This window comes from Marmota flaviventris, chromosome 17 (genome assembly GCF_047511675.1).
Source record: "Marmota flaviventris isolate mMarFla1 chromosome 17, mMarFla1.hap1, whole genome shotgun sequence".
NCBI classification, from domain to species: domain Eukaryota; kingdom Metazoa; phylum Chordata; class Mammalia; order Rodentia; family Sciuridae; genus Marmota; species Marmota flaviventris.
In genome coordinates this window covers 5162934-5307112 of record NC_092514.1, presented here as the reverse complement: position 1 = coordinate 5307112, position 144179 = coordinate 5162934, and the positions used below count along the sequence as shown (strand labels likewise).

At 37.5% G+C, this 144179-nt stretch overlaps 1 protein-coding gene and 1 non-coding gene across 2 annotated transcripts; one reads left to right on the top strand and one right to left on the bottom strand.

Moving 5' to 3' along the window:
- The first annotated feature begins 26816 nt into the window (after nt 1-26816).
- LOC139702478 (transport and Golgi organization protein 1 homolog) lies at nt 26817-93658 on the top strand. The gene is made up of 21 exons (XM_071603805.1): nt 26817-26966; nt 41171-41304; nt 44200-44286; nt 46124-47072; nt 50549-50700; nt 67255-67386; nt 72392-72463; nt 72643-72747; nt 73391-73513; nt 73612-73720; nt 74746-74801; nt 74890-74977; nt 75149-75287; nt 87077-87137; nt 87253-87288; nt 87365-87432; nt 87547-87647; nt 87828-87965; nt 88945-89021; nt 90623-90785; nt 91800-93658. The coding sequence occupies exons 1-21, from the start codon at nt 26879-26881 to the stop codon at nt 92111-92113; spliced, it is 3192 nt and encodes a 1063-aa protein (XP_071459906.1). The 5' UTR covers nt 26817-26878; the 3' UTR covers nt 92114-93658.
- LOC139702564 (U6 spliceosomal RNA) lies at nt 53735-53842 on the bottom strand. The gene has a single exon (XR_011705181.1). It is a non-coding gene; the product is annotated as a U6 spliceosomal RNA (small nuclear RNA).
- Nucleotides 93659-144179: the final 50521 nt, after the last annotated feature.

Genomic DNA, 144179 nt, shown 5'->3' with positions numbered 1-144179 from the left:
GATCTTTCCCTATTTTGTGCCTCTCACAAATATTACAACATTCATTCATTCCTATTTGTGGTTGGCTGCTGCTCTTCATGGTCATGGGACATATATCCTCCTTGCTTATAAAACCTAAAGTATTTACTATCTGGCCCTTTATAGAAAGTATTTGCTAACCACTGGTGCAGAAAGTTTGGAAATAGGCTACATCTTTATACTAGTGCTGTGGGTTTGTTCTTACAGTGCACATTTTATCTGTGGGATCTTTATTTGCACTAATAACATATATTGTGTTAAATACACATGCATCATCTTTCTTTTAATAAGAAACAGATGACTACAGTGTGCACAATTAAATTATTATTTGTCCATTTAGAGTAAAATTTACATGAAAAGTGCATTCATTTTAAATTTATACATTTATGAACTCATTTTCTGAAAATTTAAAGATAAAAAAGAAAGTATAAAGAAGATGTGTATTCTGTTTTTTAAATATGTGAATCTGTAAGAAATGGGGACGTAAAAGTAAGGAATTTAACCTAGTGAAAACATTTTCCCATTTGTAAGGGTTATATTTCATTGCAATTTGTAACATTAAAGTATATACTACCTAAAGGAATCTATCCAAAGTGTGGACTTGATTATATAGTCTGTTTATGGAGGCAATAGGAGATAATTAGAAAAATTTTGGTATAATTACTTCTGTAGAGCTGAATAATGCAGTTTGTTATATTTGTTAGTTTCTAGTATTATAATTAGATCTTCCACAAATAACATCATTTTCAAACATTTTTAATGGTATATTTTTCTTTTGAAATTTTTTTTTTCAAAATAGTATTAATACACATGCCCTTAATACAATTCTGTTTGCATGTAGTGTTCATCCACTGGACTTAGAAAATAGTACATTTTGATTTAATCTGGGCTCCCTTCCAAATTTTAGTGTTAGGGACTAAAGCTAGAAAACAAACTTAAAAATATATGTTTATTTTAAAAGAAAAGAGCTTTATTATTTTGTTTTCTATTCATTATAACTAAATTTTACTTCAGAAATAAGTGAAAAAATTTTAATAGGTGCAAATGAATTTTCCTTTACCTTATTTAGGTAATTATTACTATTCATCTGTAGAAATTCTCACAATATAGATTACATATACCTTCTGTATTTTGGTTGCAATGACTTTCTACTTTAATTACAATAAGCAGATATAAAGTAGTTACTCCCATTGATACTGTTGTCATTGTCCTATGTATGCATTGCCATGATGAATCATTGCTAATTTCGCACACCCTATATTAAAGACTTCTATGCTTAACACTTTAAAAAATAAATTCTGATAGAAATTTATCTTCCTAAGCAAAACATACACTAAAGCAGTTTTTATTGTTTCCATGTGTGGAATACATGATAATGAATAATGGCTTAAAGCACAAGTTTTCTTTCTACATATCAACTGAAATGAAAACTATTAGGAATAAACATACATGCACATACACACCTAATATTAACCACACTTACTCCTTTTCTCCCCAGCATTAAAGAGAATTGTATATGTGGCCATGTTTTATAAACACTGGTTATTCCTATTTGCTTAAAAAATATGATCAGTGCTAAATAGTAATGCAGCTCTTACCCAATCAGCAATGTAAATCCTAAAATTAATGTCTATGAAGTATAACAGTAGTAAAGAAAGGGTGAAAATAATGAAAATTTACTCCTGACTGAATTTAAACACTGTTGTCCTTACAAGTGAAGCACTCAAGGTGGCAAAGTCTATTTTCAAAAGTTGGCATTTTCTCCGTGGATAGAAACGATCACATCTCTTGAGCTTAAAACTGTTAACTACAGAAAAGTGTGATTCAGCTGTATGACTCTATGAATTTACCCTTTTTAGATTCCATGTATAAATCACACCATTCAGTATTTGTATTTTTGTGTGCAATTTATTTCACTTAGTACAATGTCCCCCAGGTTTATCCAAGGATGAAGTTGGGTCAAAGGAGACCATATTTTAGCTAGACTGTATAAATAAAATCAAGACCCATCATATAGCATGGCGACTATAGTAAATAATATATTATATGCTTGAATTTTGTCCAGTAGATTTAAAAAATTATAAATATGTGAGATAATGTGTATGTTAATTAGCTTGATTCCAAAACATATAATATATTGAAGTACCATGTTGTACATTATAAGTATATAAAATTTTATTTGTCAATTAAAGTTTGACTCATAAATTCAAAATTGTATGTGTATATGTACTAGTAGCTAAAATGTTGTAGATTTTATAATTCATAACATCAACTGTTTTCTAATTGAATTTCATATACCCAAGGAGAGTTGGGAGAAAATAATATAGCATATACCATTGATAATATTATATTCTTTGAATTTCTATTATGTTTTGGTGCTAAAATGTAAGTTGTTACTCAATTCTTGTAAAATATACAAGTTTTCAATATCTAAGCCAAAAGGACAAGGTTTTGTTGTAAATTATTGTGCAGTTCTCAAGAAAGTTTGTGCTTGAATTAATAAGAATGTCATTTTAATAAAGCTATTTACAAGCAAGTAAAATGTAAATATTGTTTGAATGAATGTCTTATCTGCTAAAGCTTTAATGACACATGTCTCTAAATGTGTAGCAAAAAAAGCTGAAATAGTAATTAGCCATTAAACATGTTTGCAACAGAAAGTAAACAGAGAAGAAAGAAAACTCAGCAAAATAAAAATGCTTAAGTATGTGGAAAGCCAAAATAATAATGCTGTTTTCTGGATAGGACACTCTGTTATGGGAACTTGTAATTAGAAAGCAGATTTAAGTATATATTTTTAAGTATTTGTGAAGTGAAAAAGATGAGAGTACATATAATGGAGCAATTAGTTTTCAGCCTTCACAAGCTGTACCTTGGTCATTCTTCTGTTGAGCTACAGTGAGATTTTATAGAAGCTGTAACTTAATGCTCCAGTCTGGTCAGTCTATAGTTATACAAAACATTCTTGGAGGACAAAATATTTTGGTTCAACTATACAGGCAATGATCTGTATGTTTTGCAGATGTCTAAAACTCCACTTGAGATCAATTCAGAATATTAACAAAAAGTAATATTGAAAGTGTCCACAGGAGTATTATTTTGGAAAAGTGGTCAACTAAATAGATGGAAAGTAAAATGCTAAGCTTGTAATAAGTTATTGATCCAATTGCAAAAATTTATTAAGTGCTTGATGTTAGATTGTATCTTACATTTATTCTATGTAAACAGGATTAAATCATATTTTTGACTTTAAGTACTTAATGACAACACCATTTAGATGCCTTTTCTGCAAAAATAGCATAAGAGAAAAAAGATTGTCACTGACCATTGTGTCAACATACCGTATTAAACATACTACAGAGTTTAATCAACAAGTCATTTTACAGACAGTCTAATCTGGGTAACCTAATAGGAGCAATGATAGGATGATAGGTCTGGCAGCTGAAAAAAATGCCTATAGCCTACAATTTATACTAATCATTTTTGATTTGCATTATCAACAAGAAATAATATGTTCTTGACACTCTAACAATGAAGGAAAATTATAATTAAGTTGAAAATTACAGAGAAGGACTAGTCTGCAATGAATTCATAGTAATCTGAACAATTTTCAGAATTGGAAAGTGATGACACTGCTATTGTTTTCTAAATTCTTATCTTAATTTTCAGAATACTACTCACCTTTAAATTTTAGTATTATTCAGCAATTCCCTCCACATGTTTACCTTTTCACTATAAATGCTTTCCAGGTTGATCAAATATGTTCAAATGTGTCAACTACCTATTTTCCAGCAAGTAAAAAGCAGCTTTTCCTCTTCAAATTGAGCTAAGTGTATGTTGATGATTCGGAAACTCATGTCATGCATTTCTTAGGACTCTGAATGTTCCAAGAATAAATTCAAAACAAATAAATAAAGTGGAGAGCAGAGGCACTAAATAAAAAGAAATACAGAAAGAAAAAGCATAGAAATTGACAAAAGATATTAAGTGTAGCCAGATCTTTCCCTGTGTGAATGAGACTGATGTGCTTAGTCCTGATTCCAAACCAGGCATGCCAACTATGAAGACTATCATGCAAAGTGAAATAAGGCAGTCCCCAAAAACCAAAGGTCAAATGTTTTCTCTGATAGGTAGAAGCTAACCCATAATAAGGGGATGATGGGATGAGGGGAAGAATAGAAGTTCACAGGGTTAGAGAATAGGAATGGAAGGAAGGGAGGGGGGATAGGAAAAGGAAAGACAGTGGAATGAATCTGACATAATTTTCCCATGTGTGTATATGCAAACATCACAATGAATTGCATCATCATGTACATCCACAAGAATGGAAATAAGATATATTCCATGCTTGTACAATTATATCACAATGGATTCTGCTGTCATGTATAACTAAAAAGAATATATATATATATATATATATATATATATATATATATATATATATATGATAATAGGAAATCATTAATCTGGCAAAGCATAATCAAATGTATGAGAGATCACTCTATTTGAAGTGAAATCTACATTTTCTTTCTGATTTTTTTTTTCTTTTAGAGAAAACTGATAGTAACCAAGACTTGCAATAATCAAGCTATGGTCTAGAGTTAGAGGTATGTAAAAAGAAAAGAAGTAATTGGATGATTTCAAGAGGTATTTAGGTAATACACAAAATAGGCTAGGCTTTGTGATATTCAGATGTGTAAAGTAAGGAGAAAAAAAAATAATGTTCATATTCCTGGATGAGTAAGTGAATTATTGTTTCAGGGCCACATGGGCTAAAGAAACAATTTTAATGAAGAAGGAAAGCAACAGAACTTCAGGCATCCTGAGTTTATTAGATTATTGTAATTTGTTATAGTTGGTGCTTCCCTTCAGTATGCTAATGTGTATCTGAAATATAGGAGAGATTTCTGGAAGGATTATAATTGTATAAGGCGTCATTTAGGAACATATATATAGAGAGAATAACCAAGTTCTTTCCTTAGAATAGGCGCTGAGTAACACTAAAACATGTGGAATTGCTAGAGAAAGGAATATACAGTAAGAAGCACAAGGTAAGGACAAAAGAAGAGAGAGTTCCAATTAGTATGAAATGATAAGAAAATGTCAAATGGCTCTGGGAGTTGTTATGGTTTAGACATGAGTTGTCCCATTAAACTCATTTGAGAAAATGCAAAAATGTTCAGAGGTGAAATGATTAGATTATTAGAGCTTTAGCCTAATGGTTGGATTAATTGATTGACAGGAATAACTGAGTGGTAACTATAGGCAAGCAAGGTGGGGCTGGAGAAAGCAGGTCACTGGGGGTGTACCTTTGAGGTTTACATTTTGCTCCTGCTGAGTAGAGCTCCCTTTCTGCTTTCTGGTTGTCCTTTCCTAAGCTGCTTTCCTTGGCCATTATCTTTCATATGATTCACCCCCTAACCTTGGACCCAGAGCTATGAAATCAGCCAGCCATGGAATAAATTTCTGAAACCATGAGCCCAAATAAATTTTCCTTCTTAAGTATTTCTTGCCAGACTTTTGGTCACAGCAGTGCAACACTGCATATAACAGAAGAGTCCAGTGTGATTTGTTTTGAAAATATTCGAGAAAAATTATGAAAGAGGCCGTCCCAAGAAGAGTTTAGTAGAGTTTGCTTTTTGATGATGAAAGGGTATAACAGATGAAATAAGAAGGTAGCAATACCAAGACAAGATTACCTTCCTGAAAATATTTGACAAGGAAGGAGAAAGGAGATATTGGCCAAATGGGATGAATGTAAGACAAAATTTTTTTTTTTTCTCTGAAATGTTAATGGTTGGAAGGAAGAATAGCTAGCACGCATTTGCCCTTTCAAATCCATTCTATGTATGGGAAGCTAAATTACAAGACCTTCATTTCTCATACTTTATTTTGATTTTGGCAAATGAGAGTTGTGGTGTGAAGAAAAGAAAATTAAAATGACAGAAAAACAAGAATTACCTCACTTCTGCGTTTGGATTACCATGATTACCCCTACCATGATTGAGCCCCTCAGGTATCTGGGCGGATTGCACTTTCACCAACCCCATGATTTACTCCTTCAGCCAATATATTACTCACAGCACCAGCACTGATTCTTCTGGTTTTCTTTTATATTTCTCCAAAATAGTTTTTTTTTATTTTAAAAAATTAGGAAGTGTTGAATCTAGTTGAAAGTAGAAATCATAAATTCTTGACATTGATCTTCAAATTTGTAAGATTTTTTTCTCAGCCTTAGTATCCTAAGAGGAGACACACAGAAGAGGGTTGAAGCAGTTCAGATTTGAAAAAATAAAGATAAAATAATAGGATTTTTGTGTAATTCACTAATAAGGGGATTGCAGTCCCACACTTTAACCATGGAGTTCCAATTGTATAGAAAATATTGCCCTGGGCTGGGAATATAGCTCAGTTGGTAGAGTGCTTGTTAGCATGAACAAGGCTCTGACCCAATGTTACAAGGTTTTGCTAAATAAATAATATAGGAAAAGTTATTGTTAGCAAAAAGAGAAACACCTTTGTATGGTCTGCTATAACAACAACAACAAAAAATAAACTATGGGGGCTGGAAATTCTCAGATCAGAGTTCCATTAGATTTGACATCTGGCAATGCTGGCTTCCTCGGAGAAGTCTATGTACTCACTCTAACCTCACATAAGGGACAAGGAATATTACTGGAGACTATTTTGTATAGGGGTTAATTACATTAATGATATTCTCTTCTCCTGACTAAATCACAACCCAAAGACCCCACCTCCAACATTGAGGATTATCTTTCAACCTATGAATTGGGGCTGTGGGGCACACTTACTCATTGCAAAGTGCAATGGTAAGCTTTGGGGAGACAAGCCAATGGGAGGTTGGTTCAAGAGAATAAAGGAGATATTGCACAGTTATATTTTGGCAAAAATCAGAGTTTTCAGAGATCTGAGATATTGTGAACTTAGGAGAGCACACAATTTTAAAAAAGATAAAATTAAAATTATGGCGGCTATTAGTAATAGAGTAACATATTGACAAGTCATTTCTCATATGATGATTGTAAGCTCTCAACAAATTAAAAAAGCAACTTTATGAAGGTACCAAAGTGATCAGAAGCAGATTGGAATTGAAAAGGAGTTGATGTTTTAAAGATATAGTAGCTAGCACTGCTTGGGGAGTTAAAATAATAGAAGAAATCTGCAATCTTATGCATCAAGAGCCAGAGGAGAATTTGAGGCTTCTACAATAGCAGAAAAGTAAATTCCAATAGAAGTATTCATGGAAGGAGCAAGCCTCATATGGAAGGGCATGGACATATCATTCAAACTATGCAAAACTTTATTTAATGCCTAAAAAGCACACAATTGGGAATTCCTCAGTATTCAGTGAAAACAGCTACTGAAAGCACAATAAAACAGTTTGGTATTTGAGTTCAGCCATGTTAATGGCTTTCTGTAATAAATAATGATTATTTAGAAGAAAACTGAACGTAGAGATTATACAGCTTATCAGGTACAATGTCAAGAATGCAATTAATTATCATGACAGAGATTTTTTCCTTAGAATACTTTTGTTAACACTAATACTACTAGAAGAAAACACAGGGCAAATCTCTACAATATTGTTCACAGCAACAATGTTTTAGAAGTGATCCAAAAAGCATAGGCAAAGAAGGCACAATTAGATCAAAAGGATGGTAACAAACTAAAATGCTCTGCATAGCAAAGGAAACAATCAATTAATAGCTAAGAGGGAAGAGAGAATTCACAGAAGATTATAAAATATTACAAACTTGATAAGAGGTTAATATCTAAAATATTTATGGAACTCAACTCAGTTACAAGAAAATAAATAACAGAATTTTAAAAAATGATCATCAATCATAATCACAGTGGTGCACACCTGTAATACCAGTGACTAGAGAGACTGAGAGAATAGGATTGTAAATTCAGCAACTTGGCAAGATCCAGTCCCAAGTAAACATAAAAAGGGTTGGATTCAATCCCCAGCACCGAAAAGGAAAAAAAAAAAAAAAAAAACAACAATGGGACTAGTAGAGTGAGGATAGCGAGATCATAAAAGAAGTATCTGGGAGTAATTCATGATTTGTGCATGTATACCTATGCCCCAATTAAACCCACTAATTTATATAATTTAAATGAACCAGTGAAAATTTTAGAATGGGCAAAGGATTTGAACAATATTTCTTTTAAAATACTATACAATTGCTGAACAGGTACATGAAAAAAATGCTCAATATTACTAATTATCAGGGATATGCAAATCAAAACCAGTGAAATGTTGCCTCACTCCATTTAGAATAACTATTATCAAAAAGTTTAAATAGTTCTACTGCGGATCAGAGAAAAGAGAAAACTTGCATATTGTTTGTGGGAATGTAAATTAGTGTAGCCATTATGAAAAAGATTCTGATTCTTCCTTGACAAATTAAAAATAGAACTACCATATGATCCAGAAATCCCATGACCAGTTATTTATCCAAAGAAAATGAAATATATATGTCAAAGAGTTTTTTCATTCCTATGTCGTCGTCGTCTTCTCCTTCTTCTCCTCCTCCTCCTCCTCCTCCTCTTCCTCCTCCTCCTCCTCCTCCTTCTTCTTCTTCTAAATGCTTTTTAAATTTTTTCGGTTGTTCTAATTAGTTATACATGACAATAGAATGCACTTTGACACACCATATATAAATGAAGAAGAACTTCTCATTTTTCTGATTCTACATGATGTAGAATCACACCAGTAGTGTAGTCATATATGCACATAGGGCAATAATGTACAATTCATTCTAGTATTCTTTCTACCCACCATAGTCCCTCCCCTCCCTTCACTCCCTTCTGCCTAATAGCCAAGAAGTGTGTGAGGGGAGGACCTCATTGTCTTTTGAGTGATGAATGGTTAAAGAAATATGGTACATATATAGACCAAGATGGTCAAAACTGACCTTGTTACTATCTACTCTTAAGAATCAGCTGGGATTCCTCAGAGGAATCAGGAGACATGTAGGAAGCCTCTTAACTCCTTTAGCTCTCCTCTATTAGTGATGCCATCTGCCAGGATGGGTCAGAGTCTTGCTGATCATACATGGCTTCTCTTGGAAGCATAAGGAACATTTCCATGTCCAATGACTCTCCTCTTTTCAGAATGTACACTGTTTGTCTCCCTGTTCTCTAGAGTCCTATTTTCCTAATCAGCCAAAAATATGGAACATATACAGAATGAAATACTCTTTAGTCTAAATAAATAAATTCCTGCCATTTTTTACATCTTGGATGGAAGTGGAGATCATTATATTCAGTAAAATAAGCCAGGCACAGAAAGAGAAGTACTGTAAAATCTGGCCCATATGAGGAACCTAAATTAGTTGACTTTATAGACATTGAGAATAGAATGATCATTACTAGAGACTGATGAGAGTAGGTGGTTGAGAGTGAGTGATGGGGAATTGGTACAAAGTTGTAGCTAGATAGGAGACAGGAGTTCTGGTGTGCTGTACACAGTAGAGTAGTTATAGACAGCAATAATGCATTGTACATTTCAAAAAGCTATAAAGAAGGATTTCATAGGTTATTACCATAAAGAAATTATAAATGTTTGGGCTGGGGATGTGGCTCAAGTGGTAGCACGCTCGCCTGGCATGCATGTGGCCCAGGTTTGATCCTCAGCACCACATACAAACAAAGATGTTGTGTCTGCTGAAAACTAAAAAAACTAAATATTAAAAAATTCTCTCTCTCTCTCTCTTTAAAAAAAAGAAAAAGAAATTATAAATGTTTGCAGAGGCAGATATGTTTACCTTAATTTTAAGAATTAAACAATAACACACATGTGTCAAAACAGTGCATGGTATTTTTTTGTATTTATATACATTTTTTTGTATTTATATATCAATTTTAAAAATAAAATTTAAAAAAGAATATACTGTCATTTGTGACAGCCTTTATGAACCTTGCAACATTATATTAAGGGAATTAAGCTAGGTACAAAAAGACAAAGTCCTGCAAGATCTATGTGAAATAAGAAAAAAATGAAATTATAGGAATAGAATGACAGTTACCACAGATGGTGAGATGGGAGAAAAGGGGTGGAAAATTACCGATCAAGGGCTACAAGCTTTAGATAGATAGGAGCTTAAGTTTTGAAGTGCATTGCACATTTGGATAAAGTACTGTATGTTTCTAAATAACTGGGACAGTGAATTTCAAATGTCTCATTATAAAATGACATGATGGATATGCTACATAGATCAATTTGACCATTCCACTTTTAATTCATCTATCAAAACTGATATATATATATATATATATATATATATATATATATATATATATATATATCATTAGTGGGTATAATTATGATTTGTTGATTAAAATGACATTAAGTAAAATTGAATAAGAAAAGAAAATCAAATACTCAAGCCAACAAAATACTAATAGAATCAAAATCTGATGGTAAAATTTAATGCATATTAAAGTTCAAGATGTCAGTCAAGATTAGTGTTTCTCAGAAGAAAGGTAATGTGAACCAAACATGTAATTTTAAAGTTTTAAAAACATATATAAAAATGATTTTTATAAAGGCTGTACTTTATATCTATCTATCTATCTATCTATCTATATATATACATACACACACACATACACATATATATATGTATATATATACATATTAAAGGAAGTTCTTCAGCTTGAGGAAAAATAGTACTGAATAGAATTTTACATCTATAAGAATTCATAATAGGCTTGCAAGTGGAAAAAATATAGACAAATTTACTACAATATATAAAATTTCCTTTTCTTCATGTTCAAATGTTTAATACAAATTTTATAGCAGTAATTTGTGGGATGCAGAAATAACATAAGTAAACACAATGTATATGACAACCATAATACAATGGGAGCTCATAACCCACTTGAATCAAAGTGTGAAATATGATATATCAAGAACTATGTAATGTTTTGAACAGCCAACAATAAAAAATTTAAAAAAAAATGAATGATGTAAATGGAATTATTCTGGTATAATACTCTTATACCTTATGAAAAATAGCACAAATTTCCCCTAACTAGACTATGCAAATAAAAATCCCAAAAGCAATAAGTAAAAAACTAATGTGAAGAGATATGCCTATGGTAAAATCCAGTAGAATAATAAACATATTTAACTAAACATAAGAAAATTTAAACATAGGTACAATAAAATAAATAAGTGAAACAATAGGAAAAAATTGAAAAACAAATAATGGACATAAATCCAATTATATAAATGATTACATTTAATGTCATTGAGCTTTAAAAAATCCAACTGAGACAGATTGTTTATCTAGATAAAAAAGCAAGGTTTGGGGCTGGGGTTGTGGCTCAGTGGTAGAGTGCTCACCTAGCACATGCGAGGCCCTGGTTCAGTCCTCATCACCACATAAAAATAAATAAACAAAATAAAGCTATAGTGTCCAAATGTATCTACAACTAAAAAATAAATATAAACATAAATAAATAAAAAAGCAAGGCTCAACTTTATTCAGCCTATGAAAAATGCACATAAACAAAGGACACAGATAAATTGGAGGAAAAGATAAAGATACACTCTTCAAAAGAAAAGCAAAAGAATGTGGTCATCTTTGCTTATATCAGAGCATCCAGATCCCAGCCTGAAGTAAAATGTGATTATCATTATAATAAAATATGTAGTCGTACATTATTGATTACATACCACAAGATGTGGAACAGTGGAGCCATCGAGTCAACTCACAGGGAGGTATAGCAACAAGTTGGTGTGATATGTCCCTGTGTGAGATGGTCCTTTGTTAACACAGATAAAAATCTTTGAAACAGAAACTTGTGCCAAGAATTGATGCATCGTTATGATTAAACCTTGATACATTTGACATTGGAAGAAGGAGGCTTCAAATTTTGTTTGAAAATGTTACTGATTTCTTGAAAAACAGTGAGGACACTTTCATAGCAAGCTTAAAAATAGGAGATCAAGTTATGTTTCCACCAAATACTGGTAAAACAATCCCCTGCGTCCATGTAGAACATTGCAAATGTATGTGATAATTTGTTGACTGAGTTAAGATGATGTCAGAGAAAAATGTTAAAATTACAAAATAGATTGATTTACTGGTATTGAAATTACAAAATAGATTCATTTACTGGACTATGATAAAATAGGAAATAAAAGACATGAGCTTATGTGAAAGCGTTCAGCTAGAATTAAGGGGAAAAAATATTTTAACCCAGGATTATTCTGTTCAAAAATAAGTATAATTCTTAATTTTAGACTTCCAGCTGGTAAGAGATTTTCAAAACAGACTAGAGCAATGATCAGATCCATGATATTACCAGTAAAATGGGCTTCAGTGCAAGATAAAAATATATGTTTTTAAAATCCTTTGTTAAAACTATTGAATGATATAGAAGAGGTATGTAGATCTCCTTAGGTTGACAAAATAATGTTTCTATAGACCTTAAAGACATTTTCTAACTCTCATTCCGAAGTAAGTAGGGCATAATTCAAAGAGATTTGTAGGTCTGTTGGAAGAAGACTGAGAAAATTGCTTAACTGCCACATGAGACATTGCTTGCGCTTACAGAGTAGGGGTTACAGAAGTACCATGGGTCAGTCTCTGTTTGTACTTCCCTCCTCCACCCCTCCTTTTTGAATGTATGTTCATTGCAGTATTCCTTTCTCTGCCCAGCTTTGTGTGTTAAAAAGATCAATGAATAGATACTGATTTTTAAGTCTGTATATCTTTGAGTATAAATTTGTATCATCAAAAACTAAAACAGAGAAACTATAATTAAGTTATATATATATATATATATATATATATATATATATATATATATATATATACAGATAATACACAATATTATTCTTCCGTGGTCTTATAATCTTTAAGGTTATAGACACAGGGAATCAGGTATAAGGAAAAAAAAAAAATCATCTTCTCCTTCCCACACTTAAATAGGCACTTTAAATTACCAAACCATACTTCTATTTTATCAGTCATTTGGAGATATGATGGCAAGAATACTTTCCCCTGTCAAAGTTAAAATAAATGCACGGTTATCCCCTTAAAAACATAATTCTATTGTTTTAGTAATTTTCACAACTGTTGGTGGAAAAATCAATTTTGTCTATAATAATAATAGAAGCAAAGAATAAAATGAAGTTGACAGTGAAATTTTATATAGTTTTAAAACTATTATAATTTTTTTCTAAGTATAAATTGATATGCAATACAAAATACTAACAAATATTCTTGTTGCTATGTATATACATGCACAACCATACTGTACAAGTGCATAACCATACACATCTAAGTCTTGAAGATTAATCTCTTGTTATGAGCAATAATGTAAAATATGACCTTTAATGGGGTGTTGGAGAAGTAGTAAAACTCCTTAGAAATCTAATGAGTTAATACTTCTGCCATTTGTTTTAACTTAGATCTTTATAGCAGCTTAAAAATTTTAAAAATCAGAAAAATGAGGCAAAAGGAAACCAACTGCAGATAAGTAACATAGCATCAAGACTATTCTCACAATGATCATATTTGTGATGAGAACATTTAGAGACACATTATTACAAAGTTCAAGGTCTGTTGGGATTACTGGGTCACAGCAGCACAAATCACAATAGTCAAATTATGTGGCCAGTTCAGGTACCCATTAACATATGAATGAATGGAGAAAATATGGTATATGTACAAAATGGAGTTTTATTCAGACATAAAGAAGAATGAAATTATGGCATTTGCTGGCAAATGGATGGAACTGGAGAACATCATGCTAAGTGAAATAAGTCAGACTCAAAAAGTCAAGGCCTTATGTTTTATCTCATGTGGAAGCAAGAGATAACTAAGGAACTAAAAAAATAGAGAAAGGGGGTGGGCAATGTCCCAAGGGGTGGGTGGGCCTTGGCGTCGGAGTGGGGGTGGCAGCCAGGGTGGCGGCCTCCGCCTCATTCCCGGCCGCGGCCCCTTCGTTATTCCCCCGAGGTAAGGCAGCGGCGGGGGCGGTCGGCGTGGGGGGGGTTCGGGTTGGGGGGGTGGTGGTCGGTGTCGGTGTCGGCATCGGTGGGGGGGGTCGGCGGGGGCCGGGGTCAGCGGGGTGGGTGGGCGTCGGGGTCGGAGTGGGGGTGTCAGCCAGGGTGGCAGCCAGGGTGGCGGCCTCGGCCTCGTTCCCGGCCACGGCCGCTTCGTTTTTCCCCCGAGGTAAGGCAGCGGCGGGGGGGGGGGGGGGGGGGGGGGGGGGGGTTCGTGTTTGGGAGGTGGTGGTCGGTGTCGGTGTCCGCATCCGTGGGGGGGGGTCGGCGGGGTCGGCGGGGGTGGGGGCGTCGGCGTCGGCCTCGGAGTGGGGGTGGCAGCCAGGGTGGCGGCCTCGGCCTCGTTCCCAGCCACGGCCGCTTCGTTTTTCCCCCGAGGTAAGGCAGCGGCGGGAGGGGGGTTGGCGGGGGTGGGGTTCAGGTTGGGGGGCTGGTGGTCGGTGTCGGTGTCCGCATCCGTAGGGGGGGGTCGGCGGGGTGGGTGGGAGTCGGCGTCGGAGTGGGGGTGGCAGCCAGACTGGCGGCCTCGGCCTCGTTCCCGGCTGCGGCCGCTTGGTTATTCCCCCGAGGTAAGGCAGCGGCGGAGGGGTGGTTCGGATTGGGGGGTGGTGTTCGGTGTCGGTGTCGGCATCGGTGGGGGGGGTCGGCGGGGGGCGGGGTGGGTGGGCGTCGGCGTCGGTGTCGGAGTGGGGGTGGCAGCCATATTGGCAGCCAGGGTGGCGGCCTCGGCCTCGTTCCCGGCCGAGGCCGCTTCGTATTCCCCCGAGGTAAGGAAGCGGCGGGGGGGGGGGGGTCGGCGGGGGGGGGTTCGGGTTGGGATGGTGGTGGTCGGTGTCGGTGTCGGCATAGGTGGGGGGGGTCGGCGGGGGGCGGGGTCGGCGGGGTGGGTGGGCGTCGGCGTCGGTGTCGGAGTGGGGGTGGCAGCCATATTGGCAGCCAGGGTGGCGGCCTCGGCCTCGTTCCCGGCCGCGGTCGCTTCCTTATTCCCCCTTCTTTTCGTTAATTTTCTATATATATGTCCCCCGTGATGTAAAGATTGAGCAAGGAACCTTGGTGATGTGGGGAGCTTTGCCGAAAGTGCAGGTTGGATTCTGCTTTTCCTATGATGGCGGCTGTATGAATCTTCACTGCTAGCCGTGGAAAAGGCTAGAGCAGCTTGTTAGTTGAGTTTTAAATTTCCCAATGTTGTTTTTAAAGGTTTTACATGCATAGAAGAGGAATGTTCACCTTAAATAAGCATATGAGCGATTAACAGGGTATGTTTTCCTTTGGGAAAGGGAATTTGGTAGCTCTGACCCATGTCAGTCTGTGAATATTTAGATGTGTAGTGACTTTTTAACATTTTTTCATAAATGTTATTTATGAAACTGTTATTTACAGTTATGTTGTTAATACTCCTTGCCTTCAGTTCCCCGGCAAATCTTTTTCATGCCTTCTGAGAAAGTAGACAATTGATAGATTATCCAAGGAATGGAAAAAAATGTGAGTGGGTGATTTCGGACAATGCCTGAGAGCTGGCATTGTAAGATTCATCCTATCCCCAGTAATATATTCATACAATAAATGTTAACACTTTTGAAGACTTTTTATAGAGATACAATTTGGGAATGATATTAAGATAAGGAAAAGCTGTTGATTGATTTCTTAGATTAACATTTCTTCCCTCTTCTCTTTTCTCTTTAAAAAATTTTTCCAAGTGATAACTTCATCAAATGGCCAGTGGTAAGCAAATGTCCGATGATGACAGCCCCAGCACCAGCAGTGGCAGTTCAAATTCGGACCAGGAAGACCCTGCTGCTCCAGAGCCTGAAGATCATGAAGAAAGAACCTTCTGCCACCCAGCAGAAGAAGAGCACCAAACTCTCTAGCAGAACCACTGCTAAGTTATCCACTAGTGCTAAAAGGTAACATTGTCAGGTTGTCTTCCAAGCAATTGGATGCTTTTATTTTTACATCAAGAACAATACTCCAGAAATACTTCATGACCAATTTTATTTGTACTTGAATGAATTGTAATCCTTTAGGGGAACATGAAAACGTCCTCACTAAAATTATGCTTCTAAGCAAACCTATTCTGTACTTTGGTAATTTCAGGAAGAGTCCTAGAGACTGAATTCTCATCCTGACATTTAAAGGAGTTGGCCAGGAAAATTTGTGAAACTGAATTAGATGGTACATTGGGGATGTTTCCTTTTGTGAGTTATACTCTTGAGTGAAATTAGCACATGTCCACGTGGGTGTCAGTCCAGGCATCTGTGGTGGCAGCTTCATAAAAGGAAATGTGTCACTTTTCATGAAAGGAAATGATCAAAAAAGTTTATATTTGCTAAAAATGTTGAATGTCAGGCCTTGGCTTTTTTTGAAAGCAGATTTTAAATTTGCTTAGTTTTACAAACAAGTCTTTAAATCCTTCATAATAGGTATAATTTTTTTTTGTAGTTATAGTTATCCCTCCTTGTTCTTGTGAGAACAAATAAAACTGAAAAGTAGCCATTAACAATCTCAGGAGTCACTTTGCTGTTAAAACTTTGCACATCTTTAAAACTCGTGGATGTTCTTGACATAGTAGTGAAAAACAACAGCAGGAAAAAACACTTTGTTGGTTGTAAGTGAAAGATTATTTGTTTCCTGCTGACTTTTATTTTCTATGATGGCAAAAAAATCCATCAATGGGACTCCATTAGTGATAGTGGTTGTATTGAGTAGAACTCTTGTATCAAACATAAAATGTACCTATAGCATTACCTAATGTTGATGTTTTGTTGTTTTTCATTGATCACAACTAAAAGAAAAAGAAAATATAAAAACTGATCAATTATTGCATTTTATTCATGTTCTTATTTTTCTATACATTTTCACCGTCATTGCACCATTAATCAAACATTAATGAACTTGAGAATATTATATTGAATAGCAGCAGTCTTTGAAATACTTTAAAATTCTTCTCGGTGTGTTGTAATCTTGTGGAGAGAACAATAAACAACTTTTGAAAACATTTTAAGTTTCAAGAAAATCAGAGAAATGCTCTTTTTCCCCTTACCTCAAGGCCCTCTTTCCTCCAAGAGTATGAAATTTACATTTACGGGCCGTACCTAAGATCAGAGAAAAGAAATGGTTAAGTAAGATTGCTAAAATAGTCCTTGGAAGTTTTTCATTGGTAAAGGTATTTGTAAATTTTAAACTTTTTTTAAAACAGATAAAATATTGACAAAACTATTAATGTGCTCTTGCAATAGCTTTGTAATTTTTACCACACTAAAAGTGGATTGAAGTCATTGTCAAAAATATTCTAGTGCTTTTCCTCCTTCTGTTTTGTCTCGTTTGCATATAAGCTTGAAAAGAGAATTTCTTTGGTAAAAAGAGTTTTAAAATAGATTTTATATCCTTTTGTTGAGTAGTAGTGGAGGACTTTCTCAAATCAGGTGTAAATGACTTACCTATTTACAGTAGCAAGTGAGAAAAAAGCTGAAATTTTCTGTTAAGGAGTTTGGGTTATGCCTCTGAGAACAAAGAGGAAGCAGCCATGTTAGCATTACTGAAGGCAAAACCAGCCTTGCATTTACCTGCATGATGGTAGAGGGCATTCTGATTTTCTGGTTATTCTGTAGACTGTCTCAAATCCTTTTTGTCTGTTCCTATTTCACTAACAGAATTCAGAAGGAGCTAGCTGAAATAACCCTTAATCCTCTCCTAACTGCAGGTAAGAAACACATTTTGTTATTTTGATTTCTAAATTGTGGAACGATATCAGGAGGTTAATGTATTATCCTTGTATGTATGTGCAGCAGAAGAGGCTAGCTAGCTATGTTTGCTTCCTTAAAGCTTTGCAAGTGCTTTAAACAAAAATTGCCTAGGTGAATTAAATTAAATTAGGAGAAAAATACTCTTTAGCATGTATCATATATTCTGTACTTATGAATATACTGATCTTGTGCTTCTTGCTGAGATTTATTTGAGTGTTGTTGATTTTTCTGTTGTTTTTCTGTGGAATACATTTATTCACAAGTATTTTGTAGAAACCTGTACGGTTTTAAGTTTTTAAGTTAGTGCTTGTGTGCAATCTGAACTGATTTTCCAAATTTAGAAATTGTTGAATATGGTGTTACAAAATGTAAAAGCATTAAACAGGAGTATAGTTGTTTCTGTTTGATTTATTAAGTAACTTGCCTAAAGGACAAATTTTATGTGCTAAGCTATGGTTGTAGTTGTTATTTTCTAGAAAACACGTAGTTGGAATTATTTACATTTTAAGCAAATATCCTAATGACTTGGGAAAATTCTTAGCAGTAAATTAATTGGAATTGTGAGAGGAATCAAATTCAGTGGAACTCAGAATTTAAGATTGGTTGACAAATTGTATTAAAAGTAGCTGGTTGATTTTTTTCATTTGTGTCTTATATAGTGTTCTGTTTATTTTTGAATGGTGACTGTATGGTTGACAAAATTTATCAAATTTAGAGAGCAATATTATAAATAAATTGCATAGAAGTATGTGCTCAAGAATGAGAGGGGAAGGGATGCTAGAATTAAGGCAGTGCTATGATTTGATATAAAAATGTTTTGGTGTTTAACCTGTGTTTTTGGTACAAATTGTGTTTGCTCATGTTGATCAGCACCATCTCTGAAGTCTACTTGAGACATAATAAGGAATAATCCGTTTGCTACTTATTGTGTGTGTTAACCACATCCCCAGATAAGGGGGATCTGATCCTGATTTATCCAGTGAATTAACAGTTTTGCTTATATTTGTAGTCGCAGCCGTTTCAGTTTAAAAAGGAGACATGAATGTGAACTAATTATAAACAGAGTGGTATGTCAGATCTCAAAATATTACTTAAAAAGTATACTGCTCAATAGTGTAGCCACTAGCCACATTCTGACTATGGACCAGGTTGTTGTGGTTAGTTGAAAATATGATATGCTGAAAGTGTGAAATGCATACTGGATTTTGAAAACTTAGTACAATTTGTAAAAGAATAAATATTTTAATGATATTTATTACATCTTGAAATAATATTTGGCATGTTTAGTAAGTGTTTTAAAAATTGTATTTTTTATCATTTTAGCATAGATATTAGAAAATTCAAAATTACGTGTGTAACTTGCATTATAATTTCGTTGAACAGTATTGCTTTAGAGAAGAAGTAAATCAGTATTTCTTTTAGCCTTCTAAATGGTGTGTCAAATTTGTACCATTTAGGAGGTCAAGTTAAATTTGCTCTGTGGAAGAATCACTGAACTTTCAGAGTATATTCTGATAATTTCCATTACGAAAGATGTAAAGATCTGTCAATTTAAAACTCACATGTCTTAAAGTTGCATGTCAGGTCAAACGTTTTTAAGGGTTTCTGTTGATTTTCTGCAAATGGCTTAAACCAGTGTATGAATATACATCTAGAGAACATAGTAGACATATTGAATGCTTTCAGAGCAGTAATGTACTGGTACATTTGGTAAAGGAATGTACTTTAAGTGTTTAACCCAGGACTGTTTCCACAAGGTCACAGGATTATTTTAGATGGAGTAAAATAATCTAAAATAATAATAATATTTCTGTGAAATAGAAAGTAAGTTTCACTTATCGCGTATTTTTTCTCTTTATATACCAGGTTTCATTTAAGTTCATGAAATAATGCTTAACATTTAGTGATTTAACTAGTGAAGCAGTAAAACTTTGGGCTTGCTTGTGCATAGTAACATGGAATACTTATATCTTTTTTCTTTTGTCACAGTCTTTGGTGACTGTTGGCTATTGAAAAGGACATCTTTTAACTTCTCTAGTTCTTTAATATCTGAGTTTCTTTGTGGCTGCGTAAGTGATTCAGGAAAAAAACAAATGTAAAATACAAGTTTCTTAGGAAATCAGAAGTTGTTTCTTACTACTTTGGGGAGAAGACTTTTTTCCATATACCTCATATGTAAAATAATGCAGATGCTTTTGTGTGTCTTTGGATTCTTCTGGGTAGAAGGTTAGTTCTTGTAATTTTGATAGAAAAGCCTAAATTTGTATTGTGTTTTTGCTTTCATGCCAGAAAATGCAATAGATTGTGGTATTATATTTCATTTAACTCATAGCTGCATAAATGAGAATTTTAGCTTTATGGTAGTTGTATTATTTAGATTTGTTAATTTATGTTGTAATTAAAAATGGGATTCCACAATCATAAGTACATTTAGAATTTGTGGGTTAATATTGCATGAGACCTTTGAAACCTTATGCTTGCTACTTCCAGGTGCAATTATTTAATTATGGCTTTTGTGTGTGTGTGTGTGTGTGTGTGTGTGTATGTATAAACTTGTCAAAGTATGTGACAGTGTTAATTATCCCTCAGGGAAGAAATGTTAAGTGTATCTGGGTACATTCAGGAAAATGTTGAATGAGATATAGGAAAACCAGAATTACTTGTACTAGGGAGATTTGTCTTAAATCTCGTCTTTTGTTTTAATTAATTAATTTAATTTCTTCCCTTTTCATGAGGTATAAAAATATAACCAAAACCCATCAGGACACATTTTATATGGCTAAAAATTCATGCTCTCATGAAAATAGGGAAGAGTTTTTCTGATTTTTCTTGAAGTTCTCAAACACATCTAAATAGTAGATAGAAAAGACAGTGGAATGAGATTACCATCATTACCCTAAGTACACATATAAAGACACAACTAGGGGCTGGGGATGTGGCTCAAGCGGTAGCACACTCGCCTGGCATACCTGGGGCCCTAGTTTATATCCTCAGCACCACATACAAAAACAAAGATGTTGTGTCCGCGGAGAACTAAAAAATAAATATTAAAAAATTCTCTCTCTCTTAATAAAAAAAGGCACAACTGATGTGACTATACTTTGTGTACAACCAGAGATATGAAAAATTGTGTTCCATATGTGTAATATGAATTGTAATGCATTCTGCTGTCATATATAACAAATTAGAATTAAAAATAAATAAATTTTTTAAAAAATGGGAAAATTAGAAACTAATATCGTTCCATGCTGTACATATCACTTCCCTTTCTCAAGTACAATCTGGCACAAAATGTGTTGAGAAGAGATTCCCCTCCAAAGGAAAAAAAAATCCACTGGGGTTGGGGATATAGCTCAGTTGGAAGAGTACTTGCCTCCTACGCACAAGGCTCTGGGTTCAATCCCCAGCACCACCAAAAAAAAAAAAAAAAAAAAAAAATCTATGATATTACATCCAATTGCATGAAGAAGATTTAAAGAGCCACATAACCATAATGAGAGCACAAAGCACACAAAAGTCTTTCTAGATTCCAATCTAGAAAAAAAAAAAAACATATCCCAAGGGAGGAGAACAATGTTCTTGCAATTACTTTTCTCTAAGGAGTATCTTAGTATGGTGATGAATGACCTTCCCCCTCTCCCCCAGCACTGAGGATTGAACTGAGAAGTGCTCTACCACTGAGCTACATCTGCAGTTTCATTTAATGTTTGTTTTGTTTTTGTTTTTCTTGAGACAGAGTCTCACCAAGTTGCCCAGGCTCTCCTCAAACTTACCATTCTCCTACCTCAACCTGCTGAGTAGATAGGATTATAGGCATGCACTATTGTACTGGCTACAAATTATGTTTTTAAATCAGGAAATCATGGGTTATATTTTCCTACCTCTCTGCATGCCTCATACATTTTTATTGGATTCCAAATATTGTGAATTTACCTTGTTGAGTATTGGATATTTTGTATTCTTTTAAATATTCTTGAGCTGTGTACAGCTTTTTGCTGAACTATCTTGGAAACATATTTTGTATTCTTTTAAATATTCTTGAGCTGTGTACAGCTTTTTTCTGCACTATCTTGGAAACATTTTTGTCTTTTTAAGATTCTGCTAGACAGGAGTTACCTTCAATCTTGGGCTAATTTTTGCCTTTTACTGAATGTGTTACTTGATGCCCTTTTATTACAGATTTTCCATTCCAGCTGGTGATTACAAAAATTGATCTCCATGCCAACAATCACCACCACCTTCTATCCTGTTCCTTTCTGAAGGTTCTTTCTCTGGCCTTACATGTGCACCCATTGTTACTTAACCACAGACTTCAGGGGAACCCTCCATGGATGTCTAGAGAGCTAGTGCATGTACACACTCTCCCTCCCTCTGCAGTTCTCTACTTTCTCCTTTATTCTGCTCTGTGACTTCTAGCTGCATTGGTCTCTTCAGACTTTGAAATCCATCTCTTCAACTCAGGAGATTTTCTATTTGAATTTCCCTTCTCTGGATGTGACCTGAAAAATTCTTTCCAGGGAGTAAATTGGGATAATCCTAGCACTCATCTCTCATGCTTAACTTTATCTTAGAGGTCACGCTTATGCTGCTTATTATCTAATATCTGAGAACTGTTGTTGTTTGTATTTTGTCCACTTTTTTCCCAATGTTTCATATGCAAGGGTAAATATGTTGCCCCTCTCGGAGAGGTTTAGTCCTCCATAAATGTTTAACACTATTCTCTGGCACACCATTTACAATAGATGAGGTTCTTCCTGGTAACAGCAGCGTTAGGCCTTCTGAATGCTCCTAGGCAAGTGCCTTCACAAGTTTCCAATGGTGTATGTTATTATGCTGCCAATCATTTGTTTCAGATATGTTTTTTTTGTCTCATTTAGATTGTACTCTGACATTAGGAACCCTTCATATCTTAGAATTTTATGTCCCCTCCACCCAAACTGGATACATTTACCTTTAACAATTACTCAACTCTTACCCCATAAGAATTCCCTTTGAGGTATTAAAGAATAATGCACTTGAGATTATTTATCTCCATGCCAACAATCACCACCACATTCTATCCTGTTACTTTTCTGAAGGTTTTTAACATAACCTTATATTAAACATCAGTGCCACATATTTAAATGCTATAAGTAAAAGTGAATGCTGATTCATCCACTAATTGTATGTATCCTGGTAGAAAGAACTACCACTACCTTATTCTGGCCAGTTGAGAAATTTTCTTCTCATTATCCACCAGACTAGTTAATGTCTTTAAGGCAATAAGTTTAAAAAATAATGCTGATAAATCAAAATATTGAAAACTCTACAAACTAAGCAGCTAGTTCTTCAGTAACTGGAAGCACTGACTATGCATATAAAATTATATCTGATTATGAGTCAAAGTAAATATCAAGAAGATAATATGCAATTAGATCATTTTGCTATTCTGATTTTTCCACCAATGAATTGTCATTAATTTCTATTCTATAATAAAAAAAATTCTACAACATACCATATTCTATAATAAGAAAAATAAAAAAAAATTAAAACTAGTTTTTAAAGATCTGCTTAAATATTCCAGTATCATGTAACCAAACAACTACTCTCCACAACAACTATGTTTTTATTCAACAACAAACACATTCAGGGGTACATTCCTGGAGTTGAGGATGCATGCTGCTGAGAGGTGGACCTTAAATGCCTTGTTCTCATAGCTTATTTCCTCTCAGTACTATTTATATACGGGGGCTTAATAGTTAATATATGTGTTTAGGTTAATAGTGTAGTATATTTATAATATCATTGGAACCATGAGTTTATCCAACAAATCATTTGTTAACTCTCTCATACATTCTAGGCATTTCCCTAGTCACTGATGTAACAGTAGTGAACAAAACAACTAATTTCCTGCTCGTGTTGGAAATTGTGTTTGAGGTTGGGTTGGAGCAGTCGAGTAGATAAACAAATGTAAGGCAAGTAGTAAGAGAGTCTAAAGTGGTAAGGCAAGTCTGAAGAGAAAGAAAGGCAAGGTGATGGGCTTGATAGTCATGGCAAGAGGCTCTATTTTGTGTAGGGTGGCCAGGGAAGGCCTTTATCACATGAAATGCCACTGTTACAGAGACATGATAAAGTGAGGGGGTAGTTAGCTAGTCAGATGATTTGGGGAGTTAAGGTTGAGGCAAAGTTGCAAGTGTAAATGCTCTGAAGCGCAGGGGTGGGCTTGGTGTATTTAAATGGAACTAACAGCAATTGAAGAATGTTAGGAAATGGGGAGAAAAGGATGAGGGGAGTCACATTGAATAAGAGCAGTCCATAATAAGGCAGGGCAGTCCATAATAAAGTCATGGCTTTTTTTCCTTTTTTTTTTCCTGATACCAGAGATTGAACCCCCAGGGGCACTTAAACACTGAGCAACACCCACAGTCCTTTTTAAAATATTTTATTTAGAGATAGGGTCTCACTGAGTTGCTTAGGGACTCGCTACATTTCTGAGGCTGGCTTTGAACTCAGGATCCTCCTGAGAGCCTCCTGAGCTGCTGGGATTACAGATGAGTACGACCAGGCCTGGCTAAAGTCATTGCCTTTTATTTGGAAATGGGAAGCTATAGGAAGATTTTCAGCAGAGAGACACAATCAAATTTATATTTAAAAATATCACTCTAGTTGCCATCAGGACAATAGATACTGGGGAAAATGAGGGCAGAAGCAAGGACAGAAGAAGGCTATGGGAATCATTCAGGTGACTTATGATGTGGGTTTGGCCTGTATATTGGCTTAGCAGATGCAGAGGAGTGGTCAGATTCTGGGCATGTTTCAAATGCTTATTTGGAAAGAAGGAAGTCAGAAAAATAAATAAATAAAATGCTGTATAATTTATATCAAATTCTAGAAAATGCAAAACAATCTATAATGACAGGAGATGTTTGGAGACAGAAAAGGAGAGGGGGAGGGATTACAAAGAAGGATGAAAGACTCTTGATTTTGGTGATAGTCTCATGGGTATATTCATGTCAAAACTTATCAAATTGTACACCTTAAACATGTGCAATTTATTGTAGGTCAACTATATCTCAATAAAATTATAAAAATAAAGACATAATATTGTCGAATGGACTGGAGTTGGAATGTGAGAGAAAAGAGATCAAAGATGGTTTGTAAGTTTTGGGCTTTGAGCACCTGGGTAATGGGAATTAAATTGTCGTTCTTATTTCTGAGATAGGGAAGACTGAAAGGAGCAGATTTTGAGAGAAAAATGAATTCAGTTTTCAACATGTTATTAGAGATGCCTACTAGATACATTTTATAACATAATAAATACATGGTAGAAAAGAAATGAAGAATGACTCAGACAGTTTCTCTCTATGATCCACTGGTTCTCCAGAAAGCGCAGAAGTACACTGGACCAAAGGGGACCTCTCATGACGGGCCCGTTGACCTTCTCTCTGGTGGCATCTGCTGAGCCTGGTGTCCTGCTCACGCCCTCCTGGCATCTCTGGGTGATCAGAGGTCATGGCAGGTGCAGGTGAGCGTTGGCAGTTTCCCCTGGGGGACAGGAGCAAAGGTGGGTGAATAGGGGCCCTGGGGCCCTGGGGGAACCCAGAGCAGCAGGTGTGGAGTGGCAGCGGGATTGTGTAATGGGTGTCCTCTGATCGCCAGGTCACCTGCACTTAGTGAGGACATTAGGCTGTAAACCCTGCATCCTTCAGCCTGCCCCGGAGCCCTGGGGAACGGGCACTTCCCCGGCTCAGGCTCTGCCTCTGGCTGGGAGGACGCATCTTGCCAAGATAGTTCTGTCGCAAAAGCCATTGTGTGCGTGGACTTCGCTGTGGCCAGCGGTCAGGCTGCTCACCAGAGTGAGACCTCGGGCCGTCCCTTGTCTTCTCCACTAAGCGAATGCAGAAGGTGGCACTCCTACTGGAGCCACAGGCGTTCACTGAGCACTTACTATGTGCCGGGTTTGTTCAGTGGAAAGTGTCAGGTCCCCGTGCCCCTGTGGTGGAGGGTGGCGGGAGGTTTATGGCCACCAGGAAAGGATCCCTGGAGAAGGGGGTGGGAAGGATAGGCCTTGATGGGTGCAGAGGAGGGGAGGCCAGGCCTCAGAGGTTAAGGACCTCTGGGGGTTCAATCACTGGTACCAAAAAAAAAAAATCAAAAAAGAATAGAAGTTTATTTGGCTCATGGATTTGGAGGCTGGAGAGTCCTATGCATGGTGCCAGCATCAGGTGAGGGCCTTGGACCTGGTGGAGGACATTGTGTGGTGACACAGAGCAAGCAGGCTAGCTGGGGTCTCTTTACCTCTTCGTATAAAGCCACTAATGTCATCCTAGGGGACTCATCTGGTCCTAATGACCTCCTGAAGGCTGACCCCAGCCTCCATTGACACATGACTTCTGGGGTTAATATTCCAACTTGAGTGTCTGACATAGTCGGGGACATTCCCCAACCCTGGGGACTGTAACATACACAGGAGGGGAATCGTGACATCCAAACCTCAACTCCCACAGACTTGAACTTGACCTTAAGCCTAACTCAGGGAAAGATTGTTCAGCCGATGACCCCTGACCTTGGACAAAACACTGACGGCCCAGCGAGATCCCCGGGAACTGAGAAGGTGCCCCACCATAGGAAACTGTCCCTCAGGGGGCTGCGGAGGCATCCCTTGTGGACGGGGAGCTGGAGGGGTGGGGACTGGGCAGCCCTGCATGTGGCCCTGGGCATGGCTGTGGGGTGCCAGTGTCCCAGAGGACAGCCCCGGAGCCCTCCAGATCGGCTCGCTTATTGAATTAGCACTTGACACAGGACCGAGCAGGCGGCTCGTGGGATGAAGCCCCGGCTGTAAGTGATTCTGACACCCAGTCGGCCGGGAGAGAGCTCACGGACTGGAAATGATTAGAGATTAATATCTGGTCCAGCTCTTTGGAACTTGCGCGCGGGCGCATGCGCATTGTGCTCTCCAGCCTCCCTGAGGTACTGCTCTCCGGCTGCCATTTCTCAGGGACCTCTGAAGCCGGCTAATCCAGCCTAGGCCTCGTTCGCCCGGGGCGCGTTCGGCGGGGGGCGGGTCTGCGTCGGTGTCGGGGTCGACATGGGGGTGGCAGCCAGGGTGGCTGCGGCCGCCTCGGCCTCGTTCCCGGCCACCACAGCCTTGTTCGCCGCTTGGTTATTCCTGCGAGGTAAGGCAGCGGCGGGGGGTTGGGGGTCTGCGTGGGGGTGGCAGCCAGGGTGGCGGCCTCGGCCTCGTTCCTGGCCGCCAGGGCCTTGTTCGCTGCTTGGTTACTCCCATGAGGTAAGGCAGCGGCGGGGGGTCGGCGTGGGGGTGGCAGCCAGGGTGGCGGCCTCGGGCCGCCGCCGCTTCGTTATTCCCGCGAGGTAAGGGCGGGGGGTCGGCGGTTGGGGAGTCGGCTTGGGGTGGGGGGGTCGGCGTCGGCGGCGGGGGGGGGGGGTCGGCGGGGGGCGCGGTCCTCGGGGGGTGGGGTCGGCGTCGGAGTCGGCATGGGGGTGGCAGCCAGGGTGGCTGCGGCCGCCTCGGCCTCGTTCCTGGCCGCCAGGGCCTTGTTCGCCGCTTGGTTACTCCCATGAGGTAAGGCAGCGGCGGGGGGTCGGCGTGGGGGTGGCAGCCAGGGTGACGGCCTCGGGCTCCTTCCCGGCCGGGGCCGCTTCGTTATTACCGCAAGGTAAGGCAGCGGCGGGGGGGGGGGTCGGCGGTGGGGGAGTCGGCTTCGGGGGGGGTCGGCGGGAGGGGGGTCAGCGGTCGGCGTGGCGTGGGGCGCTGACGGCGGGGTCGGCGTCGGGGTCGGCATGGCGGTGGCAGCCAGGGTGGCTGCGGCTGCCTCGGCCTCGTTCCCGGCCACCAAGGCCTTGTTCGCAAGGTAAGGCAGCGGCGGGGGGGGGGGAATCGGCTTTGGGTTGTGGGGGTCGGCGGGGAGGGGTCCGGGTCGGGGGGGCGGGGTCGGCGTCGGAGTCGGCATGGGGGTGGCAGCCAGGGTGGCTGCGGCCGCCTGGGTCTCGTTCCTGGCCGCCAGGGCCTTGTTCGCGACTTGGTTACTCCCATGAGGTAAGGCAGCGGCGGGGGGGGGGTCGGCGTGGGGGTGGCAGCCAGGGTGGCGGCCTCGGGCTCCTTCCTGGCCGGGGCCGCTTCGTTATTACCACAAGGTAAGGCAGCGGCGGGGGTGGGGGTGGGGGAGTCGGCTTGGGGGGGGTCGGCTTCGGCGGGGGGGGTCGGCGGGAGGGGGGTCAGCGGTCGGCGTGGGGCGCTGACGGCGGGGTCGGCGTCGGGGTCGGCATGGGGGTGGCAGCCAGGGTGGCTGCGGCCGCCTCGGCCTCGTTCCTGGCCGCCAGGGCCTTGTTCGCCGCTTGGTTACTCCCATGAGGTAAGGCAGCGGCGTGGGGGTGGCAGCCAGGGTGGCGGCCTCGGCCTCGTTCCCGGCCGCCGCCGCTTCGTTATTCCCACGAGGTAAGGGGGGGGGGTCGGCGTTTGGGGAGTCGGCTTGGGGTGGGGGGGTCGGCGTCGGCGGCAGGGGGGTGTCGGCGGGGGGCGCGGTCCTCGGGGGGCGGGGTCGGCGTCGGAGTCGGCATGGGGGTGGCAGCCAGGGTGGCTGCGGCCGCCTCGGCCTCGTTCCCGGCCGCCAGGGCCTTGTTCGCCGCTTGGTTACTCCCATGAGGTAAGGCAGTGGCGGGGGGTCGGCGTGGGGGTGGCAGCCAGGGTGGCGGCCTCGGGCCCCTTCCCGGCCGCCAAGGCCTTGTTCGCAAGGTAAGGCAGCGGCGGGGGTGGGGGTGGGGGAGTCGGCTTGGGGGGGGTCGGCTTCGGCGGGGGGGGGTCGGCGGGAGGGGGGTCAGCGGTCGGCGTGGGGCGCTGACGGCGGGGTCGGCGTCGGGGTCGGCATGGGGGTGGCAGCCAGGGTGGCTGCGGCCGCCTCGGCCTCGTTCCTGGCCGCCAGGGCCTTGTTCGCCGCTTGGTTACTCCCATGAGGTAAGGCAGTGGCGGGGGGTCGGCGTGGGGGTGGCAGCCAGGGTGGCGGCCTCGGGCCCCTTCCCGGCCGCCAAGGCCTTGTTCGCAAGGTAAGGCAGCGGCGGGGGGGGGGGGGGGAGTCGGCTTTGGGTGGTGGGGGTCGGCGGCGGGGGGGTCGGCGGGGAGGGTTCCGGGTCGGCGGGGGGCGCGGTCGGCGGGGTCGGTGTCGTCCTCGGCGTCGGGGTCGGCATGGGGGTGGCAGCCAGGGTGACTGTGGCCGCCTCGGCCTCGTTCCCGGCCGCCACGGCCTTGTTCGCGGCTTGGTTATTCCCGCGAAGTAAGGCAGCGGCGGTGGGGGGGGTGGGTCGGCGGTGGGGGGGTGGGTCGGCGGTGGGGGGGTGGGGGTCAGCGTCGGCGCGGGGGGGGGGGGGTCGGCGGGGCGGTCCGGGTCGGCTGGGGGCGAGGTCGGCAGGGTCGGCGGGGGGTGGGTCGGCGTCGGCGTTGGTGTCGGGGTCCGCATGGGGGTGGCAGTCAGGGTGGCTGCGGCCGCCTCGGCCTCCTTCCCGGCCATTAGGGCCTTGTTGGCCGCTTGGTTATTCCCGTGAGGTAAGGCAGCGGCGGGGGGTTGGGGGTCTGCGTGGGGGTGGCAGCCAGGGTGGCGGCCTCGGCCGGGAACAGGCCGAGGCCGCTTCGTTGTTACCACAAGGTAAGGCGGGGGGGGGGGGGGGGGGGGGGGGGGGGGTCGGCGGGGGGTGGTGGCCTTGGGGGGGGGTCGGCGGGGGGGGGGGTGGCCTTGGGGTGGTGGAGGTCGGCCTTTTATTCTCTTTTTAGAATCTGAATCCTATGTACTTACCCAGGTCTAGCTCATCTCTTACAATTTGTACCAAAATACATTTTAGCATTTATTTTGCGGCAGGGTAGGGCCCTTGCCACCCTCCCATTACACTAACTCTTACCAAGGAGGAAAGTGGTGTTACCAAGAAAGACCTATTTATTTTTTTAGGAGTTCCCACTCTGGAGATTATAATGAGGAGCTAGAATCACCTCCACCCTTGGAGATAGATCCAAGATTGGGGTCCTTAGGCACAGGTGTAAAGGTTGATCCATTGCCTAAACCTCTTACACTGGCACAGAAGATGATGTACACACACACACACACACACACACCAAAACTCAGAGAGGAAGGGAGGGAGGGAGGGAGGGCAGGGAAAGAAGGAAGGAGACCCTTTGAAATCCATTGAGAAATGATACTGTTCTGGTCAACCTGACAGAAAATGGATATTTGTTGTCGTTTTCTGACTTACCATATTGTGACCAAGCATAGTGCTTTTATTTTTATTATTTTTTTATTAAGACCTTTACTAGGATTCACCTGGTTTATAACTTTCTACCTTTAAATATAACTGGATCTGCTGGGAGGTGGTGGCAGAGTCTGTAATCCCAGATATTCAGGAGGCTGAGGCTGGAGGATCGCAAGTTTGAGGTAAACTTGGGGAACTGAGCCAGACTCTGTTTCAAAATAAAAACTAATCTGGGCATGGTGGCACACACCTGTAATCCCAGCGGCTCAGAATGGTGAAACAGGAGAATTGGGAGTTCAAAGCCAACCTTAGTAATTTAACGAGGCCCTGAGTAACTCAGTGGGACCTATCTCTAAATAAAATACAAAAGAGGGCTGGGGCTGTGGCTCAGTGGTTGAGTTCCCAAGAGTTCCATCTCTGATAGCAAAAAAAAAATTAATAATAAATGAATAAATAAAATAAAAGGGCTGGGGATGTAGCTCAGCAGTAGAGCACCCCTGGATATTTGTACTAGGGAGTACAAAAAAAAAAAGAATTTTCAATGCATATTACTTTTTGTCTAGTTTATTTCATTCAGAATCTCCCTGTTTTTGCTATTATCAATAGTTCTTTATTCTTGCTAAGTATGTTTCCAAAATTTATTATCTATTTTCCTATTGATATACATTGGGGATTTTTTTTAAGTAAACCAGGTTATATTTATACAGTGGAAAATTATTAAGCAATGAAAATAAGAAGTACATTCACATTCAACAACTTCGATAAGTCTTATAAAAATACATATGGAGCTAAAAAAGCCACACACCGAAGAACACATGTGTATGATTGCACTGTATAAAGTAACAAAACAGGCAAAACTAATCCTTGTTATTAGAAGTTAAAATACTGCCTAACTCTGGGGGAGCGGAGGGAATAATTAGGGGAGCAATGAGAGAGGGCTCATGAAGGTGCATTTGATGTCCAATTTCTTGACCTGGGTTAGGGTTTAGTGGATATGTTTACTTTGTGATAATTCATTGTGCTATACGTGATTTTCTTTTGTCTGTTATATTTAATAAAAGAGAAGCTCTATTAACAGTAAAAAAAAATCAATCTCTACATTCATGGAATAGTTAGTAATCAAATGCCTACTATATGTTTAATATGAGTATAAGGGTTCTGAGGCATGTAAGACAGACATGTTCCCACAGTCCAACATTGGGGATTTTTTGACTATTACAAATAAAACCACCATGAATAGTTGTGCACAAGTCTCAGTGTGGATGTATGCTTTTATTTCTCTGGAGTAAATATCTCGACAGATGTGATTTAATTTTTAAAGCAACTGCCAAACAGTTTTCTAACAGTTTGTGCCATTGTTTGTACTACATGTTATACTCTGCAGTTCTAAGAGAGATACCATAGTCTTCATCTTTGTCAACATTTGTTATGATCAGTCTTAAATTTTGTCCATCTTACTGTATGTGTAATAACATTGCAGTTTTGATTTACATTTCAACTTATGTTGGATATCCTTTCATGTGCACATTCACCATATTTGTATCTACTTTGGTGAAGAAAAAAATCTTCTGCCCATCTTTTCAAATTGGGTCATTTTTCTTATTAATAAGATGCAAAAATCATTTGTATATCCTAGATATCATTCTCTTGAGAGAGATATGTTTTGCCAATACTTTGTCCTAGTCTGTCAGCTTATCTTTCCATTTCCATAACAATGAATATAGAATAGACAAAGTTTGTTGTTGTTGTTGTTTTTGGTACTGGGGATTGAATTCAGGGGCATACCACCACTGAGAGAGCTAGTTAGTTTTAAAAGTCTCTGCCAAACAGCTTTTTATATTTTCTTCCAGAAGTTGTATAGGTTTAGCTGCTACATTTAGGTCTGTAGTCTATTCCTACCAGTAGTGTGTGAGGGATCCCATTGAGTCACATCCTTGCCAACTTATTATTATCTTTTTTATTATAACCATCTTAATAGATGTGAAGTAGTATCTCACTGAGGTTGTACATTTCCCTAATGGTGCTGGGTATCCTTTCATTTGCTTATTGGCTTTTGCCTATTTTCTTTGGAGAAATGTCTATTCTAATTTCTTGCCATTTGTCTTTTCATATTGAACAATAAGAATTGCTTATATATTCTAGGTAGTTATATTCTAACTACATGAATTGTAAATATTTTCTTCTATGATTGTGTTTTCACTTTCTTCGATGGTAGCCTTTAAAAGTTTTAAATTTGATGAAGTTCATTACTTTATTATTTTTTATTTTGGTGCTTGGGCCTTTGGTGTCTTAACTACAAAGTCATTGTCTACTCCAAGATTTACCTATGCTTTCTTACATTTAGTTTTGGTTCTTACATATATATGTGTTGTCCATTTTGAGTTCTTACATTTATGTCTGTGGTCCATTTTGAGGTAATTTTTATGTGGGGTAGCGTTTAACTTAATTCTTTTGCATTAAAGACTACATCATTTTGAAATATATTTTCATTTGGAATGCAATTCTAGGATGTCAGTGTTTTTTTTCTTTCAGAACTTGAAAATGCTGATGTACTGTTTTCTGGTTTGCATGGTTCTTGAATGAATTTTGACATTTTACTTTCACTCCTTTGTACATAATGCTATCTGATTTCTGTAGATGCTTTTCAATTTTTTTCTTAGCACTGGTTTTAAGCATTTAGTGTATATTTGTGTTATCTTTATCATTTTTCTTATTTATTGAGCTTTTTGAATCTGAGTGTTCATCAGATATAGAACATTTTTATTTATTATTTCTTCAAATGTGTTTTTCTCACCTCTTTTTGGAACTAGCATAACACATATATTGGACTGGTTGAAGCTGTGCATACTGATGCTCTGTTCAGTTCAGTCTCTTTCTCCGTGTTTGATTTTGGAGAGTCTTTATCACTGCATATTCAGTTTGCCGATATTGACTTCTTCAATGTCGAATCTGCTGTTAATCTCATTCAGTGTAATTTTCACCTTAGCCATTGTTTTATCTGAGCTTGAATTAGACATTTTTATATCTTCTTTTTTCTCCTTTAAATGCTTATGCTTTTCCATAGCATCTTGAACATATGGTATACAACTGTATTAATGTCCTTGTATAATAACTCTATCACAGTGTAATTAATGATCATTTCTATTAATTTTCTTTTCCACATGGGTTATATTTTCCTACCTCTCTGCATGCCTCATACATTTTTATTGGATTCCAAATATTGTGAATTTACCTTGTTGAGTATTGGATATTTTGTATTCTTTTAAATATTCTTGAGCTGTGTACAGCTTTTTGCTGAACTATCTTGGAAACATATTTTGTATTCTTTTAAATATTCTTGAGCTGTGTACAGCTTTTTTCTGCACTATCTTGGAAACATTTTTGTCTTTTTAAGATTCTGCTAGACAGGAGTTACCTTCAATCTTGGGCTAATTTTTGCCTTTTACTGAATGTGTTACTTGATGCCCTTTTATTACAGATTTTCCATTCCAGCTGATGATTACAAAAATTGATCTCCATGCCAACAATCACCACCACCTTCTATCCTGTTCCTTTCTGAAGGTTCTTTCTCTGGCCTTACATGTGCACCCATTGTTACTTAACCACAGACTTCAGGGGAACCCTCCATGGATGTCTAGAGAGCTAGTGCATGTACACACTCTCCCTCCCTCTGCAGTTCTCTACTTTCTCCTTTATTCTGCTCTGTGACTTCTAGCTGCATTGGTCTCTTCAGACTTTGAAATCCATCTCTTCAACTCAGGAGATTTTCTATTTGAATTTCCCTTCTCTGGATGTGACCTGAAAAATTCTTTCCAGGGAGTAAATTGGGATAATCCTAGCACTCATCTCTCATGCTTAACTTTATCTTAGAGGTCACGCTTATGCTGCTTATTATCTAATATCTGAGAAATGTTGTTGTTTGTATTTTGTCCACTTTTTTTCCAATGTTTCATATGCAAGGGTAAATATGTTGCCCCTCTCGGAGAGGTTTAGTCCTCCATAAATGTTTAACACTATTCTCTGGCACATCATTTACAATAGATGAGGTTCTTCCTGGTAACAGCAGCGTTAGGCCTTCTGAATGCTCCTAGGCAAGTGCCTTCACAAGTTTCCAATGGTGTATGTTATTATGCTGCCAATTATTTGTTTCAGATATGTTTTTCTTGTCTCATTTAGATTGTACTCTGACATTAGGAACCCTTCATATCTTAGAATTTTATGTCCCCTCCACCCAAACTGGATACATTTACCTTTAACAATTACTCAACTCTTACCCCATAAGAATTCCCTTTGAGGTATTAAAGAATAATGCACTTGAGATTATTTATCTCCATGCCAACAATCACCACCACATTCTATCCTGTTACTTTTCTGAAGGTTTTTAACATAACCTTATATTAAACATCAGTGCCACATATTTAAATGCTATAAGTAAAAGTGAATGCTGATTCATCCACTAATTGTATGTATCCTGGTAGAAAGAACTACCACTACCTTATTCTGGCCAGTTGAGAAATTTTCTTCTCATTATCCACCAGACTAGTTAATATGTCTTTAAGGCAATAAGTTTAAAAAATAATGCTGATAAATCAAAATATTGAAAACTCTACAAACTAAGCAGCTAGTTCTTCAGTAACTGGAAGCACTGACTATGCATATAAAATTATATCTGATTATGAGTCAAAGTAAATATCAAGAAGATAATATACAATTAGATCATTTTGCTATTCTGATTTTTCCACCAATGAATTGTCATTAATTTCTATTCTATAATAAAAAAAATTCTACAACATACCATATTCTATAATAAGAAAAATAAGAAAAAAATTAAAACTAGTTTTTAAAGATCTGCTTAAATATTCCAGTATCATGTAACCAAACAACTACTCTCCACAACAACTATGTTTTTATTCAACAACAAACACATTCAGGGGTACATTCCTGGAGTTGAGGATGCATGCTGCTGAGAGGTGGACCTTAAATGCCTTGTTCTCATAGCTTATTTCCTCTCAGTACTATTTATATACGGGGGCTTAATAGTTAATATATGTGTTTAGGTTAATAGTGTAGTATATTTATAATATCATTGGAACCATGAGTTTATCCAACAAATCATTTGTTAACTCTCTCATACATTCTAGGCATTTCCCTAGTCACTGATGTAACAGTAGTGAACAAAACAACTAATTTCCTGCTCGTGTTGGAAATTGTGTTTGAGGTTGGGTTGGAGCAGTCGAGTAGATAAAAAATGTAAGGCAAGTAGTAAGAGAAGTCTAAAGTGGTAAGGCAAGTCTGAAGAGAAAGAAAGGCAAGGTGATGGGCTTGATAGTCATGGCAAGAGGCTCTATTTTGTGTAGGGTGGCCAGGGAAGGCCTTTATCACATGAAATGCCACTGTTACAGAGACATGATAAAGTGAGGGGGTAGTTAGCTAGTCAGATGATTTGGGGAGTTAAGGTTGAGGCAAAGTTGCAAGTGTAAATGCTCTGAAGCGCAGGGGTGGGCTTGGTGTATTTAAATGGAACTAACAGAGCAATTGAAGAATGTTAGGAAATGGGGAGAAAAGGATGAGGGGAGTCACATTGAATAAGAGCAGTCCATAATAAGGCAGGGCAGTCCATAATAAAGTCATGGCTTTTTTTCCTTTTTTTTTTTTTCCTGATACCAGAGATTGAACCCCCAGGGGCACTGTGTTTTTTTAAAATATTTTATTTAGAGATAGGGTCTCACTGAGTTGCTTAGGGACTCGCTACATTTCTGAGGCTGGCTTTGAACTCAGGATCCTCCTGAGAGCCTCCTGAGCTGCTGGGATTACAGATGAGTACGACCAGGCCTGGCTAAAGTCATTGCCTTTTATTTGGAAATGGGAAGCTATAGGAAGATTTTCAGCAGAGAGACACAATCAAATTTATATTTAAAAATATCACTCTAGTTGCCATCAGGACAATAGATATTGGGGAAAATGAGGGCAGAAGCAAGGACAGAAGAAGGCTATGGGAATCATTCAGGTGACTTATGATGTGGGTTTGGCCTGTATATTGGCTTAGCAGATGCAGAGGAGTGGTCAGATTCTGGGCATGTTTCAAATGCTTATTTGGAAAGAAGGAAGTCAGAAAAATAAATAAATAAAATGCTGTATAATTTATATCAAATTCTAGAAAATGCAAAACAATCTATAATGACAGGAGATGTTTGGAGACAGAAAAGGAGAGGGGAGGGATTACAAAGAAGATGAAAGACTCTTGATTTTGGTGATAGTCTCATGGGTATATTCATGTCAAAACTTATCAAATTGTACACCTTAAACATGTGCAATTTATTGTAGGTCAACTATATCTCAATAAAATTATAAAAATAAAGACATAATATTGTCGAATGGACTGGAGTTGGAATGTGAGAGAAAAGAGATCAAAGATGGTTTGTAAGTTTTGGGCTTTGAGCACCTGGGTAATGGGAATTAAATTGTCGTTCTTATTTCTGAGATAGGGAAGACTGAAAGGAGCAGATTTTGAGAGAAAAATGAATTCAGTTTTCAACATGTTATTAGAGATGCCTACTAGATACATTTTATAACATAATAAATACATGGTAGAAAAGAAATGAAGAATGACTCAGACAGTTTCTATGATCCACTGGTTCTCCAGAAAGCGCAGAAGTACACTGGACCAAAGGGGACCTCTCATGGCCCCTGTAGACAAATGTTTGTGCACACCTTTTTTCCAACGTTTTCTTTATTTAACATTATGAACATGGTGGACTACATTCTTTTCTCTGAGTTTTAAAGATTGAGTTAATTTGGGGAAACAACTGATGGGTTCATTGTTGGAGGTTGATGAATAACTTTAGCAGAGACTATAGTAACAAGCCCTTGGTCACAGACAAATGAGAATGGCTCCACCAAGGATGGGAGCATTGCAGACACTCTTTCTTGGGCTGGCTAGCTTGTGCCTTCCCCCCCCTTAACTGTACATATCAGTAATTCAGCTATATTATGATTTAAATCAGATTTTGCTCCTCTTGTCAGAAAGTACAACATTTGCTTGTTAGTTGATAGGTTGTGATGAAAAGGAGTCTACTCCTTGGGTTTGAAACTTAGCTCCGTTACTCACTGGATGTGTGACTGCCTCAATTTACTCTAAAATAAGGATTGGAATAGGACCTACTACTACTGTAAGGTACTATTGTTATGAAGATCAAATGAATTGATATGTATAAAACCTTCAGAATAACAACTGGACATAAAGCGTTCAAGAAATGTTAGCTACTAGCTTTCTTCTCTGACAATCGGTTTTGTCAGTTGGTTCCCACTAAGTTGTGGACTTTTTCGGACCAGGACCAGATATCTTGTCTTTTGATTTTCATCCACTCCCACACCATGCTAGGGCTTTGTCCAGCGTCTGGCATGAATGGTAGCACAAAATGAAAGTTAAAAATATGCTGTTGAATTAAATGATTTCTTCCCTTCTGGATAAAGATAAGAATCTCAAGATCTTAGCCCCAAGACTACTGTCCATCTCTCTGCCCTCACCTGTCCCCGCCTTAAAAAAAAGCAGGCCATTCATTGTCTCCAGTTTACACCCTCACTCACAGTTCCATTCACCTTCCCCTTTCCTAATCAGAGGGATCTTGGGGTGGGGCTTCAAGGAACCTCTAGGAGTTTGAAGGGGAGGGAGCCTGGAACCATAGACTAGCTGTGACAAGTCATGAGTGGGATTTGGTAGTTCAGAAAAGGAGGTACCCAACCAGGAATGGGGGATGGGAGTGATGGTGAAGTGGAGTAGGCTAGTTCAGGATGGACCAGAAATGAGACGTTGAGGAAAGCCAGAAAGGACTGGTTGGCGGAGTGGGGGGGGATGGGTGGGTGATGACTGGAATCATGCAGAGGGTCGCTTGTGAGGTCACAGAAGCAAAGGCAGGTGATTGGAGGAGAAAGAGAGTCCTAGTTGCCCCGGCAACGACTGGAGGAGAAGGTCTTCAGTTGAGGAGAAGGTCTCCACTAGAGAAGGACGGAGCTCTGGCTCCCTGCGTTCTCCAGTAGAGTCTGTGCATCGACCCCCAGATATCCCTGCTGACGAGTCACCTGGGAAAGGCTTAAGCCTTCCCAGGCGCCACCCCTCCGCGCCTCGCTACCCACCCGCCCCCTGAGGCCCACCCTCACCTCGGGGAGCGTCACCAGCTCCCCGAGGTGACCACAACATGGCTGAGGCGCCGGGGCTGCTCTTCTGGCTGTTCGTGCTCTGTCCGACCTGGCGAGTGCCGGGCCAACCGGACCCGAGCACCGGCCGGCGCTTCTCGAAGCACAAACTCTGTGCAGACGACCAATGCAGCAGTGAGTGCACAGGCGGGCGGGCAGCCCGGGGTCTCCGCGGTGGCTCTTCGGGGCTGCATGGGGCTCCAATCCTGTGGTCCCCAGCCCCGCGGGCTGGGCTAGGGGGTCGCTGGAAGACGGGTGGGGCGCAGGAGTGACAGAGCCTCGGGACCCTGCGTGTGTCCCCTCCGGCTCTGCCGGCGCCCCGGCCACTCGACTCCCACTTGTTGCCAGCGTTTTATTTTTCTCTACTGAGTGAGGTGGGGGTTGGGAAACACGATTCCCCAGGGACAGCTCTCAGTTTATTCCCTTCCAGGATTCGCCTAGGATCTCAGTGGGTGATGGGGTTGCGTGCCGCGTGCCCGGGGGCTCCCCACGCTGTATCAGAGCGCTTTTCTGCCCCCGCCACAGGGACCTGGGCCAGTGAGGTATCAGGGCAGATGCTCTCCAGGGCTCGGTGGCCCTAATCCCAGCGGCAGGTTGATGGTGGGGCTCCTTGGGAAAGGCTCACTGGCCCCTTCGTCCTTTTGCTGCACTGGGGATTGGGCTGGTTTTGCCTTTTAACAGGGACTAGAGTTTAGGCTTGGGAAGAGCACCGAGTCCAGGCACGCAATGTGTTCCGAGGTCTCGGCCCTGACTCTGCTTCAGTCCTGTCATTTCTGTGCATAGAAACCTCCCTTCATATTTGAGGTAGGGTAGCAGGTGGGCCAATAATCTTTTGCTTTTGAAAGAGGCCAAGGATCTGCACCAGCCACCTGGGAACTGCAGCCTCTTCTGTGCACAGGAAGCGGACAGAATTGCTTCCCAGTCCTGGATTGGAGGTGGGCGGTGGGGAGGATGTAGCCATTCAGATTCAGATGAAGAGGTTTGTTGCAATAACAATAATAAATACTCCAAGATTTTTATAAGCCAATTCAGTTTTAGACTCAGTCGCTAGTGTTGTTGGAACCTCTTTCCTCTGTATATTTACTGGCCCAGAATACTTCTTATGGCCTCCCGCTTGGTTTCTAGTAACCTTGTAACTTGATGACCCTGTTGTCCATAAATTGTAAGCAGTACATATTTTAAAATATTCATGCTAAAAAGGCCAAGAAGTTTACCATTGAGCTCTTTATGCCTAAATTGGTGTTACCAAAAACAAATTTTATAATTTGAATTGTTTGTTCCACTCCAATAAAGAAATAAGATGTCTCCAATATATGTTAAGCAGTTCCTAGAGGTAACCCTAAGGCTGGAGTAAATAAACACTCAGAAAAGCAAAGCAGCTGCCATGATATTTCCTTTCAGTTTTGGGTGAACAAAATCAGGCTTCCAGCATGGTAAAATGTTTGCTATTCTTTGCTATCGAGCGCTATCCTACATGGGCTACCTGGACAATATCATCACTGATGCTTCCTCAGTACTAAGACATGGTGTTGGTAAGGTTCAGTGGGGTAACATAACTTGAGAAATGGCCTATGTCCAAACAGATGTGACCAAACACAACAGGTGGGTCTGTGTTGTGTTGTAGGAAGTAGTGAGGTGTGGATGTCAGGTGTCCTTTTGTGTGCCTTCCAAATAAGTGCTCCAAAAAAAAAAAAAAAAAAAAAAAGAACTAAATAGGTGCTCCATAGTATGCATTATGTTGTCACCTAATATATTACTGATTTGTAAATCCTCTATGACCTAAGGGGGAACAAGAGAAACATTGCCATTTCCACTTGTGATGAGAATTCCCCACCTTAAAGTGTCTCTCACCTTCAACTTGGCCTCTTAATTATATATGAATTAGGATGCTGACAGTTCTGAAAATAGTCCTATTTTAGCTTCAAAAAAAAAAAACAAGTTACCCTCTCCAAATCTGTGTTTGTTCCTCAGACATATATTTTTATAAAACACACATTCTTGTGTATTTTACTGCTAATTGGCTTTTAGAAAAAGTGTTATTTCCATTTATTCTTTGTGATTTTTACATACATCTATTGTCCATTTCATCTTAAATCAGAAACTGTGTATTTGGTCAACCAAAAGAAAAATGTTGCTTCTACCAGTTTCTAGATCAATTGTGATTCTAGTCCTGCATTTTAAGCATGAAGGTATTGCCTGACCTTTTCTCATGGTTAAACTTGTTCCTTGTCAGATAGGATACCCACTTTTGATTTTGTTTATTAAAAAAAATACGAATGAGAATGTTTTGAAACAATGTTGAATATAGTCAACAATATTTGCTCAGAGAAAATACATTTCCTGGTAATTTACCCAGATCCTGAACACAGAGACAGCAACTCTGCTGCAAATGAAATTTACAGTGTTTACGGCTGCATGGTAGCACTTGCAGCCACTTAAAGGTAATGTCTTTTAGTGGTTAGTTCAAGTTAATTAACCCCTTGGGGGTTCCTGGATATTCTTCCCTCTTCCCTATTACCTCTGCATGAAGCCATACTTAAGCCTGTCCGTGTCTACACTTGGATTTACATATTTGCAAAATGAAGCTTTTTATGATTATGAAACAGAAAAAAATTGAGGCCTGCAAGAACCAAGAGTTTCACTGAAACCAGCCATGGTTGGTGGTAGCCACTTTGGTTTTTATTTCTCAGCACAGAGAAAAATAGAGAAGCTTCCTTTTCCCTTGTCTAATTGCAGGGAATATTGTATTTTATAGCAATAAAATCTCTAAGGATTTTAGATACTTTGAGCAGGTGAATTAAAAGTGATTCCAGAGAGTACTGGAAAAACTTGATTTTTGTTCATAGTGGGATTCATATTTCCTGATGAGTCAGTATGGACTGTGAAAAATCAAATCCTAATGTTTGTTTTTCTTTTTTTAAATGTTCATATACAGTGTTAATGTATCGAGGTGAAGCTCTTGAAGATTTCAGAGGCCCAGATTGTCTTTTTGTGAATTTTAAAAAAGGTGACCCTGTATATGTCTACTATAAACTTGCAGAGGTATCACCAGAATGTTGGGCCAGAAGCGTAAGTAAAAGTTTGACAGGTGTTATATTCTTACTTTTGATGGGTTTTTCAGCAGTGTAGATTTAAATGACTGATTTCTTGGGGTCTTTGTAGAGTTAACCTGACCTCTCTGCCAGGCCCTGTGCTCCTAACACGCCTTGGACCTGGCACAGCATAGAAAGTCAGGAGACTTTCTGAAACAGAACTGAACTGGTTGTGGTTGCTATCCCTCACATCAAGTTCCAGAAGGCTCTACACATCATAAAGGTTGTCATGGTGAAAACCTGACAATTTTTAGTTTTACTGCTTCAAAAGGGAAGGATTCATGGACATTAGAGTTAATCCTGTAAATTAAGTCTGAGATAGTAACTCAGGCATGCATATTTAAAGTTGATTTTTTGTGTATTTTACCTAATCATTTGTGCTGTTTTTACTCTAAAAAAGCAGAGTATTATGTTCATTATGTGCTTTTTTTTTCTCCCCTTTTTTTTCTTTTTTGCAACTTCTGGGCCATCCATTTCCTGCTTTTCCTATATTCTATGCCTGAAGGTTCCCCCAGGGGTTCTACTTCCAGCCAGTTGTATGGATCTTCTGATGAAAGACATGACATTGTTTATATCATTCTTTGATATTTTAAATGGGGAGATTCACTAGGAGTGACCTCATTGAGAGACTTATGAGTATTGTCCTTTTCATTTAAAAAAATGTGATATGTGGATTGTTTACTTAAAATAGTAGCAAGGGTCTTTGATGACTGTAGGAATGTTCCAGTTTAGAGACATTCCGGGTTGCATCCCTGAAAGTTCTCACCCTAAATAAAACACCACACAGCAGAAAATAAGAGTAATCCCTATGGGAAAACTAGTTTCATTTTGTTGCCATTTCTGATTCTTAGGGAATGATCTTGAAACATGGTGGCTCTAGGTACAAACTTTATATTTAGACAGAGTCCCAGTTGCAGTACTCCATATAAAGAACCATCTATTGTTTCTTTCAAGTATACCAAATAGGATTGGTAATCTTTAAACTTGGAACTGTTTTTCCATGTACCTAAGTGGCATTTTTCATATAGTAGTCATCTTTCTCCCCTTCTTTGAGCTTTTGGATAAATGGCTTGATTTACATTTTCTTCTGTCACATTGTAGCCTGTTAACTATGTTCATCCCTAGGACTCTTGCCATTCTGGGTGGCAGCACTCATCTTGTCTTCCTGAGGAGCCCTGCTTTCAGCACCTGACCAGAAAGGATCTTTGCCGACTGATGAGTATTTGGGTGGCACTTTGTTTGCATTGCTCCTGTGGCATTCATTTGTCTTCTTTGCCTTCAGTCAGGTTGTGTTTTATGTTAGCTCCCTATAAAGTAAAAAACTCAGTTAGAAAAGGACTCCTGTCTAATCCATCTTCCTTTTGAATATTTCCTTTCAGGGCAGTGGCACTTAAGTACATTTGTTCTGATAGTAGCTTATGCAGAATTTGTTCTCTTGTGGCAGTTCTTTGCTCCCCACCCACAAATCAAATCAACAGCACCTTGGCAGGGATGATGTATGGAAGCAAAATTAGATATAAAAATTATTTCCAGTCATGAGCTTCCATGATTCTGCATCATTTCTTTTTCATATCACAAGAAATGGGATACCACCCAGTGTGTAATTATGGAGCTTTATATAATCTATGGTCTCAATTGACACAGATTAAGAAGAGATAAATGTGTTTCCTTTCTCCATACATCTCTGGTTTCTTTCCCTTTTCCAAATTTAACCTTAATAGAATTTTCAACAGAAGGGAAAATTGTATTTCCCCTCAGACTCGCCTCTCATGTCATGAGTGTTATACTTAGGAAATTAAAAACTCTTTATTTAGTTTTCAAAATGATTTCTCCTTTCGAGTTTTTAGTTTTCATTCTGCAATGTTGTTGGTTTTCTAGAGTCTCAGACTTTATCTGCAGTGATGAAGCTTTTAATTGCTCTGTCTTATCTAATCTTCATGGCAGTATTCTACCACTAATACTGGCTCTCAGATGGTTTCTAGATATAACAAGAACATTCATGAATGGGGATATTTTAGAGGTAGTGATAAGATGCCTTTTTTAATTTTCTTTTTTGGGCATTTGATTTGCCTATCAGTTTCCTTTAATTATTGGCAAGAATCTTCTGTTCCTTTTAGTCAGTAGTTAGTAATAAGAGTGTCTTTCTCAAGGGGAACTTTATATACCTTTTGTACACTTTATGTAACTTCATATAATTTAGCTGTTGGTGCTGAAAATAAATGGCGTTCTTTTCTGCAGAGGATTTATTTTCGGTGAAACTGAAGCTTGATATGTGGTTTCGTATGCATTATATTGTAATTTTATTTTCTCCCCAAGTACTTGTAAAAGTAGATTTGGAAAAAGCTAGGAAAGCATATACTATCAATACATTTGCTATAGTGGTAATACATTTTAGAGATTTTGTATTGTTTTTACTTATTAATTTTCATGACTGCTGTGTATTGGTTAAGAAAGACATAAATATTGGTTTATGAGCAATGCTACAAAATGTACAGGTAAATTCTTGCTAGAGGTTATTTGGAATTGCATTTATAACCAGCTTTGATTTACATAGTTTTAACCATATAATATACAGTAATCTCCTATGCAGATCTTTTATTTACTTCAGAAGTCTTAACTTTATGTGCTCTGTGTTGAGAATTAAGCTAAATGTAAAAAAGAAAACTTCAGTGGTTGGAAATGTTGTTTTAACAGTTCTGTACTTAATTTTTATTTGGAATAATAATCTCAGTGTAATTGTTATAGCAACTTTCTTTCTTGGTTATACCATATACCTATCTATTATGTGTATATTTCCTGCCACTTCTGAGAAATCTCTTATTTATATTCCTTGTACAGAATTTATTTGATATTTGTCTCTTTTGCACTATAGGTTGGCCATATTTTTGGATACTTTCCAAAAGATTTCATCAAGGTAGTTCGTGAATATACTGAAGAAGAGCTACAAATTCCAACAGATGTAAGTTATGGATTTCTTTTTTGTTCTCAATTGTAAACTGGCTTATAAATCCACCAGCTATATTCAGTTAACTGCTTCTGAAAGTTTTATAATGTGTTTGGGGGGCAATCTAACATTTGTGTATCAGATTTTCATTTGAAATCAGACTACCTGTAAAAAAAAAAGTTTGAAAGGCATTCAAGGGTGATTATATTATAATCTGAAAGTTGTCTAATATGTTGAAACAGATATTCTTGTAGAAGGCTGTTTACTCAACTATGGGGCTTTTCTCTTCTGTTTTATATGTGAAAAATAATTTAATATATTTGTACTTGGCTATTAAATTTAAGAGGTAAATAATTTCATTTTACAGGCAAAACTCATTGGATAGTTATTAGACATTTTAAGTATATTTAGGTTAAATTAATAAACTCTAACTTTTATACTAGGCTAGAACTATGTACTTACAAAGGTTTTCTTATTCTTAGTCATATATGGGATCATAGTCATGTTATAGATTTGGAAAAGGGGACCTGAGCGTTTCAGGTGATGTTCAGTCTCAGATCTTTTAAGGCCCCAACTGCTTCCTTTATACAGCATTCCTGTATGGTGCTCTGACTTAAATTGATTTTGTGACTGAAAGGATTTCGTGTTCTAGAATTCTCACTTCAGCTGATTATATTCTAAAGTTTTAAATTGTATAGTAATTGATGCCCACCAACATTGAAACATCTTTGGGCAGCTCTTTGTCGTGGCTGTAGAATATGCAAGCTGCTAGGCTAGGACAGTTCTTAGATTAGATGGGCTGAATGGATAAAGTCATCCTGTTTGTTGCTGTTGTTCCTAAAATTTCTTCATAATCTCGGGCCATAAAATCACTTCTGTTGCTTGTTGGACTTCATTGTTGGTAAAGAGAGTTCTTGGGATTTAAGCTGTGACAGCAGTTCACTGATTACAGAGAACTCATTTGTTTTGAACTCTGCCTTCTCATTATATTTCCCATTACATGCATCCCTCATGGCTTAGAAATGCATGTGATGGGGAGAGGAAATCACTCATCCCTCCTACATTGAACTGCCTCCCCCACCCCCGGAACCCCCGCAGAATATTATGAAGATTTAATTAGGAGATGGAATTTTTTTTTAATTTCCATTCATACTATGGCTCCTTTTATATCAATTTGCTTACTAGTGGCAAGAAGGAAGACTAGATAAATATATAGATAGTCCTGAGAGAGATCTTAGTGACTGTGAAACCCTGATGAAGAGGAAGGTGTATACCTTGTTGAATCTTGTTTTCAGTTTGTTCTTGTGGTAATAATATCCTTAATATCATTCTTTATTCCACCAAATGTACTTGTATCTCAGTAAGATACTTTAAAACTGATTCATCTTTCTCAGTGCTGCAGGATCTTCCAGCTTTTCCTGAGCAAATGATTAAGAGTTAAATTTCTGAAACATAGGTGTAGATATTAAGAGCTGGAGGATCCTATAAGTGATACCTTGCCTTTCCCTACTTATGCTCAGAGCAAATTGAGAGAGACCCAAGAGTCAGGCAGTTGGAGACCAAATTGTCACCATTTTTACTCATTATGCTTTTTAAAGAATATGACCCATGTGAAAGAAAGAAAGAGAGAGAGAGAGAAAGAAAGAAAGAAATAATAGACTTTCTAACACTGTAGTCTAGAAAAAGACAGATTTACTCAGCCATAGATGGAGTGAGCCAATGGGGGTTGGAGGAGGGTAATCTGGTTGACCCCAAAGATTCTTTAGAACCAATCCTGTATTTGGGAGCGTGGATGAGTTTGCTTTTGTGACTCTTTGTTATTGACACACTAATGTTTTTCTTTTCCTTACAGGAGACAGATTTTGTCCGTTTTGATGGTGGAAGAGATGATTTTGATAATTATAATGTAGAAGAACTTCTAGGATTTTTGAAATTGTATGATTCTGCAAATGAAGATTCTGAGAAAGCTATAGAAAAAGTGGAACAATTTCCTGAAGTCTCCCAGGACGTTGAACCTGAACCTAAACCAGTAGTAGCAAACTCAGAGCAAATTGAAAGTGCATTCTCAGAAAACACTATGGATCTTGAGGAACAATTTTTGGCTCAGAAGAACCATCCTCATTCGTATAGTCAAACAGATAATGCTCAGGGTGAACAAACTTCATTTGAACCTTTTGAAGAAATACTACCAGATAACTTGAAAGTGCCAGAAAGTGAAAACAACAAAACCAGCAACAGTTCTCAGGTCTCAAACGAACAGGAGAAGACTGATGCTTATAAACTTTTGAAAAAAGAAATGACATTAGACTTGAAAACCAAATTTGGCTCTACTGCTGATACACTTGTGTCTGATGATGAGACGTCCAGAATGGTGACTTCATTAGAAGATGATTTTGATGATGAGGAATTGGATGCTGATTGTTATGCATTTGATAAGGAAGAAGAGGAGAATGAGGAAAGCTTTGGGGAGCTCCTGTTACCAACCTTTATAAATGAAGAAGACATGAAATTCCCAGTGGAGTTTGGAGTGGAGAAATATTTAATAGGTGAAGAGCAGAATTCAAATGAAGAAGATAAGGTTGAGTCACACATTTTGAGCGTAGCAGAGCAAATGCTTGATAATCGTGTGAATGATAATAGAGACATAGGAATAAAGGAAAGTAACATATTTGAAGAGGCTGCAGTGCTTGATGATATCCAAGACTTGATCTATTTTGTGAGGTACAAGCACTCCACAGTGGAGGAGACTGCTCCATTGATAACAGCGAATCCTCTAGAGGAAATCTGGGCTAAAGCTAAAGGTAAATACCTGCCTTCGGCTTGAGCTGGAGAAAAGGAGTTGTTCCATCCAGGTGTTTTCGTGTATTATTGTAAAGTTCTGTTCAGTTTCCATGTGCCTAAAGAAGAAAGGAGGCTGACTCAGGGGCCCCATATGTTCCTTTATTCATTCTTTTGGGCTAGAGCATGAAAGGACATTGCTTATTCTTTTTTTCCTTTAGGACAGTTGGGATTGGTTAGCATGTTCAAAAAGAAATTTTATAAAAAGCTAAAGAGAAAGATATAAATGAGAAACTAATGCACAAAAGTAGACCTGTTAACAGTACAGATTTTATGTTAAAATTATAAAAGGGCTTTATTAAACATAATTTCTTAATCATAAAATACCTGTACTAGATCATGTGGGTGTGGAGTGACTAGCATAACTTTTTTTTTTTTTTATTTTTTTAGAATTTAATCTCTTTTTATGTGGTGCTGAGGATCGAACCCAGTGCCTCACCTGCACTAGGCAAGTGCTCTATCACTCAACCCTAGCCCTAGAATAACTTTTAATGGATAGCTTGCCTGAATTCCCCTCCCCAGCATTCATCTTTTGTGGATACCATGCTATTTCCAGTCTCTTGGGGTTCTAAGGTCCTTGCATTCATATTAATCAAGGATGGAACCAGGATGACAAGCCTTGTAATGTAGTGCTTGACACATAGAACTGTCTTTCAATTAAATATTTGTCAAACTGACAATGAGCCAATATCCTGATAAAAGCTTTCTCTTTCCTGGTTTCATATTTGATCATCTCTATCCATTGTTTTTCAAAATGAAATATTTCAACTGAGAGTATATGATAAGAATTCCAGAAGGACATAAAGCCATTGGAAAATTTACTTCCCAAGAGTGCTAATTTTACCTGATAATTGGGGGAAGAAAACAGTTGTACATTTAATCAAAGCAGATATATATTGGATAAGAATGCAAAGTACAAGTGAATGTTCAGGGTAGAGTATGAAGCTGTAAAGAGATAATCTTTGCTCTGGATCCTATTGGTCTATGTCCTGAGCTCAGGAAGGAGACAGGTTCACCATTTGGCTCCTAGGTTACTTTGAATATATTTGAAAGGCACATTAGCAAGCTAGACTTACGGAATTCCCTTGTCTATACTGGCTCAGTGAGACCAGCACACTTGTAGATGAAAGAGTTCCTGTTATTTCTGAGCAGAATAGACATTTCACATTTTTGATCTGGACCAGAATTCTCTTCTGCACATTTATTCATGTGGGTGTATGTTGGTTTGCCAAGGGAAGGTAAGTTATTGAAGCCTCTATCATAATAGGACACCCATAGCACAAAAGTTAATAACTAGAATCAACAAATGGGACTTACTCAAACTAAAAAGTTTTTTCTCAGCAAAAGAAACAATAAGAGAGGTAATAGGGAGCCTACATCCTGGGAACAAATCTTTACTCCTCACACTTCAGATAGAGCCCTAATATCCAGAGTATACAAAGAACTCAAAAAATTGGACAATAAGATAACAAATAACCCAATCAACAAATGGGCCAAGGACCTGAACAGACACTTCTCAGAGGAGGACATACAATCAATCAACAAGTACATGAAAAATTGCTCACCATCTCTAGCAGTCAGAGAAATGCAAATCAAAACCACCCTAAGATACCATCTCACTCCAGTAAGATTGGCAGCCAGTGGGAGATGAGAAACAATTTTTCAAAAAAATCCCCAATAATGGCATCAACAGCATTCTACTTTTGTGTTGCTCACTCTCATTTTATCAGTAAATTAGATGATGATTAAATGTTTCATTTTATCCATCCAGTATGGTGCTATGAAGCCATAATTACTGTATTTTGTGTTTTTAAAGGTTCTGGTCTGTAAGCATAGCTATAGCATTATCCTGCACCAGTGCAGGGCTTGGCAGCACTGATCTGACCCCCACCCCCCCGCCCCATCTGCACAAACAGAGTGTAGGAGAACTCATAGCAGGGGGGATTCAGTTAATTTGAGAAGGAATAACATATCAGTTCTCCCATTTTCCAGAAGACATTGCATCCATATATGAACACTACTGACTTCTGAACTGTCTTTAACTCCATAAGGTTCTGAAAATGAATCATGCACCATTAAGATTTGTTATTTTCATGCTCCAAAACTTTCAAGATTAGGGAAAACTTGGCTTACAAAATTAAGAATGAATTATTTCCCTGGCCTTTTAGGTTCCACCACAAAATGATGTCAATGACCTTTATGGGTAAAATCTTCCCAAATGTCATTTAATGTGTCTCAGGTGCTGAGATGCTGAGCCAATGGGGCAGACTTCACCAGCAGTCAAATTCATAGACCAATAGTGAATGGAGGGCCTGGGGTTGTAGCTCAGTGGTAGAGCGCTTGTCTAACATGTGAGGCACTGGGTTTGATTCTCAGCACTGCATACAAATAAATAAAATAAAGGTCCAACAAATAAATAAAACAAAGGTCCATCAAAAACTAAAAAGAAATTTTAAAAAATTAGGCAAAAGCTTAAAAAAATAGTAGTGAATGGAATCTCAGGGTTGAGAAAGACCTTAGAGGCAACTACTGGTCCAACATCTTTTTTTAGAGGGAGGGAGGGAGGGAGGGGGGAGAGAGAGAGAGAGAGAGAGAGAGAGAGAGAGAGAGAGAGAGAGAATTTTAATATTTATTTTTTAGTTATCGGCGGACACAACATCTTTTTTTTTTTTTTGTATGTGGTGCTGAGGATTGAACCCTGGCCACACGCACGCCAGACGAGCGCCCTACCGCTTGAGCCACATCCCCAGCCCAACTGGTCCAACTTCTTAATAACTGCATGTTGGACTCCTAGCTGTTTAATCAAACGTACCCCAGGCTCATGTAACTCATACTGAAATTCCACCCCTACAAGCTCTCAGGTCTGACTGGAATTCTACTTCATTCACAGAGCCTCAATGCAGGTCTGTACCCAATTCCCTTTAGTCTCTCTTGGTATTACTGTGTTCTTTTTAAATAGCTGTCATCTGTCCGTTCAATAAATAGTTGTTGAGTATCTCTGCCAGGTGCCAGATGCTGTGTTAAGCCTTGGCTCATTCCACCTGCAAATCTGCAAACCAAGACTCCCTCTCTTTCAGCTTTCCTAAAATTTTTAACACAAAGTTTCACCAGCACTAAATCCATGTTTGTTGAATGTGACCCTGTCTATATATCTCTGGTTTTAAAAATTTTCCTTGAGTAAATATTGTTCTGATAGCAGTTGTATGGTCATGGAAGTATTGGAGAATAGACTGGAGATTGTTCATTTTATAATTGAAGGGTCTGACAGCTCTAATTAGGATTTTGAAGTTTTCTTCTCTGTGTTAATTGTCTTTAGGAGAGCCACATATTCCAGGCACTGTGACTCATATATTTAGTGAAACACTCGGTGAATATTGAAACTGAAGAGAGACAATTCTTATTCTATAGCATAAAATAAAACAGCCATTCCCCCTTTCAGTTTTAGAGCTACTTATAACAGAAGATACTTCTGTTGATGCTGCTGATACAGAAGACCATCTAGAGATAAAGGTGGAAGAGCCAGCAGATGCCACCCTTTTGGACAACATACTTTTCTTGTTATATTCATTCTTGCCTTATTTCTCTAAGACGGTAAGTTTGATATAGTTTCTTCAATTAGAATGTTGATTATTTATTAGTTTTTAAGTGGCTTCTGGTCATGAAGTGAAGAACTTAAAATGTCTTTATGAAAATGACTCCTGACCCTTTGAGTAGATAGCTCCTGAAACAAAAGCCATAGGGGTGTGGCTTAATGGCTACTTAGTTTAGCATATGAGGAAGATTTGCTGTCTACCAAGGCTGGACATTTGTACACCTGTAAAAACTTGGTTCTTCCCCTCAGAACCTTTCATTCTGGCAGGGAGATAACAGCATTCACTTGAAACACAGTAAGATAATGGCAGAAAGAGAGGTATTTATTTGATGGTAGAACATTATTGTCCATAAATGCATTTATTCTGGTTGGAAGGGTGATCAATAAGGTCAGAAAGTAGTTGAGATGTGTTTGAAGCACAGGCAAAGGGCAAACAGGAGTCTGACATGTGGTTTGTTGTTGATTAGACAGGCTGGGGTGGAGGACGGTGGGGGAAGCTGGCAGTCAGAAGAAATGTGTTCAGAGAAATGGAAACATGAAGAAAAGGGTATTTGGGGAGGCCAGGAGAATGTGAATAGTTGGTATTGTAAAGTGTAAAGTTGGAGGGGGATGGTCTGTTGGAGAGGCCAGCAAATCTTAAAGGAAGTCATGAGCCAAAGTAGCATTAGACCATTAATAGTGGGGATCCTTAGAAAGTTTTAAGAATGAAAGGAATTAGGTTATATCTGTTTCTTAGAAAGAGTCACTTAAGGCTGATCTTTCTAAAGAAAATCATGATCCAAACAAGACATTTAATATGTCTAGAAGCTTATCTAAGCATTTTAGGACTTACCTCCCCCTCATGGTATTTGTTGATATTGGACTTTTAGAGTTTAATTATAGGAATGAGAAAGCTTTTAGAGATTGGAGGATAAGATGGTCCTAGGGCCATTGTGACAGTAATCCTTCTCAACTGAAGTTGTTTCCTATAGGTTGTGTTATTTCAAGGCTTGTGTAAGAAAGATGATGTTGTTGTTTTCCTTGTAAAATGTATAGATTTTGAAGCCAGGTAGATCTGGTTTCAAATCCCAAGGTTATCATTTAGAAGTTTGGGCAAATAACTAAACTTTTGAATATCAGATTCCCCATCTGAAAAATGTAGATAATGCTTACTCCAATCATAAGAATTAAATGATTTGACAAGGTAAAGTGTCTGGTGAGGTGTCTGGCATTTTGTAGCGTTTTACCCCCACGCACCCCCTAATTCTCATGTAGGCAGTCAGAGGTGGTATAAAGACAATGAATACCTGGGGAGGAAAGACCACCAGGGTGGAAAAGATGTGGTGGGGAGAAACAAATCATTTTTCAGTTGGCTCCATGTTTGTTCATGGTGGTGGCAGCCACCTGGGTAAGGGGTATGTACAAACCAGGCAGTTAGAATAATGATATTTCCAGTGATTAAAGCAGTCTTCCACAGTCATAATTTGATTATCAGAATGAATCAACATCACTTGGAAAGTTTACAGCCTCACGATATGGGAAGGATTTCTTTATTCATATTTTTAGGTATGCACAGAGCCCTCCTCTAGGTCTAGGTCGGGGGACACGAATGTGGTGCAGGTATGGTCAGTGATTGTACGGTGATAGGTAAGACATAGACGTGAGTGGCAAAGAAGAGGCACAATGTTACGAGACTGATTTGAAAGGAGCCTTCAAAAAGGCATTTTGATGGCCCAGTATGTATAGGACATTGTGCGAGGACTAAAAGAGTCTAACAGGTGTAAGGCATGATTGTGATTTTTGAAAGCCTTAAGAAAAAGGACTTAACAAATATATGCAAAAATTATGAACAAGTCAATGTAAAATCTTAAACAAGTAGTATGATATCTGATAGGACTGGAGAGTAATAGGTTCTGATGTGTTTGGGATATGTGCACCAATCAGATTCATTGATCAATGGAATCTTAGTAGAATCTTAGTGTTAGAAGAAACCTTGGAAGGCTGTTAGTCTAGTTTCTCACTCATTGCTGTCGTTTTCTTTACTGTGGCCCTGATGAGTAGTTATGAGGCCTGTACACCAGTATTTCCTAGCATGAGTCACTCTCTTACAAGGCTATATGTTCTTCTGTTGTCTAGTTCATCCTTGTATTGACTCCAAATTTTCCTCCACATGATTTCCTCTATAAAATTGAATTCTTTTCTACATAGAAATCCTTTAAATATTTGAAGTTATATCTTAATTTAAAAATTATTTTTAGTATTTTTATCACGGAAACTTTCAAATAAGAGCAGAGAGAATAGTAGGGGACTATAGGTAACCATAACATACTGTACATTTCAGAATACTAGAAGAAAAGATTGTGAAAGTTTTACCATAGAGAAATGATGTTTGAGGAGGTAGATATGTTTAACCTGATTTAAACATTACATAGTGTATACATGCATCAAAATGTCATGTTACCTACTTCAATAATTATAATGTTTATTTCTATGTACTAATTAAAAAAATAAATTTAATTAGAAAAGCTTTAAAGAAAAGCATAAAGAATAGTATAATGAACCCACGGGCCATCACCCAACTTAACAGTAATTCCTTGATAGCCAATATCAGTGAGTTTTTTTTTTAAATTTGTTCTAATTGGTTATACATGATAGCAGAATGCATTTCGATTCATTGTACATAAATGGAACAAAACTTTTCCTAGTTGTACACAACACATGTGTAGTCCTACATGTACCTCGGGTAATGAGGTTCATCTCATTCCACCATCTTTCCTATCCCTATGCCCCCTCGCCTGTCCTACCTCCCCTTTGCCCAATCAAAGTACCTCCATTCTTTGCCACACACCTCACCCCCTTTATGGGTCAGCATCCACTTTCAGAGAGAACATACAGCTTTTGGTTTTTGGGATTGGCTTACTTCCCTTAGCCTGATATTCCCATTCACCCGCAGATGCCATAATTTTTTTCTCTTTTAATGCTATAAGCAATATTCCATTTTGTATATGTACCACAGTTTCTTTATCCATTCATCTGTTGAAGAGTTGGTTCCACAAAACTATGGAATGATTCACAAATGTGGGTGTCATCCTTGCTCAGGGACCATGCTAATTTTTTTCTGTATTGTCCCAATTTTAGTATATGTGCTGCCAAAGCAAGCACACTCTGAGTTTTAACATATGTAGATACCCATGTAAAAACTACCATAATCAAGATATAGAGCCGTTTTTTCACTAGAAAAGGGGTTTCCTTGGGATCCTTCCCAGTGAGTTCCTTCACCACCTGTTCCAGGCAACCACTGATAACTTTTTTTTTTAAAACTATAGATTCATTTTTCCTACAGTACTATTTCATATATATGCCACTATAAGTGGACTCATATCTAGAAGTGCAATTGCCTCCTACGTTTAATGTATGTTTTTATCTTATGTGATACTGTCAAGCCATGCTAAAAAATGACCACAATCATTTTATACTTCCACCAGCAATTTAGGAGACTTCCACTTGACTTCATCTTCACTAGCACTTGGGCCATTCTAGTGGGTATGTCTTTGTGAGTTTATTTCCTGACAATTAATGATATTGAGTGAACTTTTTTTTTCTTTTGAGATAGGGTCTCACTAACTTGCTTAGGCCCTTGATAAGTTGCCAGCCTCAAACTTGGGATCCTCCTGCCTCAGCCTTCTGAGTTGCTGGGATTACAGACATGTGCCATCATGCCTGGATCAAATAGTTCTTCATGAGCTTGTTGACCATACTGTTTTTGTATGTCAGCTCTCTCTGGCTAGCTGGAATCCAGACTTCTCCCAGCTCAGTGCCAACTGTGGGATTGGTTAGCTTATAGTTGTTCTTGGCCCTCGCAGGTACTGCTTAGAATGTAGCCCCAAACTGAAGACCACCTCCATGCAGATTTCTGGAACTCTTTTTCTTGTGTCTCCCATCTTTCTGGTAGTTTTCTCTACATATTTTTGGCTGCTTAATCTCCTGGAACTCTGGTCTCTCCTCAGTGAGACTGTTATGCCCCATTTGGGTTCCCCTTCCCAAACTGAGGTCTAGAGGGTGCCTCCAGGTAGAATGCTCACCTATTTGTTCTCCTGCTCTTAGGGGTGACAGTTGCATATCCCTTGTGGCTTTCTATCTGAAAAATAGCTCTTTAAAAATATATTTTGACTGGGCATGGTGGCACATGCCTTAATCCTAGTGGCTCGGGAGGCTGAGACAGGAGGATCACGAGTTCAAAGCCAGCCTTAGCAAAAGTGAGGTGCTAAGTAACTCAGTGAGACCCTGTCTCTAAATAAAATACAAAATGGGGCTGAGACTGGGGATGTAGCTCAGTGATCAAGTGCTCCATATATATATATATATATATATATTCCAACTTTCTGGTTGCTTTCAGTGGGAGAACAAGTCTCATATAAGTTACTATCTATTGATTTCTCCTTTTGTTGTAACTTTTTGCAATAATTGAAAAAAAATATGTTTGTGGGACTTCTAGGATATATTGTAGTTTTGGTGAATAAATGACATCCCCCTGGTACAACAATTTAACCTGTTTTCTCTATTGCTTTTTTTTTTTTTTTTTTTGGTGGTGGTGGTGGGGATTGAACCTCAGGCTCCATGCATTCTAGGCAAGTGCTGAGCTGACAACCTCAGCCTCTCTCTGTTGCTTTATATTTCTTGGAAATTGGTAGTCAGGTTTAGGTTCAATTCTGTTTCTTATGAAAACTTAATAGGAAATATTGCATTGACATCTGCATGTCCTCTCCTTTGATGTTGACTACTAGTCAACAGTGACGTTGGTGAGATTTGCTAATATATTACAGGTTGCAAAATAGCAGTGGTCTGAGTTGCTGGGATTTTTCTTTCTTCATTTAAAGGTTGGGATGCCTACACAAATAAAAATTTATGATTGATTATTCTTTCTTTTTTTTTTTTTTTGGTACTGGGGATTAAACTCAGGAGCACTTGGCTAGTGAGCCATATCCCCAGCCCTATTTTGTATTTTATTTATATACAGGGTCTCACTGAGTTGCTTAGCAATTCGCTTTTGCTGAGGCTGACTTTGAACTTGCTATCCTCCCTCCTCAGCCTCCCGAGCTACTGGGCTTACAAGTGTGTGCCACGGCGCCTGGCTATGATTGATTATTCTTTACACAGATATTTGGTTTGTATAGTTAAGGCAGGAGATAAACATTTGATTCCTTTTCTTCATTTAAACACTTTTCAGAATAGTAAGATATTCTTCTAGCATTATCAAATGATACCCAAAGGGGCTTGAAATCTTTTTAACTTTTATTTAAGAGTCAATATGATGTCATGCATTTAAAAATATTTGGTGTGTTTAATTCAATTAGGAATAGTAATTGTTCTTACCTGATGCTCCATTTCTCCCCCTTTTGCCTTGTAGAAGCCTCTTTATCTTGGCTCCTGGGACCCTTTGCCACCATCTAGTGGTCATTGTTGCCTATTTCCCTTGCTTTTGAAGTATGAGATGTTCCAAGTTCATCTTAAACATTTCCTGTCCAGACCTTGAAGGAATTATTTCTCTAAAAGAACTTTGGTTCCTTTCAATAGGAAATGATATTTAGAGGCTACATTCCAAGTACTAGGATTGCTTATTGCTCAAATTGACTGTCATTTGTAGGCCTTTTTAGTGAACAAAGCTCAGAAATATGTGGGGATTTTTCATCATGTCATTTAGATAATTCCCATGAAAATTCAGGATGCTAGAGAGATTTTACTTCACTTCATCTATCTTAGATTTGTGTTTTCTTTCTCTGATGTTGGAATTCCAGTTTTAAATGACATCAATATAATTGTTTACAGTCTTGTGCCACTTAATGACATTTTGGTCATTAGTGCATAATAATGGAGCTAAAAAACTCTTGTCACCTAGTATTTTTAGTATCTTTTCTGTGTTTTGATATGTTTAGATATATAAACATTTACAATGTTACAATTGTCTACAGTATTCAGTATAATAATGTCTTATAGGTCTTTATCCCCAAAGCAATGATATACCACCATATATGAATACCTACATGTGGAAATGGCTATATTTTCTAGGTTTGTATAAGTATACTCAATGATGTTTGCACACTGAAATTGCCTAAGATGTGTTTCTCAGAATTTATTCCCATCATTAAGCAACACACGACTATATTTATGTTATTTAAAATACTTTCAGGAATGTATTCCTGAAATGAAATGAAATTCTCTTGTCTTTAAGCTATATCCCACTAAGACGTGTTTGAAATAATTCATTTCTGTGGTTTGTCACCAACTTGATATAACAGGTTGTTTCATTTTTGCTTTCAATATTTAGGTGTTACTTTTTAAGATTTTTTTGTTTATTTTACAATTATTTAAATATTTAGAAGAGCCAAAGTTAATTTGTAAAAATAAGTTGTTTCTGTTTTTTGGTACTGGTGATTGAACCCAGGGCTCCTATCCACTGAGCAACATACCTAGCCTCTTTATTTTTTATTTAGAGATAGTTCTCACTGAGTTGCGTAGGGACTTGCCAAGTTGCTGAGGCTAGCTTTGAACTTGTGATTCTCCTGCCTGATTTTGAAAGAACTCTAGCTGTTGTCCCAGTTCTGTCTATCCTGATGTTGTTACTCTCTTTTATAGTTAACTTTTAAAATTTATTTCATTATGTATTCTGCTATTAAAAAATAAGCAAATGAGAAAAGGGATATGTAGCTCAGTGGTAGAGCACTTGCCTACCATACATGAGGCCATGTGTTCAATCCCCAGCACCATAAAAAGAAAAAGGAAAGCAAATGATTTTTACATCTAGCTATGATAGCTTTATATAGGTACTGGCTTCACCTTCCCAACTGAAACAACTAAAATAAATATGAAAAAAAAAAACCCACAAACAGATAAAATTTGAAGATCAAGCAACATTGAAGATCAAGCAACAAAGAATAATTCTGGAAACATAAGGAACAAATGCTATGATCTCTTTAGTTGTCCCAGCTTTTACTATGTTAAGAGATTCCCAAGCCATGACAAAGAAGGGGAAGTCAGGCAGAACCAGAGGATACCATGAATTGAGAGATGGTGCTGAAATTCCAGGAAAACCAAAGTGACTAGAATTCACAGGGTGGAGTACCAAAAGAAGGTTGCTACATTGAGAGACAATTCTGGAAATCTGTGAAAGGCTCTCTGAGTGTTCAGCAGGGTACTGATCAGCACATAAGTGTGATGAAACTGCTTAGCAAGTCAGAGAAACAATCTTAAGTGATTAGAAGGAACAGGTCCTAACACAGGGACCAGAAAAGCACCTGGAAGAAACTATCTAAGGAAGTTGGGTAGAATAATCAGAAGGGTGTTACCTCAGACTGACTATTACAATTTATATCATACCTAACAAATATTCAGACCCAAGAGAATCAAATTGTTACCAGTAACTTAACTGTATACAAAATATTAAGAATAGTAATTCGTAATGTATGGCATCCAGTCAAAGCTTACCAGGCATGAAAAGAAACAAGAAAAATACAATCCACAATGATGAGGAGAAGAATCATCCAATCAAAGCCAACTGAGAACTGGCAGAGATGTTAGAATGAGGTAATGGCATTAAAAGTTATTACTACGATATTTCGTGTGTTAAAAGGTAAATAGAGATAAAGAAGATATATTTTTAAGAATCAGACTTCTAGAGTTGAAAATATATGATAAATACAGTGGATGGGATTAATGCCAGAATAAGCATTGTGATGAAATTGTTAGTGAACTTGAAGACATAGCAGGAGAAATACCCCAAATGAAACACAGGGAAAATTTCTTCTGTTAAAGAAAAGTGTCCAGAGCATCAGTGAGCTGTGGGACCGTTTCAAGTTGAGCGATAAGAGGTATTCAGAAAAATATTTTAAGAAATGATGGCCAAAAATTTTCAAAAATTTGTGAAAACTGTACATCTGCAGATCCAAGATATTAAATGGAACTAGAGTACAAAAAGCATGAATAAAGCTATATCAAGGTATATTATACCATAAATAAATTGCTCAAAACCAGTGATAAAGGGCAATCTTAGCAGTTAGAGAAGACATTTATGTAGAGAAGAACTAAGGATGACATCAGATTTCTTGTCAGAAATTAGGCATAAGAGAATATAGTGGAGTGATACCTTTAATATATTTGAAGAGCGATAATGTTGGCTGATAATATCATGCCCAGTGAAATATCTTTCTATAAAATGAAGACTTGTACTGACATACAAGCTGAAAGAATTCACCCTACACTTGCACCAAGACAGCAGATGGAAATAATGGAATAAAGGAGTAAAGAACACTGAAAATGGTGACTCTGTGCATAAATATTTAAAATAATTTTTCTTATTTGAATATTTTAAAAAGTCATTGACTGTTTATTTTTTTATTTTTTATTGGTTGTTCAAAACATTACAAAGCTCTTGACATATCATATTTCATACATTTGATTCAGGTGGGTTTTGAACTCCCAATTTTACCCCAAATACAGATTGCAGAATCACGTCGGTTACACATCTACATTTTTACATAATGCCCTATTAGTAACTGTTGTATTCTGCTACCTTTCCTATCCTCTACTATCTCCCCTCCCCTCCCCTCCCATCTTCTCTCTCTACCCCATCTACTGTAATTCATTTCTCTCCTTGTTTATTTTCCCATTCCCCTCACAACCTCTTATATGTAATTCTGTATAACAATGAGGATCTCCCTCCATTACCATGCAATTTCCCTTTTCTCTCCCTTTCCCTCCCACCTCATGTATCTGTTTAATGTTAATCTTTTCTTCCTGCTGTCATTGACTGTTTAAAGACAAATATCAGTGTAGTATGGGACTTAGAAAACATGTAAAGTAAAATACATGACAACAGTATAAATCTCAGAAGGGTAGTAACTATTGTAACGTTCTTATTGAATATGTGAAGTACTATAGTATCATCTGAAGGTAGATTGTGACAAATTAAAGATGTATATTCTAAACCCTGAAACACTAAGATTAGAAAACAGAGTTATAGCTTAATAAGCCAATAGAGGAATCACTAAAAATACCGATAGTGGTATTTCTGCAAAAGAAGACAGAAAGAAAAGAAAAAGAACAAAGAACAGAAGGAACAAATAGAAGATTATATTAAGCTTACACCTATGCACAGCAGTAATCCTATTAAGTGGAAAGTATCTAAATACATCAGTTAAAAACAGAGTTTGTCATATTGCCTAAAGAAGCAAGACCCAAATAGATGTATATGGGAATAACACTGTAAATAGAAAGACACAAAGAAGTCAAAATTAAAATGATTGAAAAAGGTATCTCATGTTAAACACTAGTCAAAGGAAATCTGGAGTAGCTACATTAAACCAAAAGAGGTTGTGGGGCAAAATATATCATCAGGACTAAAGAAAGTCATTTCCTAATGATAAAGGAGTCAGTTAGTCAAGATTATATAATAAATCTAAATGCTTATACTTTTAATATTAGACCTTCAAAATACATGAAGTATAAAAATTGATAGAATTATGAGGAAAATGATGAATATAGGATTACATTTGGAGATTTCAATATCCTCTCCTCAGCAATTGGCAGAAAACAAAAAATAAAAGTAAGGTTGTAGAAAGTATGAATGACATAATCAATCCATCCATTTGAAATTAGTTGACATTTATAGAAAACCCCCAAAGAGCTGAATACCTATTCTTCTTAGTGCACGTGGAACATTTACCAAGATAAACCATATTCTGGATCTTAAATTATCAGTAAATATAAAAGTATTCAAAGACAGGCAAAGCTTATTCTCTGAACACAATAAAATGAGAAATCAATAATGGAAAAATCTGGAAAATTCCCAAATATTTGGAAACGTAAGTGCCAGGCTGCTATATATATATGTTTTTTTTCTTTTTTTCATTTTTGGTACATGAACACACAGTACATTTATTTTTATGTGGTGCTGGGGATCGAACCCAGTGCCTCACACATGTGAGGCAAGCACTTTACCACTGAGCTACAACCTTAGCCCCCACTGCTAAATAATTTTTGAGTCAAATAAATCAGAGAAGAAATTCATATTTTGAGTTGAATAAAACTGAAAACAACATATCCATTTGTGCAATGTCACTAAAGCGTTACTGGAAAATTTATAGCACTACCAGGCCCAGATAGCTTTATTATAAAAGAAGTCTCCAGTCATTGACTTTAGTTCCTACTATGAGAAACTAGAAAAGGAAAAATAAGTTAATCTCCAAGTAAGCAAGAAAAAAAGATATAATAAAGACCATAAGTCAGTGAAATTTTAAAAAAGGAAAATAAGAGAAAATCAATGAAACCCAAAGCTAGTTCTTTAAGATGAATAAAATTGATCAACATCTAGCGAGGGAAATAAAGAGGAGACACAGATTATCAATATCCTGCAATTAGAGAAGGGATATAACTACAGATTCCACAGATACTAGACTGATAATGGGGATATTATGAACAGTTTATGTTAATTAACTTGACAATTTAGTTGAAATGAAGAAATTCCATTTAAGCCACAAATTGCAAAAGTTCACTCAAGAAAAACAGACATCTTCATAAACCTTGTTGACTATTAAAGAAATTGAAGGTATAGATAAAAACCTTTCTACAAAGAAAAAAATATAAGACCCAGATAGCTTTATTGGTGATCCAATTAAACCTATAAGGAAGAAATGATACTAATTCCTAATAGTAATACTAAACCCTTGTAGAATATTAAAGCAAGGAAATATTTCTCCTATGAAGCCAATGTTATCACTACACTAAACCAAGACAAAGATATAACAAGAAAACCACAGACCTCTCATGGGATCTCCAATGAACCTGTAAAGAAATTCTAAACAAAAATTTAAGTCAAATACAATAATATGTAAAAGCTCAAGAGATACAAAACAAGCATTTAAAAAATATAGCAGAGGTGGGAAATATTGGGGAAATTATATTGTTATTTTGTGTGCATGTACAAGTAGGTGACAATAAATCCCATCGACATGTAAAAAAAATCAGCCCTGATTATTATTTAAAAAAATTTTTTTTAGATGTTGATTGACTTTTATTTTATTCACTTATTTATATGCAGTGCTGAGAATCGAACCCATTGCCTCACACATGCTAGGCAAATGCTCTACCACTGAGTATCAACCCCAGCCCCTCAGCATTGATTATTGATGTAGAAAAACAAACAACAAACTAGGAATAGAAAAAGGGAGCTTAAAACATCCTCTGAAAAAATGCAGCTAACCTCATACTTAATGGTTGATAATTGAATACTTTTCCCCAAGATCAGAAACCAAACAGAGATGTCCACTCTCATTACATCTATTCAGCATTGTCCTGGGGTACAGTAAGGAAATAGCTAGTATACTAAGGCAAGAAAAAGAAATAAAATGCACTCAGATTGGAAAGGAAGAACTAAAATTCTCTTTATTTTCAGATAACATGAACATATATAGATAAAATCTGGTATGATCTAGAAAAAAGCTATTGTAAGGTTGACGGATAAAATTTATATCTAAAAGCAATTATATTTTCTATATATTAACAATGAATAATTAGAAATTGAAATTTTAAAGATTTCCATGTACAATAGAATAAAAATATGATGTATTTAAACAAACGTGGCAAAAACTAAAATGTATATATTAAAAACTATAAAATATTGCTGATGGAAATTAAAGAGAACCTAAATGGAGAGATATACCTAATTTATGAGTCAGAAGACTAAGGTGTCCATTCATCCCAGTTTAATCACCAGAGTCAACATTATTCCAATCAAAATCCCTGCAGAGTTTTGTAGAAAATGACAAGCTGATTGCAACAGACCTAGAATACGTGGCTTCAAGACTTAAGCTAGGGCTGGGGATGTAGCTCAGTGGTAGAGCACTTGCCTAGCATATGCAAGGTCCTGTGTTCAATCCCTAGTACCATACGAAGAGGAAAAAAAAAGAAAAAAAAAATATTCTAAAGCTACAGTAATTAGGATCGAAGACAAAACATTGGAACAGAGCCAAAAATTCAGAGATAGATACACATATATATGGCAACAGTCATTGACAAAGATGGAAAGACACGTAGAGAATGGAAAGTTTTTCAGCAAATGGTACTGAAATTACTGCATATTTATATGCCAAATATTGATCCATGCCTTGCATAGACACCTGAGTTAACTCACAGACTTAAATATTAAACTCAAAACTACAAAACCTCTAGGAAAAAAATAAGAGAAAAATTTTTGTTGAACTTAGGTTTGGCAAAGATTTCTTAAATTTGACAACAAAAGCATTAAAAAGGATTTGACAATGTGGGATTCATCAAACTAAAACCTCTGTAATTCAAAATACACTTCGAAGTGAATGAAATAGACAAAACACAAGCTGGGAGGAAATTACTGTAAAACATTTTTCTGATAAAAGACTTGCATCAAGAATATATGAAGAACTCTTAGAACTCATTAGAAGGAAAAAAATATAGTCCTGTAAAATAACACTTCATCAAAGAAGATAAACAGATAGTAAATAAAGACATTAAAAATGTTTGACATAATTATCAGGGAAATGCAATTTTAAAGCATAAGAGTTACCACTACACACTTATTAAATAGCTAATATTAAAGACAATTGTGCTGAGTGGTTGGAGAAGAGATGGAGGAACTGGATGGGTACATAGCTGGTGGGGATATAAAGTGGTAGAATCACCTTCTTAAAAAGGTAAGCATACACCAGTCATATCCAACCATTCTTTTCCAAGAAAAGATAAGTTAGATAGCAATAGAAGGAATTTTATATCAGTGTTCTTGGCTATTTTATTTGTAAAAGCCCCAAACTGGAAAAAAATCCAAATGTCTATCAATAGATGATAGACAAATTGTGGTACGTACATATAATGAAATGCTACTCAGCAATAAAAATAGATGATAGATAAAACTGATGTAGATGAATCTCAAATTATGCTGAATGAGAAAAGCCGTAGAAATACAATATATTATCCCATACACATAAAACTTGAGGAATACAAAGCAATCTATTAAGATAGACATTTTGCTGGAGGAGTGGGAAAGTGGGGGGCAAGAAGGAAGGGTGACAAAGGGCAGAATTACCTAGAGAATGAGAATATTTTTGGAAGTAAAGGATGTGTATATTATCTTGATTATAATGGTGATTTCATAATTTCATGTTAAAATTTATCAAATTGCACACTTTAAATACATGTAATTTATTGCATGCCAATTTTACCTCAAAGCTATAAGAAATATATTCATCTTTTTTCACTTTCTAAGATACAAATAGTATTCTATAAATACTTTTCTCTACTTCATTTTTTAAAAATGTATTCTGGAAATCAGCTCTTAGCAGTATTTAAAATTATTTTCTTTCTTCTTTGGTTTATTCAACAACTTTTATTGATGACAGTTGTTTCAGCCTTTTGTGATCATCTTGTGTTATTATAATTAATGCTTGAATAACATAGTTTTGTAAATACAAGTTTTAAACATTTGTTGTTGTATTCCCAGTATATTTAGAAGTTAGGGCTGGGGGACTATAGCTCAGCAGTAGAGCACTTGCCCTAGGTACCCTTCCCCAGCACTGAAAAAGTTAAAAAAAAAAAAAAAGTGGGATTGTGGAGTTAATAGGTAAATATATAAGCAGTTTTGGGAGATGTTGCCAAATCTCATTCATAAGGGTTGTATCATTTTGTATACTTATCAGCAGTGTCTGAGAATTTGTATTCCCCCACATTCTCTCACCTACTGAGTATGTTGTCAAACGTTTGGATCTTGCCAATGCAAGTGAGAAATGGTATCTTGGTGTGGTTTAATTTGTATTTTGTTCATTATGAGCTAAGCAGAGCATGTTTCCATATTTTATAGCTATTTGCATTTCTTTTCCTGAGATCTGTTTATTTCTTCAGCCCATTTTTGTATAGGTTTCCTGGCCATTTCATTTATAATATTCTTTATATTTCAGGAACATGATTCTTTGGACAATAATATGTTGCAAATATTTTTTCTCAGGTTGTCATTGTTAAACTGCATGTGTGTGTGTGTGTGTGTGTGTGTGTGTGTGTACCAGGTTTAGATACAGCCAGGAAAGATTTTTTCATTGAGGCAGGTTTTGCCCACTCATAATACATAGAAAATTTCACCCAATATTTTCTAGTACTTGTTTATTTTCTATTTTTACATTCATGTTTCTTATCCATTTGTAGTTTATCTTTTGAATAAGTAGAGAAAAATCCAATTTTATAATTTTCCATGTGGTATTTGCAAACGCTACTTATTAGAAAGTCTATTTTCCCCAAACTCACTTTTATTGTACCCCAAATGTCCAGTGCAGTCGGTTCTGTTTCTGGATTCTCTATTCTGTCCCACAAACTCTATGTATTCTTGGGCTTGGACGAGGGTACATGATTTGATTATATAGTCTGCCCTCCCTGTACCCTTCATTGCTCTTCTTTTTCAGTGCTTTCCTGCTTATTCTTGTTCTTTTGAATTGATTATATTCAACTTGACGACAGATTTTTAAAGATCCACATATGTTCATTCCCTCCCCAAGTTAAACGTCCCCAGTTTCTTCAATTTTTAGCACATACTTTTCGGGCTATTCATGATTCTGTTCTTTTCCACAAGTCATGCAACCTTAAAATGTGGCATCCAGAAATGAAGCCACCGGCGTGGGGTGATAATGACATGATTCCTTAGGGTAAGGCTTTTTAAAAAGAGTATCATCCACAAGTGGAGAAAGTAACATAGGACTGGAGTGAGCAGGGAAGGAAAGCCCAGTCCGAGCAGTAGTCCTTTAGAAGGGAGCAGGAGAAGCATCTCCTCTTGTGTCTGCACTTTTGGGGCAGGTACCTGGTGTCTCAACACATTGACAAAAGGGTTTTGCTCTGGGAGGGGCTGGGAGGCCTGACTTTCTCCTTTTTCCTAGTCTCTGCCTATAATCCCCTTCTGCTAGTTCCCTGGCTTCCTCCAGGGCCTTCTAAATCGCAGGTCCTCTCCCAGTTCCAGGGTCAGGTGAGCCTCTTTCCTCCTGGAGTCCTTTCATTTGGACTCTTCCGCTGCGCTCTCCTCGCGCTGTCCCCTCCGTGCTCCGCAGTTGGTTCTTCCCGCTCCCGGCCCCGCCCCTCGGCATCCTCCATCTGCTCACTGCAGTCCGCCCAGTGGCTTCGTCTGATGACACGTTTTACATGCGTTGGGCGGAAAGCGCCTGCGTGGAGGTAGGCAAAGTTCACTCCCAGTACCCGCCCCCTGCGCTGGGTCCTCCCGAAGTAGGAAACGGTGAAAGAGAGGGTCCTGTGCTGTTCTGCAGGGAAGCGTCGCTTCCGCTCAGCTGTCCCTACACCATGGACTCAGTACCTGCCACTGTGCCTTCTGTCACTGCTTCCCCGGGGAACCCGGAGCTCCTGGGACTCCTGTAGGTGCTCTACGCAGCCCTCATAGCCAAGCTACTGGAGGTGACGGTCCCATTCCCAGCGAGGGACCCCAGCTCTGGCAGGCGGGTGGCTGAGTTCTGGCGGAGTGGGTGCACTGACTGTCGCGGCGACGGAGAAATGGAGTGTGTCAGGCCCAAGGCAGGCAGGACGTGACTGTATTGTTAAGCGAGGCCGGTGAGGGTGTACTTGAGCTTTCCCCACTTGCACTTTTTTTTTTTGACGGAATAGAGGTGACAACCTCATGTTATGTTCCGAAATGCAGCCAGCAATCGAAACAGCTAACATTACTACAGGTCTTTTCCCTACGGAGAGTGCTGGGGAATTGGGCCCAAATGACAGTTATCTCTCATTACGTGTAGAGGGCGGTGAAAATAGGGAAGAGTAGGCAGGTGTTTAATGCACTGCCTTTGAGCAACCATTTAAAATTAGGCTTTGAATTTTATAGAAGGATGTTAAATTCAGAGAAGTTTATCTAAGCCAGTTTTCAAGAGTTGTCTGAAATTACATGTCACTTATCTGTTTATATAAGAGTGGAATGGAAGTAAGATTTAAAATCTTATACGTATATCATCATTGTTTTTATTTGTTGCCATAAAATTAATTAGTTCTTTCATATATTTAAGTTTTTGTCTTAAATGAATTTTTAAATTATAAAAACCAGGTTATCTAAGAGAAAAGAATGATCCAGAGGGATTCTAGCCAGGTGTTAGACAATGTGATGATATAGGGCCTGTTACAAACTGGAAATGTATGCTCAATTTAAAGTATTTAGATTCGGGCTGGGGTTGTGGTTCAGTGGTAGAGCGCTTGCCTAGCATGCATGAGGCACAGGGTTAGGGTTAGGGGTTCAATCCTCAGCACCATATAAAAACAAAATAATGTGTCCACCTAAAACTAAAGATACATAAATAAATATTTTTTAAAAAGTATTTAGATTCATTATACTTGAAAACACTGCAAGTGAACAAAAAATATGAGACTGCCAGTATCCTCTCTCTTGAAGAAGCTATTGGAAAATATTGAGGAGGTGGATTTCTGATGAGGAGGTTGGTTTAGAATTGCCATGATTCTTTGTGACTGTTTTGTTATAAATTTAAGGTTTCCCATTTCTTCTAATTTGTCTGTTTCAGCTGTTTACTACATTGCCTGATGATACTCAACCTGGGCCTGATTTTTATGGACTACCATGGAAGCCTGTAGTTTTCACTGTTTTGTTTGGATTTGTATCCTTTGTCGTTTTCTTTTGGAAAACTATTCTTGTTGTGAGTAAATTAACTTACTTATACCTTAGCACATAAGCACAAGGATTATTTTATATAGTCACTGGCCCCCACCTTTTTTTTTCTTTTTCAGTTGCTAAAACACAAATTAGTGGTTTAAGTCAAACTAACCTTATAAAATAATTTAGTGTGGGTGCAGTTGGTAGAACTGGTAATTCTTATAGCCATCCTGACCAGTAGTTTCATATGTATCAGAAGTTTTAAAAGTGGGATAAAAGATGGAATAGGTTAGATAAATATCCTTTTATGTAGCATATATGTCTAGTAATCTATATTAAAGAAATAACCATACTTTGAAGATTTTGGTAATGTTTTTCAGTGGAACAGTGTATTAGATTGAAGACTTAGCACAACATAATTCATTTAAGGGTTATTGTATGTTCGCTTAATGTAATAGTAGGCAGATTTATCTATTTCAAAGCTTTGAGGTACAGAAAATGCTCACAATTAAATGTGAAGTGGAAAAAAAAGCAGAAACTAAGATTTAAATGTTGATGAACTGTATGTTAATATAAACACATATAAACAGGGGGAAATGCTGCAAAGAAATACAGTAAAATGAGAAAAAGGAGATGAGATAATTTTTCCAGTCTTTTATATATATTTTTCCCAGATTTTATGATTTGATCATATGTTCAGAAAATACCTTTTTATTTGGAAGTATAGATTATGTGTTGTCCAAAAATCCATTAAATGTTTTGTTCATTAAGTCTTTTTTTTGTTCTGAGCAGAATTAGTCCATCTCTGTGTATGTGTGTACATATATGTATAAGTGTGTGTGTGTGTGTGTGTGTATATGTATATATATATGCTTATACATACTTATGTTTGTACTGTAGGTCATTCTGTTTCATAGTTATTTAACATAATTGGAAGAAAATTATTTTAGGTAAATGGGCTTTGCATATGAAAAGCCTCACAGTTAAAGAGGCCAAAAGCATTGGATACAAATATTTTCAAATCTGAGTGTTCTTTTTCTGATTTCTTAATTATATCAGATATATCAGTGTTAAGATAAGTTTCCTCTCCTTGTACAATTGAGTGTAAAATCTCTTAAAAAGTATTCCCTTCTTAAATAGAAGAATCGTTTGCCTGGATTCCTGTGAGGAATTTTCTAATCTCATTGAACTTTTTCTCAGCTAAAAGAAAAAAGGAAATAGAAGGATAAAGAGAGGGGAAAAACATTAAAACATTTTATATTTCTCTCTCTTGTTTCTTTCATTTCAAGAACCCCGGTACCTGTTTCTCTTTTTACTAGGTTATGTGGGATCTGGTTCCTAGCTGTTGCTCCTCAGTTTCAGCATTTGACTTTGGAGCTTTAGTCCCTTCCTTAGATGACTGCTTTTATGCTACTTCCCATTTTCCTCTGTTGTCATTTTGAGTAAAAGGTTAGCAAGGCTATGACATTAAACAAATGTTCATTTCTTTCTGTGTTGGGGTTTTCTGAATGCAATTTCCTATTACGAAGATCCCATGGATGATCCTTGGACACATCTGAGTATCCCATCACCATTTATAACATTTGAAAGGACAAGTATATGCTAAGTTACAAAGAAATTTAGTGATGTTTTTAAAAAAATTCTGCTTAGGTTTTATTATCAGGCAGTTTATTGCTGTCTTTAGGAAATGATTGTTTTTGTCCTTTCCAGAATATGTTAATTGTCATTTCTCTTGTTGCTTGTGCATTTTCTTCTAGCAGTCTTACCTTTCAGATTTCTTGCTATATGTTTAGTGGTTTGCAGAAATAAGATGATGTAGCCTCTTAGTTTCTAAATTCAGCCAATAGCCAAATTTAAATTGGAGTTCTAAGATGTTTTCTGGTGAGTGAAAGTGGCATATCTTAGTACAAAGATATGCCTTTAATATTGTTTCCTCATATTCCTTTTGAATAGTCATTGTTTCTAGACTTTATCCTGGTTATTTAGAATTGTCAAGTAAATGATTTTGGTTACACACACACACACACACACACACACACATACACACACACATCTTTACTGTGAAATAAGGTACATATCTTAGTGTTTTTATGTCAGAGGCTATTTATGAAATATCACTACCAATTAGATTTAAAAGGCTTGTTAACCTTTACTTATTTTTAATCCTATAAATTATTATCCTGAACCAGAATGTTATTAAATTCTCACTTGGTTATGATTCTGACTGTTGTTTTAGGAATGCTGTTTCTATTGAGCAGATGTTTGACATCAAATTTAATCTTTTTTCTCTCTTCTAGGTAAAAGATAGAGTATATCAAGGTAAATTTTTAGGTTTCTTAAACTTGTAATAACCCTTTGTATTGGTGTTTGATGTGTGTTTTATGTATGTTAGAAGTAGATAGAGTGACTTTTAATGTTTATTATCTTTTTTACCTCCTGAAAATTTTACTATTCCTGGGTTGCTAGCATGGATAATAGAGTAGATGATGATGGTTCCAACTCTGAGATAGGAGATAAAGAGGAGGAACAAATTGTGGATAGGGAGATGATGATAAGTTTTAATTTGGGGCAGATTAACTTTGAATATTGATGTAATGCAGATGTATTACATTTGAAGAGTATTTCTATGCTAATGATTTAATCATGCATTAAGTAATTGAGTAGATAATTTAAAGAATGGTAATGTGCATCAGTATGCTTTCATTTCTGTTTTTCTTTGCAAAGAATTAAATGATTCCATTTTCTGAAAAGAAAGTGTTTTGAGAAGGGAGGAATATCAAGCTACAACACTTTACTGTATTTCCCATCTGTGAAATAATCTTAAATTGAAATATCATTTTGGATGGGAGGGGTACCTGGGATTGAACTCTGGGGCACTCTACTGAGCCACATCCCCAACCCCCTATATTTAGAGACCAAGTCTCACTTAGTTGCTTAGTGTCTCGCTCTTGCTGAGGCTGGCTTTGAACTTGGGATCCTTCTAGCTTAGCCCCCTGAGCCACTGGGATTACAGGTGTGCACCACTGCGCCCAGCAAAATATCATTGTTCTTATATTTTTCTTAAATTTTAATAATTTTTATACTCTTATTGCTAATAAGCATAGATTGCTTTTTAAAAGCATAATAGTTATGCTAAGAAGTATTTCCTCATAGTACCATATAACATGTCTTTGCTTTTAGTAGATTGAATAGTTGAATTTCATTTAGTGATTGTAATAATCTTGTGTATTTCCCCCTTTTAGTCAATGAACAGCAAATTTCCCAAAAGGTGAACAATTTCACAAAAGAAAATGAACTGAAGCAGAAATTGTCAAATTATGAACAGAAGGTATAATTATTATTTTTTTTGTTTCTTTCTCCCTTGGTTCTAGCTTAAATCATTTCTACCTGTTTTAATTTAAAAATCGTATTTTAAAATTTTTGTTTCATTATTTCCTACAAATCATCCAAATTCTAAGCAGTCATATGTATTAAGTACTGCTTTCTTCTGGAAAAGGGTCACTTGTCTGGAACTTGTATAGTAGCACTATAATTTGTTTGTCTTAATTCTGAATGCTTTATTTACATAGATGAAGGAAGAGGTCAAAGAAATCATGAAGCAAAATATGATTCTTTCTGATGAAGCAACTAAATATAAGGTAAAAATCCCTTCTTTGGGGGGAATTACATTCTAAACTCAAAAGTAAATGTAATGAGTGAGTAATCTTGACACCTTTTTTTCCCAGGATAAAATGAAGCTTCTTGAAAAAGATAAAGAACTTCTGGATGAGAGAGCTAAAAGTCTTCATGTTATGTTAGAATCTGAGAGAGAACAGAAAGCTAAGAATCAGGACTTGGTAAGAGTTTTGCTGCTAAGTGTTACTGTAATTTGGCTTTTGAAATATTTTGTAAAATTGGTTAAGTTGAACTTAGTCCAGCTGTTAACTAAAGTAAGATTAGGAGTCAAGGAAGTTGAACCCACTTCTGCCCATTTTGTGGAACTTTTAAGTACTGATACAACAAATTATTTTTATGGGCCTAGGAAATATTTTTATTCTCAACCTTGGATAATTTTCATATTGCTTTGATCTGCCCTTGGAAACATGCAGAACAACTAAAAAACTATTGTCCAGTTGAACAGTATTTGTTTACTTTTTACTTGAAAGAGTAATGAATTAATCAATTTTCTCTACTTAAAAAAATTTTACTTACATATTTCATTTTCAATTTCTATAAGTTTCTGTAATTACATAAAAGTTGAAAAAGATAGTAGAGAGTGTGTTCTGAAATATCCTACCCCCAAGTAAGCTTGATCACCTAGCTGAGGTAGTATTTATCAGATTTCTCCACTGTAAAAATTCTTTCCAATCCTTTTCATATTGTATTCTTTGGAAGTTACCATGCACAGCCCACAGTTAAAGTATGAAGAGTTACAAGCTCAGGATGCAGCTCATGGTAGAGCACTTGCCTAGCATGCATGAGGCCCAGGATTCAGTCCCAGGCATTGCAAACAAAGATTGCAGAGTTATGTCCACTTCCTTAAGGAGCGAGTATCTTTATAAATTTTTTGGAATTCTTCTGTATGTGAGATTAGTCTATTCTCCCTTAAATTTTATCATTTTTTACTTCAGATAAGAAAATTTTAAAAATGATCTTGGGAAATTTTTTTCTCTATCACTAGAAAAAAAATTTACTAATTTGAACTGGTTTACTTGAAACAGTAATTAATTAGTTAATTTTCTATGCTTTAAAACATTTTATTTACTTATTGCATTATGTTTTTCTATACTTTGACCTTTTTTTCTGGTTATCTCATAAACCGTAAGGTTGTGGATGCCATGAAATATTTATGACTTCATTTTCCCTCATCTCTTTCAGTTCTTGATTTTTTGCTTAGTCCAAAGCTGGATCCCCTGCATTTACCTGAAATGTAATGGGATGGCTTGACAAATATTTTGTTGTGTTTATCTTTTTTAGAATATATATATATATATATATATATATATATATATATCAGTATTTCTACTGAAATCCTAATGCATATTTTGTGTTCTGTTTTCACCTGGCAGATAATGGAAAATAAGAAATTGATAGAGAAGCTTAAAGAGGTCATTTCAGTGAATACTTCTGAACTTTCAGAGGTAAAGCTGCCAACTCTTGCTAACGGATATTAATACTACATCTTAGTTTTTTTGCGGACCAAAAATTTGAGGTGTGCTAAAATGTGCAAAAAATGAGAACTATATGATGTCTGGTTTGGGAAAGTATAACTTTGTTTTTTCTTTGGAATTAATTCACTAACTGTAGTGTTTTGCATTAGCTTCAAATTATCCTTAATGAAACTAAGCTTCGTGAAGAGAAGGTGAAGTTGGAATGCTGTCGGCTTCAGAAAGAAAATACCATGCTTAAGAAGAAGAAAGAGCAGGTAAAGAAAATTTGATGTCATACATAATGTAAACTAGAGAAGTGAATATCATTATCTTGTATCTTTCTTGGATCTGTTTCTGAGGTAAGGAATATTCATGTAGGACCTTTACTAGATATGCAAAGTTTAAACAGTGCTCCCCAAATTGAGTGCATATATTTGTTCTCCATCTGTTTTGGATTTTTGGATTATTGCTTTTCTTATCAAATATCAATCAGTTATTAACTTGCATAGCCTCAAAGAAACTTTTTAAACCAGAAAATAAAGTATTTTATGATCCTCTTTTGAGTAGTTACTGATTCACCGGCCAAGAGAAGATTACATGATAAGGAGTCTAAATTTAGGAGACAGTCATATGTGCCCAGCCATTCCTGCTGGAGGTAAATTATTTGAATTGGCAGAAATTTTCTGGGGAATGCAATAAACAGGGTCAACTTCCTGATAGCTCTGATGTTCTTACTGCAGCTATGAGAGTTGGGGCCACTCTGCCCTCTTCCTTAACCAAGGTCTCAACCCCCTCGATTGAGGCAGGCCACCGAGGAGTATGGCTCTCTATTTCTTTGTCTAAGTCTTGTAGTCCTGATGTATCCAGTGCAGAAACCTCTCCCTAACCCATAGGAATTCATATGTTTTGACTTTTCAGTTGCAGCAGGAAGTCAAAGACTGGAGTACATCACATGCTGAGCTCAGTGAACAAATCAAATCATTTGAGAAGTCCCAGAAAGATTTACAAGTAGCTCTTAGTCACAAAGAAGATACTATTAATGTAAGTTTATACTCCAAATACATGTTTCATCTCATGAATTCTCCTGAAATCTTCTGAATTAAAATCGAGAGTCTTCCAACCTTTTGCTTCTTTTCTAGGCTTTGACTAATTGTATCACACAGTTGAATTGGTTACAATGTGAATCTGAATCTGAGGATCAAAATAGAGAAGAGGAGTCAGATGAATTAACCAATGGAGAGGTAGCAGGTAAGATCAGTCTCAGGGAGGTTGAATCCTTTTTTGCTTTCCTGTCTTTAATTAAGTATACAGATGCCACTTTTCAGCTGGCTGAATTTCTTCTTAAGCTTCAGGGTTGTAGACACATATCATTGGATCTATAGATATGTCTGTTGCATTGGCAGAGGTGGGTTGCTGGGGTATAATGTAGCAATAGGCATGTGAAGAACACTGACTTTTTCTATCCCATTGAAAACTAGTAAGTACACTGCAGCTACAATAGTCACATCCTATACCTCTAAGTATTGAACATTGTACAGTAAGAGAAATTTATTTCTTTATTCAGATGATACTTGATTTTGATACTCATCATCTCTATGGCTCTGTGGTTTTAAGGTCCACAGTCAGTCTTAAGAGTCCGGAGGTAGTTGGAACCATAAACTAAGGCTGTGAGAACAGAGGCTAGAGACTATCAGAAAGCTAGAGAGGGAGTGTAACAGTGTTTACTGATGAGGAAAATATTTCCAGATGTTTTCTCCCAAGTTGGATATTGCTTACATAGCAAGTATTTCAAACCACACCTGGTAGTAGATTCAGGGAGAAAATAGAGGATTGAATCTTTCTAAATAAGACACTTACTTGCCCAGGTGAAGATAGATCTGAGAGAGAAGAAAAGCTTTTATCTTACAAGAATAACATAGATGACATTTCAGTTGTGCAAACTAGAAATTCACCTTTTTTTTTGTTTGTTTTTAAGACAGACACAGTACTTTTATTTATTTTTATGCTGAGGATCAAACTCAGTGCCTCACACATGCTAGGTGAGCACTCTACCACTGAGCCACAACCCCAGCCTGAAATTCACCTCTCTCTCTCTCTCTTTTTTTTTTAAATCTAAGCTTGCAATTCTCTTAAAAGTCATTAGTCTAATCAGTTTAGTTATTTAATTGATTTTTTTGTTTTGTTTGAACACAATCATTATTTAGTTTGGGGAAGTGAGGAGAATATAGAGTTAAAAGTAAGGAAAGAAAAAGCTAAATTCTTTTGTTTTTTAGGTGATCCGAATAAGAAGATCAAAGATCAAATTAAGCAGATGATGGATGTCTCTCGGGTATAGTTCTTTGTAAGAGTCCCATAGTGCCTGTGAATTCTTCCTGTGCCTCACTTTTAAGAATACCTCTCTTTTCTGCAATTTTTAGACACAAACTACATCAGTAGTTGAAGAGGATCTAAAACTTTTAAAACTTAAGCTAAGAGCCTCGATGTCCACAAACTGTAATCTAGAAGGTGGGTTCTTCTTGAGAAGAAATTGCCATGTTGGAAAGACTTAAAATTTTATTGGAAAGATAAAGAATGGCTTCTTGCTTTCATGCTTCTTACTTTTCTTGGCACTACTCCCTCAAACAAGTTCTTAAGTCCTTGTACACATATAGAGATAAGCTTTTTTATCCTTTACAGACCAAATAAAGAAATTAGAAAGTAACTGCAGTTCACTACAGTCTTCTAAAGTTGTACTGGAAGAGGAATGTAAAACTCTAAGGCAGAAAGTGGAGATTTTAAATGAACTCCACCAGCAAAATGAGATGGCACTACAAAAGTAAGATTTTCATTGTTTGTTATTGTTATCACTGTGTGAACTAATAGATAATTTTATCTTTTCTTAAGATTATTTACAATTTCTTCTAGTTTGTAATAAGTAGAGATTTGTCTTTTTTCCTTTGTGTTTTGTTTCCTATAAGTTGCATTTTTCTTTCCATCATCAGTCTTAAGAGTCCTGAGGTAGTTGGAACCATAAACTAAGGCTGTGAGGACATCGTAATCAATTGTCAAATTCATATGAAGGCAGGAAGTGGTAAACTGGTATTAACAGTCACTGATGTGGAAACACCTCTCAAAGATCTAGACCCTTTCTATGATCCCACTATTTATTTTAATTACCTTTCATTGTGATCAGTTATGTAATTCTAATGTTTTGAACTTGTATCTCTAACTCTGGACCTTTAAAAATACTGAGTGATTTGGAATGACATGTTTTAGTAGAATAAAAACTTCAAAAAGGAATAATATTTACTTATTGATGGTACAAGTTTTGGACTTGAATATCTCAGATGTTCACACTAAAAATTGAACTCTGGCAAGGACCTTAGGAGTTATGATTACAGAAGTACTTGTTTGTAGTATATATTTATATATTAATCTTCTCAGTGTGGGGCTAGTTATTTTTTGAAAGTTCATTTGAAGTTTTTAATCCACAAAAATACTTGAATTCTCTAAAAATAGTTTTTTTGTGTCAGATTTTATTTGCACCTGATTTTACTCTTCGGCATATATATATATATATATATATATATATATATATATATATATATATATATATATATATTTTCTTGTAAAGCAAAGACAGACCTTCTTACAGACCTAACTATTTTTAGGTATTTTGACTTCTGTTGCCTAATTAATGCATTAAATATTGAAACCTTTCCATTAACTTTTCTAAAATTCTGTGATCTCCAAGCGACATTTTTAGAATCTCAAATATTTGTTCAGGCCAGTTCTAAATGCCTGGCCTGTTTCAAAGAAACATTTCTCATTTTATCACTTTTTTTTTAAAGAACACTTGTTTTCTGTGTCCCTACTAGTAATATGAATGACCTAAATGGCAATTAATTTTCTTTGTAATGCAATTAAATTGTAGCACTATTTTCCTCAACTCCTCCGAAATTCATTGTCATCATCTGTGGTTTGTACTCTTTTTAAAAACTCATCCCCGGGTACTATGTTAGTTCATGCCTGTGTCATCTTTTCTGTTCCTAACCTAGATCATCTGTCTTCATTCTCCATTTTTTATATTTTTTATATAACTTATTTCAAATTCTTAGTAGTTTTCTCTATAGCCGCTTGAGTGGACTTTCTAAAATGTAAGTCTGTCCATGTCAATATGTGCCTGTGGTTTATGAAGAATTTGCTTTCTATTTGATGACCTGTTCTTTTTTTCTTCCTTGTATCTTTTTAATAGTTTAAATATTTTTAATTATTTTCCTCATCCCCTCTGTATAAGCTTGATGTAATCATAAATTATAATGGAATTATAATTATATAATTATAATTTTATTCATCTTCTCATAATTTAAAGGCCATGGTATATATTCTGGATTTTTTTTTTTAATTTTTTATTGTTGGCTGTTCAAAACATTACATAGTTCTTGATATATCATATTTCACAATTTGATTCAAGTGGGTTATGAGCTCCCATTTTTACCCCATATACAGATTGCAGAATCACATCAGTTACACATCCATTGATTTACATATTGCCATACTAGTGTCTGTTGTATTCTGCTGCCTTTCCTATCCTCTACTATCACCCCTCCCCTCCCCTCCCCTCCCCTCTTCTCTCTCTGCCCCCTCTACTGACATTCGTTTGTCCCCCTTGTATTATTATTCCCCTTCCCCTCACTTCCTCTTGTATGTACTTTTGTATAACTCTGAGGGTCTCCTTCCGTTTCCATGCTTTTTCCCTTCTCTCTCCCTTTCCCTCCCACCTCTCATCCCTGTTTAATGTTAATCTTCTTCTCATGCTCTTCGACCCTACTCTGTTCTTAGTTACTCTCCTTATATCAAAGAAGACATTTGGCATTTGTTTTTTAGGGATTGGCTAGCTTCACTTAGCATAATCTGCTCTAATGCCATCCATTTCCCTGTAAATTCTATGATTTTGTCATTTTTTAATGCAGAGTAATACTCCATTGTGTATAAATGCCACATTTTTTTTTATCCATTCATCCATTGAAGGGCATCTAGGTTGGTTCCACAGTCTAGCTATTGTGAATTGTGCTGCTATGAACATCGATGTAGCAGTGTCCCTGTAGCATGCTCTTTTTAGGTCTTTAGGGAATAGACCGAGAAGGGGAATAGCTGGGTCAAATGGTGGCTCCATTCCCAGCTTTCCAAGAAATCTCCATACTGCTTTCCAAATTGGCTGCACCAATTTGCAGTCCCACCAGCAATGTACAAGTGTACCCTTTTCCCCACATCCTCGCCAGCACTTGTTGTTGTTTGACTTCATAATGGCTGCCAATCTAACTGGAGTGAGATGGTATCTTAGGGTGGTTTTGATTTGCATTTCTCTGACTGCTAGAGATGGTGAGCATTTTTTCATGTACTTGTTGATTGATTGTATGTCCTCCTCTGAGAAGTGTCTGTTCAGGTCCTTGGCCCATTTGTTGATTGGGTTGTTTGTTCTCTTATTGTCTAATTTTTTGAGTTCTTTGTATACTCTGGATATTAGGGCTCTATCTGAAGTGTGAGGAGTAAAGATTTGTTCCCAGGATGTAGGCTCTCTATTTACCTCTCTTATTGTATCTTTTGCTGAGAAAAAACTTTTTAGTTTGAGTAAGTCCCATTTGTTGATTCTAGTTATTAACTTTTGTGCTATGGGTGTCCTATTGAGGAATTTGGAGCCCGACCCCACCGTATGTAGTTCGTAGCCAACTTTTTCTTCTATCAGACGGCGTGTCTCTGATTTGATATCAAGCTCCTTGATCCATTTTGAATTAACTTTTGTGCATGGCGAGAGAAAGGGATTCAGTTTCATTTTGTTGCATATGGATTTCCAGTTTTCCCAGCACCATTTGTTGAAGATGCTATCCTTCCTCCATTGCATGCTTTTAGACCCTTTATCAAATATAAGATAGTTGTAGTTTTGTGGATTGGTTTCTGTGTCCTCTATTCTGTACCATTGGTCCACCCGCCTGTTTTGGTACCAGTACCATGCTGTTTTTGTTACTATTGCTCTGTAATATAGTTTGAAGTCTGGTATCGCTATACCGCCTGATTCACATTTCCTGCTTAGCATTGTTTTTGCTATTCTGGGTCTTTTATTTTTCCATATGAATTTCATGATTGCTTTCTCTATTTCTACAAGAAATGCCGTTGGGATTTTGATTGGCATTGCATTAAACCTATAGAGAACTTTTGGTAATATCGCCATTTTGATGATGTTAGTTCTGCCTATCCATGAACAGGGTATATTTTTCCATCTTCTAAGATCTTCTTCTATTTCTCTCTTTAGGGTTCTGTAGTTTTCATTGTTTTAGTCTTTCACCTCTTTTGTTAGGTTGATTCCCAAGTATTTTATTTTTTTTTTTGAGGATATTGTGAATGGAGTGGTTGTCCTCATTTCCATTTCAGAGGATTTGTCGCTGATATACAGGAATGCCTTTGATTTATGCGTGTTGATTTTATATCCTGCCACTTTGCTGAATTCATTTATTAGCTCTAATAGTTTCTTTGTAGAGCCTTTTGGGTCTGCTAGGTATAGAATCATATCATCTGCAAATAGTGATAATTTAAGTTCTTCTTTTCCTATTTTGATGCCTTTAATTTCTTTCGTCTGTCTAATTGCTCTGGCCAGTGTTTCGAGAACTATGTTGAACAGAAGTGGTGAGAGAGGGCACCCCTGTCTTGTTCCAGATTTTAGAGGGAATGCCTTCGATTTTTCTCCATTCAGAATGATGCTAGCCTGAGGCTTAGCATAGATTGCTTTTACAATATTGAGGTATGTTCCTGTTATCCCTAGTTTTTCTAGAGTTTTGAACATAAAGGGATGCTGTACTTTGTCGAATGCTTTTTCCGCATCTATCGAGATGATCATATGGTTCTTATTTTTAAGTCTATTGATGTGGTGAATAACATTTATTGATTTCCGTATATTGAACCAGCCTTGCATCCCAGGGATGAATCCTACTTGATCATGGTGCACAATTTTTTTGATATGTTTTTGTATCCGATTCGCCAGAATTTTATTGAGGATTTTTGCATCTAGGTTCATTAGAGATATTGGTCTGTAGTTTTCTTTCTTTGAAGTGTCTTTGTCTGGTTTAGGTATCAGGGTGATGTTGGCCTCGTAGAATGAATTTGGAAGTTCTCCCTCTTTTTCTATTTCCCGAAGTAGCTTGAAAAGTATTGGTATTAGTTCCTCTTTAAAGGTTTTGTAAAACTCTGCTGTATACCCATCCGGTCCTGGGCTTTTCTTAGTTGGTAGTCTTTTGATGGTTTCTTCTATTTCCTCAATTGATATTGGTCTGTTTAGGTGGTCTATATCCTCCTGACTCAATCTGGGCAGATCATATGACTTAAGAAATTTATCTATGCCTTCACTATCTTCTAATTTATTGGAGTATAAGGATTCAAAATAATTTTTGATTATCTTCTGTATTTCTGAAGTGTCTGTTGTGATATTGCCTCTTTCATCCCGTATGTTAGTGATTTGAGTTCTCTCTCTTCTTCTCTTCGCTAGCATGGCTAAGGGTCTGTCGATTTTGTTTATTTTTTCAAAGAACCAACTTTTAGTTTTGTCAATTTTTTCAATTGTTTCTTTTGTTTCGATTTCATTAATTTCAGCTCTGATTTTAATTATTTCTTGCCTTCTACTTCTTTTGCTGTTGTTTTGCTCTTCTTTTTCTAGGATTTTGAGATGAAGTATGAGATCATTTATTTGTTGGTTTTTTCTTTTTTTAAGGAATGAACTCCAAGCAATGAATTTTCCTCTTAGAACTGCTTTCAATGTGTCCCATAGATTCCGATATGTTGTGTCTGTGTTTTCATTAATCTCTAAGAATTTTTTAATTTCCTCCTTGATGTCTTCTATAACCCATTGATCATTCAGTAACCTATTGTTCATTCTCCAAGTGATGTATTCTTTTTCCTTCCTTCTTTTATCGTTGATTTTCAGTTCCATTCCATTATGATCAGATAGGATGCATGGTATTATCTCTACTCCTTTGTATTGTCTAAGAGTTTCCCTGTGACATAATATATGATCTATTTTTGAGAAGGATCCATGTGCTGCTGAGAAAAAAGTGTAACTGCTTGATGTTGGGTGGTATATTCTCTATATGTCAGTTAAGTCTAGGTTATTAATTGTGTTATTGAGTTCTATAGTTTCCTTATTCAACTTTTGTTTGGAAGATCTGTCCAGTGGTGATAGAGGTGTGTTGAAGTCTCCCATGATTATTGTATGGTGGTCTATTAGACTCTTGAACTTGAGAAGAGTTTGTTTGATGAACATAGCTGCACCATTGTTTGGGGCATATATATTTATGATTGTTATGTCTTGTTGGTGTATGGTTCCCTTGAGCAGTATGTAGTGTCCCTCTTTATCCCTTTTGATTAACTTTGGCTTAAAATCTATTTTATTTGATATGAGTATGGATACTCCTGCTTGTTTCCGAAGTCCATATGAGTGATATGATTTTTCCCAACCTTTCACCTTCAGCCTATGTATGTCTTTTCCTATCAAATGCGTCTCCTGTAGGCAGCATATTGTTGGGTCTTGTTTTGTGATCCATTCTACTAGCCTGTGTCTCTTGATTGGTGAGTTTAAGCCATTAACATTTAGGGTTATTATTGAGATATGGGTTGTTCTTCCAGCCATATATGTTTATTTATGTTACTAAACATGGTTTGTTTTCCACTTTGATTATTTTCCCCCCTTTAGTGTCCTACCTCCCACTGTTGGTTTTCATTGTTATTTTCCATTTCCTCTTCCTGTAATGTTTTGCCAAGGATGTTTTGAAGAGATGGTTTTCTAGCTGCAAATTCTTTTAACTTTTGTTTATCGTGGAAGGTTTTAATTTCATCTTCCATCCTGAAGCTTAATTTCGCTGGAAACACAATTCTTGGTTGGAACCCATTTTCTTTCAGTGTTTGAAATATGTTATTCCAGGATCTTCTAGCTTTCAGAGTCTGTGTTGAAAGATCAGCTGTTATCCTGATTGGCTTACCCCTAAATGTGATCTGCTTCCTTTCTCTTGTAGCTTTTAAAATTCTCTCCTTATTCTGTATGTTGGGCATCTTCATTATAATGTGTCTAGGTGTGGGTCTCTTATGATTTTGCACATTCGGCGTCCTGTAGGCTTCTAGGATTTGGGGTTCTGTCTCATTCTTCAAGTCTGGGAAGTTTTCTCGAATTATTTCATTGAATAGATTGCTCATTCCTTTGGTTTGAAACTCTGTTCCTTCCTGTATCCCAATGACTCTTAAATTTGGTCTCTTGATGTTATCCCATATTTCTTGGATGTTCTGCTCATGGTTTCTTAACAGTCTTGCTGAGGTGTCTATGTTCTTTTCAAGTTGAAATACTTTATCTTCATTGTCTGATGTTCTGTCTTCTAAGTGTTCTACTCTGCTGGTAGTATTCTCAATTGAGTTTTTAAGTTGGCTTATTGCTTCCTGCATTTCTAGGATTTCTGTTTGTTTGTTTTTTATAACCTCTATTTCCCTGTATAGTTGATCTTTTGCTTCTTGGATTTGTTTATGTAATTCATTGTTGAAGTGATCTTTCATTGTCTGATTTTGCTGTCTGATGTCTTCCTTGAGACTCCAGATCATCTGAAGCATGTATATCCTGAATTCTTTATCTGACATTCCATCAGCTGCAGCTATTACCTCTTCTAACGTTGAGTTGACCTGCAATGCTTGTGGTCCTTTCTTTCCTTGTCTCTTCATACTGTTCGCGTTCCTTTCTTCTTGGTGAAACTGTTGTGCTATTGAATTTTCCCCCTATATATTTATATTGGCCTTGTATAGTTGCAAAGTCTCCCTCGCAGGCGCGGGCGGCGGCTCTGCCCCTCCTCCAATTGGGGCAATGTGCCTACCACGCCGGCAGGCCGCTGGTCCTGCTCTGCCAGTCGGTAGCAGGTCCACCGACCTTGCAGGCGCGGGCGGCGGCTCTGTCCCTCTGTGGGCCGCTAGGCTTGTTCTGTCGGTGGTCGCAGTTCTGCCTACTTTGCAGGCGCAGGCAGCGGCACTGCCCCTCTGCAGGCCTCTGGGGCTGTAGTGCCAGTGGGTCGCAGGTCCGCCTACTTTGCAGGCGTGGGGGGGGGGCGGCTCTACCCTTCCTCAGGCCACTGGGCCTGTTCTGTCTCTCGGTTGCAGGTCTGACCTGTTCTGATGGTGGTCTCAGTTCCGACTACCTTGCAGGCGCGGGGGGGAGTGGGCGGCTCTGCCTCTCAGCAGGCCGCTGCTCCTCTTCTGCCGGTGGGTCGCAGGCCCGCCTACCTTGCAGGAGTGATTGGAAGCTCTGTCCCGCCGCGGGCCACTGGGCCTTTTCTGTCGGTGGTCACCCTTCCCCTACCTGGCAGGCGAGGGGGGTGGGGGGCGGCTCTGCCCCTCAGCAGGCCGCTGGGCCTGCTCTGTGTTTGGTCCCAGTTCCCTCTCTATATTCTGGATTTAATAAAAACCTGACATAGATTAATAGGTTTGTTATTTTTTTTTTTTATGGGCTTTAAGTAGCTCCTGAATCAGATAACTGTTGTGGCATTGTATGTTAGTACTTCATACACTGTGAACTCCACAAGACATTCATTCAATTTATACACATATTTAAAGTTTCTGTAGTTCTGCATTCTACACTGTTTGTTTCTTATTTGAAATTATTTTCATTCTATTTGAACATTGTCCTTTAATGATAGATTTGATTAGTGTATCAAAGTAGTACAAGGATAAACAGAGAATAGTATTTTATCCACTAAATATTGCTACCTTTATAATCTGTATTAGGTTGACATGAACTTCATGATTAGAGTTAAAACCAGTTTCCATTTTTAAAGGATCTTTCTTTTGGCTACTGAATTTTGACTGTTACTTAGTTTTAGCAATTTAAAAATATCCAATTAATTACCATCTGTTTTAAATTTTTTCTTTAAGGAGTCCATTATCATTGTTGTTTGGTCTTATCCCTCCCCTAGTTCCTGTAGTCATTTCTCTGTTTTTTTAACTGTTGTATTGGGAAGTGCCTAGGTGTAGTTTTCCCCACCCCACCCACTTTTTCCTCTTGCAGTTATGTTGCTTGGGACCATTAAACATTTCTTGAATTTTCAAGTCTTTTTCTAAATGTTGATTTTACCTCATTCTCTCTTCTGATTATAATAATGCATATTAGAATTTGATTTCCCCTGCCTCCTACATTCTGGATTTACTTCTTCTGGATATTTTCTTCTGACCTGTCTTAAAAGCGCTAGGATTTATTTTACTTCCCAAATCTGCTGCTAAAATCATTCATTGAGTTTAGGATTTTAAAAAATTCAGGGTTTAAAATATTATTTTAGTTGTAGATGGACACAGTATTTTATTTTAATAGGATTTTTTTTTAAGAGAGAGAGAATTTTAATATTTATTTTTTAGTTTTTGGCGGACACAACATCTTTGTATGTGGTGCCGAGGATTGAACCTGGGCCGCATGCATGCCAGGCGAGCGCGCTACCGCTTGAGCCACATCCCCAGCCCGACACAATATTTTATTTATTTTATGTGGTGTTGAGGACTGATCCCAGTGCCCCACACATGTGGGGCACGTGCTTCACCCCTGAGCCACAACCCCAGTCCTATTTCAGTACTACAGCTCAAACCCAGGACCTTGAGCCATGTGCTCTACTATTGAGCTACCTCCCCAGACTCCTTGCTCTTTCGCATAAGGGACTAGGGTCTTACTGCTTTCCAAGCTATCTTTAATCTCATCATTCTGCCTCTGCCTCCTGAGTATCTTCCACTGTAGGTAGGTCACCACATCCAACTATTTCTTGGTTTTATAGTTTCTAATCCTTTGACAAAATTCATAATCTTTTTTTTCCTCTTTTGTGGTGCTGGGGTTTGAACCCAGAGCCTTGTGCATGCGAGGCAGCACTGTACCAACTAAACTATATTCCCAGACTGAAATTCATAATCTTGACTTTACTTTTTTGACTATATAAAAAGCACAGTGATTTTAAAACATGTGCGGATAACCCCATTAGGTGGTTTCCTTTTCTGTGGGATTTTTTCTCACAGAATTTTGTCTTATGGAGTGCCTGGTCAGTTTTGATTGGCCAACATTGTTGTGATAATTATAGATGAAATTTGAGGACTAAGATGAAGTTATCTTCTTATAGAAAAGTGTTGAGGTTACTTGAGTAAGATTGTTACTTTAAACTTAGTCAGCAATTAAGATAATTCAAAAATGACTTGTCTTTTCAATGTTTCATTATTGTTCCTTTTGGATTTTTTGCCTGTTCATCACTTAAGTGTGCAGTACTTTCTAATCTAAACTCAAAGGCTAGGGCTTTTATTAAGGGTCCCTTTATTTGTAGCCCCAAACACTTTTTTTTTCCTCTAAGCCCAGGAATTTGATGAAGGCTTAGTTTAGACTCATTATATCTTTGTGTTATCTTCAATATGTGGGTGAACCTAGGAGAAAAGTACCTTAAAGTGCCAGCCTTACTTGTAATTCTGAGATTCCTTTTTCTAATGGATCTTGGCCACATACATATATCTTCACTGCCTTTTTAGCTTGGATCCCTTCAAACACAATTTTATATTCTTATAAAGATGTTTTGATTGTTCTTAGTGCTCTCAGACTAACTCTTTGATAATTGGAAACAAAATTCTCTCTGTCCTTCAAGATTCAGTTTTCTCCATATTCCTTCTTAAGCCAGTGGGGAAAATTATTATATTCCTTTAGGCATCATTTATACCTGAAACAGTGAGCTCTTTTATTCTTTAGCATCTTACAAGGTAACTAGTATATTATAGCCACTCATAAAATACTTGCTGAAGAATTAAATGAGAAGCTATATAAGAATATATAATCCCCTTTTTCTATTTGGTATCAATAATCCTTTTTTACTATAGTTCTTCTGATTTATGGAAAATTAAGTTTCAAGTTAATTATCTTTTGAATTGGAACTATGGCTAAAGTAGTACAAGGATAGCAGAAAATAGTATTTTTTAAATCATTAAATGTGGCTACCTTTGTCTCAGTAGATGAACATCTTGAGTTTCATGATCAGAGTTAAAACTTGTCAGTAGATAATACTCTGATCGTGGGTCAGTTTGGCTTCTTTTTCTGGTTGACAGACATTATCAAAACTCAGATTTGTCTTTTTGCTTAATTACAATTCTTTTGAAATAGATATCTACAGTGTGAAAAATGTTCTGTGGTTAATTGCATAGCTAAAAGACATATTCTAGAAGATTTTTTCTTTGACTGACTATATCTTTATTCTGGTGCCAGTCTTGGATTGAGAAAAGAGTTCCTCCATGACAAAGATATACTTAGTGTCCTACCCATGGCAGAAACGAGAAAAGAATTATCCCCTGCTTTATCCTAATATGTTTAATTATGTTAGGTTGATCAGTCCTGATCTTCCACATTGAAGTAAAGTGAGTTTTTGTTATCTTACACACAGGAGACTTGCCCTTGGGGCACATGTTGTTTTCACATTTATTTTATTTACTGGTAAGTAGAGAATTAAGAGGAGAAGTTAGAAAATGTAAGTGATTTACCAGAGTTTGATTTATGAAATTGCAGGTTTGAATTCCTATTTTATGTGCCTAAGCATTTTATAGAATTGTGGGAAGTGATATTCACAAAGAGAAACTTTTGATTTGATAACTGGCTTTATTTTAGGAAACTGAGTCAAGAAGAATATGAGAGACTAGAAAAAGAGCAGCGGCTGTCAGCTGCAGATGAAAAGGTGGTTTCCCCTGTAGAGGAAGTTAAAAATTACAAATGAGTTCAGTTTCTAAAGGAGGGTGTCAATGTCTAATGAACTAGTGTTAGCTTTCTTTTTAATCTTTTTTTACATTATGTAGATAGAAGAAAATAGCATGGAAGTATAAATAACGAGAGAATATGAATACATTCAATTCACACAGGAGAAAAAATAAATTCCAACTTAACGAATGAAAAATGTTAACAAAAATTTACTTATACCCAATGGGCAAGACCATAGGGAACTTGGTCAATGCAAACAGTTCTGGGGGTTTTGTATGTTGTAGTAATTCTTTAAGAAATCAGTTTGCTGTGTGATGTATCAAGACCCACAAAAGTGTGGCATTTGATAGACCTTGGAAATCTTCTATGGATATAATTTGAAAAAAAGTTTTAAGGAGGAAGATATTTCTAGCTGAATTACTTGAGAACACACTGATGAACAGTTAAGGAAATTATAATTTATCAATTCAGAATCTCTAGCAATTAAATGATAAAGAAGTTATTAGTATTAGGTTTTTATTTCATTCATTTATTTATTTTTGGTGCTTTACTACTAAGCTACATCCTTAGACCTTTTTTTCACTTTGAGAAAGGGTCTCAGTTGCATAGGTTCCCACTTAATTGCTGAGACTGACCTCGAACTTGTGATCCTCCTGCCTCAGCTTCCCAATCATTGGGATTACTGGCATGTGGCATTGCACCTGGCCTGTAGTATTAGTTTTGATCACACTGGATTCATATAACTATAGAAATGTTTTTCTTATGTATGATAAAGTCTTTAAAAGTATAGCTGATGGAATAAAGGGAAAATGGTCAGAATGTTTCAAATTTTATTCAATTGTTGTAATTCTTAGGCGGAGAATTGAAGAGATGGAAGAAAAATTACAGAAAACTGAGCGCTCATTTAAAAACCAGGTAGTAATTAATACTGTCCTGTAGTTGCAGAATTCTTTGATATCTAATACAGACAATTATAGGCTATTATAATGAGTCCCTAAAAACATTTTTTTTAATGTGTTGTCTTTTTCAGATTGCTATGCAAGAGAAGAAAGTTCATGATAATTGGGTAAGATTTTTTCCCCCTTTTCTTTATTTTGTGCATAGCCTACCACAACTGAATTTGAATATTTTCTCTTTGATAGCTCAAAGCTCATTCTGCAGAAAGAGCTGTAGCTGAAGAGAAAAGGGAAGTTGCTAATTTGAGACAGAAGTATGTGATTTTGGTACCTTACTATATGTTTTATAGTGTTTTAAGATTATGCTAGATATTATCTATGATAGATTGCTGTTTCATAATTTAGCCCATTCTTTCTCAATATTCAAGACTATTGGAAATGGCCCAAAAGATGGCAATGCGGCAAGAAGAACCTGTGATTGTAAAACCAATGCCTGGAAGACCAAATTTACAAAATCCTCCTCGGAGAGGTAGGGGGCACTTTGTAAAAGGAGCTATTTTATTTCTTGGTGCAGAATTATGTAAATTACTTTTTATTTCTGTGTGTAATGGTTATGAAATAATCTGAATGATTTGCTAAAGCGGGAGGTGGGGGTTGGTGTCAGGGAGAAGGCTGCCTTAAAGTAGTAACACGGCATTGTTGTCTTTAGGTCCCCTGAGCCAGAATGGCTCTTTTGGTCCATCCCCCGTGAGTGGTGGAGAATGTTCCCCTCCACTGACAGCAGAGCCAGCTGGGAGACCTCCTTCTGCTATCCTTAATCGAAGAGATATGCCTATAAATGGATTTGGTGAGCATTCACATGTTGCTGTATAGTAAACTGCTTCAAGGTTTTGGTTTTTTTTCCCTTTTGAATATTCTAATGAAAACATAGAATTTGGGCCTGTACAATATATAGAAGATAATTTCTTACTTTATCTTAGTGAATGTTTTCTGTAAAATCTGTTCTAGAATAGAAAACATTTTTTTTTTTCCTGGAGGTCCCTGTATTGTTTTTTTTTTTTTTTTTTTTCTTTTAAATTTTACACTGTGAAGTGTAAACCTTTGTCTTTAAATTAAATCTCTATGATGTTCCTTTCCCAAATATTATAAAAGTAGCCTTAAACTTTATGTATCATACATATTTCCAATATGAAATACTGAGTCTTATTTCCAATTCTAAATAGGACTGTAGTCTTGGTAAGATTGGAATTCAGGTTATACAGATTAAAGAAAAGCCAGCCTACACATACTTCAAGTCTATAGCTTAAAGTTTAGGACTAGTACTTATTAATCTGCTGTTCTATCAACCCAAGGCAGTTCTTTATTTTATTTAAGTCTCTTCATAAATTGTGATTTACTATTGGGCAACCCATTTTTAAAAATATTTTTAATTGTAGATGGACTTGATATCTTTATTTTTTAAATGTGGTGCTGAGAATCAAACCCAGTGCCTCACACATGCTAGGCAAACACTCTACAACTGAGCTACGACCCCAACCCCTGGGCAACCCATTTTTAATGTTGCTTTCTAGTTATTGTTGAACCCTGACCTGTCCACCAGTGGTTGATTTCTTCTGAAAAATACATACAAGGGCTCTGATCTTTCTTTCCCAAGGGTCAATGGATGGACCTTTACCTCATACTCAATGGTCTTCTGAGGCATCTGGGAAACCCGTTGCCTCTGGTAAAGGGACCAAGTAATTTCAAAGAATCTGTAATTGTGGATGCAGGATTTTTATTCTTTTCATGTTAGAATAAGTCTGAATCCATTCTTTGATCTCTAACAGACCCAGGATGTGGTCCAGCTCACATGAACAGCAGCTCCAGAAGTTCTTCTCCAGCTAAGGTGACAGATGAGGGCAAGGTAAGTTCTGTAGTTACTGTGAATCATGTGGTCGTGCAGGAACATGTAGCTTTCCTACAGTACTTGCTCTTTGCTTTATCCTTCTTTGTGTTCTATTTGTACTATCCCATTTGTTTTTTAAAAAGCAAACTGTTCCCCAAGAACCTGAGACCCCCTCAGTTTCCACCAGTACTTCTTTGACTGAGCATCCAGTTGGAGTAAGTACTTAGAGGTTGAGAACTGAATTGGGTTTTATTCTGTGCATTTCTGGGAAGGATATTCAGAGCATGACACTGATCTTGTTTGCTTTAAAACTGCATGCAATATTGAGCTTACTTTTCTCCTTAACTTGGGAATGTTGCTTAAGTGTGTACAACTATAATGAACTACAGAATGTGAAAAGTTATCACTCTATATGGTGTTTTGTGTTGAATGTTCTAAGGCAAAGTAAATTCATTATAAAAATTATATAATTCATCATTTTTATTTTTGTTTGGAAGAATGCTATTTAAGAATTCCTCCATTGTGCAAACCCTATTTTGAGTGATTTGAATTAGATTGGTATCAGATTTTCTGAAAGTGACATACTGTTTCAGTGAAACAATGATAATCTGAAATGACCTCTTGAGCCAGTCCCAAGCAATGGTCTCATTTGTTCACATAAGTACATTCTCTTGTAACTGTGTTGCTATTATATCTGGTAGGTCTTCTGCAGCTCTATAATAAAATAAATTTTTAATTGTTCAGTTTCAAACCCACTACTCATAGGACATGATAAATCAATATCTCAAATGGTGTACAGTAAATGAAAGTAAATATTAAAGCCTTGTCTTCCTTGGAAATTTGTGTATATAGCACTGTGTTGGAAAATACTTCTCAAGTGCCAGTGTATATATATTCCAGGAATATACATCTCTGGAGAAATCTAAGGGCAGCTTAGATAAGATCCCAAACCCCTTTGTAGTAGAAGATTTAAAAGAGAGCAAAGACCCGTTGTTAGGAGTAGAGGTGGGAAAAGCATGGCTTGGAGGCAAACCTTGGGATTGAGTTCCTTTAATATGCAGTGTGGCCTTCAACAAATTACGATATTCCATTTGCTTTTGTTCCCTCTTACTTAAAACAAGACAGTCTACTTAAAGATCTCAGAGGTTGAATAATATATGAAAGACTTACTGACGATACTCTGAATAGTAGCTATTATTAGATGGGTAGAGAATGCATGTTTCATTTTATTCTGTTCATTCTTAATATGGAAGTAATGAGCTATTGTGATGAAAGGGAAGTGATGGGGAGGGGGGACTCCCTTTGATATAGATTGTAGTGAATACAGCATGACATACTGGTCAGAAATCACCTCTGTTAATAACCTCTGCCAGTCCTCTTGCCTTTCCATTTCCTGTGCAGATATAATCAGTAACAAACTGCTCCCTCTTGTGGCATCCTTCTAACTTCTGTAAGCTGTCAGTGGGAATACACAGGAGGGGTGGGGAGAGTTTTGTTGCACTGATGGTGTTCTCTGGACAGATGCTTGTTTTGGGTTTTAGCTTTTATCGGTGTTGGTACTTTGTCTTAATACATAGGAATTTTAAAACTTTTAACTGCTTTCAAATCTTAAATTGCAGGTTAATATGGCTATGAAAGGGCCCCCTCCTTTCTCAGGGGTACCCTTCATGGGCCCCCCGATGGGACCCCCTATGGGACGGCCTCCACCACCTCCCATTTGGTATGGACCGCCACTTCAGTTCCATGGGCCTTTTGGGCCTCGGCCAATTCCTCCACCATTTGGTATGATGATCTGAACAGTAGTGATTGACTTATAAATCACATTCATCTTTCATTTCTATTGCTTGCTAAAACAGTTGGTTGCTATCTCAGGTCTTAACAATGAAAGGATGAAGCTGAGTACATTTTAACTTTTCCTCCAGTTTTCTGGAACATATGGGACACTACATAATCTTATACTGAGATAGGCAATAGCTATCTCTCATAGATAAGGATAAGGGGCTATATACAGAAAAGCAAGAAATATTACTTCTGCAGATGTTTGTTGAAAATCTGTTGCTATGCACTGCAATGGATGGAAAGGTGGATGAGACACATGCCATAACTTAAAATTTTGTCACAGATATGAAAATCCTATAACATAAAGTTTGTAATCACCCATAATGGAAGCATAAGCAGTAGGTTATAGAATATAGAAAAGGAAAAGTCAAACCCTCCTTACCTTGAGAAAAGTCAGAGGGAAGTGTTAAAGAGGAGGATTTAACAGTGACCTAATAAATGTTGCTGATTTAATTAGGTGGCTGTGGAAGGCCTTTTCCAGGAGGGCATGCACCTTGATTCTGATGGCATGTGTAAAGTCCATGCTGAAATACTTCATGAATTTTTAATGGATACAGTAATAAATAGTGGGATTTCCTTTTATCAAAATTTCTTTGATGTAGTAAAGTTCTTATTTCATAATCTATCATCTTGTCATGGTAAATTAGTACTTCCAAATATAAATGGAGCTCTTGTGAGATAGAAATAATTCTGCAATTATATAGTAGGGAAAGAAAAAAGACAAGCCTGGAGCTAGGTAGAGCCATGTTTAAATCCTTAATATGTTGCTTCATGGCTGGTTGGCCAAAGGCTATAACCTAAACTTGTTCCATCTCAGTTTGCCTCATCTGGCAAGTCAGGATGTTCACCAGTTGATGTTCTAGGCTTGGGAGAAATTAAAGACTATATTAACATACTTGAAATCACCCTAGTTCAGAAATTTCTGGGTATTTACATAACTTCCTTTTTATTTTCCAGGTCCTGGTATGCGTCCACCAATAGGCTTCAGCGAATATGCACCAGGTGTTCCACCTGGAAAACGGGATTTGCCTTTTGACCCTCGTGGTTTTTTTCCAGGACCCGCACCATTTAGACCTTTAGGCTCATTTGGCCCAAGAGAGTACTTCATTCCTGGTGCCCCATTACCACCTCCAACTCATGGTCCCCAAGACTATGGGCCACCACCTGTTGCAAAAGACTTAATGCCTTCAGGCTTTAAAGATGAACCTCCACCTACACCTGATTCTCAGAGTAGTGAGGGCTGTTCACAGGCCTTAAAACTGGGCCCATAAAATTAACCTCTGACACTTAGTCAGAAAGTGGATTATGAACTATTCATTGTGTTAAAGGATTATTGGCTTCAAAATATAAAAGTTTATTTTAAATGGTTTGTGTTTTTAGAATGAAGCTGCCTTGGTGCAGTACACATTTTGAGCCAAAATATTTTCCCCCTAAATATCCCCCACTTAAGCTAGAGTATCCTTCCAACTTTAAAACGTGCAATAAGGAATACCTTTGTTTTAGTTAATATAGCATATACAATTGCTAAATGATTTAGAATGTCATAATTATGGACATTTCCTGTGGAAATGCTTTAAGAACATGTATTTCCATTATCCTATTTTTAGTGTATTCCAGTTGATAGAGAAATGGTGTTTTATAAGCTTGATTTTTCTCTTCCAATATCTGGTCACAGAGACTGTTATGCTAAAAATGTTTACTCAAAGATCATAAACTTCATTTTCCTTCTTGCTGAAGTTCTTTGTTGTAATAGTTCATGAAAAATTGTTTATTAATATTTCCCAAGTGTCTTTTGATTCATTGGATCGTCATGAGACTTTGTGCCATTGGGGAAGCATGTAAACTCACTCTCAGAACTGAAGATGGTGACTTGGCAGCATATTCCCTGTTGCTCACTGTTAAGGAGGCTGGACCTTGGTCAACTGTGAACTTCTACAGAGGATTTCTTTTACTTGTGAGAAGTCTTGTGGCTCTATTTTTGTAGCACATTCATGTACTTTTTTCTAACCATTGTCCATGTGAGAATGTTTTTCTGAGAATGAGTTTACATTAGTAGCAAGAGTTGTTTGACCTGAAGTTCTACTGCTTTTGCCATTATTGCATTATAACAGTAAAATATAAGGTGGTATGTTGTGTCTATAAAAAATAAGGAAATTTCTTTTTAAAAATGTACACACACACTCTTCTCTTTCCCATACCTTGCCACTGATTTTCAAGGAATATGATAAAAAAAAAATTAGAAAAGTATAATCCTCTGAGAAAGAATGAATGAAACTCTTAAGGCTTATAATGTCTTTAATTAGCAAATATGGGCTGAATTAAATTCTTTTTTTTGATAGATACTCAAATATATTTTATTTAAAAATCAATTAAAGCAAGTCCTGAATCTGTAACTACTGTCTTTAAAACAATGTTTCTAAGAACTAGCTCTCCAGAGCTGTAATTTTAATTACGGCAATTTTAACAGTACATTTTAAGAGGTTTAAGATTTAAATAAAATTATAAAAGCCTGGTACTTTTGTTTACTGCTAGACCATATTCTTCCATTCTTTTAAGTTCTAGGAAGTAATAGGATTGTTGAAACCTACAACATAACATATCATTGTTCTTTTTATGTCCCCTAAGTATTCTGAAAATAGGGGCAAAAGCTTCAGTTTGAAACAAAATCTCTGTGAAACAAAATCTCTAAACTACTGAAGAATTCAATCTACATAACCTCCATTTAATATCAGAAGCAGCAGCTGTGTGTAAGAGGAAAACCATATAATAGCTTATGCCATTTTTAACCATGTAAAATAAAATTTAAGTCACAAATACCAATTTTGAACGTATCTTTCAACCTCTACAGGACACAAGGCAATGCTGAAGTTACTATAACTTCTAATTTTAAAATAGCATTTAAATAAAGGTGATGTCAGTTAGGAAGATAGATTTTCAAGGAAAGGCAGATTTATTTTTTTATTCAAAGCAACAGTAGTTTTCCCTCTAAAGCCTTTTTTGTATTTATTCTATTAGTAAGCTATAATGTGTTCTACGTAGTTTATCTGAGCAGTTCTGAACCCACCCATAGTTGCCTCTCCTTACATCCATCTGATTGTACCACTTCTGTAGCAAAGCCCAAGGTAGCTGCCCATATACAGGTTGTGTAGAGAATACTGTCCCTTGATTCAATTATACTTTTGTATCTCAAAAGTTTTAGAAGTCCTCTCCAGAAAATTGTGTTTGAGTTTAGTTACTAAAATCATTTCATTTGTGAAGCAGTAGTGTTTCAACCTGAAAAGTATTACTGCTATAGTTGTAACTATTGTCCAGTGACTCATCCCCTACCACACTAGAAAGTAAATTTAAACAACTAATTTGTGAGATACAGATTGTTTTGTGTTAATTGCTTCAAGATAAAATCACCTTTTTTTTTGGGGGGGGGGAGGTTTGGTCATTCAGGTCTGAATTAAAGCTAAGCTGATGACAATGTTCAATTTAAGTTCATTTAATGCTGATGAAAGACATTCATACAAAGCATCCTTTTTTTTCATATAATCCCATTCTTTGGTGGCAGCTGGGGTTGTGGCTCAGTGGTAGAGTACTTGCCTAGCACAGGCAAGGCCCTGGGTTTAATCCTCAGCACCACATAAATAAATAGAGGTTAAAAAAAATAAAGCATTCTTATGTGAAGGATGCTAAATGTTTCTTCATATAAATTTTCACTTTGAGGGGCTGGGGTTGTGTGTGAGGCACTGGGTTTGATCCTCAGCACCACATATAAATATGAAGGTACTGTGTCCATCTACAACCAAAAAAAAAAAAGGTTCTTTTTTTTTATTATCACTTTGATATACATGTTTTATAGTCTATGAGAAAACAAAGAACAATGTATCAGTTTTGCTACATTTTAATAGTAGATTTTAAGGGAGCAACATCAAACATCAGTAACATCAAACAAAAAGGTACTGAGTACTCCACAGGGTACAGAGTGCTGCCCAAGCACCTTGGAAAGTTTACATGACATGGAGAAGATGAGGCCCTTCTCTTGAGAAGTTTACAGTCTGGAAATTTTGACTACTCAGAGTTTCAGTTGAGTGAACATTTTATTAAGGCAAATTCTTCATTTCCTAGAACTACTGTAGACTGAACTATTTTTGCATTTGTGAAATTAACCCAATCCAGATGAAAGACTAATTTTGGCCGAGAATTCTTTCAGGCTCATATTTATTAATATTCATCTAGTAAACAAAATTGACCTAACAGACAACTGAAAAATTAAAGACTAGATCTCTTGAAGTGCAAGGGCTAAAACAACTGTTATTCATTTTAAAAAGCAAACGGATGGTATCATTAGGGTTTACACTAGTTTAAAAATAGGCCAAGTATTGCATTCCCTTCATGCATTGTTCATTTAAAACAGTGAATATTAAAATACATGGGTTCTACATGTAACCCACAAAAAAGCTCCTCACAAATCTTTATGTTCTGTGTATCAAATATCCACCTCATGTACTATGAAAGTTTTATTTATGTCTCATCATTAAGTTAAAAGTAATGTAAATAGTGAAATTATAATAGGCTAATGACCTGCATATTTTCATATGAATATCAATATATCTAAATAGAAAATAAATGTTAGTTGTATCTACCTATATTATAAAAAATAGAATATCTTTCCAGATTTTGCATACTCATCACTTTATAAAGACAAGGTATGCAGGTTTTAAGGTTTCACAATCAGTTGTCAGAAAAACAGCAGTTGTTCCTGCAGTATCTCATTAGCATCTGACTCAATTATTTTTAGATGACATGATTTAGAAGACGTAAACCCACCCCAAAATTTGTAATTATTCTGAGAGAGATGGTTTTACTGTTAACCCTAGAAACAATAGCAATGTGATGTAGAACAACTAATCAACATGACTAAAAATATGCTCACTTTCAGAAAAACAATCTGGTCATCTGAAAAAAAGTCACAGCTACAACCTAGAGAACACTCCCATATAAGATATTGATCTGGTCAAGGCACACTATTTCTAAGTAGAACTATCAGATGAGGGTGAATTTAGGCCAGCTCTAAGGAACAGCCTATAAGACAGACCATAACTGATCCAATTTCCTTTCAAAGCAATCTGGTACTATCCTACCCACTTCAATTCAAAAGTTTGAAGTTAATTCAAATCAAAAGACCATATTGGAGCAAAAGTGAGCAAATGTGTAAACTCTAGCACATTCTTATTGCTCTATTAAGTTTGAAGATGAGCATACCTACCACAGCAGTATTGTTCCAGGAAGCAGGGTAGGAACAGTGGTAAATTAGGAAACAGACTATTAATTGCACAATTAATTGAAAATAAAAACATGTTTCAAAGTCTACAATAAACCTGTATCCAAAGGAGTCATAACAATGAGGTGCTGGACTTTAGTTCTGTGGTACAGCTTTGCAATGGACTCACTGGCCTATAGGTACGGCTTACTTCCTGCCTCCTGAAGGATGAATATGCTATACAGAGCTATGATGATTTCTACTGAGTGGTAAAATTCACAGAAATTCCACATTACTCATGTCAGAATCATTCCTTGTGCAAAGTTTGATGTAGATGAAGATAAAGTGGTTTCTTGGTCAATAACTGCAATTTCTTTTAAAGTCAGTGGGTTTCTTGTATCTGTAACCACAATAGAAAGATCATTGTTTAAAATACTTTGATGATTGATCTACTCCAATGTTACATTCTAGATAAGAGGGACTAAGAAGAAACATGAATTAGTAACCATTAAAACAGTAAGAATCCTATATGTATATCACTTACAGTTCTATTACAATTGGCCCAGGTTTAATCTCATCCATCTCCATGAAAGCAAAACACTTGGTGCTGATAAAACTTTTTTTAGGCTTGTAGTGTTTGAATTCAAAGAAGATAGCTGCACCTAAGGAATTAAAACAAACCACATAAGCCAGAGACCACACATTTCTTACGTGTCACCAGAAGCCTATGATTTTACAAATTAACGTGTCAAACAGTCTGATGACACAACTGTTGATAACTCACTGTGGCTGTCACTCCAAGCTCTTCTACCATGTCTGAGTGGCATTTCTCCATATCATTTAATTCTACAAAGTACAACAAAATTGTATAGCAAGAATGTAAGTTATGTACACAGGTAGAATCATAAACTACCAAAGAATATAAAATATTAAATACCACAAGAAAAACAGAAGTTACTTAAGTATCAGCAGTACCTATAGAAATGGTTTCAATAAGCACCTATATTAGATAGAATAGAAATTTAAAAGAGTTCCTTTAAAAAAAAATTCTAGCTTACATCATTTCTCTCCCTCCTGAAACCACCAAGCCCAGATTGTCCTTTCCATATTCTTACAAACTAACTGCCAGTTATAGTATCTTTTTACCCAATGCATCTTATTGAAAGAAAAAAAATAATAATTCTTTAACTGTTAGAAAGTAATCATTAGGTTCCTAAAAGGACTTAAGGTAATTATTAGGGACCCTGCTTCCTTAACTCTGTATTATGAGAAAAACTTCCCTATCAAATAATATTTAACCACATTATTACACAACTAGATAATGCAACTGCTAATTCTCATATTTAAAAAAAAATGTCGATTTGACTTTCTTTAAGTCAATATTCATAACTATGTGACGTAAGATCTTGTGTTAAGTATACTATGAACACAAACCCAGATAAGTACTGTGTCCTTAAGAAGTCAGTAACTGATAATTACAAACCTTTGGTTAATTTTTCAATATGCTTCTGGAGCTCAATGTCCACATTAAAATGAACATATGTATCTTCTTGAAGCCACAGGAGTATCTTGCACAGGAGTTAAATCTATGCCATTCAGATCTGGAGAAACAACTAAGTTTCTGCTTATGAGCATTCACATATACAGACGGAAAATCTAGAAACTGAAAAGGTTACAGTTCCTAAAGAGGCATGGAAGGAGCTGAGAGGAGATTCTCAGGCTAAGAGATTCCTATTTGGTGTGAGCAAGTATGTGAGAGTTGTTGAAGTTCATGGGGTATGTGGAGAGAAATGAATATAGACTGGATAGGAGACCTCATGAAGGGGACAAGGAAGCCTTTACATGGCCAAGTGGACAAAACTTGATCTTCATAGTGAAGTGGTAAAAAGAACAAACATGTTTTCTTTAGGGAATAGCCCACTATATTTTTTATGCAAAAAAAAAAAAAAATCTGGAGTATATAATTTGCCACAATGGAGCTCTGCCACCAATTTCTAACTTTGATCAAGTATATGGCTTATTTAGAAAAGCCTTTAAACCTAACCTTATCATAATTTCCCTGTTAAGAACCAAAAATGGATGAGAACAGCCAACAAAAACCCTTTTGTTAATGAATAATTTTTCATATATATTATCTAAATTCTGGTTATACTGTTTACAACATACCCTGAATTTACAACAACCAGATGGTACATTATATATAGTTTTAATTTTCCGGGTATGAAAATTCAGTTTAATCAAATTCAACATGGACTCATTTAATAACTCCTCAGTGTTTACGTGTTATTCATTTATGTGTCTCAAAAAGCTCAAAAACAATTTAGTACATTTAATAATTAAAAAATATTTACATAAAAATATTTCAGTTTAACATATGCAAAGGTAATTTAACATTTACAACATCATTAAATATTTTTGTGTTTTAAGTATACTTTCTGAATGAGTATGCAGTTTTACAAATGGCCTATCAAATAATATAAATATTTCCCAGTACACTATATATTTGATAACTGGTAACATCGGCATTTAAAAGTGTACCAGTATTAGTGCTGTGGATTATGTTCTTTAAATAAATGTTTTTCTTTGTGGTCATATTTTTCTTTTAATTAGCACTAGTGAACCCATGGATCTGACTTTATTTCTGCAATTGATAAAAGTTTCTCCATTTAATTTCAGCACCGATCTGTTCCTTTGGTGCAAAACTACAGATTAAAATAAGCTATTTGTACTAACTATAGTTATTTCTATAAAATGGTATAATTTATTCCTTAATCACATCATCATCCCACGGGATTGCATTCAGGGCATGGATGTTATGGGCGCACCCTACTTCCCTGTCCCCTGATTTTCATCTGCCTCTGTAGGACTCACCTATGTAGATACCTCAGTAGCACAGGAAGAAGAGGGGCTGAAGCAGGAGAGATGGGAAAACAGGATATGGGGCTTTGTGTAGAAAACTACACACCCATGGAAGGTGAGGGGTACTATTGTTAATCTACATCCTGAAGGCTGTAGCTGCTGTTAAGGACAATGTGTATGTTTAGTCCACACGTTAGATGGAATCTGAAGAGCAAAAATCTATACAAACTCAAAAGCAAAAGTGAGTGTGTAAGTAGGAAATATTTTTTGTAAGTCTTTCAGAACTATGTTCTGTTATGATCTTTTCTAGGATTTTGCATCATTATAGAATGCATTAAAGTAAGTTGTCACATATACAAGACCATCCCCTGTCAAAAACTTTGTCCCATATGAGAAAAAACATAATGCAATTTGCCAGTTATTTACCCTTTACACTAACTGTAATATAGGGATCGATGCACTGTCCAGCATCTTTCAGACCAATTTTCTCAATCCTGATAGTGAGTAATGTCATTCCCGGTTCTGATGGCAACCTTGGTAATAAAGTACCTGGCAACAGAGAAACCTCAATAATAAGTTAGCTCCACCAATAATTCAGAGTAAATACTTTGACAAACAGAAGATGTAGCCTACCTCTTAAGAACTAGCTAGGCATTATGTATTTTTATTTCCAAAATTCATGAACATCTGATGTTATACTTTTTTAGAAAAATATTTAATTTTACACATAATATATCTGCATTTCCCAAGCATACAATCACCTTTAAGCAGAAAATAATAATTTCTATAATAATAATAGTGTATAGTATGTATAATAAAAGTTTGTTAAAACATCACTTGAGGAAGCCCAATTATACATAATAGTATAATACACTCACATAATATTTATATTCCATATGTACTTCTATATTATACTCAGCATCTTAATATGAAGTGGTAGAACAAAGACAGGAAAAGCTTTTAAAATACTTGTTATACTGTCCTAAATCTGAGACATTTAATATCAGAGTTGATCAATACATTCTTTCCTTTAGTTACTCCTAATAAAGAAAATAATTTACAATTTGATATTTATGTTTCAATTTAACTATATAGTCTAACATCTATTCTTCATTCTATTTTGTATGATTTATTCTCTCAGAAATTAGTACTATACAGACTGCCATATAAAAGGGCCATTTGCATAACTGAAAATTTTCCCCAAACCAACTAAAAATTTTAAAACTAAAAACCCACCCAGAACAACATGACAACATTCACCCACCAAGAACATATGAAGGAAGAAATCAACTGTTCAGTATGTTCCCTTTTTTGAAACTACCAATAGAGAACAGATGCAAATAAGCTGATTTTAATCAAGTATGTATACAGAACCTCAAAATACACTTAACAAAAGATTTTGGTTGATGTTTTTCAAGTTTCTATTCAACAATGTGTTATGCTACTTTTAATGATGAGTTATTTGATATACATGAAGCAATCAACACACTACATTTGAAAATACACATTTGATTGATGGCAAGTGTGGCTTGAGGAAATTTTGGGAGGTGATGGGAATGTTCTGAACTTGTATAGTGATGACAGATGCAAAACTCTATAGAGGTGTCAAAAATCAATGAATTTTATACTTACAGAAGGGAAATGTTATGATATGCAAATTATACCTCAACAGTGCTGTTAAAAATGTATTACTTTTAATTTAAACAAATATGAAGACAATACAGACAAATGCAAGAATGGGAAGGCCTGGAGGCTGCATTCCACTGTTGCATTAACAAACCTAAATGGGCTCAGGCTGATATCATTAAATATATACATAATACCTTTTATGCATCTTCTTTGATTGACAAATTAGGGTACTTTTAGAAGAGGGGCTTGTACCTGGACATCTGGGATGAACTTCAGAGAGTTAAGAAACACCTCTGAAATTTTATGAAAAATGTGAATATGTATACATTTATATTTATATATATACATATTCACATGTATGTATATCATATATGAATTTTTCTGCAGAAAAGTTCATTCTATTATGTAGTACATGGCTGTATAAATATGCTACAGTTTATGTACACATTCTTGTGTTAGATATTTGAATTACTTCAAGTGTTTGGATATAGTTAACAAGGCTATTATAAATACTCTTCTGAACATCTTCTGGTGCCCATAAGCACCCATTTCTGAAACAGAGGAATCACTAAGTCACCTGGCATATTACCTCCATACCTACTATGTAACGACAATCCATTCCCCAAGGTGGTTGTGCCAATTTTTATTCCTAGCCCAAGTGCAGTAGTGTTCCCATTGCTCCACATCCTCACTAGGTACTGTTTTCTCAGATTCTTCATGTTAGCCAATTTTGGTATAAAGAGATCAATCATTTTAATCTGCATTCCTCTGAAGATTAATAAGGTTGAGCACCTTTTCGAATAAATCAAATATATGATTTCCTCTTTTCTGAAGTGTGTTCAATTATTTTGCTCGATTTTTTATTGAGATGTCTATCTTATTGAGCTGTAGGAGGTCTCTATTATTTTGTTGGACAAATATTTTACAAGTAGCTTCTTAGCAGTTTTCCTTTATAAAGACTTTTTGTTGAAGTAGAGCATATACATTTTAAAATGTACAAATTGGAGATCCGGGCTGACTGATCCGTGCGGCCCGCCACGCGGCTACAGACGGCGGGGCACCACCAAGAAGCGACCAGCAAGCAGGGAGAAACGTTGCTTCAGATTCTGTGGAATCCTGCCGGCTGAGCCCCCACTAAGCCCCGGGCTGAGTTCGGGATTTCAGACGGGGAAGGAAGCGGTACAGGTCTATCCCCCACAACGGAAACTCCACCAAGGAAACCAGCAGCCACCATGTTGGAGAGCTGAAGTAACCACTGCCACTCTCTGACAGATTGTAACAATAAAACAGGTGTGTGTTACTCAGCTCAGCTCCCATACAGCGGTGAATTCGCATAAAATCTCTCCTAGGCTTTCTGGGGGTGGGATTATCAGAGCAAGCCTGCATAAAGACTCGGGGAAAACTAGAGACACCTGACCTTCAACTCCCCCTCCCATTAGTGGCGAAAACGAAACCTGTCTAGCCAGCGCTGGGGGAGGGGCAAGTGGAAAAAATCAAAACAATAGAGTGCTGGGGTTCCCAATAGACACCCTCCACACCCAGCAAACGGCAGGCCCAGAGTACAGTTTGACTGCCGAGAGGCATCACTCAGGGGAAATCTGGTCTAGCAGGAGAAACCAGGACTAGCAGGAGAAACCAGGGAACTAGAGGCCAGGCCCTAGCGACTGGGCGGCTGGAGACCGCACGCCCACTGGCGACAGTCCACCCGCTGCCCATGTGACTGGGCGGCTGGAGAACACCTGCCCGCTGGCGACAGCCCACCCGCTGCCCCTGCGACTGGGCGGCTGGAGACCGCACGCCTGCCAGCAACCGGGAGCTGAAACCAACCAGAGACAGTCCAGTCCCACTCCCCCATTCAGACACCCCTGCAAGGAGCCTGGGGCCAGCCATAGCAGAGAGGTGACATCACTGGAGCTCGGCCATTGGAATTCCTTCCCAGTGGATTCCACTTTAGCAGGCATAGTCTACCAACACAAAGGAGAGACAACAGAGATATAAAAAACCAAAACAAATCTATATAAGAGAGCAGAAACACACAGCAATCAAATAGAGCTGGAAAGTAACGTGAACATCATGAAAAAACAAGGGTAAAAAGGAGTACAAACAATGCAGGACAACTTAATTCTACAGGAGGACCTAGAAGCATCAGAAACAGGGATAGGGAAAGAAATCAAGGCATACCTAACTCAGATGGAAAGGAATATTAGAGAAGACATGAGGCAGCAAGTCCAAGCAATAAAAGTATATTTTGAAAATGAATTAAACAAACAAATTCAAATGGCAAAGAATGAGCTTTACCAGGAGATAGAGATCTTTAAAAAAATCAAACAGTAATCCTAGAAATGCAGGAAACTATAAACCAAATTAAAAACTCAAATGAGAATATTACAAATAGACTATATCAAGTAGAAGTCAGAACATCAGATAATGAACACAAAGTTTATCAACTTGAAAAGAATATAGTCAACACAGAAAAGATGCTTAAATCCCACGAGCAATCTATTCAAGAGATATGGGATGTCATAAAAAAACCAAATTTGAGAGTCATCGGGATAGAAGAAGGCATAGAGATTCAAACCAAAGGAATGGACAACATATTAAATGAAATAATTCTAGAAAACTTCCCAGAGATGAAAGATGGAATGGATTGCCAAATCCTGGAAGCCTACAGGACCCCAAACATTCAAAACCGTAATAGACCAACTCCAAGACATATAATTATGAAGATAGCCAACATACAGAACAAAGAGAGAATATTAAAAGCTACGAGAAAAAGGAGGCAGATTACATTCAGGGGTAAAACAATTAGGTTTAGGACTGATTTTTCATCACAGACTTTGAAAGCGAGAAGATCCTGGAACAATGTATTTCAAACGCTGAAAAATAATGGATTCCAACCAAGAATACTGTATCCAGAAAAATTAAGCTTCAGATTTGACAATGAAATTAAAATCTTTCACGATAAACAAAAGCTAAAAAAATTCGCAGCCAGAAAACCAGCACAGCAAAGCATTTTGAGCAAAATACTACAAGAAGAGGAATTGAAAAATAGTGCCCAAAACTAACAGTGAGAGGTATCTCAGTAAAGGGGGAGAAAAATAACCAAAGAGGAAAAACTAGCCAAACTAAAATAAATAAATAAATAAACATGACTGGAAGTACAAACCATATTTCAATAGTAACCTTAAATGTTAATGGCTTAAATTCACCAATCAAGAGACATAGGCTAGTAACCTGGATTAAAAAAACAAATCCAACAATATGCTGCCTTCAGGAGACTCATATGATAGGAAAAGACATACACAGGCTGAAGGTGAAAGGTTGGGAAAAATCATACCACTCACATGGCCCTCGGAAGCAAGCAGGAGTGGCCATACTCATATCGAATAAAATCAACTTCAAACCAAGTTAATCAAAAGGGATAAAGAAGGACACTATATACTGTTAAAAGGAACCATCCACCATCAAGACATAACAATTATCAATTTGTATGCACCAAACAATGGTGGCTGCAACGTTCATAAAACAAACTCTCCTCAAGTTCAAGAGTCAAATAGACCACAACACAATAATTATGGGGGCCTTCAACACTTCACTCTCGCCATTGGACAGATCCTCTAGACAAAAGCGGAACAAAGAAACTATAAAACTCAATAACGCAATCAATAACCTAGACTTAACCGACATATATAGAATATATCAACCATCATCAAGTGGATACACATTCTTCTCAGCAGCACATGGATCCTACTCAAAGATAAACCATATATTATGCCATAGGGCGACTCTCAGTAAATATAAAGGTGTGGAGATAATATCATGCACCATATCTGATCATAATGGAATGAAACAGGAAATCAATGATAAAAGAAGGAAGGAAAAATCCTACATCACATGGAAAATGAACAATATGCTACTGAATGATCAATGGGTTACAGAAGACATAAAGGAGGAAATAAAAAAATTCTTAGAGACAAATGACAATACAGACACAACATACCGGAATCTATGGGACACAATGAAAGCAGTTTTAAGAGGGAAATTCATTTCTTGGAGTTCTTTCCTCAAAAAAAGAAAAAACCAACAAATAAATGAACTCACACTACACCTCAAAAACCTAGAAAAGGAAGAGCAAAACAACAGCAAATGTAGTAGAAGACAAAAAATAATTAAAATTAGAGCAGAAATCAACAAAATTGAAACAAAAAAAAAAACATTGATAAAACTAAAAGTTGGTTCTTTGAAAAAATAAATAAGATCGACAGGCCCTTAGCCATGCTAATGAAGAGAAGAAGAGAGAGAACTCAAATTACTAACATATGGGATGAAAAAGGGAATATCACAACAGACAATACAGAAATACAGAAGATAATTAGAAAGTATTTTGAAACCCTATATTCCAATAAAATACAAGATAGTGAAGATATCGATAAATTTCTTAAGTCATACGATCTGCCCAGATTGAGTCAGGAAGACACACACAATTTAAACAGACCAATAACAAAGGAATAAATAGAAGAAGCCATCAAAAGACTACCAACCAAAAAAAGCCCTGGATCGGATGGGTATACAGTGGAGTTCTACAAAACCTTCAAAGAAGAATTAATACCAATACTTTTCAAGCTATTTCAAGAAATAGAAAAAGAAGGAGCTCTTCCAAATTCATTCTATGAGGCCAACGTCACCCTGATCCCAAAACCAGACAAAGACACTTCAAAGAAAGAAAACTACATACCAATATCTCTAATGAACTTGGATGCAAAAATTCTCAATAAAATCCTGGTGAATCGTATACAAAAGCATATCAAAAAAATTGTGCACCATGATCAAGTAGGATTCATCCCTGGGATGCAAGCCTGGTTCAATATATGGAAATCAATAAATGCTATTCACCACATCAATAGACTTAAAGACAAGAACCATATGATCATCTTGATAGATGCAGAAAAAGCATTCGACAAAGTACAGCATCCCTTTATGTTCAAAACACTAGAAAAATTAGGGATAGCAGGAACTTACCTCAACATTGTAAAAGCTATATATGCTAAACCTCAGGCTAGCATCATCCTATATGGAGAAAAACTGAAGGCATTCCCTCTAAAATCTTGAACAAGACAGGGATGCCCTCTATCACCACTTCTATTCAATTTAGTTCTTGAAATACTAGCCAGAGAAATTAGACAGACAAAAGAAATTAAAGGCATAAAAATAGGAAAAGAAGAACTTAAATTATCGCTATTTGCGGATGACATGATAATATATTTAACAGACCCCAACGGGTCTACAAAGAAACTACTAGAGTTAATAAATGAATTCAGCAAAGTGGCAGAATATAAAATCAACACACATAAATCAAAGGTATTCCTGTATATCAGCAACAAAACTTCTGAAATGGAAATGAGGAAAACCACTCCATTCACAATATCCTCAAAGAAAATAAGATACTTGGGAATCAACCTAACAAAAGAGGTGAAAGATTTATATAATGAAAACTACAGAACCCTAAAGAGAGAGATAGAAGAAGATCTTAGAAGATGGAAAAATGTACCCTGTTCATGGATAGGCAGAACTAACATCATCAAAATGGCGATATTACCCAAAGTTCTCTATAGGTTTAATGCAATGCCAATCAAAATCCCAATGGCATTTCTTGTAGAAATAGATAAAGCAATCATGAAATTCATATGGAAAAACAAAAGACCCAGAATAGCAAAAGCAATTCTAAGCAGGAAGTGTGAATCTGGAGGTATAGCGATACCAGAGTTCAAACTGTACTACAAAGCAATAGTAACAAAAACAGCATGGTAATGGTACCAAAACAGGCAGGTGGACCAATGGTACAGAATAGAGGACACAGAAACCAATCCACAAAATTACAACTTTCTTATATTTGATAAAGGGTCCAAAAACATGCAATGGAGGAAGGGTAGCATCTTCAACAAATGGTGCTGGGAAAATTGGAAATCCATATGCAATAAAATGAAACTGAATCCCTTTCTCTCGCCATGCACAAAAGTTAACTCAAAATGGATCAAGGAGATAGATATCAAATCAGAGACACTGCGTCTGATAGAAGAAAAAGTTGGCTACGATCTACATACTGTGGGGTCGGGCTCCAAATTCCTTAAGAGGATGCCCATAGCCCAAGAGTTAATAACAAGAATAAACAAATGGGACTTACTTAAACTAAAAAGTTTTTTTCTCAGCAAGAGAAACAATAAGAGAGGTAAATAGAGAGCCTACATCCTGGGAACAAATTTTTACCCCTCACTTCAGATAGAGCCCTAATATCCAGAATATACAAAGAACTCAAAAAATTAAACAATAAGATAACAAATAACCCAATCAACAAATGGGCCAAGGACCTGAACAGACACTTCACAGAGGAGGACATACAATCAATCAACAAGTACATGAAAAAATGCTCACCATCTCTAGCAGTCAGAGAAATGCAAATCAAAACCACCCTAAGATACCATCTCACTCCAGTAAGATTGGCAGCCATTATGAAGCCAAACAACAACAAGTGCTGGCGAGGATGTGGGGAAAAGGGTACACTTGTACACTGCTGGTGGGACTGCAAATTGGTGCAGCCAATTTGGAAAGCAGTATGGAGATTTCTTGGAAAGCTGGGAATGGAGCCACCATTTGACCCAGCTATTCCCCTTCTCGGTCTATTCCCTAAAGACCTAAAAAGAGCATGCTACAGGGACACTGCTACATCGATGTTCATAGCAGCACAATTCACAATAGCAAGACTGTGGAACCAACCTAGATGCCCTTCAATAGATGAATGGATAAAAAAATGCGGCATTTATACACAATGGAGTATTATGCAGCACTAAAAAATGACAAAATCATAGAATTTGCAGGGAAATGGATGGCATTAGAGCAGATTATGCTAAGCGAAGCTAGCCAATCCTTAAAAAACAAATGCCAAATGTCTTCTTTGATATAAAGAGAGCAACTAAGAACAGAACAGGGAGGAAGAGCATGAGGAAAAGATTAACATTAAACAAAGACAAGTGGGGGGAGAGAAAGGGAGAGAGAAGGGAAAGCATATGGAAATGGTAGGAGACCCTCAATGTTACACAAAATTACATATAAGAGGTTGTGAGGGGAAAGGGGAGGGAACAAGGGAGAGAATTGAACAACATTAGATGAGGTAGAGAGCGAAGATGGGAGGGGAGGGGAGGGTGGATATAGGGGATAGGAAAAGTAGCAGAATACAACAGTCACTAATATGCCATTATGTAAAAATGTGAGTGTGTAACCGATGTGATTTTGCAATTTGTGTTTGGGGTAAAAATGGGAGTTCATTTCCAAATTGAGTCAAATGTATGAAAGATGATATATCATGAGCTTTGCAATGTTTTGAACAACCAATTAAAAAAAAAAAAAAAAAAAAAAACAAAAAAAAACTATACACTTGTACATTGCTGGTGGGACTGCAAATTGGTATAGCCCATTTTGAAAGCAGTATGGAGATTCCTGGGAATCTGGGAATGGAACCACCATTTGACCCAGCTATTCCCCTTCTTGAATTATTCCCCAAAGACTTTAAGAGAGCGTACTATAGGGATACAGCTACATCGATGTTCATAGCAGCACAATTCACAATAGCTAGACTGTGGAACCATCCTAGATGCCCTTCAATAGATGAATGGATAAAAAAAAAATGTGGCATTTATACACAATGGAGTATTACTCTGCACTAAAAAATGACAAAATCATGGCATTTGCAGGGAAATGGATGGCATTAGAGCAGATTATGCTAAGTGAAGCTAGCCAATCCCTAAAAAATAAATGCCAAATGTCTTCTTTGATATAAGGAGGGCAACTCAGAACAGAGCAGGGAGGAAGAGCATGAGAAGAAGATTACCATTAAACAGGGCGAGTGGTGGGAGGGAAAGGGAGAGAGAAGGGAAATTGCATGGAAATGGAAGGAGACCCTCATTGTTATACAAAATTACACATAAGAGGAAGTGAGGGGAAAGGGAAAGAAAAACAAGAGAGAGAAATGAATTACAGTAGATGGGGTAGAGAGAGAAGATGGGAGGGGAGGGGAGGGGAGGGGAGGGGGGATAGTAGAGGATAGGAAGGGCAGCAGAATACAACAGACACTAGTATGACAGTATGTAAAAACGTGGATGTGTAACCGATGTGATTCTGCAATCTGTATACGGGGTAAAAATGGGAGTTCATAACCAACTTGAATCAAATGTATGAAATATGATATGTCAAGAACTATGTAATGTTTTGAACAACTAATAAATAAAATATATCTACAATGGTGATGGTGATGATTGTAGTTATGATGATGATGATGGTGATGATAGTAATAGTCATGATGGTGATGGGGATGGATATGGTTTTGGCAATGGAGATGGTTTTGGTGATAGTGATAATAATGGTGGGTGGTAATGATGATGGTGGTGATTATGGTGATGAAAATTATGATGGTGATGATATGATAGTGGCAATCATGATGGTAATAGTTATTATGATGGTAGTGATGATGGTGAGTGATGATATCCATTGAGCCATTACCATATATAAGACACTATTTTAATAGCTTTAAATGTTTAAATCAGTTAACCTTTACAATAAGTAATTTCTCAGCTGTCCCTTGGAGCCCAGTGAGTGTCCTAGAAGAGTTATCATGGACTCATTCATCACAGCAGGACCCCAATCAAAATCAGGAAATACAGGAAAATGACAGGGATGTTGAAGCTATTGTTCCTATAGAATTTATTACAACTAATTGTTAAAACTACTTATACAAGAACATGGTAGCACTAAGTGAGGTGGTCTGACCATATTGTCATGAATCACAGTACAGAGATGTAGTTGATTTGCAAGTACCTAGTGGACAGCCTCAATTCAGTATTTTCCCCACATCTAGTATCTGGTGGACAAGTAAACAGGAATTCAGAAAGCCTCCATCACGAGCCTTGATGATGAAGAGACTCATGGAGGGCCACACATACACGGAAGGGTTCAGGAAAGTTTGTTGTGTTGTTAAACTTTGTCACTAAACAGTCAGCATGACTTTCTCAGGACAGTATGTATTTCTGTAAGCACCTATACTGATGCAGATATATTCACTCTGCCAGCCTCTCCTGTCAGTCCAACTTCCCAGTTGGGGAGAGAAGCCCTGCCTAAAATACACTCTCAACATCACTTTCATGTCTTACCATCTCATTTGATCTCATAAGTCATTTCTCCTAGAAAAGCAAGTTAGAATAGTTGCTTGTATTTGCACTAAACATTGAGGTTAAAATCACATAGTATGAAGTAAGGAATTCATATCTTGGGCACTAAGCCTAGAAAAAAATCCTATCTCCTTTATTACAACAATACAGCCCATCCCCTATATAATATATAATGAGTGTTGGGATCACATCCAATGCTAAAATATACCAGAAAGATGACTAGTGATCCACAGGCTATGTAGTCCATGCACATGAAGGGCAACATTGTTGTATAAGGATGCAATGATCGGGGGATGTTGGGAAAACAATAGGCTGAACAATGGTCAAAGGGCACCATTTTTTCAGGGCTCAGTGGTGCACACCTGTAATCCCAGCAACTAGGGAGGCTAAGGCAGGAGGATCGCATATTCGAGACCAATCTCAGCAACTTAGTGAGGCCTTAAGAATTCAGCAAGACCCTCTCTCAAAATAAAAATTAAAAGAGGGCTGTGGCTAAGTGACCCCAAGTTCAATCCCCAGTACCAAAATTAAAAAGAAATAAAGAGAGAGAGAGAGAGAGAGAGAGAGAGAGAGAGAGAGAGAGAGAGAGAAAGAAAAGCACCATTTTATTATAGTGCCTGTAATGGAGAGAGAAAGGGAATAGGAATGAAACCTAAGGGCATTCAGAATCCTAGAGCAACAGATGAATACTCTAGGGTCACATGAGCAAGTGAGCCATGCACAGTTGTTTAGCAGACTCACAGCTGCCCACTTTTCATACAGCAGGTCCCAGTGGGCCTCCTTGCTCCAAAGTCCCTCAGACACTTTGCAATAGCTGAGGGTGCTTGATGCCCACAAGCAATCACCAAGCAGCTAGAGTGGAACTAAATGAACACAGCATTATCTAAGTGTTGGCTATCTCCCAACTCTGAACAGTGAATGGAAAGACTTAAGTTCCAAAATTAGCTCTTACCTGATCAACAGGAAATGAGCTTCAGGGTTTTCCACAGCTGCCCTGGGTCAGGGTCAGAGTAACCTGTCAACATAATATAGCCTCTGATAATGGGAAAATTGTATTTCCAACAAGGAAGTTCAATTGATTTCTGCAGTGGAGACCCAAGAAATAGGCACCAAAGTGGAGGACCCTACTCAGACAGCAGCACTCACTAGTGAGTTGCAGAGGTTCACCACAAAAAAGCACTGGCAGTATGAATTCATTGATCAGTTGACACAATGCTCCAGGGAAAGTCTCTTGGAACTAATAAATTATTTTCTCATGTTTGGGAGGTTAGTTTTCAAGATGGTTATTGTAAAAAAAAAAAAAAAAATCAAGGCATCTCTAGGTTATTCTGGAGTCTCACCAGAAAGGGACACATAAACATTTGGGATAATGTCCAAGAGGTTTCTAGGTTCTTGGCTAAGGGGATTATACAATTGTTAGTTAATCAAGTGCTAGAGATGACTCTGAAACCACATGACCGGGAAGCTAGAACAGACAGATGTTGAGTAGACCCTGTATAGAAGTCACCTCCTGTATTCATCATTGCCTCATAGACAGATGGGGTTGGAGGAACTTTGAAAGTTTAATTTTGTACATGCATACACACTAAGGAGATGGTGCAGGAATTTAGGGGTCAGCCTAGCCTCAGATGGTGAACACAAACTGGAGGTTATTATAATCTGGCAACATTAGACATTCTTCATCAGAAGAATTCCTCTGTGCTGGATGGATGGGATGTCCACTAAGAGTCAATTGGTGTCTTTGCCTCGGACCTTGGCCCTATTCCAGAGCCCATCCCCCAAGTCCTCCAGCATGCCTGCATTAGTCTATTTGGGCTATTATTAAAAAATGAACAAAAAAACACAGACTGAGTAGCCTAGAAACAACAAAAATGTGCCATAATTCTAGAGTCTGGGAAATCCAAGATCAAGATAACAGCGGATTCAGCATCTGATAAGGACCCATTTTCTGTTTTAAAGCTGTTCATCTTCTTACTATATCCTCACATGGTGGAAGGAGCTAGGGAATGTCTCTAGGGTCCTCTTATAAGAGCACCAAGCCCATTCATGAGAGCTCCACCTTCATGATCCAATTGCCTCCCAAAGGACCCCCTCCTAGTACCCTCACACTGGATGTTAGGTTTCAGCATCTTGATTTCAGAGCGGCACAAACCTGCTGAGCATAGCAACACCTTTCCTTACTGAAGAGGCTGGAATGGTCAAGCCCTATACTTCTAGATCTCTCTTTCAATGTGATTTCCGAGTGGAAATCAGGTTCCTCCAATCTGATGCACTTTTATGCAATGAGCAAGGCAAAACTGAGGATGGGGCTGTCCACATTGCCTCCTTCCTTTGGGGTCCTGGAGTCAGGATCTTGTCAGAAGCTTCATGGCTTCATGAACACTGCACAGCAGCTGCAGTGACAAGGCCCAGGCTCAGTGTCCTTCTGTCTCCACTCCAGTGTTGTGCTTTGGAGGACAAACAGACCAATGAGCTTTTCATCTCCACAATCCTGGCAGGACTCCCCATCTTCCTGACCATATGGAGTCTGTGGCTCTATAGCAAATAACCACCCCACCTCACATCCCCCAGCTCTGCAGGACTGCTCAGGAGGCCTACTGGGACTAGAGTCTGCTCCTCTGGCCCTCCTATAATGTCACAGCACTCCTTCACCATCTGCATGTCTGTTCTGCTCAAAAGCTAGACTTGCTCAGAGAGGAAACACATTCGTTCACTAGCAAGAATCAGGGTTGCCCAGCCCACAGGTGCAAGGTTGCACCCCATTTAAGGAATACAAGGAATTTCCCTTTCTCAGTCTCTTCCTCTTTAGTTTCCTAGGGAGACTGAACACATGCAGCAAGTGGGATGTGATCCCTGTAGCATAAACAGCTCAAAAATGCTAAATAAAAGCATAAGAAAAAATATAAGCCCTCTCCAGTTGTCAAAGAATGATGTAAGGATAATGTATCCTAATATATAAATACAAAACTTTTTTTCTTTAATAGCAGTACCAGTACTGCATAAATTACCTTAAATCAGTTAGGGAAATAGTTGGCTGCTTCTATCCTTTAAGAAACCATGTGACAACTACTTTCCCCAGTTTTAGAAAAAAGTTCATGATTCTTGACCCATAATAACCCTGCTTAATGATATTTTAGTTAGTTTTCATTTCACATCATCTTTGTATTTTACCTGTCTATACTTTATAAAGTTTTTAATGGTGTGGTCAGATATTACTTTTAGCAACAGAAAAAGAAGCATTATTTTTTAAAGTTTTAAGTTTGTTAAAAGTCTTTGACCCTGTAACTTCATCTCTGGTGATTTTTTTTTTTTTTGAGATGGCACTAAAGAGGGATTGTAAATATGTGGGTTTTTTTTTCTCAGTTTTCACATGATATTTCACATAGTATAAAAAAATCATGACATATATTATGGTCTCAGTTTGATAGTAATTACAAACATAAGTAACTTTTTAATAACACTACAAGTGGTGGTTGTGGGTATTATAGGGAATATTTAGCTTTTATGTTGCAGTCGAATTATTTATTCAACCAATATTGATGGATAGTATGTGACTATGTCAATCAATTCTAGGTACTGGGGACACAGCACTATTCTGAATCAACTAAGCCCTTGGGCTCATGTAGCTAATCTTCAGTAGGGGAAAGAGAAGCATAGATCTTTCCTTTAGTTTGTTCCTACCATGAAAAAGTACCGCATGCTGAGTAGCTTTGACAGGAGAAATTTATTCTTTCATTGTCCCAGATCCAAGATCAAGGTGGGGGTAGGATTTGTTTCTATGATGCCACTCCACTTGGTTTGCAGATGGTATCTTTCCTCCTTTGTCCTCACAAAGTGATCCCTCTATATCCTGATTTCTTCTTTTTGCTTTTCACTTTTCTTATTTTGTTTATTTTTCTAAAAGTATGTCCAGAGTAACTTTACAATTATTTACTTCTGTCAGAAATATATGAAAGTATCCATTTTGCCTGTATTTTTACCAATATCAACTAATTTATATAACCTAATTTTCTCATTTCAAAGTTTTTTTCTACTTTTATATACCTCTTTGATATTGTGCTTGACATATCTATTCTTTTAACATGCACTTTTATCCCAATAAAGTTTTCCAAAAACTTTGTTTTTAAACTGCACCATAAAAATATGCTATAAGCATTATAAGTCAATTTAACCATTTCCTTCATATTTTGGACATTCACACTGGCTTTATTTCCAACTTTTATTGTACATAATACTATAATGAATGTATTTGCACATGCAACTTTTTATATATTTTAGTTATTTTTTTCTTAAGACAAATTCTGAAAATGTAGTTGTTGGGTCAATTCTTTTTTCTTCTTAGGAGAACATAAGTCATACTGGATTAGGGCCTACCTTTGTGATCAACTTAATTTTAATTTAATTCACTCTTTAAAAATTCTGTCTCCAAATACAGTCACATTATGAGGTACTGTGAATTAGGATTTCCAACATATGAGGTCAGGATGTGAAGACACAATCAGCCCATAACAATAAATAAATGTATTAAATAAATTATGTTGAATATCAAAGAAAAATATGGCAGGAAGTTAGATTAGGAAATGTAACTTTAAATACACTAGCAAGAAATGTCTCTGATAAAGTGACTGGAAGAAAGAAGAGGAATAAGCTACAGAATTATCAGAAAAGAAAAAAAGAAAAAGTATTTCAAGCAGTAGACCATCCAATGCAAAGACACTGAAAAGAAAACCACCAGCTATGTTCCAGGAGGAGCCAGGGGAGCAGTGAGGATGATGCTAGTTATTGGCATGGACATTGGTCATATGCTAGGGGCTACTTGCCTGACTCACAGGAGCAGGCAATTAAATGTTTAAAGAAATCTGTGTGCAAGTTGACAACATATCAGTAGCTTGAAATTGGCTATTATTGAAGTATTTACACCTCGGAAATTGGCAAACACTACAAATCATAGTGTGTTCTCACCAGGGGACCCAGTTGTTAAACATTTACAGTGCACCAGAGAGCCAGGGGGAGAGTTTCAGGAGGTGAGTTCAGAGAAAAGGCCAGGACAGATCCTGTGGGCTGGAAAGCCATTGCAAGGACATGGGCCCTTTCCTAAGGAAAAGTCTTTAGGAGGACTTGAAGAGAAAGGGCACATTATTGCATGTGTGTTTTAAATAGATCTCAATGCAGTACATAGGGGAAATAGACTCACAATGCATATGTCTGGAAGCAGGGAGAACAGAAAAAAAGGCTGTGGCTAGAATTCAGGCAAGAAAGAACAGCTTCTCTACTCAGCAGGAAAGAACTGGTGCTGTCTGACAAGGATTCAATTCTGAAACGTTTATTTTATAAATAGGGACACCAGCACAAATTGGAGAATGTGTGAGACTGGGAGGAGTGGAGGATGACTTTGGGGATTTTGTCTTGAGCCACAACAAGAGAAGAAAGGAGTACTCTCTGCAGAGAAGTTTGCTGGAGTCACTCAAGCTTGAGATGAGTCACAAAGACCCCCAGATGGAATCACACAGTAGGTATTTGGATAAATACACTTGAGTTTTAGAAGAGAGACCCAGATACATCTTATATCTCGAACACAAATATGCATGGTCTTCAGATGCAGAATGAAACAATACTATACATCCTCTAATGATGGTTTGCCATCATTAATCACTAGAGGGCAATATAAACTAATTTTCTCCTGTTTTACAGTCTTGAAAGAAGGGATTAAACAAATCTGATAAAATGATGAAGATTGTTAGGCCAAAAAGCCAGGTGTTCTAACCCAGAACGGAATGTACAAGACACTACATTTGATGATGTTGGCATTCTTCAATGTGGAAAACATTTATGTCAGGCCATACCAAATAGGAAGATTTGAAGGCTGACATGTTCAGAATGAGCAGAAATGTCATTCTTTGCTGAAGTTCAACCCAACATTTACTTACTATGTTTATTCAAGTGGTAGGCAAAATGTTCTGTACTGTTTCTACATGAGTTAAGGTACGTATCAGTTAATACTAGAGGATCGTGGTCACCCATGGCTCTTTTATCTTCAGGAAACAGCAGAGGACAGTCACAGTGTGACTAAGGGCCCTTGATACCCTTGGCACTCTCTTCACCTAGTTACAGTTTCCTAGAAAGGACGTGTAGGATGATCAGAGGTAACAAATGTCCAAGAGAATTTTTACCTCAGAGGCCACATCGAAGGAATGATTAACCATGTATGATACATTAAAAGGTTAAACATGAAGGAGGAACAGAAGAAATGAGGGAGGAAGTCTCACAATTACAGGGTGATTTATTATCCATAAAAAATAAATAAAAGAATAAGGGAGTGGTTGATTTATACAAGATCTCTGGCCAGGAGCAATGCCTTGAGAAGGGAACTGCTGGCAGCCAGACTGCTTGGCTCCTGACATGCTGCCCATAAGCTACAAGTAGCAAACAGCTCAGCCCTGCTCACCTGCCTCTGTAGTAATTAAAATGTCCCAAAGCAGCCTCTGAACTACAAGCACCTGTCCTTACGGTTGTAATAAAGGGGGAGAGGGCAAAAGTAGTCTCAGATCCTGGTTGGATACCAATTCTTCCCTCAGTGACCTTGGACATGAGGTTGTGGGAATGCATCTGCATGAACAAGGAAGAGAACCAGGCAATGGATCAAGGATGTATTTTATCCAACACATGGCTCTGTGCTCAGCACACAATGCCTGTGCTTACACCTACAGAGTGATAGAAGCAAAGTCTCTACTGGCAGAAATGCTTCTTTTTCTGAAATCCTTGAAAGGTTCCTAGCAATATTATAAGACAAAAACAGTTTTCATTGGTTTGCTTTTCCCTGGAAGAATCAAAGAGACTGACACTTCCCATGAGTTCTGGGGTCAGGGTGAGGAGACCCAAACACTTCAATATGTGGTTGGGTATTTTTTTCTTGGTATAGAAAAAAGTAAACTTGTAGCAAATAGGGTTGAGGATATGGCTCAGTGGTTAAACACCCCTGAGTTCAATCACTGGTACAAAAAAAAAAAAAAGATTGCAGCAAATAAAGTAAAATGTTTAAAAATAGTGCTATGGTAGCTATGTCAATCAGACAACAAATAGAGGAAATTTAAAACCATCATGATCATCATTCTAGAGTTTAAAATTTGGTATATGTAATAACAAACAAGCCTAATTGTTTTAAGCTTCTTTTAGTAGTAGAAAAAAAAATTGCATTCAAGTAAAATCTTTCCTGTAACCCCAGTTACAAACCCATAAAGGTGAATGCTGCTTAGACTGAAGCAAAAAAAAAAAAAAAAAAGAAGGAGCTGAGCCCACAAGTCCCCACCAGGTATTCCATGTGACTGTCATCAAGGTGCCATCTTGCAAACTGTTTTTTTTTTTTTTTTTTTTTTTTGTCCGTAAGATGTATGGCTAAGAACAAAGTCCACTAGATAATGAAAGTAATTTAAAAAAATTTTTAATCTTGAAAAACACACATGATTTCTTAATCCAAACCATCAGGGGCTGGGAGTGAGTAAGAAAGTGTTCCCCTTTCTGTATGAAGATAAGAATTCAGAGTTTCTATTTCATAGCCATGGCTCAACCAATATATTCGCAAACTTGTACTTAAAAGTAAATCCCAGAATTCCTTGTGGATTCCTCATGGCTGTTCTCTGTAGCAGTCACCAAGATTATAAACAGGCAACTCATTTTTCTTTCCCAATGTCTGCAACCCATTCACTTCCCACTAGCATCAATCTGTCTTGTTCTAATCCCACATAAGATAACTAAGCTTTATTACTGATTCTGAAACCATCTATATCATGACAACACTCTGCTCAGCCATCTTCAGCACTTTCTGCCTTCCCCAAGTAAGGTCCCGACCATCCTGCTAAGCACCCTTACTGCCCGTGTAGTCAAGGCAGCATGGATGGAAAATCCATCTATGGGGACTAAGCTAGACTAGGTAAACCTGAGGCTGCACTGAGCCAGAAAAAGGATTGCCCCAGCCATCTGGGGATAGAACATGAATTGAATGGCTAAACCATTCTGTAGGAGGCTAAAGTTTCTGATGGAAAGAGAACACAACAGGCCAGATCCAAGGACCAGCGACAGAAAGAGAAGGAGGAAGGAAGTCAGAAACAGGAGAGATAGGGGCAGGTGGGACATGGTAAGGGAAGAGCCCTCAAAAGGGAGAGGCTTAAGACTGAGCCTGCACCTCTAAGAGTATGTGGCAGCTCACTTCTAAGAATAGAAACTAGAGACCTAGGTGGAACCCAGTCACTATGGGAGAGCCACAGTCCCCAAGGAACCATGTCAGGAGACCTAAGACACTCCATGTGTTGAAATGCATTAATAGAGACTGCAAGGGGCTGTGTCAAGGGGCCTGTGCTTCTGTGTCAAGCACAAAAAGAATGTGAGCTGTCCTCATGCACCTGTAAGATGTGGTTTTCTAAGCACAGCCGAGCCACCATTCCTCCATAACTGTATACATGTTGTTCTCAGCCTCAGATTCTCCTTTCTTACCAACTTTCCCACAAACTTCCACTATGTCCAGACCAAATTGAAATCCTATGGTGTTGATGAAACCATCTCTAAAGTGTCCCTTTTACCCAATATAAAGTTTCAGCATGCTGCAAGGCAGAGACATGCAGTACACAAAATACAGCAATGTCTCTTTATTTGGAGGGAATATGTTCCAAAATCCTCAGGAGATGCATGAAAGCTCAGCGTACCAAATTATCTCTGTATTGTTTTTTTTTCTATGCAATCATTCCTTCGTTTCCATGGGGGACTGTCTTCAGTAACTCCTTCAGACACCCAAATCCATAAATCCTCAAGTCCCTCATATAAATTGTATAGTATTTGCATGTAACCTAAGCACATCCTCATGTATACCTTAATTCCTCTTTAGATTACTTATAATACCTGATGCAATATAAACACTATGTAAATAGCTGTTGAACTAAATTTTTAGGAAATAATGAGAAGGAAAAAGATTGTGTATTCAATACAATTTTGTGTATGTGTGTATGTGGTGGTTGGAAAGGACCTCACACGTGCTAGGCAAGAGCTCTCCCACTGAGCCCTGCAATTTTTTATTTAATATTTTCAATCTATGGTTGATTGAATTTGTGGCTACAAAACCCACAGATATGGAGGTCCAACTGTATTTACATACCTATTATAAAGTTTAATTTATAAATTAGGCATAGTAAAATATTAACCAAAATAACTAATAATAAAATATTTTAAAAAGTATAGCAATACACTAGAAAACAAGATATTTATACCTTATTGTTTATTACTGAAACTTTCTATTTAATAATTTTAGACTGCAGTTGACCATAGGAAACTCCAAGTACAGAAAGTAAAATCACAGTTGAGGAGAGACAATGTGCTTACTTTACACAATTGCTTTAGGAAAAACATTAAATACTGTATAATTAAGCTGATTCAAAACCAGCCCTGGATTTCAGATGGAGGTACAGATTTAACAGTCTTCAGTATAAATATGGAAACTAGAACTAAGGTGATATTTTCCTGTAAGGGTAGGTATGTAGAGGGAAACAGGGCCAAAGAGATTTGGGGGTTCCATGTAAGGATCTGTTACTGAACCAAACACCATCAAAGGACAAAGTAGAGAGGTCAGCAAGGGGAAGGTAAGGAAAGCCTGGCTTCATGAGGAGTGTGTTTCCATTAGTGGAGCATAGAGTGTCATTAAAGAGAGGCAGAGGGCATTGAAAATGTTCACAAAGGATATTTTAATGTTTTTTTTTTTTTCTTACATGAAGAAATTTTAATAGAGGAGAGGGGCCTATGTGATAAGGTTTTGAGGAGATAGGGATACACAGAAGACAGGTCAGTATCTAGATGACATGGGTTGAAAAAAATTGGACAACAAAAGGAGTAAGCTGAGAGGGTGGATATCCAATTGACCAAGCACAGTGCTGGTACAAATAAAAAATTGTGATGTGGTCTCTGGAGATTTTCTTATCATTGTCTCAGTTCAAATAAAAACACCACTTTTTCTATGAGCCCACCACAGATTTGATCAAGGACAATGATGCACATTCACTAAATTCACCAAAGCCACATGTAGAAAACAAAATGTCCAATTATTCCTTTATGGTGAAAACGAGTCATCAAGGAAATGCAATGAAAACTACCAAGAGATTCCTCTAAAAACAAGTCATAATGGTTAAAATTAAAACAGCTGATAAAATCAAGTGTTGACAAGAATATGGGTCAATTGGATCTCTCCTACTCTGCTGGTGGAACACATCCACTATAGAAAGTTACCAGTAGTTTCTAAAATTAAACATATGCCTACTCTATTATTCCTAGATATACCACAAAGGGGAACAATCGTACATGTCCACTGAAGCACACAAACTAGAATGGGGCTAGCATCTTTACTTATAACAGTCAACAACTAGAGTCAACCCAAAAGCAAACCAAGACTAGGCTAGATAAGTAATTTGGAATATATTTATACAATGGAATATTGCAGAGCAGTACAGAGTACAAAGAACTATAACTACATGGACAAAGCCACAGCAAGAGGAAACTACACGCAAAGGAATACATAGGTTCCTCTGGTGAACAGATAGGGAAGGGGTACAAAGGAACCATTCAGAGTATTAGAAATGCTCTCTGTTCTATATCTGGGTTTACAGTGTACGAACACAGGTACATACATTTCTTAAGACTCAGGAAACTCTATAAGAACTGTGCACTTGATAATATGTGTGACATCTAACAAAAATAAAAATAAAAAGTAAAAAAGCTTAATTAGATGATCAGTGGGAGTTATAGAATGAAACCAAGATTTTATTAGAAGAACAAGACCTGTTCCATTGAAAACAGAACCCTGAAGAGATGAACCATGAAATGTCATGAGATCAGAAGCCCCTACCAGGCAGAAGCCATTTATTTTTATTTTTTAAGTTGTCTGGACCTTTATTTATTTATTTATTTATTTATTTATTTATGTGCTGCTGAGAATTGAACCCAGTGCCTCACATATGCTAGGTAAGCACTCTACCACTAAGCCACAACCCAGCCCCCAGAAGCCATTTCTAATGTAGCATGATGCACCCAATGCATAGACAAGTTTCTGAAACATAGTAGGGCCTCATTAAATATATAGTAATTAATAAACAGGGTTAATAAACCAAAAGAGATCTAATTAAGTAACACAAAGCAGTAGTGTTTTGAGATTAAGAAGTTAGTTCAAACCAGTAGGAGAAACAACAAGCAAAAATAGTGCTTTGGTAGCTTGCTCGCTCCCTCTCTCTTCATATGAATTAGTTTTTCTTTTAATGAGTTTATTCTTTGTAGTAAAATTGAGGCTCATATTCGTGGCTCCAATACAACTTGACTCAATTTTTATAAATCTGATACATTTGGGAAACCTTGTAAACTAAGTTTTAATTCAATCCGGAAATACTGGATTTGGGCCAAAAATCAATGATACCAAAATGAACAACAGTATACTGAAACTACAGTAAGGGATGGATAAAGGCCGCCTTTGTCAAACTTCTCCAACTTAGTAAAACCTGCTTAGCAGGGAGAGTGTGGAAACTTGGACAGAAAATCCTCCCATGTTGCCAGTTTCCATCTATTACAGAAAATGGTTATTTAACACAGTACAGGTGGAATAATCCCAATTAATGTTTCCCACATGCTACAACTTGGAGAAATAACATCTCATCCAATGACACAGTGTCATCCAATTGTCTGTGAAAAGCTGCGTAATGACCGGAACTATCGCATTGTCATACGGAAAAGCCACTTGTAAATATTATGTTTATTTGGTTTTCTATCTTTTCGGGCTCCAGTGTGTAAATTGTACAATCTCAGTGACCACACCTACACAATCAGCTCAGAACCGTCAGGGCCACGGTCATATATAGCAGGGAGGTAGGGTTGGCAAACAGTCTCAACCCATGGGACTCTCACTGAGAAGCACGAGCATCTCATTGCAGTGGCTGCTGAAGTGGGCCACTTCCAGGCTCAGGAGAAAAGTGAGGCTTGATGAATTAATGAAACCTGCAAGAGCAATGGAACAGCTGGGTGAGAATGGATGCCACCTCTGGTACTCCCTGGTACTGCCACAAGGACAAGACTGAAAACAGGTGGCATGATTCTAAAGAAGTTCTAGAAAGAAGACTGTGAGGGAGGAGTATATGGCCAATTGTGTATGACCTCTCAAGATTCTTTATGTCCTTGCCAAGTCTTCTCGATTCAGGGGTCTTTGTCACCAGTCTTCAAGGGGAAATTTTCTTGTATGTGTGAGCCCAATACTGATCTGTTTAAAGAAGTCCCATTAACCAAAAACTACAAGAGGTTGATACAAAAATCAGATACCAACTTAATAAATAATGGCAAGATGTATCGATATCAAGAAGTGATATTAGTCACATCCAATAGGAAGTTTCCTTGGTCCTATGATGAAAGCCTATATCATAACCAGAAAAACGGAGCCAGAGTCAGTTTGAAGGCAAAGGTGTTAGAGTTCACATAGCTTAAGGCCACCATTTCCCCCTGTTGACACCAAGCCTACAGGTCAGACACCATCTCCTCTGCACAAAGCCGGAGAGATTTGACCAAGTCTGACCCTGAGGCCCCCATACAGGGCATGCATGGAACTGCTTCTGCTATTAAATCTTCCTGCACAGATGTTAACAGGACCCAGAGTTTTGTACATGCAGACATGTCTATCCTTCAGGACAACTTCTGTAGGCCCTTGGGCTCACATTTTTTATTGATTTTATTTGCTGAATTCTCAAGGTGTGACTTAGGAGCAACTCATAGTAATCATACACTATAAATTGTCCACAATTTCCTCTTCAATCCAATACTAAGTAGCTCTGGGATTGGGTCAAGTCAATTTACCTTGGAGACAAAAGCTATGTAATCTATGAAATTTTAGCATACAGTTTAGAATTTAGACAAAATAGCTAAAGGTCAATGATCTTAAGGAGAAATACTTGCATATTCCTACAATACAGGATTTGCACAGATACCACTGGAGTTGTACTCCATTTCTTCTTGGAACAATTCCTGTGAATTTTCTGTTCAGACTCTCTCTACCAGTTAAACTGCACATGAGGTAATTCACTTCTTGTCATACAATGATTCCTTAGATCAGTTTGGAAATTTCCAGCCTACAAAACATTGCTGCTTCATAGCAATTATGTAAGGTATTCATTATCATCATCCCTATTTTACAGATTACAAAAGGTCACATCAGAAGTTTTAAATGATGTGTTCAAGTTTCTAGCCCTGATAATTACAAGCTGTGGGTCAGATCTGGAGAATTCCAGCTTCAAATCCGGTGTTTTTGCCGGTAAGCAAAGGATATGCCTTTCTGTTGTGTTTGCCTTTTCACAATTTATAGGCAGTTGCGGCCCAATTTGTTTTTGTATCATTTGGCTTTAAATCAGTACAGTCAGTATATACAGAAAACAAGATTTAAATTTATAAAGTCATAAAATAGAGCTCAGTGTACATTCCACACATGTCACCCAGACATGGGGCTGCTCCACACTTGGGAAAGATTCGCTAATGCAACAAGAAATTGCTGTACAGGCCCCTGAGTATCTGGAGTTCCGGAAGGGAAGGATGCCAACCAAACTTGACACCAGGGATCCCATACGTTCTTCCTCGTGGACTGAAACTTAACACCTGCCTTCACAATGCACAGCAGGCCTATCCTTTTCCTTATTTGGAAGGTGCTATCACAGTGTGGATTTGAAACCTGATCAGCCCTGCGGCTGGACAGGCTCTATTGTGTTTCCTGGTAACATCAGATCCAGAGACCACAGACACTCTGGGTGCCTCTGTGCTCCGTATTCTAGAAAGTTCAATTTGGGAATCTCTAACTTTGAGACCACTGTCTGAATATGCTTCACTGTGCGCACTGATGACTATAAGACAGCTAACCAGGAAGTGTTGCCCAGCAGTTACTGCTGAAGCAAAAAGCAGGATAGTGAATATCTTTTCTCCTTGTTTTATCTCATCAATGTAAACTTATTAGTCAATTAATAACTACTTCTCTTCAATCAAATCTATTTCTCTTTCTTTGGAAATGGGCCTAAATTGCACATGAGAAAGAGGAATGGAGTTTAATTACTATATCTTGGGCCAGAGAAGTCAGAGATCCCATGTCCTGTTATCTTCTCCAATTTCCTCCCATCGAAGGGAAGAGAGAGATAATTTGTAACCTGTGCCCATTCAGAAATACACATGTAAAATAAAAGTTAAATGTCCAGATATCAGTGAGGTCTGAGATGGGAAAATCTTTCCATCTATTGCCAGAGCTGAGGAGGGAAGGTGCAGAAATTAGTGGAGATCAAGGACAATCACTTGCATTATTTCTTTTCTATTTTTCCATTTGCTGTCATAGTAAAGAATTAAATTCCCTGCTTTTTCAGGGCTTAATATTCTCAGGAAAATATCTTATTCATATGATAGACTAATTCAGGTAAAGGCATATAAAGCACATTATAACTAAGTTTTAATTATAATTTTATTTTTCAAATTATCCTGGCCATTTAAAGTTTCATCTGATTGGCGGGCTATAAGAACTAAATCAAAATATCTGTTGCAGATACATTTAGCATAAAGCAAATATTTAAAAGGAATTTTGCATGTATTAATTGCTGATTCTTTCATATGCCAACATAATTGTTAATATGAACAACTAACATTATGCTTATAATGATTCCATATGACTGCCTTGTCCTTTTTAATTTTTGCAACTCAGGGGATTAAACCCAAGGATTTGCACCTGCTGGGTAAGTGCTCCACCATTGAGCTACATCCTCAGCCTCACTGGCATTTTTATCATCCCATTTTATAGATGGAAACTGGGGCTTCTGTGGAGACCTCTGATTCACAAACCACTACTTGTGATGAGGGGCTAGTTTGCAGAGCAATAGTTTCCCTCTGGAAGTTATATGCAATTGTACAATTGTTTTAAGATTAATATTTTAACAGACAATCTTGAATGTGGGGGTTCTGGATTATTGACTAACTATATCCACTAACAATTCTATTTTTCTACATGTAGTAGGCATGCCATGAATAACCAAATAAACTTCCAAAGAACAGATGAATGAAAACTGCTTGTTTCCTCAATTTAATAACTTACTAATGTCCCTGTAACACATTTGCTACCTTATTTTCATCACTGAAAAATGAAGAAGACTGAATCTTAGTTGATATTTTCAAGCAATTTCAAAAATAACTTTAATTTTATTAAAAAATTTAATTTCATATACACTATGTTGATCCACTGGATCCACACCTGTCAGATGGCAGGGTACCTGAAAACAAGAAATATATATGAAACAAGAAATATAAATGAAATAATGCAAAAATTTTTAAAAGATTAAAATCACCACAAACCCCAATATCAGAAGCAAGCATTCTCAACATTTGTTTGAACTATTTAAAGTCACACTATGTATATAAGCTCACATATAAGATCATGCCCTTCCAAGTTAAAAGAAAGGTATAATGATTACAATGTCATTAAAATAATTCAGTGAAAGAATTTTACATGCAAAAAGGCATATTAAATGGCCAAGATAACTGAGCAGTGATTATATTTTCATCATATTATATTTCAGCTTGGATCCCAATGTCATATGCAAATTCTCTAATGAGAATTTATTGCTGAGGTCATAATAACAACACAACCATTTCCAATCTGCAGTTATTAGAATTTGGTTAGACATTATATTAAATATTAAAGGTATATTAAAGTGCTGATATTAAGTTGAAAAGGAATAAACTAATATTCTTTGGAAATTTCCAAATAAGCACAATTGACTTTTTTAGTGAGTTAAACATATCAGCATGTTAGCTGTGGAAGAAAGGTCTACACCAGGCCCCAAAGCTCAGTGTTGATATTTTAGAGACAGATTTCTTTTACAAGCAGGCTAAATCCTAGAGTAATGCCTCCCGATTCTCTCTTCTAATAGTTCTCTCATTTAACTGGGGGTGAGGGAACAACTGTTTTTATTTTTGTTAACCTTTGGTAATTTCAGTAGCATCTACACTAGACAGGGAATTTTACACATTTCTGCTAGGTGGATGCTTGTATCCATTCTATTCACTAGGTGCACAAAAGCAAACAGGAGGAAGAGACCTTAAGGGTTGATGATTGCAAATATAGCGAGAGAATTGCATGTTTTGAAAGGCTCATGTGTCAGTCTAATGCATGTTGACACCTTTTTGTAGGTCCATCTAAATAGATAGAGCTTATTAGGAAGAAACTGCACATGTGAAATAGATAAAAGGAGAAACATCCTCTCCCATTACCTTAGGTGGAAATTGAACAGCTGCTTAATTCCCCTGGTTGGAGCCCAGCCCTCCATCAAATGAGCAATGTCTTTCAGAGGATGGTCAACGGCATGCAGATCACTGAGTCCACTGGATCAACACCTGTCAGATGGCAGGGTACCTGAAAACAAAAGGCTTTTGTGGATCAGTTGGCACCATCTGTGAAATACTCCTCACAGCTGCGGTCCACATTTTGCTTTTCCCCTCTATAGAAAGTAGGAGAAAAGGGGGATACTCAGATGGTTATCATGCAACTGAGTGACAGGTCTTTCTTTTCAAGGCAGGATGGCAGGATATCCCTAGTCAGAGATGGCAGGATGGGTCACCAGGGCTGCAAGCTCTGTGACAGTGGGCAAGGGAGATCATCAAAGTTTCTTTCATCCATCTTATTTATTTGAGATTGACAGCTGTTTGATTCTGGCCCTACTGGCAGAATAATTGACATTTCACATTTTATTGACATTTCACTATTTTATGCCATCTGGTTTCATCATGGTGGCTGATTTAAAACTCCCAACGTGGAGCATCACTGTTCAATAAGAATAGTAGAGAACACACAGCTGCTTATTTGGTTATTTTGTCAGAATCTGAGAAGACATTTACATTTCACACTGGCCCAAATGGCTAATGACTGTTTGTTTTAGCACTTCTCAACTGTTCATCTCTATTAGTTTACACATCTCAACACAACACAGAGAACTGATGAACACCAGAAGTGAATGGCACACACATGGCCCTGAAGTCTTAAGAGCTGATCTTAATGTTGCTCAGACCACCAGAAATATCAGAATGGATCTTGATTTCAAAGGTTTTTATGGGGGGGAAACTTCATAACCTCCTTTAGCAACCATAGTTCCATTAGGAAATCGATTGCTCCACTTCGAAAATTATACATTATCCACCAGGTACTGGATCAAATCACTTCTAAAGCACTGATAAACAGTTTATTTTATTATTTTTGGTGGTTTTCTGCTACCTCTTGCATAGGTTACAAAGGACTTTATGGGGGTGAATTTTACATGTGAATTACATTTCAATTTAAAAAGTGACAAAGAGCATCCCATTACATACACACACTTTATTTACCTAAGTATGTAGGCATGCATGCATTTACTTCTGTGTGTTCTTGTTTGTTCAGCTTTCAAAGGAAATACAGTGCAAGTAATATAAAGAACATCTCCCAGCAATGGCAACACTTTTGCTTCTCTTCCATCTCCAAATGTAGAACCCTTGATTCTCTCCAATCATAATTCCTATCCACAGCTTTTACTTCTTATATTTAGCTTGACATTTCCCATACAATTTGCCTTTTGTTTCTATTGGCATGTACTTTCCATGACCTTAAAGAATCAATTTATTTATTTTTGCTTGATTCTGTTACTTATTTTCCATAGTATTGATAAAGCCTCTTGTTGCAGATCATCTTGCTACATAAGCAAAACTCCCCCAGGTTCACTTTGAGATACTTGGTTCCCACTGTCAGGTCACCCACACCTGGTTTCATCTCCCTCCACCCAATCCATTTCTTCAGGGATCTCTGAGTACTGTCAAGCTCATTGTTCACTGTGCATACACACATATTCCTAGTTCTTTGGGGCTACATCATTACCTATGAGCTGAGCCTTTTCTTCCCATCATTTGGCAAACTGATGAAAAACAGAAAACATTTTCTACTTTCTTTTTAATTCTCTCTTTTCATTAAGATTGTTCCCTATCCTCAGAACCTAGTCAATGCATGTTGCTGAATTATGGGAGCCATGTTCACCAAGGTCAATTTGAATTTCAGTCCTCTATTCCAGGGCCCTATCTGTCCCCACGTGACTGTCTCAGCTGCAAATGCACGAAGCATGCTTTCCATCCCATCTCACCCAGGTACATTGATAAAGCTGTTAAACAATAATAGGCCAGGGCCCAGGCACTGGGGAAACACCTGTTCTTTTACTCCAGGTATCACTGATCACTGATAGCCACTCTCGGTACAGACCTCCAGCCAATTCCCCTGTGATGCCTACAATGGGTTCCCCCCCTGGTGACTTCATGTATCTATCTGGAAACAGTTGCTTGTTCAAAGGTGTTTCATGACCAAGATACAAGCACAGTTATAATGATAGATTAATATTTAATAGAATGTTAAATCATTTGCTAGGTAAAATAAAAGGACCATGAGGGTTCCTTAATATGTCTTGCATGTAAGAGAAAATAAGGCAATTAATTATTGTACAGGGGAGCAATGTTGAATAGCTCAATCTTTGCACTCTACTTATTAAAAAGTTCTAAGGCTTACTAACGAGATATTTATAACATGCACATTATGATTCACTTTTGAGGATAGTACAGAATCAATGACTTTCACAACAGACTCTTCATTTTTCTCATGCCTGTTTTTGTTATTTAACATTACTTTCTATCTAGTAGCTTGTAATTCTGATGCAATGGAGTCTTTCTAGGTTGACACCCAACCTTAAAATAAAATTAAACACAAAAGAAACCCAAGGTTAAATAAAAAAGAGATTTGGGTCCTAAGAACAGGGATGGATGGCATAAACAGTGTCATTTAGGATTTTAGTTTTATTTTATGATTGACAAACATGGTCAAATGAAAGCTGCCTAGAGGTATTTTACCTGTTCTTGAAGACCCCCTACCCCTGTGACTATCACAAACACTAAGTATAACTTGGCTCCTCTTTAAAGAGCTTTGTCAGAAGTTTCTCCTTCCTTCATCCTTCCTTTACCCACCCAAACTGCACCCATATTCACCACCGCAAAAATTATGTGGGCTGCTGAGTCAGAGCTGTGGCTCTCATCTCAACCTTGTCCTTTATAATTGTGAGAAGTTGGACAGCTAATTAGTTTATCAGTTTCTTCATCTGTAAAATGAAAAATATGTATTACTTTTTGGAGGGATTTAAAAGGTTTGTTAAACCAATATATTTTTAGAAATACCTGAATCTTATCTGTCTCATGGTAAACAGATTAAAAAACTTTACAAGGTTGAGTTTCTACAGCTAGAATATCCTTTATCCAAAATGATTAGGACCAGAAGCATTTCAGATTTCAATTTTTTTCCAGTATTGGAACATTTGCATAATCTAAATGAGATATCTTGAGAACAAGACCCATGTCTAAACATGAAACTCATTTAGATTTCATATACACTTATAAACTTGAAACAAAGGTAACTTTAGATATTACTTTTAATAATTTTGTCCATTAAACAGTTTCATGGTGTGAAATTTACCACTTGTGAGGTCATATTGCTCTCAAAAATTCAGACTTTCAGGTTAGGAATGCTGAAACTGTATTATATTCTTGCACAAAATACTTTCTTCTACTTATGAGAAAACATTAGATATATCTGAATGGAGGGATATTTTGTTTTAAAAAGAACTCAGGAGCTGTCCCAGTATAGGAGAATATACTGACATAATAACTAAATGCAGTGTGGAGCCTGGATTGGATCCTAGAAGAGAAAAACAATATTAGTGAATAAACACTGCAGTTAAATTAATAGCATTGTACTGATGTTAATTTCCTGGTTTAGATAATGATGCCATTGTTATATGAGATATTAACATTAGAGGAAGCTGGGTAAGGCATACTCAAAAATCTTCTGTGCTATTTTTGCAACTTATCTGTATGTCTAAATCATTTTTAAACATTTCAAAATGTTATTTTTAATGTAAAAAAAATCTTAAAATTCTATTTTGCTCTTTATAAAATCTGCACATTTTTAGTATAATTTCTTTTACCTCCTATTGTTCTTGGGGCCATCTTTTATATTTTTATCATTGTAAACTGATGTCATAAAAGAGGCTTTGTGGAAAGAGGAAACCAAGTATGGCTGTTGGCTTTGCCCATGTTCACAACACTGTTGATCTTGGCAAGGCAGCTGTATTGGGGTCAGAAGCCTACCTGGAAAGGGCTCTGTGGAGAAGGGGACACATGGATGGAGGAAGCAGGCATGTGCAGTGCTTTCAGGGAGGATGGCTCTGAAAAGAAGGAGAAAAGGACCAAGACATCAGTGACAATGGGGACCTGAGAGGGCCTTGGAGATGAAATCTGTTCCAGCATATTGGTTTGTTCATTATAATAATCTAATACAAGGGAAAAATGTGATGATGGAGGTGGAGCAGAGGGAGCTGCAGGAATAAAGCCCTGGGTTGGAGAGAGGTGGGCCTTAGAAGCAGGGAGCTCTAATCCTCTTTTTTTTTTTTTTAATATTCTATTAGTTGTTCATAGACCTTTATTTATTTATGTGCTTATTTATTTATTTATTTGTATGTGGTGCTAAGAATTGAACCCAGTGCTTCACACATGGTAAGCAAGCGCTCTGCCACTGAGCCACAATGTCAGCCCCAGTTCCTCTTTAACAAGGTGAAAGGCAGGCTTATAGGCACACAGATAGTCAGCTGAGAGGTTGGGAGAGATGATGAAAAGGCTTTTTAGTTATGAATGGTCCTGAACTTTATGCTGATTTGACATGATTTTTGAACTTTATGATGGTGTAAAAGCAACATCTATGCGGTAGAAACTGTACTCTGAATTTTGAATTTTGACCTTTTCCCAGACTGGTAATGTGCCATACAAGACTCTACCAGAATGCTGAACAGTGCAGCAGCTGCAGCTCCAGTTGGCCCTGTGATCATGTGGAAAACAATCAAAGCTACAGAGCACTGTGATGCTAATCTAGGAAGTTCAGGGGACTAGGTATAGTAAATACATTTTTTTCCTTATCATATTTTTAACTTACAATGGATTGATTGTGAAATAACTCCAACCTTAGTTAAAGAGCACCTATACTTAAATCTCCACAAAAATGATGATAAAAAATAAGATAATATATTGGGAACATTAGTCATTGTTCTCCAGAGAAACAGAACAGAGTAATACACACACACACACACACACACACACACAACACACACACACAGAGTCCAGTTGTACCTCTTAACGTTGAGTTCCACATTCATGGTTTCAAAGAACTGTGGATTAAAAAAAGACAAGTTTTCACTGAACATATGACTTCTTCCCCCCCCATTATTTCCTAAATGATTTAATTGCATAACAACCATTTATGTGTCATTTACATTGTATTAGATATTATAAATAATCTAGTGATGATTTAAAGCATTACGCCCTATGCAAATACTACACCAAGGACTTAAGTGTTTACAGATTATGATATCCTTGGGGGTCTGAGAACCAACCCCTTTCAAACACTGAGGAATGACTATGTATGTTTATGTTTTGGGGAAGGGTATTAGACACAGATTGATTTATCATGTGAATTGACTCATATATTTATAGAGGCTGAAAAATCCCATGATCTGCCTTTTGCAAACTGGAAAGCTGATGGTATAATTCTGTAGCAGTCCAAAGACTTGAAAAAGAAAAGCAACAGACCAAGACCCAGAAATGCTGATGTACAATGATAGAAGAAGATGGAAGTCCCAGTTAAATAGAGAAAGTATTTGCCCTTCCTCCACTTTTGTTGTTGTTGTTTTGTTGTATTCAGACCCTTAATGGACTGGTTGATGTGCACCCATAATGGTGAGAGTATGTCTTCTTTACTCATTCTACTAATTCAAATGCTAACTTCTTCACGAAGCACCCTTATAAACACAATCTGAAATTCTGTTTTGCCTGGTATCTGGGGATTCCTTAGTTGACCCATACAATTAACCATCATACAAATGAAGAGTGAGGAACAGAGGTGTTTGGAGGGGTTCTTGGGAGATTCAAAACTATGTAGAATGGTTTCAGGGAGGATGAGCCAGTGAGCCCACTAAGGTCATGATCAGTATCCAGGGTTCCCTTGAGGTGAGTGTTCCTAAATTTAAATAAATTCTTTCTCCCTTGTGGTCTGTTTTTCTCCAACTGCATTACGTTTTTTGAACAGAAAAGACTTTGAGCCAGGGTCTTAATGGTAGTGATAGTGGGAGGGAAGGGTGATGGAAAAGGGTATGTACCTAGGAATAATTCTCATGTACATAATGGTGACTGAAGAGAACCCAGTGGGACAAAAGAAGGAAACTCAGAAAAAGAGGAACTATGTTACTTTCAGTTTGTTTGTTTGAGTTGCAGATACTTAGTGTACTGTTCTCTTCCTGCCCTTATTCCACTCCTGAATGCCTTTATTAATTAGATTGTATATCCTATAATCTGTGGAATCTCAGAATAGGCAAAATAGGTAAGAATGAATGACTCATCCCAGGCGTTAAGAGGATCTGTATTTTTCTTTTTTTAAATAATTGTTGTTTTTAACTAGTAATGGTTTGATGCATAAGCATGTATCCTTCCATATCCTATTGTAAGCATTCAAAATATATAAATACACCTTTAACAAACATTTATGGAATCATATATGCTATGGATTTTTTTAAAAAAATGTTTTGTTTTCTAATTCTGTTTAAAATTTACTTTTTTGATTGATTCAAAATACATGTATATACTTTGGGCATATAATGTGATATTTTAACACATGTATACCATGTGTAATAACCAGATTATGGTAACTGGCATACTCACCACTGTCAACATTTTATTTTTCTTTGTATTGGAAACATTCAAAACACTCTATTAGCTATTTTTATGTGTAGTAGAATTAGTTGTTGTTGACCATAGTTAGCCTACTATGCTATAGAATATTAGAAACTATCCAACTGCTCTTCTGTACCATCTTTTCTCCATTCCCTTCTTGCTCTTACCTTTCCCAGGCTCTGGTAATCACTACTCTACTTTCTACTTCTTTGAGATCAAATTTTGGAGTTTTCATATATAAGTGATATCATATAGTATTTGTTTTCCTAATGGTAGTGATAGTGGGAGGGAAGGATGAGGGAAGAGGGTATGTGCCTAGGATTTGCAAGGGAGAATCTACATGTAGACATCCAAAAAGTCTCAACCCATCTCATTTTTAAGGAGTATGGTAGTTTGCACTGGGTTTGGGTCTTGATTCCAAGACAAAGATGGAATAGCTGGGTGGCCCACCAATTCTGCCTTCCCATTAATTAGGTTTCTACTCTTCTTATTCATGATGTTGGTCATTTGTTTCTGCCCTGAAGTACTGGATTTCTAGCTACAGCATATTTTGCATTTTGATTCTCCTCAGCTACACTTAGCTTTGCAAATCCATATTCAAAATGCTTGACATGATGAGGACCTTATTCTCTTTAGCAACTTGCTTCTAGAACCGGCTCTTGTCTCCATTCATAGTTCCTGGGAGTCAGACATTCAGGATGATACACCGCACCCTCATCCCCAACTGTCTGCTTTCTATCACAGATAAACAGGGACTGAGCTTGCCCAAGATGAGGCAGAGCATCAGGGCAGGCAAAGCAGCCCTGATGCTTTCCTGAGGAGGAAAGCAGCTCAGGACATGACATTCAGGCAGAGAAGAGAACTCTGCTCACCAGAGATAAAATATAGACCCAAAAGCATGCCCCCAGTGATCTACCTCTTCCAATCACACACTACCTGCCTACTTACTACCCATTTAATCCATATCAGGGAATTAATCCACTAATCAGGTCAAGGTTTTTATAATCCAATCATTCTGCCTCTGAAAATTCTTGTATTATCTAAAACATGAGCTTTGGGGGGAACACCATATATCTAAACCATAACAGTTGGTCTATAACCCTAAATATCCATTAGACCTTTCTTCACTTTACTCCAGCAAGGTTAGAGATAGTTTCCAATTCATCTTCATCTCCCTCACTTACCACAATCCCCAACCCAAAATCAACATTTGTGGATACATTTTTAATTTTATTAATATTATTTTTCATTCCTAAGATTGCACCCAGGGGCACTTAACCACTGAGCCACATCCCCAGCCCTTTTTGTATTTTATTTAGAGACAGCATCTCATTGAGTTACTTAGGGCCTTGCTAAACTGCTGAGGCTGGCTTTGAACTCATGATCCTCCTGCCTCAGCCTTCTGAGCCACTGGGATTACAAGCGTGTGCCACCATACTCGGTGTGGATACATTTTTATTCAAAGAATGGAAAATGTGCTAGAAAAGAGTTCATCACATTAACATTAGGCCAGGGGATAGATTTGCTAGCTTGGACAAATGGGAGAAAAGTGGACATGGAATATCTCAGCAGCTACAGCCAAATCAGAACCTGAAGGACCTGCAAAGAAGGAGTGAAGAATCACCAAAAGTGAGATGTATATTTAAGAGATGATAATAAAGAGTAATTGAGTATAATGAGTTGTAGTTGGAATATTTTCCCCCAGGTATACTCTTCTTTCTCTGAATCCATCAGCCAATGGCAAATATAAGGCAAAGAAAATGACCATTTATTTATGTCCCTGGCCAGAATCATCTCTGGTACCCTGAGCTCATGGTTCCTTCCTTTCTTATGGAAAGGTACCAATAGCTCATACCTTCTTTGGGGCAACCAATAACATTGTTGCTCTGGGTCACTTCTTTTGTTCTCAGCATCTGCTTTTGTTTGGTTCCTCCAGTATCTGTGTTTCTACCATAGTCAATTCTTTGAGTTCCAGGTATGAATTGAGTCATCAGGCTCCTGCCACAATTAACCAAGTATGTGCCTCAAAACTCTTCTCCCTTTTTCAGTTTCTTAAATCATTCTCTCTAGAGACACTTGCAATGGATGCTATATGGCACAGAGCCAGATAATAGTTAGGGGCAACAGCATCCTGTGCAAAAAGCACACACCACCCATCCCGTGGCTGCAGAACTTTGTACCTCTCCTCCCTGATATACTGTCTGTGTCCCCATGACATATCAGTGATCTCCTATGCTTCCTTCATCTACATTTTGAGGAAAAAAGGGAAGAGCACCAACATACCCCTCTGGTGAGAGTGTCATCTATGACAAACTCAGGGCTGTATGCCAGTCATGAGAACATGGTAAGAGACATCAAAGGGGCCTTTCAGACATGAATATCATCAGCAGAAGCACCACTGTGAGACCAGACAAAGCCACATCCTAAAAACTCATACAAAGGAAACCTAAAAAGCTTTGCCTCTGAGAGTATGTGGACCCATGCTGCCTGCCTGCCTCTCATTGCCATGGTTCCTGAACTACCTGCTAGGATGCATGCAGGAAGAGGTCACCAGGGTAGCAGCTAACAAGCAGCCACCTGAGAAGATCAGCATCTCCTCCACTCACTGGCTTATGTGCAAGTGGCTTTGAAGTATGTGCTATGTGTCAGGCCCTGGCACTCTGCTGGGAATGGGTTCACATCCTCATAAGATGAAGCAGAGCCCCATCCAAACAAAGAGCAGGAACTCTGGGGTAGGAGTTGCTAAGACAAACCGAACAAGCATTGCTGGCAAGTCAGATGAGAAACATGGGTCAGGATTTAGTGCATGGTTCACCTAGGAGTTTCACTAATCTGAAACCACTCAGTTGATGTCTTCCTAAGATGAAGCTGGTTCTCATTATTTTTCCCTCTAAATTTGTATGAAAAAATTTAAACATCAGTATTTGAAAACCAGCAGGTATTTCACTCATCCAAGTAATTACTAAACAACACTACTCTACTACTGGGGCTCTTCTCTCACACATTGCATTTTTGTATGCAACTCAGGAATTTGTCATCACCTTATACTGGAGGAGGCTGGGGTACAGGGCCACTAAGAATCAGTTCTAATACCAGACCTAGCTGTTCTTAGTAAACAGTGTGAAAAGAATATCATGATAAATACCGAGCAAAGTATACATGAAAAATCAAAGGAAGCATGAGCTCGTGCCAACTGAGATAACGAATGGAAACTCAGGACATGTGAGGACCAAGCAGGGCTGTCTGCACATTGATAAGAACCTTCCTTCTCCTTCCTCAAGAAGCAGTAAAATTTTTTTTTAGAAGTAGTTTAAATGTAATATTTATATTTAGCAGGGTTTGAGTACTTTATAGGGGATCATTGTTTAACAAGTCCAAGAACATGACAAGAAGTCAGACTGAGTGGAAAAGTGTGATTTGGTTAGATTCAGTCTTCCTGCATCTTCTTTCATTTGGGGACATATGGTTTGACTTACAGTGAGGGGAATAATAACCTATAAAGTGTCTTTTTTTCTCAAGCATTCTGTTGTCAGAAATTGAAACTTGGCAGCCTGAGTTATATTTGGCTTGTAGGTATGTTTGTTTAGGTCCTAGATTGTTTTTTGAAACAGTTTATTGAAGTGTAATTGACATACAATAAACTGCATGTATTAAAATGTATACTTGGGTAAATTTTAATATCTGCTCTACCATTCCACCACTGAGTTATATCCCCAGGCCCTGTCACCCCTTTTTATTTGCTCCCTTACTTTATCCTTACTACCAATCCTTTCTCTACCTGCTATGTCCAGAAAACTATTCATTTGCTTTTGGTACTTGAGATTAATTTGCACTTTTTAAAGTTTTATATAAATGGGATCACCCGGGATGTGTTCTTCACTCAGGAGAACTGTTCTGAGATTCTTCCATGTTGTTGCATATACTATCAATAGTTATTTCTTCTTACTTGATCATAATACTCCATTGTTTAGAGATACTATAATTAGTTTTTTTCATTTCTGTACACTTGGGTTATTTTCAGTTTGAAGCAATTATAAATAAAAATGCTTAGAACTTTGGTCTATAAGTCATTGTATAAATATATGCTTTCATTTCTCTTGGGTAAATTCCTAGGAGTAGAATGGCTAGAAGATATGGTAGATGTAGCTTAACATTTAAATAACCTCCAGACTGTCTTCTAGTTGGCATCATTTCACATCGCTATAAGAAGTAGATGAGAGTTCTGGTTCATTCACAATCTCTCCAACACTGTCAGTCCCCCTAGTTTTTTGTTCTTTTAATAGATATGGCATTTCACTGATTTGAATTTTCATCACCCTGATGGCCAACCGAGATTTTAAGTATCTCTTTTCATTGCTTATTGTCAGTTGATCTATTTTAATTTGTGAAATGTCTCCTTGAATTGTTTGTCTACTTTGATTGGTTTTTCTTTTGGGAGGGGCTTATTAATTTGTCTTAAGTTTACATATGTATATAGGTACGTGAGTTTGTATATATACCTTTTATCAGATATGGCTGTTACCAATGATTTCTCTCAGACTGTAGTTTGGTTTGTGGTTTTGTTTGTCTGTTTGTTTGGGTGGTTGGTTTTTTGTTTTTTTGTTTTTGTCTTCTGATGAGCTGAATTTTAATTTTAATAAAGTACATTTTTCTTTTATGGAATGTCTTTCTGCCATTATATCTAACAAATCTTCACCTAGCCCACAGCCACAAAATTTTTCTTTATAAATTTAGGTCTATATACAGTTTTGAATTAAATTTTTGAGAGTGTATACATTAGAATCAAAGTCAATCTTATTAAATATGAATAGCTCCTTGTTCTATCATCATTTGTTGAAAACTATATCCTTTCCCTATTGAATTACCTTTTGTTGAAGATCATTTATCCACGTGTGTAGTTTTGTGTCTGGATTCTTTATATTGTTATATTGATCTACTTGTCTAGAATTATGCTAATTATGTTTCATGAGATATGCTAACCATAAAATCTTAATAATTATAGCTCTGTGATAAAACTAAAAATAAGATATTGTTAATTTTCCAAACTTTCAAAACACTTTTGGCTGTAGCAGGCATTTAAACATTTCCACACGAATTTTAGTATTAACTTTTCAATTTCTTATAGAAATTGTTGACATTTTTATTAGGATTCCATTAAATCTATGGGTAAATTAGGGGAAATTTGACATCTTAACAGTATTAGTCTTATGAGCCTTGAGAATAGTGTGGGACTTCATTTATTTAGTTTTTCTTTCATTTTTCTTGACATGTGTTTTATAATTTTCAGGTCTCATACATAGTTTGTGAAGTTTACTTCTATATATTTCATGTTTTATGCTAATTTAAGTAGTATTGCTTTACTAATTTCAGTTTTCTACTGTATGCTGTTATAATATCTAAGTAGGTTTAAACGTTTATGTTAATTTTTTTACTACAACCTTTGGAAAAACTATTTTATTATTTCTAATAGCTTTTCTTGAAGAATCCATCATATTTTTATATAAATAACCATGTATATCATATATGTGAATATAGACAGTTTTATTTTTTCATTTACAATCTGAATACATTTTATGTCCTTTTACTACTTTAGTGGAGTACTCATAATCTCAGAAATGTACATTCGAATCTTATCACATGCTTTCAGTGCATCGGGATAATTGTGTGATTTTTATTTTTTATATTTTCATATGATGAAATGCACGGATTGATTTTTGAATATAAAATCAATATTTAATTCATTTCTTTTCTTTCCTAAGATAAATGTGGAGCTCTTCAATCAACTCTCAGAATTGGTCCAGTTTTTAGACCCAAATCTCCTTGAATGGAGAGGAGCCCATGTTCTCTTGAGGAAGAATCTTCAAACAATGCTGAGAATATATACCATTAATCTTTCTCCTATCCCTCCCCCAAAAGACCTGCAATATTCTACCAGTGTACCCACACACTGAGGAAGAGGAAGCAATCAGAGGTCTCAGGGACTATGTAACACTCATTCTGATCTGACACTAAAACATCACTAGGGCCCACCACTCAGACTAAGGGCTTATGGAGGTCAGGTGATCAGTATAGTTTTAATCTAGTTCCTTTTCTCAGTGTGTCCAGTGAACTCTCAAACCCAACTTGTGGTCATTTCTTTAGTTCCAGAATGAATAATTGGACTAGATATACCAACAATTAGCACAATACACAAGCTAGTTCCCTCATATATGAAACAGGGGCTATAATGGTAGATAAGGACAAATAGAAATCACTAGAACTGCCTCTACTTGGAAAACTAGAAAATCAAAAGCAAAACCACATTCCAGAAGGATTACAGATTAGTGCCACCATCTAAGGCCTGAAAGATACAGAGATGGTGATTCCTAATATATCTCCATTCAACTTTCTTATTTAGTTTGTTCAGAAGACAGATGAATCTGGGAGAAGAACTGGATCATCATAAACTTAACAAAGTGTTGACTCTAATTGCAGCTGCCATACCAGATGTGTTTTTATTGTTTTGGCAATAAAAGCAATTATTGCTTTGACACATCCCCTGGTATGCAGTTACTGATCTAGCAAATGCTTTTTTCCTCCTCCATACATTGTAAAAGACACCCAGAAACAGTTCACTTTGAGCTGACAAGGCCAGCAATACGCTTTCTTTGTCCTACTCAACACTTCCACCCTTTGCCATAATTTAGTTTTTGGGGATTTTTATTGTCTTTCCTCTCTACAAGATCAACATGGTCCATTAACTTGATGACACTGTGGTGTATGGATCTAATAGGCAAGAAGTGTCACCTACTCTGGGTTTATCGGTAAGACATATATGTGTCAGGGGGTTGGAAACAAATCTGATTAAAATTCAAGTATCTTTTACCTCATGACATTTCTTGGGTTCCAGTGGTATATGGCATGACAAGATATCCCTTCTAAGGTGAAGGGTAAGATTTTTGCCTCTAGCTCCTCCTACAACCAAGAAAGAAGTACAGTATTTAGTGGCCCCTCTTAGGATTTTGAAGGCAACATGTCCCCATTTGGGTGTATTACTCTAGTCCATTTACCAAATGACCCTAAAAGCTGCTAGTTTTTTTTTTTTTTAATTTTAAAATATTCACTTTTTAGTTATAAGTGGACACAATAGCTTTATTTTATTTTTATGTGTTGCTGAGGATTGAACCCAATGCCTCACTCATGGTAGGTGAGCACTCTACCTCTGAGCCACAACCCCAGGCCCAAGCTGCTAGTATTTATTTATTTATTTATTTTAGTTTTAGATGGACATAATATCTTTATGTGGTGCTGAGGATTGAACCCAGGGCCTCACATGTGCTAGGTGAGCATTATACCACTTCAACCACAACCCCAGCCCCAAGCTGCTAGTTTTGAGTGGGGCCTAGAGTAAGAAAAGTATCTATTATTTATATAAGTTGCTCTGCCATTTGGGTCATATGATGCCTGCAAATTCATTGGTCTCAAAATATCAGTAGCAGATAGGGATGCTGTTCGGGGCCTTCATCAGGTCCTTATTACTGAATTATAGCATAGGACCCCAGGATTTTTAAGCAAAGCATGCCATCATCTTCAGACAGCCACTCTCTTTTGGGGAGAAAATTCCTGGTCTACTACTAGGTCTTTTCTAAATGGGCAAAGGACATGAAGATATTTGTGTCCCTAGTAAATGCTCAACAAATGATGACTTCACCCAAGCAAGATTTTAATAATGAAGTGGATAAGATAAACCATTCTATGGACACAAATAAGCCTCTCCCATCCATCCCTGAATAAAGTAGCTATGGTGGTAGGAGTGGAGGTGATTTCCACTTACCAAGACTAACCTTATGATCACTGCTGCATGCCAAATCTACTACCAGCAGAGACCAACACTGATATCCTATTATGGAACTATTCCCTGAGGTGATTAGCCAGTTAGTTACTGGTGTCAGGTTGATTACACTGGACTAGTCAACTAAGTTGATTGTATTTCTTAAATTGTAGGTAAGATTTGACTTCTCCTCATACAATGCTTCCTCCAAATCTACCAGCCACGGACTTGGAGAATGCCATGTCCACCAATATTCCACCAATTATTCCATATAGCATTGCTTCTGATCAAGAAGTTCATTTCATAGTCAAAGAAGTGTAGCAATGAGCCAATGCTCATGGAATTCACTGTTCTAATGTTCTCCACTAGCCCAAAGAAGCTAGTTTAAAAGAATGGTGGAATGGCCTTTTAAAGACTCAGTGACAGCACCAGGTAGGTGTCAGTACCTTGCAGGGCTGGGCCTGGTTTTCTAGGAAGCTGTAAACGTTCTGAATTGGTGCTGATTATACAGTGCTATTTCTCCCCTAGACATGATTCAGGCTCTAGGAATTAAGTAACCCACTAACATAATCTTTGTGTCTTGTTTCTATCAACCTTATTCTCTGCTGGTCTAAAGTTCCTAGTTCCAGATGGGAAAATTATTCCATCAGGAAACATGACAATGATTCCATTGAAATAGAAATTAAGGCTGCCTCCTGGCTACTTTTGGCTGCACATGGCTACAACAGGCCAGGAAGGAAATGAATCTACAGGCATGTATGATCTATCTAGACTGCCAAGGGAGAATTGGACTACTACTCTATATAGGGGTGAGGAACAGTATGTCTGGAACACGGGTGATCCCTTAGGGCATCTCTCAGACCATGCTCTGTGATAAAGATTATTGGAAAACTATAACAACCAAATCCAGGCAAGACTACTAATTCCCCTTCAGGAATGAAGCTCTGAGTCACCCTGAGTTCCCAGGTAAATAAGTCATCTCAAGTTTCCAGGTAAAAAATCACAACCCACTGATGTGTTTCCAGAGAGAATATAGAATGGGTATAGTTCAAAGTAATTATTAAGCACCAGCTATGACCATGTGACTGGTTATAGAAATGAGGACTCCAATGGTCATGAATATCTACATCCTCCTTATTTTATTATGAATGTGTTTGTGTGTATATGTACATATATTAAAGCAAATACATTTGCTTTATTCCTTTAACATGTAGTATAAAAAGTATTGGCTTTATATGAGTCAATATTTAAGCACTGTCAATTTAACATCATAGTATCAAGGTTATATTATATCAGGAGAAGAGTAAATGTTACTCAAGGACTTCACCTCCACTTCTGGGAAAGGGATTAAGTTCATTTGGTGTTGTATACAGGATAGTATTGTGTTTGGTGGAATTCTGACCTTCCTATAGTCTTTGGAGATTTAGTCTGGCTTAAGGAAATATGATCCAATGTCAAGTTGAGAAGGGGTGGAATTGGGGTGGTTAATTTTATGTGTCAACTTGACTGGGCTAAGGGCTGCCAAATAGCTGGTAAAGATGTTTTTCAGATGCATCTATGAGAGTATTTGGGGAAGAGGTAAGCATTTGAATGAGTGGACAGAGTAAAGAAGATTGCTGTTACCAATATGGATGGATGGTATCCAATCCATTCAGTGCCTACACAGAACAAAAAGGTGGTGAATGCATGAATTATCTCTGTTTTTGCTGGGATGTCCATTTCCTTCTGCTCTTGGACATTGATTTCTAGTTCTTAGGCTTTCAGACTCAGATCAGGACATATACCATCAATGCCCCTGGCTCTCTGGCTTTGGGGATTAGAGTATACCACCAGCTTTTTCTGGATGCCAGTTTACAGATGATGAATTGTGGGTTTCCTTGACCTCCATAATCATGGGAGCCAATTTCTCGTTATATATTTATTATTTCTAAATACATCCTATTGACTCTGTTCTTCTGGAGAACCCTGACTAATATAGACTTTTTATATCTATATTCACAAGGGGCATTGTTTATAATACCCACTCTTTATTAATAGCTTTCTCTGGTTTTAGTATCAGGGCAACTCTAGCCTCATTAAATAAATTCAGAACTATTTCTTCTCTTCAATGTTCTGAGTGAGTTTGATGGGAGCAATACACATAAACACACACATACATACACACACACACACACACACACACACAAACTCTCTCTTCCTTGCTAACAGGTATCTGTGTTGATGATTCCAAAGAGCACACCCTCCTGGCAAGTAGAAAAACCATGAATTTCGTCTCTTTTCTGAAACATCTGCTGATTTACCTTTGCTGGGGTACTTATGTATTATCCAGCCATTTAGTGCTGAAAATAATGACATAGAAGGAAAAAGATAAGGCATAGTTACATAGTTTCTTTTCATTCAATCATTCCTTATTCACCAGTTGGCAGAAATGAAGTAAGCATAGTTGAATTTGTTTTATGAAGCACTTCTACTCTGTGGTATGAATAAAATACATAGGCACGTATGAGCTGAAAAATACAAACTGTGTCATTTCAGTAATTCCACAGATAGGTTAAATTATCTTACAATTTGCATTTAAAACCAGCACTACACAATAAAAAGATGAACAGTAAAATTCATGCCAAGGATTTGAAATTTTTTAGTTTTTTTTTCTTTTTTTTAACTTAGAAAGACAGTAAATAGCAAGTGGAAAACACCATGACAAGTTGAGAGAAAGCATGGGATAAAAGGAAAAGGCTATGTGTTTTAGTATCTGCAAGGGCAAAGGGCACTATATTTCCATCTTGATGTTCGGGCAAAGGGCACTATATTTACACTTTGCACTGGATTTTAGGGTGGGCATACTGGAGGCTTTCTTAGAGTTGAACCAAGAACTAAAGAGGACAACAGAACAAAGGGTACCTTCAAATGGGTGTTGCTGCTACTCTCTGATAATGAACAAAAGTACAAATAGAGTAAGTGCTATAGTTGGGATCTAAAATGCCCCCCAAAGGCCCATGTGCTGAAGGCTTTTTCCCCAGTCTGTAATTATACTGGGAGGTGGTAGAATGTTTTTAAGAGGTGAAGCCTAGCGAGAGGAAGTTAGGTCACTGGGGGAATGCCCCTGAAGTGGATATTGAGACTCTGGGCCCTTTTTGACTCTGCTTCCCAGTTACCATAAGGGGAAGAGTTCTCCACCATGCCCAAAGCAACAGGGCCAACCAACCATGACCCGAAATCTCTGAAATCATGACTAAAATCAATCTTTTTTTTTCCTTAAAAGTTTAAGGATCTCTCAACTATTTTGTCAGAGTAACGGAAAGCTGACTCACATAGTAGGTTGGTAAATTCTTGATATGACTGCTTCTCCTTTTTTAGTTTTTGATTCTAGTGGCCTGGTTTCTTTTCCCCACCCTCTTCTTTGGTTCCCAGGATCAAGTATGTGTCCTGGAAACAGGCCCTGAAAAAGCTGTCCAGGCCTAGAAAAAGTTGTCATTGGAAAGTATAAACACAAGCTTTCCCCATCCTCACCCAAGTATCCCTAGTGAATTCCTATGGCCAGCTAGAATCAACCTGTTTTGGAGACCCCAGCAGCTCCCCTCTATTGTACAGGTTGGCAATGATCAATCATTGTGTTTATGGGCTCCTGTGGTCTCTGAGGCTGGTGATCAGGAAGGCCTCACCTACCTCCCCTTTTCACCCCATGGGATTTTTGGATCATTCAACAGGGGTATTGATCC

Excerpts from the sequence above, each read along its gene's own strand:
- LOC139702478 (XM_071603805.1), top strand. The coding sequence starts at position 26,879 with ATGGGGGTGGCAGCCAGGGTGGCTGCGGCCGCCTCGGCCTCGTTCCCG. Across the intron at positions 72,748-73,390 it reads TTAAGAAGAAGAAAGAGCAG|TTGCAGCAGGAAGTCAAAGA; the intron begins GTAAAGAAAATT and ends TTGACTTTTCAG. Across the intron at positions 73,721-74,745 it reads AACCAATGGAGAGGTAGCAG|GTGATCCGAATAAGAAGATC; the intron begins GTAAGATCAGTC and ends TTTGTTTTTTAG.